The sequence below is a fragment of the Cetorhinus maximus genome, chromosome 7 (assembly GCF_964194155.1).
Source record: "Cetorhinus maximus chromosome 7, sCetMax3.hap1.1, whole genome shotgun sequence".
Classification (NCBI taxonomy): domain Eukaryota; kingdom Metazoa; phylum Chordata; class Chondrichthyes; order Lamniformes; family Cetorhinidae; genus Cetorhinus; species Cetorhinus maximus.
The window spans coordinates 44,359,117-44,481,012 of record NC_135885.1 but is presented as its reverse complement, the minus strand read 5'-3'; the positions used below and the strand labels follow the sequence as shown (position 1 = coordinate 44,481,012).

The 121,896-nt window shown below is 40.9% G+C and overlaps 2 protein-coding genes across 4 annotated transcripts; both read left to right on the top strand.

Moving 5' to 3' along the window:
- Window positions 1-6,130: 6,130 nt before the first annotated feature.
- Window positions 6,131-75,301, top strand: nup58 (nucleoporin 58). 3 transcript variants are annotated; one of them, XM_078545409.1, is made up of 16 exons: window positions 6,131-6,518; window positions 19,241-19,392; window positions 21,368-21,403; window positions 21,574-21,717; window positions 23,516-23,650; window positions 25,721-25,831; window positions 34,717-34,747; window positions 38,215-38,280; window positions 38,377-38,551; window positions 39,600-39,679; window positions 43,716-43,834; window positions 46,700-46,782; window positions 48,886-49,084; window positions 52,502-52,600; window positions 65,456-65,551; window positions 74,140-75,301. In XM_078545409.1, exons 1-16 carry the CDS (start codon window positions 6,451-6,453, stop codon window positions 74,313-74,315), a joined length of 1,770 nt encoding a protein of 589 aa, XP_078401535.1. In that variant the 5' UTR covers window positions 6,131-6,450; the 3' UTR covers window positions 74,316-75,301. The 3 variants fall into 3 exon arrangements, with proteins under 3 accessions (XP_078401535.1, XP_078401536.1, XP_078401537.1); XM_078545410.1 differs by lacking the exon at window positions 65,456-65,551; XM_078545411.1 differs by lacking the exons at window positions 65,456-65,551; window positions 74,140-75,301 and adding an exon at window positions 63,408-63,742.
- A 27,287-nt stretch (window positions 75,302-102,588) lies between these two features.
- On the top strand, window positions 102,589-118,186 carry LOC144682754 (protein shisa-2-like). Its single transcript, XM_078545408.1, has 2 exons — window positions 102,589-103,746; window positions 113,532-118,186. Exons 1-2 carry the CDS (start codon window positions 103,413-103,415, stop codon window positions 114,092-114,094), a joined length of 897 nt encoding a protein of 298 aa, XP_078401534.1. The 5' UTR covers window positions 102,589-103,412; the 3' UTR covers window positions 114,095-118,186.
- Window positions 118,187-121,896: the final 3,710 nt, after the last annotated feature.

Here is a 121,896-nt window from a genome sequence, read left to right as displayed (position 1 = left end):
ACCGTGAACCTAGTGGCTTTGTTCTTTTAGTAAATTCTTAGGTTTTCAGATTCTAAAAACTAAAAAATAAACACATTACAGGTCTCTACCAAGATTATAACACCACCCCATCTGTCTACTCTTGATCATCAGACAAAGCGATGGAAGGTGTTGTCAACAGTGCTATTAAATGGCATTTACTCAGTGATAACCTGCTCACCGATGCTCAGTTTGGGTTTCACCAGGACCACTAGGCCTCATTACAGTCTTGATCCAAACATAGACAGAAGAGCTGAATTCAAGAGGTGAGCAGAGAGTGACTGTCCTTGACATCAAGACAATGTTGGACAATATTTTGCATCAAGGAGTACAAGTAAATTGAAGTCAATGGGAATCAAGAGCAAAACTCTCCACTAACTGAAGTCATACTGAGCACAAAGGAATATAGTTGTAGTTGTTGGTCAACATCTTTCATACATTTCACACCATCCTTACAGAACTAATCGGTGTCCCTTCACTGTCACTAGGTCAAAATCCTGGAACTCCCCCCCCTAACAGCACAGTGGGTGGTTCAAGAAGGCAGCTCAGCATAAGACCATAAGACATAGGAGCAGAAATTAGGCTATTCAGCCCATCGAGTTTGCTCCGCCATTCAGTCATGGCTGATAAGTTTCTCAACCCCGTTCTCCCGCCTTCTACCCGTAACCTTTGATCACCTTACCAATCAAGAACCTATCTATCTCAGTCTTAAATACACTCAATGCCTCTATTCTTCCTACCAAAGTGCATGACCTCACACTTCCCCACGTTGTATTCCATCTGCCACCTCTTTGCCCATTCTCCTAACCTGTCCAAATCCTTCTGCAGCATCCCCGCCTCCTCAACACTACCTGACCCTCCACCTATCTTTGTATCATATGCAAACTTAGCCAGAATTCCCTCAGTTCCTTCATCTAGATCATTAATGTATAAAGTGAAAAGTTGTGGTCCCAACACTGACCCCTGCGGAACTCCACTAGTCACCGGCTGCCATACCCTTATCCCCACTCTCTGTCTCCTGCCAGACAGCCAATCTTCTATCCATGCTAGTACCTTGCCTCTAACACCATGGGCTCTTATCTTACTGAGCAGCCTCCTGTGTGGCACCTTGTCAAAGGTCTTCTGGAAGTCCAAGTAGATAACATCCATTGGCTCGCCTTTGTCTAACCTACTCGTTACCTCCTCAAAGAATTCTAACAGATTTGTCAGGCATGACCTCCCCTTGATGAAACCATGCTGACTTTGCCCGATTTTACCATGCACTTCCAAGTATTCTGAAATCTCATCCTTAATAATGGACTCTAAAATCTTACCAACGACCGAGGTCAGGCTAATCAGCCTGTAACTTCCCATCTTTTGCCTCACTCCCTTCTTAAACAGGGGGGTTACATTAGTGATTTTCCAGTCCTCTGGGACCCTCCCTGACTCCAGTGATTCCTGAAAGATCACCACTAATGCCTCCACTATCTCTTCAGCTATCTCCTTCAGAACTCTGGGGTGTAATCCATCTGGTCCAGATGATTTATCCACCTTCAGACTTTTTAGTTTTCCTAGCATCTTCTCCTTGGTAATGGCCACCATACTCACCTCTGCCCCCCGACTCTCTTGAACTTTGGGGATGTCACTCGTGTCTTCCACTGTGAAGACTGACACAAAGTACCTATTCAGTTCCTCCGCCATTTCTTTGTTCCCCACTACTACTCCTCCAGTGTCATTTCCCAGCGGCCCAATGTCCACTTTTGCCTCTTACCCTTTATATATCTAAAAAAACTCTTGCAATCTTCTTTTATATTACTAGCTAGTTTACCCTCATATTTAATCTTCTCCCTCCTTATTTCTTTTTTAGTTGTCCTCTGTTGGTCTCTGTAGGCTTCCCAATCCCCTGGTTTCCCTCTGCTCTTCGCCGCATTGTATGCTTTCTCTTTAGCTTTTATGCTGTCCCTGACTTCCCTTGTCAGCCATGGTTGTCTCGTCCTCCCTTTAGTATGCTTCTTCTTCCTAGGGATGAATTTTTGATGTGTCTCCCAAATTACTCCCAGAAACTCCTGCCATTGCTGTTCCACTGTCTTTCCTGCTAGGCTCATCTCCCAGGCAATTCTGGCCAGCTCCTCCCTCATGCCTCTGTAGTTGCCTTTATTCAACTGTAATACCGTTACATCTGATTCCAGCTTTTTCCCCTCAAATTGCAGGGTAAATTCTATCATATTATGGTCACTTCCTCCTAATGGTTCCTTCACCTTAAGCTCTCTTATCAAATATGCCTCATTACACATCACTAAATCTAGAATTGCCTGCAGCTAGTGGGCTCCACCACAAGCTGCTCCAAAAAGCCATCTTGTAGACATTCCACAAATTCCTTTTCTTGGGATCCACTAGCAACCTGATTTTCCCAGTCTACCTGCATATTGAAATCCCCCATGATCACTGTAACCTTGCCTTTCTTACACGCCTTTTCTATCTCCTGGTGTATCTTGTGCCCCACATCCTGACTACTGTTCGGAGGCCTGTACATAACTCCCATTATGGTTTTTAACTCATCACCATATGCTCAAGGCCAATAGGAATGAGCAATAAATGCTGGCCTTGCCAGCAATGCTGACATCTCAAGAACAAAAACATCTGAGTCCCAAGGCAATGTGAGTGGAGTTCCTCAGCGCAGTGTGTTGTGATCTCTGTAGAAATTGATAACCGTTTTTTAAATGAACTTCCAGTGAATGACTGAAAGGATCACGAAACGAGATTTAAAGTTAAGACTTTTACTATGACACACAAACTAAAAACAACCTTGGCTAAACACTAGTTCAGTATGCAGCTTATACTCTAAAGTACAGAAAAGGTGCCCATTAACTTTTAAAACGACCAAGAAACCCTGTTCACAGTTATACTTTACACTGTCCCTTAAGTACATACTCTATCCTCCTGGCAACAGTCCAAAGTGATTCTTAGCTCCTGAGGGTTTGCTCCCTTTCTTTTTCTTCCTCAGCCAGGTGTCTCCGCTTTGCCATCTCCCCTCCATAACTCTTGTCTATCAAAAATCTGTCTAACTCTGCCTTGAATAAATTCAATGGCCCAGCCTCCACTGTGTTCTGTTAAGAGAATTCCACATACTCACAACCCTTTGAGAGAAAACATTTCTCCTAATTTCTCTTGGAGATTCTCCCCTCTAGCCAAAGCTAGGTGAATCTTCCAGTCTTTTCAACCTCCTCACCATCTCACTCCCCTCAATCTGAGTGCAAGCTCACACCACATTCTGCATGGTTAACCAAAGAGTCATGCTGCCTGTATCTCCCTCAGATACTTGAAAACGACCCTGTCTGTGAGGAAAACCTGCAACCTCATTCTACTGTATGACTTCTTCCCCTCTCAAAGTTCATCTCCATGGCAACGTGAATCATATCAGCCTTTCATCCAGGTAGGAATGCTGAGTAACCATCTTCCAGACCCCAAATTCTACTCCACCTTTGATTGAATAGACAGTTTAAAGTATAACCATTTAGAAAACCTGACATTCTTAACACCTCCCTGGTCCTTAGACTAGCAGTGTACCCACCATCAGCCCAGCTGCTTGAATCACAGATTCACAGAATTGTTACAGTGTAGTAGGAGGCCATTTGGCCCATCATGTCTGCACTGGCTCTCTGAGCACTTTAACTTAGTACCAATCTCCTGCCTTTTCCTTGTAACCCTGCACATGGTTTCTATTTAGATAATCATCCAATGCCCTCTTGACTGCCTCAATTGAACCTTCTTCCACCACACTTCCAGGCAGTGCATTCCAAACCCTAACTACTCGCTGTGTGAAAAAGTTATTTCTCACCTCGCATTTGCTTCTTTTGCAAAACACTTCAAAACTGTGCCCTCTGGTTCTTGATCCATTTACGAGCGGGAACAGTTTCTCCCCATCTACTCTGTCCGGGCCCCTCATTATTTTGAAAACTTCTATCAAGTCTCCTCTCAGCCTTCTCCTCTCCAAGGAAAACAGTCCCAACTTCTCCAATCTTTCCCCATAACTGAAGTGTCTCATCCCTGGAAACCATTCTCGTAAACCTCTTCTGCACTCTCTCCAATGCGTTCACATCTTTCCTATTGTGTGGCACCCAAAACTGTACACAATACTCCGGGTGAGGTCTAACCAGTGTCTGATATAAGCTCATCATAACCTCCCTGCTCTTGTACTCTATGCCCTTACTAATGAAGCCTAGAATACTGTATGCTTTGGAAACAGCTCTACCTGTCCTGCCGCCTTTAATGACTTATGTACATATACACCCAGGTGTCTCTGCTCCTGCACATCCTTTAGAATAGTACCCTTTCTTTTATGCTGTCTCTCCATGTTCTTTGTACCAAAACGTATCACCTCACACTTCTCCACATTGAACTTCATCTGCCACTTATCTGCCCACTCCACCAATGTGTCAATGTTCTTTTGAAGTTTTACACTGTCCTCCTCACAGTTTACAATTCTCCCAAGTTTTGTGTTGTCTGCAAACTTTGAAATTGTCCCCTGCACATCAAGATCTATATCATTTATATATAACAGGAAGAGCAAGGGTCCCAATACCGACCCCTGGGGAACTCCACTACAAAACTTCTTCCAGCCCGAAAAATACCCATTAACCATTACTCTCTGTTTCCTATCCTTCATAGTTTATAGGTCTGAATATCCTGCACCACCTCAGTGATCGGGGAACTTCTGGAAACTATAGTATGGGATAAAATCAATAGTCACTTAGACATGTCCAGGATAATTAAGGAAAGCCAGCATGGGTTCATTAAGGGAAAATCACGCTTAACTAACTTGCTGGAGTTTTTTGAGGAGGTAACAGGGAAAGTTGTTAAGGGAAATGCTGTGGATGTGATGTGTATGGATTTTCAAAAGGCATTTGATACAGTGCCACTCAACAGACTTGTGAGCAAAATTCTAGCTCATGGAATAAAAAGGAAAATAGGCACTTGGATAAGAAATTGACTGAGTGACAGGAAACAGAGAGTAGTGATAAATGGTTGTTTTTCAGATTGGGGGAAGGTTTATAGCGGAGTTTCCCAGGAGTCAGTGTTGGGACCCTTCCTCCTCCTGATTTATGTTAATGACCTAGACTGTGGTGTGCAGGGCATGATTTCAAAATTTGCAGATGATATGAAGATCGTAAATGTTGTCAACTGTGATGGGGATAGTCTTGAACTTCAAAAGGGCATAGATATATTAGCGGATTGGGCAGACAAGTGGCAGATGAAGTTCAATGCAGAGAAGCATGAGATGATTCATTTTGGCAGGAAAAATATGGTGAGACAGTATAAAATAAAGGGAGAGCCTCCAAAGGAGGTGCAGGTACAGAGGGACCTCAGTGTAGATGTACAAAAGTCATTGAAGATGGCAGGGCATGTTGAGAGAGCAGTTATTAAAGCACATAAAATGCACTGCAGCAACTCGCCAAGGCTTCTTCAATAGCACATTCCAAACCTGTGGCCTCTCCAAACTAAAAGAACAAGGGCAGGAGACCACCACCTGTAAGTTCCCCTGCAAGTCACACACTATCCTGACTTGGTCTATGAGTGAAAGTACATTTTTTGTGTGGAGAACACAGAGACAAGTCTTCCAGAACATTCTTCTCCACCGCCCTGACTGGTCCTTCAGTATCTTCCCCCTCCTTTACCTTCACTGGTCCTCCAGAATCTCTTCTCGACAGCCTGGCCAGTCCTCCAGTTTTTTTCCCCTAATCCAATCCACCAACCCAAGTGGTCTTGCAGTGTCTGGTGCTACCACGCCCACCCTCCACGGCTAAAAAACCCTGCCACCCTCATCAGTCCTCCATTATGTTCCTCCATACCACAACGACTAGTCCTTCAGGATGTTGTTCTCCAACACCTTGATTATATTCTCCTGCAGCGTTCAGAACAGTGCACTAGTTTTACCCACATCCCCCTAACTGGTCCTGCACTGTGTTTCCCCACAAATGGTCCTCCAGTGTCTTCGACCCCAAAAGGTCATCCTTCACATTGACCCCTCACAAGGCCCTATGTCACAGTCCCGCCCCCTTCATGTCCAGTAGTATCCGCTCCCACTTAAGGGCCGGCCCCTCCCCCCTCCACCACCCCAGTCCTCCAGTATCCCGACATGCCTCGGCAGTAACTTCCGCTCCGCCTGATCCGAGCTGCAGGAAACCCGCGGAATCAATGATTCATTTAAAAGGAGTGATCGGCGACTCGTGTGTCCGATTAATTTCTCCCGTTTTGACGGCGAACTCTATCCGGTTGTTAGTTTGCAGATATTTTGTCCTTTAAGCGGTTTTCGCTGATTGGATTTTATTTCCTCTCTGTGGGAGGGAGGCCTGCGGCTCTCGAGTCCTGCTGTAACCGGGAGAAAGCGGCGCCGCCCGGACTGCTGGGGAAATCAAGGCCACGTTTCAGCTTCAACTCGTCAATAAATACAGGATGACAACTGGATTTGGGTTCGGTACTGCGGCCGGTAACACCGGTGGCTTCGCCCTCGGAGCTTCCAGGTAACTGATGGCGATGCAGATCCGGTACAGGCTTTGTTCTGTTTTATTATAACAGGGAATTGGCGGGTTGAGGCTGAAAGCAAACTTGTGGTATCTGAGTAACCAAATTAACTTACGCGTGTATTTGACAGGGAAATTAAACACCACGACTTATTCCAATAAGTAAGCACACGCTAGGTATTGATGGTCAGTTTTAAAATTATCTTATCTCCACACTGAGTTTTACTTTCATTTAAAATGTTGTATGTATTGTGAGCTGACACACCACACTACTCCCATGTATTAAGTTTCTAATGAGGCATGGCAGATGGAGAAAAGAATCATACAATGGCTACAGCAGAGAAGGAGGTCATTCGACCTCCTATTCTTGCCGGCTCTTTACCAGAACAACGCAACTAGTCTACTCTCCCGTATTTCCCTCTGCAATTTTTTTCGGACAAATAATTTTCCAGTTCCCTTTGAAAGTCACGATCTGCCTCCATTATTCTCTCAGGGGTACATTCCAGATCCTAACCGCTCGTTATTTATAAATGTGTTTTCCTTCTGTCACCTCTAGTTCTTTGGCCAACAACTTGTGTCCTCTGGTTCTCGATCCTTCTGCCAATGGGGAAGATTTCTGCCTATTTATTCTGGCCAGATCCCTCATGATTTTGAAAGCCTCTTATCAAATTTCCTGTCAATCTTTGCTTCTCTAAGGAGAACAACCCCAGCTTTACCAATCTAACCACGTAACTGAAGTGTCTCATCCCCAGGGAACCACTCTTTTGTAAATCTTTTCTGCACCCTCTTCCAATGCCTTCACATCCTTCTGTAATAATTATGGCTTCATTTAGTGTGTAAAGTACCTTTAAGAATAATACTTGTTAGGCAAGATCACATGATCTGTAATAACCAATAGGAGAGTAGCGCAGGCTATCTCAGCAGTTAGAGATGGAGTTGGAGTGGAAAGCACATGTGTAGTTGCTGAGTATATTGTAAATAAACTTAATGTTTCCACCCAAGAAGTGTCTGTAGATCGACTCTATCATTAATAGTACAACTCGGCCACCCTACAACAAACTGGCAATGAGGATAAAACGGAATTGAACGGAAGAAATCAAGTTAGAAAGAAATTGGCACTGTACCTCGCCCAGTGATTGTAAGAGCAAGTTCCATTAGAACTGAAGAAGTTATCCCCTCTCAAAATGCCACAATTTGGGAGAATGATCCTTTTGGACCAGCCACAGATGATTGGTCTCAATACATAGAATGCCTCACATTCTTTTTTCAAGTGAACAAGATTACTTGGGAAGAGGCGAGTGATCATATTAAGTACTTATGGGAGCAAAACCTACAGCTTGATTTGAAGGCACCCCGTGCTCCAGATTTGAAGAATTTTGATGAATTGGTGGACCTCATGAAGGGTCACTTCAACTCAAGTCCTCAGTCATGGTGCATAGATTCAATGTTCATTTGCAAAATAGAGCTCTGGGTGAGACAATTGTGTACTACGTGGCAAATTTGAAGCAGCTAACAGAACATTGAGAGTTTGGTACAACTCTGAACGACATGCTCTGAGATGATTTAGTATGTGGTGTGAAAGAAGATTCTGAAGTGAATCTGGATTTCAAGAAGGTGCTAGAGATAGCGCTGGCCATGGAAAGCGCAGTAAGAGATTCAAAAGCAATACAGAGTAACCAAAATGGCACCACCCTCCATTGGGCAGGAAACCTCAGCAGAAAGAGGCGGAAAAAAATGAGACTCTGCCGAGAAGTGGGAAAGCTGGCCGAAGAATAAAGAAAAATAACTTAGCAGCAAAATCGAAGAATAACTTTAATAGAGGTGAAAACAAGCAGTCTTTTCGCGATTGGCAGTTTAAAAAAAATTGAATGCTGCTATTGTCACAGAAATGGACATATAATGAGACAGTGCAAGGAAAGATTCAAGCAGACTTGTAAATAAAGAAGCCCAATGAAATCTACAATGTAGAAGAGCCTGAAACAACAAATTCAGACATTTACTCGTTGTTTAAACTGAAAGTTGAAAAGACAGAACCAGTATTTGTCACAGTGCAAGTAAATGGCAAACCCGTTTAAAATGGAAGTGGACACGGGAGCTTCCACTACATTAATTGGGGAACGTGCCTTCAGATATTTGAACAATGGTGAACATCAATTAAGTTTAGAAGAAACAGCTGTGAAGCTAAAAACATGTACGGGTGAAGCCATTCAAGTAAAAGGCATAAGCAGAGTAACCGTCCGTTATGGAAGCCAATCGGCAAAGCTACCATTGATGGTCATACGGACTCGAAACGTCAACTGTATCCCTCTCCGCAGAATCTGTCAGACCTGCTGAGTTTTTCCAGGTCTTTTTGTTTTTGTTCTAGATTTCCAGCATCTGCAATATTTTGCTTTTATCTACCTTTGATGGTGGTAGCAGGTGAAGGGCCAAGCCTCCTGTGGTAAAATTGGTTAAAGGAGATTAAGTTAGAATGGCCTGAAATTTTCCAATTGAGAGCAAGTGTGAAAACCAGAGCTACTTAGAAAGTATGCCACCATCTTCAAGGACAAACTGGGGAAAATCCAGGGCCTGCATGTCAAGATTCATGTGGATCCGGAAGCAACCCCTCGCTCCATGAATATGAGACTGGTGCCATATGCCCTGTTAGAAATAGTCGACATTGAACTGAACAGACTAGAGAAACTGGGCATTATACAACCTGTTCAGTTCTCAGAATGGGCAGCACCCATGGTCCCTGCCCTTAAACCTGACCAAAGCGTCCAAATTTGTGGAGACTACAAACTGAATGTTAATAAAGTAGCTAAGCAGAACAGGCACCCCAAAAACTGAACACCTGTATACAAGCTGGCTGGAGGGACAATGTACACAAAGCTTGACGTGAGTCATGCTTACCAATGACTAGTTTTGGATGATGCCTCCCAGGAATTCATGACAATTAATACCCACAAAGGGTTGTACCAATATACACAACTGCCTTTTAGTGTCTCCTCCAGTTGTGCCATCTTTCAGAGAACAATGGAAAGCTTACTGCAGGGACTGCCCCAGGTTGCAGTTTATTTAGATGATGTATTGGTGACAGGATTCACTGAAAAAGAGCATTTGGTAAACTTAAAAGATGTCTTAAAATGTTTCTTGCAAGCTGGAGTGCATCTTAAAAAAAAGAGCATGTTCCAAGCGAGGGAGGCAATCCATTTGGGTCACCGGGTAGATTTGCAGGGCCTCCACTCAGTTGAGGAGGAAGTGAGAGCCATAAGAGAGGCACCTGCGACAAAGAACGCCTCAGAGCTCAAATCATTCCTACTTTATTAACAGTAGGAATGATCAACTATTATGGGCAGTTCTTACCCAATTTGTCTACAGTGCTGGTCCCCCTGCATTCTCCACTCAGAGAACCAATGTTGGTTGTAAGAGGCGCCCCAGAAGGAAGCTTTCATGAAGGCGAAACAATTGTTGCACTTGTCCAATCTATTAGTGCATTATGACCAGACGAAAAAATTGGTGCTGACGTGATGCATCTCTCTCTGGAGTAGGAGCTGTGCTCTCTCATAGAATGGACGATGGCACAGATCGGCCAATAGGTTAAGCATCAAGACCGCTCACCAGAAGGGAGAAGGGATACTCACCAGATAGAAATAGAAGGCCTGCCCATCATCTTCGGTGCCAAGAAATTTCACCAGCACGCACACGGCTGTCATTTTACAATCGTTTCAGACCACAAACCATTACTAGGATTGTTTAGTGAGGACAAGGCCATACCACCCATAGCCTCAGCAAGAATACAACGATGGCCTTTAATTCTGGCAGAGTACACTTTCATGCATAGGCCTGGCAATCAAATCACAAACGCTGATGCCCTTAGTCGCTTGCCTTTACAAGAAAATGATGAGCACATCCCAGTTCCACAGGAACTTGTTTTACTGTTAAATTTCTTAGATTCCTTGCTGGTATGCACTTGACAAATCAGACAAGACAAGTCGGGACCCAGACTTGTCTCAGGTACGTGAACAAGTGCTACATGGTTGGTCACAGGAGCCTGTATCTGACGAAGTGAAACCATACTTTAACAGAAGACATGAAATAGCCAGCCAGGATGGCATCTTATTGTGGGGAGCACAAGTGTTAATTCCTCCAAAGGTGAGGGAGCCACTTTTAATTGAACTACACAATGCCCATCCAGGAATTTCCCAAATGAAGACCATAGCATGCAGCTACCTATGGAGGCATGGGATGGGTGGAGAAATAGAGAGTTTAGTAAAGCACTGTGTGCAATGTCAGCAGCTGCAAAATTTGACAGCAACAGCTCTGTTACACCCATGGAAGTGGCCAGGTAGACCCTGGGTGCGGTTACACATTGACTACGTTGGACCTTTCCTGGGAACAATGTTTCTGCTCATTGTTGATGCCCATTCAGAATGGTTGGACATATATGAGGTGAAGTCAGCAACGTCGGCCGCTACAATTGAGAAACTACGTCTAGAGTTTGCTATTCACGGTCTACCAGAAGTAGTTTTTTCTGATAATGGCATGGCATTTATGAGTGTTGAGTTTCAACTGTTTATCAGCCTCAACAGTATCACTCGTGAAAACTGCACCGTGCCACCCTTCCTCAGATGGACTGGCTGAAAGGGCGGTTCAAACATTCAAGACAGGCATAATGAAGTACCTGACGCTTCCTTGGCAACCAAGCTAGCATGCTTTCTTTTTCATTACTGGACTACCCCTCACACAACAACAGGTGTCACGCCTGCGGAGTTATTGTTGAAATGCTGTCTCAAGACGAGATTGAGCTTAATAATGCCGAGTTTAGAGAGGAAGATGGAAAGGAGTCAGGGAAGCCAGAAAAGTAGACGCAAGTGACATAGTCACGAGAGGAAATTTACCGTGGGAGAGCAGGTATACGTGAAAAACTTTGGGGAAGGGCCAAAGTGGTTACCAGGTGAAATAAATGCAGTGATTGGACCTCTATCTTACCACCTGGAGGTGGAAGACCGGATCATCCATAAACATGTGGACCACTTAAGGAAGGGAGAGGCAAATCACCAAGATTTGGTTCCACCAGTGACCATGACCGCCGTTTCCTGTTGGACATTCAATGACTGACATGTCTGATGTTCCTGTAAGAGTTGACTATACAGAGCTGTAAGTGCCCACTGAAGCACCTGATGTTTAGGCAACTCTGAAAAAGGAGGCTCCAGGCTCCTGACAAAACATCTGAAATCGTGGAGCTGCGACATTCCACACGTACCAGGAAACCACCAGAAAGACTGAACTTGTAAATTCCTCACCCAGTGTAAATGTTATGTTGCCTTGAAAAATATGTACTATAACTATAATATGTATAGCTGAATTAAAGGGTGAGGAATGTAGTAATTATGGTTTTATTTAGTGTGTAATGTATCTTTTTAAGAATAATACTTGTTAGGCATGATCACATGATCTGTAGTAACCAATAGGAGTAGCAGCGCAGGCTACCTCAGCAGTCAGTGTAGAGTTGGAGTTGAAAGCACACGTGTAGTTGCTGTCGCTTATATTGTAAATATGCTTAAAGTTTCCACCCACGAAGTGGCTGCAGATGAACGCTATCATTAATAGTACAACTCGGCCACCCTACAACACCTTCCTAAAGTATATAGATTTGTCATTTAAATTTGTTGGTGTGGATTTTTTATGCATTTGCAAAGATTCTGTCCTGCCGTTTTAAAACAAATGAAAAAATGGAATTTATCTTAGCGCATAGCATGCTGGAGTAAGAAAAGAAACACAAATGTTAACAACCTGATACAAAAACAGAACATGTTGCAAGTACATAGTAAACCACTCACCCACTAAAGAGAAAATCTAATGTTTATAATGTATGCCAAGCATCTTTTTACTGCCGATGCTGCTATATAGTTTCAGCATTTGAAACAACTTTGGGATTTGGATTTTATTCCTTATCTAGTCTATTCCATAGTTTTCTTCAATGATTTATATTCTTTGATTGGCATTATTGGTTTCAGAATCCCAAAACACTAGAAGAAATGGCTTACTATAAATTACCAGTCCTCCTGTGTGGACTTTATTATGTCATAACAGACGACCTATTTTTCCAATATGCTGCTTGCTGCTGGCAAACTGAACACCCAAAATGGAATAAGGTTGTTCCATGAGTATTGTCATTTTTTTAAAAAAGTGTTGAATTATTTAAAAAATATAGTAATTTTATCCAGAAATTCAAGTGACTTGTAAACCTCTAGCTTTGCTCTTGCATCTAGCTTTGTGCAAATCCTCTTTCACTAGACTGAACAAACTAGATTAATAAACATCAAAGAAAAGATATACAAGAAGCAAATGTGAATGCACAAGCAGGATCAAGCATCTATGATTGTACATATGTTTTTTTGGAAGTTTTTATTGTGTATCTTTTAAAATAGATGTCACATTTATTCAAATTTAAGTGTAAAATCTACATTTTTATGTACACACAGGAATTTGAATAACAACTTGGATTTATGTAGCACTTTGTCATAGGAAAATGCCCCAATGTGCTTTACAGTAGTGTAGTCTAACAAAATCTGACACTTGAGCTAAAGAAGAAAGTATTCAGATGGGTGACAAAAGGTTTGTGCTTTTTTTTAATGTTCTCTTTCATGGGATGTGGGAATTGCTGGCTAACCAACATTTGTCCATCCCTAGTTGCCCTTGAACTGAGTGGCTTGCTAAGCCAGTTCAGAGGGCAGTTAAGAGTCAGTCATATTACTGTGGATCTGGTGTCACATGTAGGCCAGACCAGTAAAGATGGTAGATTTCCTTCCTTAAAGGACATTGGTGAACCAGGTGGGTTTTTATGACCATCAATGATAGTAACTGAGATTAGTTTTCAATTCCAGGTTTTATTAATTTCATTTAATTTAATATTATTACCAGCTGCCATGGCAGGATTTGAAAATTACCACTCTGCCACCATCTCCCCCAAAAGGGTTTAATTTTGAGGAGAGTTGGGTAGAGAGATTTAAATAGCAAATTAGAGTTTAGGGCTGATGGCATAGCCACCGATGATGGGGGTAAAGGGAATGTGGGATGCACAAGAGGCCAGAGTTGGAGGATCGTAGAACTGTGTTGTCGGGCAGGAGGAGGTTATAAAGACAGGAAGGGATGAGGCTATGGAGGGTTTTGAACTCAAAAATGAGAATTTAAAATCAGTGTTGGTGGTCCAGGAGATGTGTAGGTCAGCAGATCACCTAACAGGTGATAGGTGAGCAAGACTTGGTGCGAGTTAGGATACAGGCAGCAGTTTTGGATGAGCTCTGGTTTATGGAAGTTAGAAGATGAGAGATGACCCAAGAGCCAGGAGAGCATTGCAATAGTCCAGTCTTCTTAAAACTCAGCACCTCCATCTCCTCTTTTAAGATGCTTCTTTAAACTTGCCTCTTTGACTAAGCTTTTGGCTGTCCCACTTAATCTTTCCTTCTTTGGCTCAGTATATATTTTTTCCTATCCCTCTGTGAAGTGCCTTCATTAATGATGCTTTATAAATGTGAGTTATATAATCTTCTAAAAGTGCTCTCATTTCAGTAATTGACTCTTTTAGATTGAGAAATTGAAAATGTAACTCCATTATTAAAGAAAAGTGAGAGCAAAAAATCAGGAAATCATAGAACTGTTATACTGTCTGTTGTGAAGAAGTTAATTGGAATCTGTAATTGAGGACAGAGTGGCTAAGCACTTAGAGAAATTTAAACTGATTAGAGAGAGCCAACATGGATTTGTAAAATAAAATCAGCAGGTTAGGCAGCATCCAGAGAGAGAAACAGAGTAAATCTTTCAGGTTGATGACGTTTGATCAGAAGCAATGTAATTGTAAAACAAATGTTGTTCGTGGCCTAACTAGGCTTTTACAAGTTATATAAAAAGTGCTTCCTTGAAGAGTTCTGCCAGCTTTGAAATATGGTGATAATTTGAATAAAGAATTTTAAATAAAATGAAACTGCAAGATTTATGTAAGTAATGTATACAAGTGGAAATAATAGATATTGGTGAGTATCATGGACTAATGCTTTTTTTTTCCAGATAATGACCTTCAATCTTAAAATTTCAAAGAAAATACATGATAAAACCAGTTTAATTTGACTAATGTTATTAACCAATTGTGATCATGTGATCCCTATGAACACTCACCACTTTTCATTGGCCAGCAAGGATGTATTCTCTTAAATTGTTATAACAGTTTTAACCTGTATTGTTGGTCAGTCTGCATCATGTTGCTTTGTTTTCCGAGCAATCTCATTGGCTGCAGATCAGATTGTGACTGACCTGTGCTTGCTTGGCAGGACTCTGAATCACTGATAGTAAATATGTGGTAATGATAGTTGGCTTCCTCTTAGCTTTTTGCTTTTGTTTGTCTAGGTTTCCTCCATGTTGTCCTTGTTCTATTTGTTCATCCTCTAGCGCTCAAGGTTTCTGTTAATCAAATCCCACTTTTCTGATGCTATTTGCTCATTCCTGCTCTCTTATTCAGACTCCTGGTAATCAGTCTCTGTTCTGCTCATGTAACCATGTGTTGACCTAGCTATCCCACTTAAGCTCTGGTCATTGGTAACCTCTGGGATACTGATGGTGGTGGTTGAGGTGCGGAATGGTGTGGGGTGTGGGGTGGTAGGACAATATTGGAAGTTGGAGGATAGTGGTTGGTTGGACATTTGCTTTTGGGGGTGGCCTTCCACTTGTGTGGTGCCAGCTCTAGATTGGATGTTGTCCAGCTCCTGCTGAAGGCTATCACCGACTGTTGCTTAATTATTGGGGGAGTTGTGCATGGAGCTGAATACTGCAGAATCATCTACCAACAGACCCACTCCTGACCTTGCGTCAAAGGAAAGGTTAGAGATTAAGCAGTTGAAGATGGTTGGACTGAATGCGTTTCCTTTAAACTGCTGCAGCATGACTTGGATTGCAGTGATTGGCCTCTGTTAGCAATGACCATTGTTCTGTTTGACCAGTATGACTGTAGAGCTGGAGGATTTTCCTGTTAATTCCGATAGTCCTGCTTTTTACTAGGGCTCTCCTAGATGTCAAGGGCATCTACCTCCACCTTGGGTGTTAAATAATGAGCAATAAATGTGGCTTTGTCAGAATTCCCCAATCCCAAGAACAATACATTTAAAGAAAAATATAATGTAACATCACAATTCTTTATATTTTGTGTATTACCGATTTAGTAATGTGGAGAGCTTCAGCTGTTGCAAAACACTTCTGAATATATTATCTGAATTATTCGAATTAGAGTGGAGATGATTTTTTTTCATGAACTAAATGGTTGGAATATAGCTATAATCTGAAGTCTAGCTTTTTTGGCTCATTGGTTGCAAGTGTGTTTAAGTAGTCTCCTATGTCCTGTTCACTGATGTGTGCTCCATTGAGTATTCATAGAATCACAGAATTCACACAATTGTTACAGCACAGAAGGAGGCCATTTTGCCTATTGTATCAGCACCAGCTCTCCGAAAGAGCAATTCACCTAGTGCCATTTCCCCGCCTTCTCCCTGTAACCCTGTGCGTTCTTCCTTTCCAGATAACGGTCTAATTCCCTCTAGAATGCCTTGATTGAATCTGCCTCTACTACATTCTCGGATAGTGTTTTCTAGATCTTAACCACGCTGCCAATTACTTTTAAATCTGTGCCTTTTTGTTGTCAATTCTTTCACTAAGAGGAATGGTTTTCCCCTATCTAATCTGTCCTGACCCCTCATGATTTTGAATACTTCTATCAAATATCCTCTCAGCCTTCTCTAAGGAAAACAGTCCTAACTTCTCCAATCTATCTTCATACCTGAGGTTTCTCATTCTTGGAACCATTCTTGTGAACCTTTTCTGCACACTCCCTAATGCGTTCACATTTTGCCTAAAGTGTGGCACCCAGAACTGGATGCAATACTCCAGCTGAGACCGAACTAGTGTCTTATACAAGTTCAACATAACCTCCTTGCTCTTATACTCTATGCCCCTATTAATAAAGCCCAGGATACTGTATGCTTTATTAACTTCTCCCTCAACCTGTCCTCCACCTTCAGTGACTTATGTACATCTACATCCAGGCCCCTCTGCTCCTGCACCCCCTTTAGCGTTGAACCCTTTATTTTATATTGTGTCTCCATGTCCTTCCTACCAAAATGAATCACTTCACATTTCTCCACATTGAATTTCAGCTGCCACCTGTCTGCCCATTCCACCAACTTGCCTATGTCCTTTGGAAGTTCTGCGCTATCTTCCTCTCAGTTTACAGTGCTTCCAAGTTTTGTATCATCCGCAAGCTTTGAAATTGTGTCCTCTACCCAATGGTCTAGGTCTTTAATATATATCAGGAAAAGCAAGAGTCTCAATGCTGACCCCTGGGGAACTCCACTACAAACCTTCCTCCAGCCTGACAAAACATCCATTAACCACTACTGTTTCCTGTCACTTGGCCAATTTTGTATCCATGTTGCTATTGTCCCTTTTATTCCATGATCTATAACTTTGCTCACAAGTTTGTCGTGTGACATTGTATCAAATGCTTTTTGGAAGCGCACATACACCACATCAACAGCATTGCCCTCATAACCCTCTCTGTTACCTCTTCAAAATACTCCAGTGAGGTAGTTAGACTCTATTTTCCTTTAAGAAATCCATGCTGGCATTCCTTAATGAACCTGCATTTGTCCATGTAGCTATTAATTTTGTTCTGGATTATTGTTTCTAGAAGCTTCCCCAACACCAAAGTTTGACTGGCCTGTAGTTGCTGGGCTTTTTTTTAAACAACCATTTTTTTGAATAAGAGTGTAATGTTTGCAATTCTCCAGTTCTCTGGCAGCACCCCCGAGTCTAAGAAAGACTGAAAAATTATGGCCAGTGCCTCCCCGATTTCCACTCTCTCTTCCCTCAATATTCTTGGATGCATCTGATCTGGTCCTGATGTCTTATCAATACCACCACCGTATGAATTTGAAACCCTTCTAGTATCTGAGTTACCTCCTTTTTCACCATTGCCTCGGTAGCATCGTTTTCCTTGGTTAAAAATAGATGCAAAGTGTTCATTTAGTACCTTGGCTATGCTCTGTGTAAATTCACTTTTTGGTCTCTAATCAGCCCTACTCTCTTACTACCTTTTGCTATTTATATGCCTATGGAAGACTTTTGATTCCCTTGTTACTCTGTACTGGAAGAAGACTGTCACAGTTGCAAGCCTATTGGTATACTGATGATTTTCAAAGGAGTGCAATATTGTCACTAGAATTTCAGTAAAGCATAAAGATGGCCACATGCTTGTGTGGATTGGTTGTGCAGTATCTACCTGAATTACACCCACAACTGGTGTCCAACGATAGATTTTCTTTTACATTGCATCTAGAGAATGTATTTGGGGCTGAGTAATGTAACGTAAATGCAGGTTGTCACGAATATTAGCAATTTAAGTGAATAAGTTTTTTACAAAATAATTATTTATAAAAGATGTCTCAATTAATGGCTACCTTTTAGTTACCATACTAACATTTTGCTAATTCAGAGAAGATAACAGATTCATTGTTTTCATTAGGTTTTAATTTCTCGTTCTTCTTTATAACTCCCTTCCACCTTGAACCATTTTCTTCTTTCTGCCCGTTTTGTGTGTGCTTTTCATTTTCTTGGCTATTTCCATGTTCCTTTGTTTCCTTAATGCCTTCCTGTCTGCATTGTACTTTTATATTGCTGACAAAAGACATTTTGTCGAAGTTTTTTGACTTGCACTCATCAGGACAGTCACAAGAATACCAATGTAAAGGGAAGCAACAACTTTATACTATGAGAAGAGAGTGCTGATTGGTTGGCAAGTGGACTCTGGTAGCGTGCCATGGGTAGCGCACCAATTAATGGTGACTGACAGTTAACTGCCAAGCATTATTTGAAATTTAAACCAGGCAGTTTGACTCTGGTCAAGGCATTGTCCTGAGGAAAGAACCAGCAATTTTTCAGTATAGCATTGCTTCCCCTGACGTTTGTGTTCTTGTGACTATCCTGATGAATGCGAGACGAAAAGCTTCAACAAAATGTCTTTATTCAGCAATACTCAAATTCTGTACTACTGAATTATTGTTCTTTTATATAATTGAACAATGTCTTACATTTTGTTTAAGCAGGTTGCAGGCCACCTATTAGCTTCCTCTCATTTGAATAGTTTTTAAATTTTTATTTCTTCTGATGTTTGTTTATCATTGATTTTTCACATCTGAAGAAGGGTTCTTCCTGAAATGATAACCTGTCCTTTCTGACAATAGAAGCACACTGACCTGTATATTTCTGACATTTTCTGGTTTTGTTTCAGATTCTCGGCATTTGCAGCTTTTTGCTACATGATCTATTATTTTTCTTGTCTTGCATCTTCTGTAATTTATATAAGTTGTGTCATAAAATGCCATGGTGGTATGTTAATATCCATTAATGCTTTATATGTTTGGGAAATATCTTGTCAGTTTTAGAATTCAGAGGCTGGTGGTAGGGCCAACGAAAAACATTTACTCCACTTGTTTCTCTCAAACTTGATCTGAATTACTAAAACCAGGAGGTGGAGCTGATTTTTTTCTAGTCCATACTGCAAACGGTTGTTGAAATGCTTACCGCCAGAAGGTTATTTATAACACAAATATAAACTGGATGTAGAGAAATGTGTTGGATGTTCACAAAAGTAGTTGGTCTCCTGATGAATAACAGTTTACCCTCCCATTTTATTATAGCAACCCTGGTGGTACAGGAGGATTTAGCTTTGGAAATCTCGGTACCACAGCTGCAACCACAACCACAACTGCATCAACATTTGGGGGCCTTGGGGGTGGATTGTTTGGGCAGAAGCAAGCTACTGGATTCTCGTTTGGTGCTACCACAACAGGTAAGTTAGAATTTTTATTGTAACTTTTGACCCCAAATTTATGCTCATCTGTATTTCTCATGGAATTCCTATACCACAGAAATAGGACTAACAAGGTTATCACTAATGTGGCAGATGCATGCTACAGCAATAGTGTTGTTCAGAACCTGTAGATGGGTTTTATTCAAAAATAAGTCTAGAAACCTTTGCTGACTGTGAATTTATCTATCCTACTACTCTGTTCATGTTCTGCCTTCAAACAGCCTACTCTCACTAAAAACCAAATGTCAATTTTGCTTGAGAATTTCTTCCATAGCTGGATAGTTTGCAGGGCACAGTGTTTAAAGCCAGGACATTGGACTCAAAGAAGAAACCAGTAGATGGACTAACATGCATTCTGAAATTGCACATCCTGGAAGATGAAAGCAGATTTCATCTTGTGATCCAAGAAATTTGAGTCGAATCGGAGGCCATTTGGCTCATCATGTCATTTGGAACCAAATGGGAAGCAAAATTACTGCAGGTTCTGGAATTCTAAAATAAAAACAAGAATAATAATGGAAACACTCAGCCAGTCAGGCAGCAACTGTGGAGAGAGGAATTTAGGGTTAACGTTTCAGATTGATGACATTACATCTGAGCTTTTTATTCATGAGCTCTCACCTGAGCAGAGTGGTTGGGGTCCAAGATGGTAATATGGGAAGAAGTGATAAGACAGGTCTTTGTTCCTTGCAACTTCAGAAAATAGTAGCTGGGAAGGAGGAGATGTGGTAATGGAAGAATGTATTAGGTTGCCATGGTGGGAACCCCTTCATAATGCTGAAAGGAAAAGAGAGGGCAAGATCTGTTTGTGATTTTGTTGGAAATGGCAGGGGAATGATATGTCAACTGCTGAGGCTGGAGGAGTGAAAAGTGAGGACAAGGGAACCTAATCATGACTTTGAGAGGAAGGAGTAGGTGAGGGTGGAAGTAGGGAAATGGATGGGAACAATCAAGGGCCACGGTGGAGCAGAACCCTAGCTGAGAGGAACCAGGAGAACATTTCAGAAACTTTGGTGTGGAAAGTAGCATTATCTGAACCATTGCAAAAGAGATTGGGGAAAGGGAATGGAGCCTTTGCATGTTTTGATATAAAGTCATTAATCTGCCATGTTAACCTGATTCTCCAGAGATGCTGTCTGAACTGAGTATTTGAAGCATTTTCTGCTTTTAGTCCACATTGTAACTGTTTACTCAAATCTCCCCCTCTTTGTTGCCCACAACCTTTAATATCTTCCTTCCTGGAATGGTTTTCCTTATGTCCTCTTAAATATTTGATTGTTTGGTTTCAGTAACTAATCCTTGTAATGCATTCCATATTATGGTAGCTCTCCACATGAAAACAACTTCTTCTAACGTCCATCATTATGCTTTAGTATTAATCCTAAATGTATAACTCCATGTTCTCAGATCATTGACAAGTGGAAATAATCTTTCAGCTTTTTATCTTCTGAAAAGCAACATTACCCTGTAACTTTCTTCACTTCAGTAATACAACCCCAGTTTTTGAAATTTCCACAATAACTAAATCCTCTTTTCCCTAATGATTCTACATTCTACCCTTTCTGTAACTTCAATGTTATATAGTAATGTTATAATATTATTATAACTGTCTATAATGGGGATTCCTAAATCTGAGTGCAAGCACTGTGCTGAAGTCAAATCAAGGCCCTGTACAAATCTTCATTACCACCTTGTTTTATATTTAATACCTCTGTAGGTAAAATCCTCTGTGAATTATTATATCATGGTATTGAAAGAAAAGCATAACTGAGGAGTTGAACCTTAAAATAATCATTGGTTGCTGAACCATACAGATTGGAAGACTTCACATTCCACTTTTGGTCTGTGCTAGATTATCTGACCTGTCTGGGTGACAGTGGATTGATTTTCGTATCTTCAGATTAGGGAGAACAAAAGATTACTTCTGCTGTGTGACATTTGTTTTAAATTACAGGGACTACAACAGCAGCATCTACAGGACTAACTTTGGGTGAGTTTAATCAAATGGCAAAATGATAAGCTGGTTAAGAAATTATTTTCGTAAATGTCTTCAGTATATTTCTTTCATTAAATGTGACAGATCATTTGTAATCTGGCCATCCTAATGTATTGTAACATTTGCTGTACTTAAACCTGGGCTTTATTCAATTCATTTTCAAGGAGCACCTGCAACTACAACTTCAACTGGTTTTAGTTTAGGATTCAACAAACCAGCTGGTTCAGCAACACCCTTTGCAATGCCTATTGCACCTTCTACGGCAGGAGGACTGTGCCTTTCATCTGTACTGCCAACGTCTACAGCAGGTAAAAGTTTTTAGATTTTGAACTTCGTTCTTCCTGGTCACCGAGCTTCTGTTCACACTTCGGTTTCCATTGAATGTACGCTGCATCTCTTGTTCCTCCTTCGCCTCCCCCGGTTGAGTGCTTTATAAAAAAAAATCGACTCCTACTAGACTATCTATACCAGTACATTATTTTTGCTGGTAAAATGTTTCTAGAAAGAAGTCAGGATATCTACGGTGCATATTTTGCACAAATTTTATATTGGGTGTTGAAATGTTTCAAATAAGGTAATATTTTGGAACATATGAAACTGTAAAAATACATAAATATCATAAACTAGCCATATAAACCACACACAATGCAGTATACACATGTTAGTTGCGTAATTTAGACAAATTTTGATCAATTTATTGGAGCTTTTATTGGTAGGCAGTTTCAATCAGTTCACAATTAACTGAAGTTTGAACTTCATAAAACAAAATTTTACAAGCATTACATTCCAAAAATAATAGACTCCTTAATGTGCCTTCCTTCTCTGTACAAAGGTAGGCTGTAAAAATGCTTAAAGAAAAGCAATTCCACTTGTTGCAACTGATTCTCTTGGTGTTAATGTAATAACAATTACAGGTTCTTTCACCAGTGTCAGTTGGAAATAGTGCTACTAGGTCACCTTCAACAATCCAGACACGTTACATAAAGTAAAATGATGCTTTCATGACTCTATACCAGGTAGCAACAATTGTTCAGCTGGTCTGTTTGCATATAATCCTGACCAAACACGTATTTAATGACCTATTGGACTTGGCAACTGGAACAACTTTACCACTGATTATCGTGGCAGTGTGCATTCTAGTTAGAATGCAGCTATCCCAATTATCACATAATTCCATATTGGGTGGCTTGCCATAGTTTTCAATTATCTGTTCATTTGTTTGCGTCGTATGGCACAAAAATTTATAGATTGTGGAAAAGGTTATTTTTAAAAAGCAATGGCCCAGTCCTTCCAAAGGCAACAGCAGCATATGTTAAGAATTTGGCCATTGCACATTAGGACCTGGAGGAAGTCCCGACCTATATGCTCGCGTGATACTTAATCAGCAAACTTCCAGTGGGTAGAATTATGTTGCCCAGATTCCTCTAAGAGTGTCATTGACACTGACCATAGTGTCAGAGATTTGGGCTTGATGCTGCAAACTTACCTAGATATTTAGCCTGTCCAGCAGGAGCTGTACAGGAAAAGCCTAAAAAAAAGACTGCCTCCACACCCTTTCTAATGCTCTCCTCCGGCCCCGCCCCGTCTGAAAATGCTCATCTACCACCACCACCTCCCCCCCAAACCATAAACTCATCAACAATTAAATGTCTTAAACACTAGAAGTAGTTAAATAAAGCTTAAGAACTTGAAGAAAAACACTACAAGTATGCTGACCTTAAGGGGAGTTCCCTGAGCTGGTGATATCAGAAGGGGGTGTGAACTCACCACTTCTTCTCGCCAGTACCCCTGCTGAATCCCTTTGCATCGTTCCTCAATCTGGACAGGAGGCTTGGCTGGAAGGACAAAAAATGTTAAGGGCGCACTTTTAATTGTGGTCAGCAGCAGTTGCTGTGGCATCACCACTGATCGGAAGATCTGGGCCAACATAAATTTAAGTCATAAACTTAATAGATTGCTGCTGACAGTTTGGATGAAATTTTGCTTTTGCATGATTAGAGATGTTCACAAGTAATTGGCTTTGAAAAAATAGTCATTGTGAAAACCAATTTTTGGTTATTTTTACATGTTTTCCTTCTAAATTTAGCAATAACTTGTCCTTTGCAGGCTCTACAGGATTTGCATTAAATTTAGGTGGAGCACCCACATCCACTGCATCAATACCAACAGGCCTAACATTGGGAGGGACTTTGACTGGTTTAGGAGGTGGCCTCTTTCAGGGTGCAAGCACCTCCGCTGCAGGTCAGTATGCAATAATAGTTTGACAGAGCTTTTGTGTGTGTATGTTTTACTTGTCAAATATAATCAGTTGTAGTTGAAAATATGAATTTATAGAAACTATTGAGTCATTTTCAACTTTGTTCAGAGAGATGGGATATAAAGTTAATTAGAATCCACAGTTTGGAAATCTGTTCCAAAGATATGAAATTTGTGCTTTTAATACAAACCTTGGAGATCCGTGGGCTCCTTCAATTCTGGTCTCACGCGCCCTGTCAACTTTATTTCGGCCATCACTGGTAACCATTCCCTCCCTGCTCCCCTCTGCCTCTCTACCCAGTTCTTCTCCTTTAAGACATTCCTTAGGACCTACATTTTTGGTCAGCTGCCATAATATCTCCTTATATAGATTGGTGTCAGATCTTGTTTGATAGCTCTCCTGTGAAGTACCTTGGATTGTTTTACTGCTTACATGTGCATAGGTGCTGTATAAATGCAAGGCAGAGTTGTTGCTTGTTGGATCGAGACAGTGCCGCATTTCCCAAGGTGATGGATATGAAAGATTACAGGGCACTATTTGAAGAGTAGGTAGTCCTCCTAATTTCCTGGCCAGAGCTGTTGCTCAACCAGCACTATCAAAAACAAATTAACTGGTCATTCATTTCATTTACTCCTTATGGGACCACGTGAAAATTGGCTGAAAATTTCCCTCATCTGAAGCATTAATAGCATGTTAATTGTATTGTTAAGGGTATACAGATGGAGGGGATTGATTGATTGAAGTACCTTGAGCACGTATAAACAGACTCCTTCAAATGAGCAAATAAAGAGAGACTTCTGGGACACTATGTTGGTTGGGAGGAGGTAGACATTTTGTACTGTTGGATTCTGTAAATAAACTTAATATTAAGTAAAAGATTGGTGTCTGTTTCCTACTTTACCAACTGGCTTCAGAATGTATTAACATCAAGTGACTGCAATTCAAAAGTAATTAATTAGTTATTGAAGCCCTTTGGGGTGTCCTGAAACCCAAATAAGGCACAATATAAATACAAGCTCGTTCTTTCATTTTGGAATATTAAAGTAGAATGTTATAGACCATGGCTTAATGGTAAATGTATGGGATGTTGTGACACTGAACTAGATTTGATGGGAGAGTCATGTTGATGCTTGTGTATTTTCTGCTCATAGCCACTGGTGGCTTTACTGAAAGTGTGTTTATGCCAATGTTAGTGGAACTTGGGGCTAGGTTTAGCTACATGGTCTGCCTCTTTCTCAAATAATTTATTGGCAGTCATTGTGTAGAAACATGGGTGTGAAGATTGGTGCCCTGTTGAGAGATACCAGAGAGTTGCTGTCCCCTGTGGAAGGGGGATCAAGGGAGTAGGAGATGGATTTCATGGATGAGCTTGGAGAAGACAGAGTTAATAGAAGAGAAACCAAAGAAAGCTGCAAGTTCAGTGCTTGAGGGAGGCTGGGGAGGGTAACTTGGTTTGGTAAGCAACGAGAAGGGAGAGATGTGTTAGAGGCAGCTGACTGGATAGTTTCAATCTTTAATGGCAAAGCCCATGAGCTGCTTGAGTTTGTTGTTTGAGGGGAGGATGAAAGGGGCAGGGAAGAGATGTTTAAACAGATCATTGATTGTGGAGCCAAGAAGCCCAAGGTTATTCTGGCATTCCAGGATAGTCCTGGAGTAATGAGCAGTTTTGGTAGAGCTAGCTGGGAAAGCCAGTTGTGTGCCGTATACATTTGAAGTTAGTACCCTTTGGACTTAATGGACCAAAAATGGGAGTCATACCAGGTCAATGACCAGGGTAGAAGAGAGTCGGGAATCTGCTAAGGACAGAGGCATTAAATACAGCGATGAGAGTGTGGTAAGATAGATGCAGAAGTATTGTAACTAGAATTGTTTCCTCATGGTGATTAGTATCTTACAGTAGCTATCGGGTGGCCAAAATAGTGGGAAGCACAGATCAGATTCGGGTAGCATGTTTCATTTTGTGTTTTTGGATGTAATTCACAATTTTTGAAGCTTTCATAATTGAACAGTTATAAGCTTTGACAGTAATAATTAAATGATTTTCTAAAATTTAGGACTTGGTCAATCACTGGGATTGAATCTTGGAGTATCTACAGCTGCCCCAACCTCTACAGCTACTGAAGGACTTGGTGGAATAGACTTCAGTGGATCTTCTGATAAGAAAAGTGAGTAATATCCACTGAACTACTTCAAATCTTTTTAATTGTATAACAGCTAAATTCATCTAAGATTAAATAATTACCTGATCTGGGATAAGAATTTTATATGTGTACGTCTTCAATATCAGATGGAAGATTCAGATGAACATACAAATTAGGAGCAGGAGTAGGCCATTTGGGCCCTCAAGTTTGCTCCGCCATTCAGTAAGATCATGGCTGACCTGATTGTAACCTCAACTCCACATTCCCGTCTACCCCCAATAACCTTTCACACCCTTGCTTATCAAGGATATCTACCTTTGCCTTAAAATATCTACCTTTGCTTCCACTGCCTTATGAGGAAGAGGGGTTCCAAAGATTCACGACCCTCTGCTTCCACTGCCTTATGAGGAAGAGAGTTCCAAAGATTCACGGCACTCTGAGAAAAGAATTCTCTTCATCTCTGTCTAAATGGGTGACCCTTATTTTTAAACAGTGACCCTGAGTTGTGGATTCTCCCACAAAAGGGAGAATCTGGAACTAGGGGTCGCTGTTTAAAAATAAGGGGTTGCCCATCTATTCCACATCCCCCTGTCAAGACCCTTCAGAATCTCATATGTTTCAATCAAGTGGCGTCTTACTCTCCTAAACTCCAGTGGATACCAGCCTAGCCTATCCAACCTTTCCACATAAGACAACTCGCCTATTCAGGTATTAGTCTAGTAAACCTTCTCTGAACTACTTCCAACGCATTTACATTCTTAAATAAGGAGACCAATACTGTACACAGTACTCCAGATGCGGTCTCACCAGTGCCCTGTATAACTGAGGCATAACCTTTCTATTTTTGTATTCACTTCCCCTTGCCGTAAATGATAATATTCAGTTAGCTTTCCTAATTACTTGCTATACCTGCATACTAACCTTTTGCAATTCATGCACTCGGACACCCAGATCCCCCTGCATTCTCTCACCATTTAGATAAAAAAAAATTATTCTTCCTGCCAAAATGGGCAATTTCACATTCTCCCACATTATACTCTTATTTGCCAGATTTTTGCCCACTCACTTAACCTATCTATGTCCCTTTGTAGCCTCCTAATGTCCTCTTCATAACTTACTTTCCAACCTATCTTTGTGTCATCAAATTTAGCAACCATACCTTTGGCCCCTTCATCCAAGTCATTTGTATAAATTGTAAAAAATTGAGGCCACATCACTGATCCCTGTGGCACACCACATGTTATATCTTGCCAATTAGATAATAACCCATTTATGCCTACTCTGTTTCCTGTTAGCTCACCAATCTTCTATCCATGCCAATATGTTACTCCTATACCATTGGCTTTGATTTTCTGCAACCTCATGTGGCACTTTATCAAATGCCTTCTGGAAATCTAAATACAGTACATCCACCGGTTCCTCTTTATCCACAGCACATGTTACTTCTTCAGAGAACTCCAATAAATTGGTTAAACATGATTTCCCTTTCCACAAAACCACGTTGACTCTGCCTGATTCCCTTGAATTTTCTTAGGTGCCCTGCTATAACGTCTTTAATATTAGCTTCTCACATTTTCCCTAAGACAGATGTTAAGCTAACTTGCCTGTAGTTTCCTGTTTTCTGTCTCCCTTTTTGAATGAAGGAGTTATGTTTCTTTATATCACCTGGATTCTAATGCAGGTTAGAATAGTAACTTACTCCCGAGTTGATTTTTGGTGTGGCGGGTATGGCTTGCTGGCAATTTCTAACAAAAGAAATTGCATACAATGCAATAAAATACTAAAGACGCCTGTTTGTTTTGTCATAAAATAGAGCTTTACTGATTTCCTTGTCCTTGTCTCTCTTTACTTCTCATGACCTTGCAAGGTCAAAAAATGATGTTGCCCATATTGCAATTCTGTCTGGCAGTGGGCTTGCAGTTTATTGTGCTGTACACATTTAAGAACACTTAATTTAGTTAGAGAGAATAATCTATCATAAATGCGCCATATAAGTCGACCCCTCATGCCAGACAACCCAACTTTTTTCAGCCCCAAAAATCATGTTTTTGCACATACTCGGCGTATAACTCAACCCCACCTTTACAGCCAGGACATGCTAGATTCGCATTAGTAATTTTTACCCCACAAATACATGTTTTACTTGCCGGTACCTTAAAACTGGACGCAAGGGATCAAGCAGGGGATACGGGCTACGATGTGAAGATGCTGGGAGTTTAAGAAATGCCCGCTCTTCGCGTCAGATGCCGATAACGTTTGAAAATGGGGAACCGCACAAACCCATGCCAGCAGTGCACTTTGATACCTGGCGTATAAGTCGATCCCCATTTTTGAAGAGATTCTTCGAGGCTTCATAAGTCGCCTTATAGGCTGACATCTACAGTATCTTATTTCATTTTAAGCCCCCGTTTCTTTGCACACTAGATCAATCTGGGTTAAAAATGTGTAAAATAAAAATTGAAATCTAATTGGCAGCTCGAAAACCCCAGCCTTGTACAACATCTGTAACTACGGGCAGGAATTTTAGTTCGGCAGGGGCCCAGGAGAGGCCGGGGAACGGGCCCCCAACCGCGATTTCATGCTGGCTGGCCAATTAACAGCCAGCTTGCGCGAAAGGTGCACTGAAAGGCTCAGCGCTGCAGGGGTGCAGCTGGGAGGAGGGCGAGCGCTGAAGTTGGCGTGTGGGAGTGCGGAATGAAAGTTCCCTGAAGGCAGAAAGCTTCCTGCTTCACGGAGCTGAAGAATTTAAATGCAAAAAATGAAGATTTAAAAAAACAGGTAAAAATGCCCACGCATCAGAATGAGCCACCAGAACATATGGATGATAAATTCTGTCCATTTTTAAAAATTAACATAGGAAACCTCATCCTGCCCATGGATGAGGTTTCCTGAAAAATACAAAGTCCGTCTGGCCCATTCGCCTGTCCACCAACCGTAACCGAAAAATCTGGTAATTACTACTATTAATTGTCGGCAGGCGTGCTTCTGACTCTCGTGTGCGCAACTGAAATATTACACAAATGTGCAATGACGCAAGGACACTTGCCCGACGTCATCACGTGTTATTTCATGCTCGAGTGGGTCAGGTGTGCGCCTGCATGCCAAGCAAAAAGTTCTACCCTATGGGTACGGTAAGTGGCAAGTCTGGAAAATAAGACCCCCTTGTCCCTTCCCTTCTGTCTTTCTAACTGTCATTTGAAGTTCACAACACGGGAGACAGCCATTCAGTCCATTGTGTTTGTCATGACTTTGTATCTATATCCCTTTCTCTTTCCTTCCCTATTCTCCTTACTGTCCTTTTCCGATCTATGCATCGCTTTCTCTCGTTCTAGCCCACCCCACCCTTTTTTTGTGTCGTTTGTGTTTTCTTCCCCTTCCAGATTTCCTGTATCTCTTTTTTGTTTGTCTCTTTTATGGGGAGAAAGCAAGAAGTATAAAAAGATATGATTAAAGCTTGATTGAGCCAACCTCGTGGTCTGGGAGGAAGCACACTGCATTTTAGTTTGTTATAATGATCATGGGAACAGATTTGGGTCTGGGGTTGTTGCAACATCAGCAGGAGCTTGAGCGTAGCCACTCGACAATAAATTACTCAGGAAGACACCAAGCATGTGGGCAGAGGGACTGATTTGAATTGTGGCCATTTGGAAAGAGCCAAGTTACTCTCACCCTCAGTATTAACATAAATCAAATTTAGTTTGCTTAGTTTTAAAATAACATTGCTCATATCACAAAGATTACATGTTAAAGTTGCAAATCTATAACAAAAAAAATGAGATTGTGACAGGGTACCCACCACAATTGCATTTTCAATACTCCTCATGATTAAATATCTCTGGGATGGGGGAAGAAGAGATGGAACGAGTGCACCAGGAAAGATTTTGCCAGTATTCACGAGGATTACATCACAACGGTGACTATATTCCCTATCAGCATCGTTGCAAAAGTATTTAGAAACCAATTATTTGGTGGACAAGAATTAAATGTGGAATTGTCCCAGATTTGCACAAGGTCCGGTAGCAGGCAAGAAAATGGTTGTTTTACCTGCCGGCCGCAATGATGGGTTTTCGCACCATATCGTCCCATTCCTGATGCATCTGAGCTGCCTTCCCGAACCTCTGCAGTTCATGTGGTGTAGGTACACTCACAGTGCTGTTAGGGAGGGAGTTCCAGGATTTTGACCCAGCGACAGTGAAGGAGCGGCAATATGTTTCCAAGTCAGGATGGCGAGTGGCTTGGAGGGTAACTTCCAGGTGGAGGTGTTCCCATGTATCTGCTGCGCTTGTCCTTCGAGATGGTAGTGGTTGTGGGTTTGGAAGGTGCTGCCTAAGGCGTCTTAGTGAGTTTCTGCAGTGCGTTGTGCAGATGGTACACACTGCTGCCATTGTTTGTCAGTGGTAGGATTGAGTGTTTGTGGAAGGGGTGCAAATCAAGCAGGCTGCTTTTTCCTGGATAGTGTCGAGCTTCTTGAGTGTTGTTGCTATACTCATCCAGGCAAGGGGAGAGCATTCCATCACACTCCTGACTTGTGCCTTGTAGATGGTGGACAGGCTTTGGGGAGTCAGGAGGTGAGTTACTTGCCGCAGGATTCCTAGCATCTGACCTGCTCTTGTAGCCACAGCATTTATATGGCTTACAGTTTCTCCATCTGGCTTCATGCAGGACTAGCTGGCATACAACAAAAAGGAGAGGTTGCAGACTGTTGGAGGAATGCCCGACATCAAGGCCCTCACAGACTTTGAAAATAGCATCATCCAGCTGGCTGGCTATGATCTGGACCATTCCTGTCCTGACAGTGAGGTTGGCAGTGCTCAACCAAGTGAGGATTCAGCAGTGCGATGCCCATCAGACAGCCGTGCTGTGAGTGAATTCCAATGTTCCACAGTCCCCTGCCATGCACTAATTATCTCTCCTTGCTTTCGCAGGCACATCTGGGGAGCAGCCAAGAGGGTCCACGAGCCAGGCTCTCTACTCGAGCCCCGATGATGCCTCAGAAGAAGAATCTAAAGACCCTTCGCAGCCCTCACCCACACCGTCCACCAGCGCAGAGGCACAAACCTCGGTGGGACCTAGTCTATAGTAGCCTCGGGGTCACAATCTGGGGAGGACATTGTACTGTCTGATCCACAGTAGGCGGCGGCAGGGACTTTCCAGGTTTACGGCACTCGGAGGACTGCTGGAAGCCTGAAATCTGCTGAGCCCGAGTCAGATGATGAGCCTCGGGACTCAATCATACCTCATTGGCTGGAGCTGCAAAGGCAAGCTCGGAACGTCAGGAAGGGATGTCCGCTGCACTCAGCTTGCAAGGCACGATGGAGGAGTTTGTCTGCCTTCAGTCTGAGTTGATAGTGAGTTGGCATGGCAGCGCTGAGGTCAACACAGGTAGGATGGCAGCTGCCATGGAGACCTCGGTTCAAGATATCAGTCCTGCACCGCTGCACGGGTTGAACTCCATCACTGACACCATCTTTGGCCTCCGGAGTCAACACGAGAGGGGTGTGGGGCATCTTGATCTCGCTCCAGCTTCTCAAGTGAGCCAGGGGCATAAGGGGGAGGGAGGATGATCAACGGGTGCATACCCTGGGGTCATCTACCCAGGTGACTCTGGGAGTATCCGGCCCATCTGAATCCCCTCTTCCTGTGACCCCAGCAGCTCCAGTTCCACAGGCCGAGGAGGGTGCCACTGCCACGCAGCAGGACCCCAAAAGCAGGCCGGGGTCCTCCAGGTCTTGGACTTCCAGAGATCGCCCACCAAGGGCATCACAGATAAGATGTAGCAGCCAGCAGGCTGCCTCCATCTTCGCTGTGGATGTTGGAGGAGCACCAAGATGTAGTGGCAGGGTTAGGAAGGTTACGAGAATGTAACTCTTTCGAGTTATCAACAGTCACAGATTGTAACTCTTTCGAGTACATTCACAGTTCTTGGTTTCCGGGAGTGGGACATGAACCCACAACCTTCTGATTCAAAGGCGAGGGTGCTATGAACTGAGCCACAGCTGACACCTCTGTTACGAGAATGTAGTTGCACAGCTTGCGCGTGGGAGTTAATCACTTGTACATAATGTTCACTATTGTAAATAAACTCCCAAGAATGTCTCCTCACCTATTGCTCCTTGTTATGATGAACAGTATTCGTGTCACTCTCAGATTTGAAAGCTTGGTCCCTGCACAAGGTGTAAAGGCAGGAGTCTTAGTCCACAGCCTCTTCCTTGTCCCATGTGTAACCTCAGACCAAAGTAATGGTCCAGCTTCACATTCACTGGACGCATTAGTGCTTCCTCCGCCTCGATGGTGCTCATCATTGCTGCCAGAATGTTGTGGGCAGGCATCAGAGTTCCAAAATTCTTTTGGTTTGCTCTCAGCATCTTTGCGGTGGGGCTGGCCTCCCATCTCTTCAACATCTGTGACCAGTGATGCTGTGCTTCTGAAGGGAACAGGTGCTGAAGGCTGACAAAGGATCAGGTGCATTGAAAGTTTCACAGCTGCACCTCCATGATATGACCCTGATCACAGCGCAAGCGAGCTGCCCTCAGCCAGATAGGAGTCAGACATTCATCAGAGGATACGTGCAGCTCCTCCTCTCCGGGTCCTCCCCCTATTGCAGCACCAGATTGTATAGCGTGCATCAAGCAACGATGATGCGCAACACCCTCTGGGGACTGTATTGCAGTGCTCCACTGGAGCTGTTTAGGCACCGGAACCTCATTGCTGGTGTAGAAGTCGTGGACACCTTTGGAATCGTGCACAGACCTGTAGGATGTTTGTGTGGTGGTTACACACCAGCTGAACATTCAGCGAGTGGAAGCCCTTCAGGTTGACCATAATTGACTGCTTGTTTGCCATGGAGATCTAAGCACCACATGAGTGCATTCGATGGCACCCTCACCTGTGGAAAACCTGAGATCTGCACACACCCCAGCACTGTTGCTTCCTGGCTTTCCTGAATCTGGTCGAAATGCACAAAGTTCTGTGCCTTCGTGAAGATGGCGTCTGATCTCCTCGATACACTTGTGCGTAGAGGCTTGCGAGATCCCGCAGTAGTCACCAGTGGAGCCCTGGAAGTAAAAATTGAATGCTGTGATCACTTTCACAGCCACTGGCAGCAGATGCCTTCTGTGTCCCCTTGGCACCAAATCCTGCAGCAAATGGCACATGTGACCTACCAGTTCCCTAGACATGCGTAGTCTTCGGTGACACTGGTTCTTAGTCATCTCCAGGATTGACAGGTGCCGTCTATAGACCCTGGGCATAGCAAGGCACCTATGAGTGATGGCTTGCTGTGGATCTTCAGCTGTGTACTCAGCAGGTCCTGCTGCCCCTTCATTTTGAGGGAAGTGCTCCTCCCTTTGCTAAGCCTTCGTTGCACTCTTCTCCTCTTTCTCTGGTCTCTGTAAGCCAAGAGGCATACTGCTAAATCACCAGGCTCCATGATCCTGATATTCTGCTGCTGCAGGATCAAAGACCGACACACCTGGGTTAGCATAGGTGTACTAAGAACCTCTCTTGGTTAAGTCTGAAGGCCCATTCACACATGCAGGAGAGTGCTGGCCACCACTTGGATGGCCAGTGTGTAATGCGCTCATTGGCTGTTGGAAACCCCACCCACCTCCGCCCAGCTGCACATAACCGATTGGCAGCTGCTTCGGCCACTGGGCTGCATGCTATTCTCTCAGCTCAGGCACAGGCATTCTCTTAAACTGCAACGCAAGATTGTGCTGTTAGCTTGAACCATAATGAACACTGGTCCAAACCTTAATTAAGACATTGCAAGGGTCTGTGATCGCCTCCAACACTGCGCCATGGCCACCTTTCGTAAGGGGATTGTACAACTTGCCCAGTTGGCCAATTGCTCTGCTGCTCCCTAAAACGCACATTAATTGGCAGCCTGCACCCAAGGGCTGAAAAGTTATGGGGCATTTGGTGGCACTTTCATGCTTTAGTGTTGCTTGAGTGAACAGAAAAGCTTCAGAAGCCCGACTCCAAGCATGTCAACGGAGCTGCTGCTGAGGAAGAATGCTCCGTTTTGACAAGCTCTCGCAACTGACAGCCAGCTGGGAAAAAGCGACATGCCTGTGCCCCCTGCAAATCCACAGTACCATTTCCTTGATGTCCTAAGGGCGATGCTCACGAGTGTTGCGCAGGGTTGTGTGCACTCGCCCCCGAGTTCACCTTGAAGTTCTGGTTGCCAGGTGCACACCTTTTAAAGGCAGTCGTGAAGCACGCCAACATGGGTGGTAAATTTGACATGAGATGATTCCGGCGAGCAGGGCTTACAATTAGATGCAAATGTATTAAAATGACATTCCCACCGTGCGACGGTGGGAAATACAGACCGCCATTGACAGGTGGAGTGGACGATCGCAAACTGATTTCACGACAGCATAAATCTCTGTATCGTTGTTTCTCTTCTCTTCTCCCCCCTGCCATGATGCCCGACACCAACAGGGCTGCATATTCCGGCCTAAGTTTTAAATCTCTCTTTCCATGCTCTTACAACTGAGATTTTAAACAGATGAACAGCAATGAAAAAGCACAGGAAAAGCAGCTGTGGATGGGGACGTTTTAAAAATACAGTGTTGTTGTAGGCAAATGAAAGGTGTACTGTGCAGGTATAAACTATGAAAATGGGTAAATAGGAGATTTTTGAGGCACCTTGTGTGGGGAAATAGGTAACTATAAAACATAGTTGTGTAATTTCTAAATTTTAACTTCCAGTCAGGCACAAGTAACAAACAACCAGTTGTTTTGCATTCCATTGATTGCTCTCCCCAGTATTAAATGAAATTGCTTGGAATATTTTGATTCCTTTGGAAGAGAAATGGATTGCTGCATTCTCCTTAACACTTGTTCTATTTGTTTAATGTCCTTTTTTTAATTGCATTAATAGATTGTATATTTATCCTTTACAGATGATAAAGGTTCAACTGGAGTTAGGCCTGAGTAAGTATATTTTTGTGTAAATAAAAAAAAATCTGCAACTTGTAAAATGGTGCAGTTAATTTACTTCTAATGCTCACGCATTTTTTGGTCTTGTTAATTTCAGTGAAACAAAATTAAAATGTTCTCTTATCATGTAGTAATGTTACAAAAATATACACATGCCATGGAATTAAAATGTAAACTATGTGGGGACAGGTGCGAAGCTGTAAAATAGCACCTGTAGGTAAATCTAATAAAGGAGTTCACTGAGGCAAACCAGTATTTTTAAAAAAAATAAATACTCAAAAGAAGTTAAAATCAAATTGATGTTAGGCAGGAAAATCAAAGGAAAGCACCAGAGATAATGAAGTTTACACAGGTGAGCAAATGGGAGAAACAAGACTGAAAGGGTGGAATTTAACAAGTAAATTAAGATGAAGGGTATCCTGTGTTTTCTATATGGAATATTCAAAAACAATGCTTTAAAAGGGCAATGAGATGTGATAACTTCAGCCTGTGCCAAAAACTCCATTCATCCACCGCTGATTCCACTCACCACCCCAGCCCCTCGCCAGCTGCTATTTCAGACTGAACTAGATTGTTCGCAATCTATTGAAGTGATTTCGGGGAGTTGTTGCACTGTTTCCTGTAGATGATATATATCGCATCCACATCGTCTCAGAGAACACTCAGTTCAGTGCCATGGGCTTTCAAAACAAACTGTTCCATCCTGGCAGTCCCAGATTTCTTGCATTATTGTAACTTCATCCATCCAACAAAATCGTGAGTACTCCTTCACACCCCAATGTTCTATTTGATTCCAAGAAGCGTTCTGACTCAATATCTGTTAATTGTATGAGGGTGTTGGGTATCAATTCGGATTCACTTGTGCTCCTATCAATAGGAACAGTCAAACGTGGTGGTTGGGTTAGGCGGTGTATGTTTGGTTGCACTTTTTATTTTTAAAGGCTTATTAAAAATGTGTAAAAGATTGGCTCCAGTTCTATGCTCCACTACCTGGCCTTCTGGAATATAAGAATATCTTCTCCATGACAAAGGCCTTGTACTTCTGTAGCATCACAGCTCTCCTAGCTTGCCTTTCATCCTCTGCCCTCCATAAACTTCAGCTCATCCAAAACTCTGCTGCCTATCTTGCGCATCAAGTCCTGCTCACCCATCACCTGTTGATGACCTACATTGATCCCTGGCTCTCTATCACCTCAAATTTAAAGTTCTCATTCTCCTGCTTAAGTCCTTTATAGCCTTTATCTCTCCCTATCTGTGTAACCTTCAGCCTTTGAAAACTGGATCCCTACACCTGAACCCTGTTTCTTCAATTCTGGCCTTCTCTGCATTTTCACGGCCCACCCCCACCCCCCAACACTGCCTCACGATTGGCAGCCATGTCTCCCAACCCTTAGTCTTCTGGCTGTGGAATTCCCTGCCTAAACCCCCTGCCTCTCCGCCTTCCCCTTCTCATTTTAAGACCTTCCTTAAATTGAATAGCTTTGACCACACTTTAGGCTTTAAATAAATGCCAAGCCACAGAAGGATTTATTGTTTCTGATTATGCCTGAGAAATGCCATGGTTAGCTTTGTATGTTGAAGGTGCTATATAAATGCAAATTGTGTCCTTCGTAGGTAGTTTACATAAGATGCATTAGTACAGTTAAAATAAAGAAATGCTGAAATATATTGCAAATCTGAGAATCTGTCATAGAAGGGAATTGTTAAAGTTTCAAGGGCTCTTCATTAGAATTGCAGCAACTTGCCAAGTTTATTTTGACAGTTGTTCACATGAGCTCTCCTATGGAGAACGATTAGAGTAATATGATGGAAACAATCATACATTCTGTCTTTGAAGTACGTTGTTGCTTTGCCACTGGTTTGATATCCCGCAGTTCCTTAACAAGTACCACTGGCTTGAGGACTGCAGTGCTTCAAGGAAGAAGCTCACCACCATCTTCTCAAACTAGGGATGACTTGTACAGTATTCATTTGGCACCTTTTATTGCAATAAAAAATCCCAAGGCGCTTCAGAAGAGCGTTATAAAGCAACATTTTGATACCGAACCGTATAGGGAGATATTAGGGCAGATAACCAGAAGCTTGTTCAAAGAGCTAGATTTTAAGGAGCATCTTAAGAGGAAAGAGAGGTGGAAAAGCTTTGGGATAGTGTGTGTTTGTGTGTGTCCTCTTGTTTTAGATTTAACGTTCTCATTCTCCTGTTTAAATCCTTTGTGGCCTTACCCCTCCTTATCTGTGTAACCTCCCGCCTTTGAAACCTGGATCCCTGCTCCCAAACTCTGTTTCTCCAATTCTGGCCTTCTCTGTATTTTCACGGCCCACCACCACCTCCTCGCCTTAATACCTTGGAGTGTTGTGGACTGGTGATTAAAGATAAGGAGAGGTGAGGTCAAGGTGGGATTTGAAGACAAATATGAGAATTGTATTTATCGAGGTATTTCTTAAACAGGAACCAGTGTAGGCCAGGGAGCACAGGGGTGATAGGCAATTAGGACATGGGCAACAGGGTTTTGGATGACATTAAGTTTACGGAGGATAGAATGTGGAAGACCAGCTAAGAGTGTATTGGAATAGTCCAGTCTAGAGGAAACAAAGGCATGGTTGAAGGCTTCAGTAGCAGGTGAGCTGAGGCAGGGGCAGAGTCAGGCAATGTTAGAGTTGGAAATAGGTAGTGATGGTGCAGATATGTAGTCAGAAATTCATCCTGGAGACATATCCAAAACCGAGGTTGCAAAACCTGATTTAGCCTTAGACTTCTGTCAGAGAGAGGGAGTGGAGTTTATGGGAAGGATCAAAATAGAATGGCTCCTGTTTTCCCAAAACTTAATTGGAAGAAGTTTATGATCATCCAGTACTGTATGTCAGTCAAGCAGTGGAGGAGCCGAAAGAGGTGGTGAGACAGAGTTGGATGTCATCAGTGTACCTGTGCAAACTGATGCTGTGTTTTCGGCACTGCAATGGCAATTTAATAACAGCTGTAGTTTTAATATGGTGCAAAAGTCACATTGCTGCATTATATACCATTATGGAAAGGGTCTTTCATGGGATGTATGATCGTCGTCTTGCATCGTCTTGCCACAGTTCCTAAAAATATTGAGCTTGAGAGTCTGGCTCAGAACTATAATTCCTAATGCAAAACATATTTGAAAAAACTTAGTGGAAACCCATAATTTAACTTGGTGCTCAGCTTGCTTAAACACTGATTCACAAGGCCAAACAATATTATTTCACTATGCTATGAAACTTAGACTTTTCTTGAAAAATACATTTTGTAACAAATCATCTTATATTGAAGCATGGCTGTTGAACTTTCAAGTACCGGTACAACTATAGAATGTAGGCTGACAATAATGTCATCCTACCTTGAATATATTTACAATGTTCAAATATTGATACAGACATGAACATCTGTAGCAGTTTTTGCAAAGGTGTTAACATTTTAGTCCCCTTTTGTTTTACAGTGATAGCAAGGCCCTCAAGGATGAAAATCTGCCACCTGTTATTTGCCAAGATGTGGAGCACTTTCAGTGAGTTTGCCAGGTTTGACATCCAAGCAACCATTAATTCACCATTTTACAGTGTATCAGTATTTAAAGTTATATGTTCTTTTTACACATCTGCAGGAAGTTTGTAAAAGAACAAAAGCAGGTCCAAGAAGAAATTAGTCGAATGTCCTTTAAAGCTATGCTGAAAGTACAAGAGGATATTAAGGCATTGAAACAATTGTTAACAGTAGTTGCAAGTGGACTTCAGAGAGATTCACTTGCCATCGACAAACTCAAGATAGAATCTGCACAGGTAAATGAAAATCGCCAGAATGTTTTCATGTAGGAATGTAATAAGACCAATTTCAAGAAAGAAAGTAGACTCCCTATCATTTTGGCTGCCAAAGAGGTGAAATCCAATGCATTTGTAACTTCAAGGGTAGAGATTGCAGTAATATTTTACAAATGATTATTGAACTGAATTCAATTTTTTCTTCATTATTTTAATGGACTCATGATTTTAAATGGGTAAACGCTTCCATCAAAATAATTGTGAAAATAATTCTGGTATGCTGACATTGAGAGAAGCACCTTTTATTCTCTAATAACATTAGTTATATTTTTGTATATGTGCCCACAAGAATTTAGGGGATTGACATAGAATAGTCCAGCACAGAGAGAGGTCATTGGGTCCCTCTTGACAATATGTAGAAATACCAAAAGGAAGGTTTTCCTCTAAAGTTACATCAGCAATCTGTTGTGACTTGAGCTGGGTGAAAAAATGAATAGGCATCTATTCCAGAGTCTCCAACCCTTTCTGCCCCATAGTAATCTTCTGGTTTTATTCCATAACCAAATAATGTGATCGTGATGGAGTTGTATACTATACTATATTATGTTTGTAACAACATGGTTATAAAAATACTTGTCTACAACAGTTATCCAGTGTTGCCACAGAAACTGGAGGCCTTATGAAAATTTTTTAAAAATGGCTCCCCACAGAGGGACAGTTGACTGAGATCTCCTGTGGCCACTTTATGGATTATTGCAGAGGTCAGGTGCTTCATTCTGGTCTGGTGAAAAACAGACCATTTAAGCTGCTGTATGCAGGTGGAAAGCTACTTGGAGTCTGCCAAGAAAGACTAAGTAACCCTTATCATAAGAAATTCGCCAGCGTGAGCAGCATATTTTTTGGATAGGTGTAAGTATCTTCCCACATTGCCACCAAACAGAGAAGACTCATCCCATATTTTCAGAAGTGCAAAAGGGAAAACTGCTGAAACTAGCATAGAATTGGAAGTAGAGCCAAAGGTCAGAGAAAAGCGACTTTAAATTTATCAATATTTTGAATTTATTCATAGGAGCTTAAAAATGCTGAAATATCACTAAGAACACAGAAAATACCACCAGGGCTTCAGCATGAAAATACAGCACCAGCAGAGTAAGTTTGTGAATTTCTTAGCAAACGTGAGGTCTAAGATGCGGCTGAACAGTTTTTAACTGAAATAATGTTTATGGTAAAGGGTGTTTAATGATACATTGGTCACTTCTGCTGAGCTCAGGTTACTGCTTTGCAGATGAATTGGCTGATTAGCTGCAACTTTACATTTTTATTTGTTGCATAGTCCAGTTTCACATTCAATGCAAAGTGAAGTAGCAGAAGCAATAGGCTGACTATGTCAGTTCAGCTGATCAGGAGGTTAGAACTTATACATTAGGAAAATAACATGTTAAGAAATCATAACCGTGGCTTTCTGATCATGTGCGCCTCTGGAGTGAGGGGAGGATTTTCTAACTTCCACAGAGATGGCTGCCTGATCCCAGGTAAATTTCCTGCCCTGTGATCATTTGCATGCAATATCTCCTGGCCTGCATTGTGGAGACCTGCAGAACTGGGACCAGAGACATGCTGGGGGAGGAGATTGCAAAGACCTCTTTGCAGACAGAAACTACAACACCCTTTCTGCTCACCTTTGAATTTTGGATCTAGGCCTTTGCAGGCTCCTTTGATGTTCTGCATTCAAATGTGTCAAACAGCAGGAAGCACAACATGCACACACATCAGATTGAGATGGGGGAAAAATTGCTCAATGCCTCCCCAAGCTCTTCTGACCCTATCCATTCCAGATCCATTGGAAAACTGGCAGGAGGGGATAAAAAAGCCTAGGCCTGTGTGCTTTGCTTTTTAAATTACGCAGCTGCTTAAGGGAAACTTCATTTTTAAAAAATGGATCTTGGGGACTTGCATACTGCTTGAATATGAAATACTGATAAAACTTGTTACACTCAAGTTGTAGATTTTGAAATAAAAGAGCCCCTTAGACTACATTTTGTATAAACTACATTTTCCAGAGCAGACTCTTCTGGGGAAAAACTGCAACTTTTAACAAAGTACACTGAACAGATGTGAGTCCCAAGCAATGGTTAAAACAGAGTTTCTGTTAGATCTGAGATTTACTATCACAGTAAATCTATCCTATTTTTGTAGATAATTAGTCACATTGTAAGTTATGCTAACTTCAATGAAATGATTGTGCCCTTAATACATTCTGTTTTGTCACTGTTTTAAATCTCATTTTGATAAATATTTCACAAAAACAATTGGATACAATACAGTATTGGTTAAGTAATAGACTAATTTAGATATCAGGTTTAAGAATGAGTGAGGGAGCCCACAAATTTATTTGCTGAAACCTGGCTTAGTCCAGCAAAATAAAATTTTACCTTTTCATTCAGGCTTCTACATTATTTATTGGGCACTTTCTGAGGCCCATACAGTTACATAGATAGTGATGGCTTCATGAAGTAGTAATGACTTCAGGAAGCCGTCCTAGAACCTTGTTCTGAATATAATGTGATGGAGCTAAAGCAATAGGGAAAAAAACTCAAGCTCAAATATGTGCTTGGTATCCAGTATCACAACTATTTATTTCCTATGTTAGCAACACTAATAGCATAGCAAGTGCAGTTTAAAGTTGCAACTTAATAAAGAATTGCTAGTTGAACTTAAAAGGAATAGGAGCCATGAATAGGCCATTTACCCCTTTGGGCCTGCACTGCCATTCCATAATGTAGCTGATTTGATTGTAGCCTTAATTCCACTTTCCTGCCTACCTGCCATAATCTTTGACTCCTTGTGGGAGATAAAAATCTGTCTAACTCAGCCTTGAATATGTTCAATGACCCAGCCTCCACTGCTCTCTATGGAACAGAATTTGAAAGACTAATGACCATCTGAGAGAATAAATTCCTCCTCACTTCCATCTTAAATAGGAGACCTTTATTTTGAAACTGTACCTCCTAGCTCTAGACACCACCCCTCCCCCCCACCAAACCCATGGGGGGCGTTGGGGAGGGGTAACATCTTCTCAGCATCTACCCTGTTAAGTCCCCTCTGAATCTTACATGTTTCAATGAGATCATCTCTCATTCTTCTAAATTCCAATAATTATAGGCCCAACCTGCTTAACCTTTCCTCATAAGACAAACTCTTCATCCCAGGAATCAACCTAGTGAACTGAACTGCTTTCAATGTAAGTATATTCCTCCTTATGTAAGGAGACCAAAACAGTACACAGTACTCTAGGTGCAGTCTCACCAATGTCCTTAACAGTTGTAGCAAGACTTTCCCTACTTCTATATTCCAACCCCCTTGCAATAAAGGCCAACATTCCAATTGCCTTCCTAATTACTTGCTGTACCTGCATGCTAACCATTTGTGATTAATGTTTCAGGACACCAAGATTTATCTATACTGCAGCATTCTGCAGTCTCTCTCCATTTAAGTAATCTGCTTTTCTATTTTTCCTGCCAAAGTGTGCAAACTCCCATTTTCCCATACTATACTTTATCTGCCAAATTTTTGCCCACTCCCATAACTTATCTATATGCTTTTGCAGACGCCTTATGTCATCTTCGCAACTTACTTTGCTACCTTTTGTGTAAAAAAAAAACCCATAAATCTGATTATTATTCAGTCACATTCTTTGCCAGGCAAGGGAAATGTCAAAGTAACCATATAACGTGGCTCAGTGTATTTATTGTAGTTTTCCCATTTTCATGAAAAGTCACCAATATAGGCTTGATTTTTTTTTTTTGTCCACTTCCCTTTTTTTTGCTTTAATACAACATTATGTTTCATTATGTCTTATGAATATCACGTTATTGTTGAGGAAGAAAATCTTCAAGTATGTAAATAACTTTAACAAAAATCTGAAGCTTTCACTGTGTAACTTTTAGCATTGGAAATAATGTTTAAACCTCTTACACCAGAAATACTTACAGTAAATTTGCATTATTCGTTTCATCTTTTTGTATTCAGTTATTTTTAAATGAAATTTTTACAAGTTTGGTACAAATGATTAGATGATTAACTTATTTAACTGGATCAAAATACATTATTTGACCATTTTGTATTGGATGGCTAATCATATTTAGAGAATTAATGTGTAGTCCCCTGTAATTTAATCTATACTGTGTGTTCTTGCCCTGTAGAGATCTTAAAATACTAAGACTACAAGTCAGCTTGCGTAACCCCAAACTGCTAATTACAGGGGGACATTAGCAGGACTTGAAATGAGTCACTCACTTGCTCTTTTTAGTTGGAAATTGGTGGTAGACAGCAGATAATAGTGAAAAAATGTTTTTATTTTAAACACTGTTCTTGTCAATTTAAGGATAACATTTCACCAGTCTTTAATTTCATTAAAGCTTTAGTAGGTAGAATAGTATGACAGTTATAGTACTGGACTACCAATCAAGAGCTTGAGTTCAAATTCCACCCTGGAAAATGGTGTAATTGTCTTATAAATCTGATAACCTGACCATAAAAATGGAGTAAAAATAACAGTATTAAAAGGCACAAAAGCAATCCAATGGATAAAATGAATGCTGCTAATTATTGTGCAATATGTCATTAGAATTTTGATTTTGTTTCAAAACTTTATTTTGGATGTACAAGTACATGGCATAGTGGTTAAGGTACAGGGCTAGCAAACTTTGGAATTAATCCTGGTAATTTGGTGGAAAGTTACTGGTTGACTCTTAAGGTGAGATTTTAACTCCTTCAAAATGCTTAGAGTTAAAATCGGACCCTTAGTGTCCTCATAGAAACTACCGATGGATCCTAAATATGGCCTTGCCAGGCTCATTCACGGACTCCAAACAAATTAAAAGAGTAAACTTTTGAAGTAAATCTTTGACTAAGTACCATCAATTGTTCCCTGGAAGTATCCTCCCTCATCTTGTTTCTCTAGCCACAGTTCCATCCCTCCACCCCTTACAAATTTCTCTTACTGCTTATATCCATAATGCTATTTATCTCACCAAGGATCTCCATTTGCCAACTGATAGCATTTCATTTTATTTAGCAACGTAACCTTTCAAACTATTGTAAACAAATAGTTATGCACGTGAAAATAGTCTTGCTGCAGTGAATATCAACAAACCTCAGCTAATTCTGAATTATATTTTGACAGCTATTTCAGACAGCTGGTTGAACAGTTTGAGGTTCAGTTACAGCAGTACCGACAGCAAATAGAGGAATTGGAAAATCACCTCGCTACTCAGGCTAACAGTTCTCATATGACTCCACAAGGTTTGGATTATTAAAAAAAAGTTCAAATGTTTTGCAATACAGGGTAGTATGGTGGTGAATGTTCAAGAAGCAATATGTTCTGCCATTTTACAGTAGGGTGTCTGACTTCCCCGATGGATAGGTTCATACGTAACCAGCTTTGTCTGTGATAGTGGAGTGAGATACTGCAAATTAAGCATGGCCAGTAACCTGGAATTGTGGTTATAAAGAGCAAAAAGTCGAATGTGAAAAGGGAATTCAGGACATCGAGCCCCTTTTCTCACTCCACCCCCACCCCTCTGGCAAGCGCACTTTGTATTTGCATTTCTTCTTTATCACATTTCAATTTCCAGAGGGAGACTTTTCAGATAAAACTTCCAAAAACCACATGACAAACTTGCTGCAGATTTTGTTATCAAATCCTGAATAAAATGCCAGATACTGCGATGCTTGAAATCTAAAATAAAAACATAAAATGCTGGATGCACGCCACTGGTTAGATATCTGTGGAGAAAAGAGGATAGAGTTAACATTTCAGGTCTGTGATCCTTCATCAATACCTGCTGCATCATCCACGCTGTATATCCTTGTAACCTGTGTCCCATTTCCAGCTAATTGTTCAAATACACACAGCCACTCTTGGAAGAAAAAAGCTCTAGCCTTGCAGAACAATTGGCCCTATTTTGTATTTGTCTTTACCTTGCAGTCAAAGATTTAAAAAACCAAATTGCATTGATCATATCCATCACTTGTATCATTTAATTAGATTTTTCAGCGCCTCAATATTTTCTCTAATAAAAACAATTTCAGTTGTCAATCTATTATAATTTAAAATCTTAATCAGAATTGGTCTCATTCTTCTCCAAAGCATCTTGTGTTCAAATTTTTAATCAAATGCCCTTTCTCAGTGGAGGTTGGTGATAGGGAGCAGAATAAAAACATCTTTAATAGTGCAGCATTTGTATATTTAAGGGCAGCTTGTCAGTAGTATTTAATGCTCCTAATGGGACCACTAACTTTTTCAAAACAGAAGGAACCCATTCAGCCTATCGCCAATTGGCAGTTTGTGACAAGTGATCTGTACTGATGTCTGAGTTTCACCATATATTGGTGTCTTGAATTAATATGTAGAGATTTGCATTCTAGTTTGTAGATGGCACTAAGCTGAGAGGCACAGTACAGTGTGTGGATGGGGACAGGAAGGGATGTGATCAGAGTGGATGAGAGTGTAAAGCTATGGGAAAGATCCATTTTAGATCTAGGAAAGACTAGGTAAAATATTTTCTTATGGTGAGAGACTAGAGACTATGAGCAAAGTGGTTTAGTGTTCAAGTACACATCACCAAAAGCTGGTAATCTAAAAGGCTAATAGAATGTTGGCCTTTATCTCGGGGGGGCGGGTAGGAATTCAAAGGTGAAGAAGTGATGATTCACGTGTAAATAGTTCTGATCACATCCTATCTGACATATTGCATTCAATTTTAGGTATTAAAAATCAGGATAGCTGTACTGGTCTTGCAAGGAGTACAATGCAGATTCACCAGAACTATAATAGAGCTTAAAGGTTAAATTATGAGGATGGGCTGCCTAAATTTGGCTTGTATTCCCTTGAGTTTAGAAGGTTGAGGGGCAATCTAATTGTCATGTTGAAAATATCAAAAAGATTAAGAAGGCATTCTGGATACTTTTGAACCAAGACATGGAATATAAGAACAGGGATGCTATGCTGGAACTGTATGAAGCGCTAGTTAGGCCATAGCTTGAGCACAGTGTAAAGTTCTGATCACTGCATTACAGGAAGGATGTGATCGCACTGGAGACTATACGGAGGGAGTTTACTAGAATGTTGTCAATTGAGAATCAATGGAGAATTTTAGTTATGAGGAAATATTGGATAGGTTGCGGAGGCTGAGGGGAAATATAATTGAGGTGTATAAAATTATGAAAAGCCTCAATAGACCTATTTCCCTTAGAAGAGAAGTCAATACCATGGAACAAAAAATTGAAAGTAATTGGTAGAAGAATTAGAGGGAAGTTGAGAATTTTTTTCACCCAGGAGCGGGTAGTGTGAAAGGCTAGTGTGACTCCTTTACAAAGTCCTGGAAATTTTCTTGGATAACAACTTGTAGAATGTAATTGCTGGATAGAGAATTTATTTAGAGCAGATTGGTTTTGTCAGGGACGAATTTTATAATTTGGAAGAAGAATACTATTGGTTGAATTTGTGAGGGATATCAGTGCTAAGGTATTGTATACTTTCTTTCCACTTTTGTTTCCCAATATCAACATCTAGCCGAGCCAGGCCAGGAGTAGGGATGTCTTTACAAGAGTGAAGCTTCCATTTTCCCAACACTGTGCCTTTTGTCAATTTTTGTCAGGAATTGAGAGAAAGTAAAACTTGGCTGTGTCAGTTGCTGGGAAACTGGGGATAGGAATGGAACAGACACCCTGAACAGGAGAATCCTGCTTGATGGCTTAACTCTGCTAAGGAACTGTTTTAGCAAATATTAAATAATGTATACTAGTGAAGGCTTGAGACAAGAGAGGGTCTAGATAGGTAGCTGCTGAATTACTAGTAAGTTACCTTCCCCTTGAACAGAAAAAAAATCAGTATAATAATCAGACAGTGACATTCTTGTGAAACGTATTGATGTTGATTACTATAGGATTGATTTGGCTGTCATTTCCTCCACGATAAAATAGCTAGTTAATGCTTGGACCTGAATGGTGACCACTTGGATGAGTCATTGGAGTATGCCCATGAAACTATACCTCAGCAAAAAAATCACCTTTGGAGAGGAAGGGAGAACATATCGTAATAAACACTATATGGACAACGGATTTTTTTTAATTTTTGATGTTTGACCATTTTTGTCATTCCTACAGACTTATCTCTTGCAATGCAGAAAGTATACCAGACATTTGTAGCCTTGGCTGCCCAGCTCCAGTCGATACATGAAAGTGCAAAGGTAGGGCTTGAATTGAGTATTTGCTTAAGTCCTTAAAGTTAATACTTTTGAAGACTATTAGCTGTTAATAATGTGTAGTAGAATTGAAAGGCATATTATGCTAACTTCTGATTTAGCATATATTCATGAGTACAGCTAATATCTGTAGAAAATTTATACCAGAAAGTTATGTCATTTCTGAGAGAAATGTTGCTGAGGTTTGATTAATATGTATTTATATATTACAATCAGTAGGTATCTCATCATATTCCATTTCAAAATACATTAAGAAAAACCCCATGTCAATTACTTTGCATCCCTAAAAACTTATGCCTCAAGGTGGTACTGTGATGCTACCTTAGCAGCCATGGTATCATGCTGATCTCAGCTTGTAAGCATATTCACAACTTGCTACTGAGTGGATATACAGAAAATATTTGCTCAGGCCCCATGCCTTGAGATCAGCTGATGTGCAAGTTATTTTAGAATTCTTATTGTTTAGTGTTACACAGCCTCCAGTTTTTTAAAAATAAATTTGGGGTGTTTCATTATTAAAAGGGTTACAGCCCCATTAAAAGTGAGGACCTCTTAATAAATTTTGAGAAAGCCAATGCTTGCTTAGAATTTGAACAATTCAGTCTCTTCAGCACTAAACGATGCAGGACCTCATTGAAGTATTAATGTTCCTAGAATCATAGTTAACGATGCAGGACCTCATTGAAGTATTAATGTTCCTAGAATCATAGTTAATAACACTTCTAAAAAGCAGCCATGAGAAAACTTTCAAAGATCCGAGGATTCACTTTCCATCTTAGTGAATAGGCACCAGAGTAAATAAGGAGAAACTGTTCCCAGTGGCAGAAAGATCAGTAACCAGAAGACACAGGTTTGAGGTAAATGGTAAAAGAACCAAAGGCAACATGATGGAAAAACATATATGCAGTAAGTTGTTATGATTGGGAATCCACTGGAAGCAAACTTAATACTAACTTTCAAAAGGAAATTTGACAAATACTTGAAGAGGAAAACTTGCAGAATGATAGGGAAAGAACAGGGGAGAGAGACTGATTGGATAGCTCTTTCAAAGAGCCAGCATAGGCACAACGGGTCAAATGGCCATTTTATGATTTCCTACATTTTGGCTATCTTCAGTTTGGGAAGGGAGAAACTAAATCTCCATACAACGAATCCACACAGTACCATCATTCATAATCCTGATTAATCAATCTTCTCTGGTATTTCACTTGGCTAGTCGAGTGCTATTTCAGGTCAGGCAGAGTTAGGGAGTTGAGGGGGAGAAACGGGGCTAAAGGGTGAAAAAGAAGGGTATAGGGTTGGGAAGGAGAAATGGGAGTGAAAGGGAGAGGAGAAGAGTTCCTGAAAGTTATGAGATCACAATCCTTAGTTTTAATTATAATTGGAGACCATGCTGTTTTCACTAAAATTAGGAACTCTTCACTTGGCATGAAATTGCGCCATTCCCATCCACTGAAGTATTCGTCAACGTTCCCGCTTTTTCAACCACCCTATCCCACTTGGGGACCTCCCAAATCACCTCTGCTGTAAAACATTTACAAACCCTGTCCCTACTGATTCCCTCACTTGCTGCTTCCCCTCCTTTCTCATCTCCCCTTTTACCCTCTCTTTGCTCCTTCACATCTTCCCTTTTCCCCCTCACTTTCCCTTTTTCATAGCCCTCCCTCTCCTACCATCCTATTTCCTCTTACTTCAGTTTTCCTCCCCCCGTAACTCAGCTTGACCTGTACGTAGCACTTGGTCTTATCTAGCCATGTGCAATGCCGGAAGATCGACTACTCATGATATGATTGGCGAAGCAGTGTGGTTGGTTGGTTGTTTCTTCCTTCATGCACTAAATTCCCAGTCTCTGATACCTTGTAGTGAAATACTATTCAAAAAAACTAGTGATTGGTGTCATAGCATAGTTGCCTTTAATGATGGAACAGATGTATTTAAGAATTATCAAATATTGCAATATCCGTATGTTAGTTCTGCAGTAAGTAATCTATTGCTTTCATTCTATTAGTCTCAATAAACAAAGTAAGCCTGTTTTGTTTTAGTGGTATTGTTTGGAGTTATGCAGTAATGAAACTTATTTTTCTTCAGATTCTAAGAGAACAGTATCTTGGCTATCGGAAAACATTCCTTGGAGATGCTACCGATGTCTTTGAAGCAAGGCGTGCTGAAACTAAGAAATGGCAAAATGCTCCACGTGTCACAACTGGGCCAACTCCCTTCAGCATACCAAATGCAGCGGCAGTTGCCATGGCTGCAACATTATCACAGCAGCAACAGCCTGCTACAGGTCTGAATGTCTTCAAGTTATAGATGAATAGTGTTGAGACAAATATATGGTTACAATGTGTCATACCATATAGTGAACAAGTATATTGCTCTTTCTTTCTTCCTGGATACATCTCCATGGTCTTACTGCTGTATTAGAAAGCATCTAAGACTTTGTACTTTTTTTGTTTTAAATAAAATGAGCGAGATAAAATTAAATATTGATACCTGCATAAAAAAACTACCAGATCATGATTATGCAGGGTATACAAAGCAATAATCTTAAAGCTACAAAGTATTTAATCTCTTAAATTGATGTTTCGAAGATCATTACTACAGTAATTTAGAAAATGTGAAGTGACTTTTTATACTGTAAACATGACTAAGAATTTAGTTTGAAGTGACCAGTGAGGCTTTTGAGTGTTGAATTGTTGAGTCGCCAAATTCTGACGAATTTCAGAAAAATTTAAATATTTATTATAAATAATGTTTTTGTTCAAAAAAACTTGATCAAAATATAAACTTAAAAGGATGGCTAATGGGTAAATTTCAGGTATATGTAGCCCTTAGTTGTTTTGGGTTAGATTTTGCTTTGATTAACCTATAGGCTTGATACTACTGAAGGACATTACATACCATATCCATTATATTTATACAATGAGGTATTTTTTCCCTTCCACTTATTCAAAAAGAGTGTTGTATAATATATTGGTATAACGTTGTACTCTGCAAGATATGGATTTGTGCTTAAGTTCCAACATGGTATATCCCTGACCTGAGGTGAAAGGTGACGAGCAGAGGCTAGACACTTTTCCACAAGGATATCATTTGAGGAGTGGCTCATTCCAACCTAACTACTACTGCAACCCTTCCGACAGCATGGACAACTTGTCACAGGCCATGGCAGATCAGATGCCCACTTTCTTTGTCAATGGCACACTGGGTTGACAGGGAATTTTGAAATTGCCTTGTTTATGTTTGAATGAAATGCTCCTCACTAAATATAGTAGATTCCCATTGCAGGTGCTATTCCAAGCAGAAACAGGTGCCAGGGGTACAAAATTAAACTGGCATTTTTTCTTTAAATTGAAACTTCAGGGATATAATTTTAAGAAAATACAGTGAATAAAAATACCTTATGTATATCTTTTGTGAAGGTGTAACAAAAGTGTATACCAGGCAGGTTCTACAATAGTATTAATAGATGTTGGTTTTTTTTAAATAAAAAATAATTAGACACAGCAGAAAGTAAAATATGTTTACAAAAGAAAGGAGGTAAAGGAGTAAATTAACCAGTATTAACATGCTGCTTTTTCTAATACTTGCACCAATAAGATTCTGCCTTAACATATTCCAGAGCAGCATTTAAAATGCAAGTAACTGAATTTACCAATCTCAACCGCATAATCTTTCAGTTTTGTACAGTTTTAAATATTTATTAACATGATAATTCCCTCTTCCCCCACCAGTAAAACTGGCTGGTTAGTATGTGTGATAAATCAAAATTAATGTTCTTTAAACAAATGTGAAAAATAATTAGAGTATTTGCTGTTACTTAGCAGTGTTAACAGCAATATATAAGCATTTAAGTTAATTTAAGTTGGTAAGGTATTTGCAAAATGAGGCTGCTAGAATAATGTGCAGGTAAGTTGGTGCACTTATGTGCTAAATTTTAATCAGTAAATACAATTTTTATAACTTTGCTTTCTGATGAAGCAGTAATAAAATTGTTGTTCTACTGAAAAGTGAGATGTCTTAATGGCCAAAAAAATCCACTTCTGCCTGGTATTGTAATGTTACAAACGCACTATGCGACACTATTTCTTTTATATACAAACACGCAGTGCCACAGTTGCCTTCCATATAACACTAGATTATGACACTGGTTTGATTATGAATCAGTCTTTGTAAATTATATATATTATACAATACTGCAATATCTGTAAAATTGTTATGTTAAAATCATTTGTGCGTTTGGCTCTTATCATTGTTCATTGAAATCTTTATATGATACAAAGAGACAGTTTCAGTTTACTTGACCTAGTATTGGGGCTGAATTTTTGAATAATGGAGAAGATCAAATTTGCTTAAAATTCTTCCATTTGAACCATCTTTTAATTAATGTCCCAACAGATACCTAAAAAAGCTAGACACCAGTATTCCTTATTTGAATATTCAATTATTTGCTGCATATGTACTCATTTTTAACTAATGTATTTATTGCTAGCCACAGCAATTTAAAAAAATGTATTTTATGTATAATATAATATAAAATTGTAGTTGTGTAAGAATTTTCGAAAGTTTTAAAATGAAGCCTAAGTAGGCACATAAAATGATACTGTCTCTTTACTTAAGGATTTGATCCATAATTTGCTTATGTTTCCTGGCTTTTCTTTTGGCTTAATTTACAATTTTCTAGTTCTCAACACCAAATTCTTTCATTGACACTTAAAAGTCTTCTAGAATATCAGAATACAAAAGCAATATTATGTTCTACCTTTTAAGCAGGGCAAAATAAGTCGTGTGTTTGAACTGTGAAAGTGTGGATGTGTTAAACCTACATTTGGAGTGTAAATTCAGTGGTGCCTTTTCAAACTGCGCACGCAAAGAAATTCACTTCTCGTTTGTAACTGCCTTGAGAACATGGATGATTTATTCCCTCAGTTTATAAAAGGTTACCTAATTTCAAACTGTAGTGCACTAAAATCAAGATTATAGCAGTTATGATTTTTTTTAAAATGAAAATTGCATTGTTATGTTGCCATGTAATTGAGATGTTTCAAAACTAAACAATAAATTGAGCCGTGAAAGATCTTATTGTCTTGCTTCTTTATGTATTTTATTTGTTTAAAAAGTATTACTAAATTGATTCACAATTAAGTGCAATGCATGTGTAAAATCTATCTATATATATATATATTATATATATATATTTATATACATATATATATATATAAATATAAAAATTGGGGGTTTTGTCACTGGATCTAAGCTGTTGATTTTAAAAAGTAACATTTGGAACACACTAGCTGATACTGACCATATATATACATATAGTATATATGCATACACTATAGTACTAACACATTTTATGAAAATGTAGGGAGAAAATAGTTGATAATATCTTTGATAGGGTTTTATTTGATTCAGTTTGTATGCAATTAAAGTGGATGAATTGGCCTAGACAAAGAATTGAATTAAAATTTAAATAGCATGAATATGGATCAATCTATTTTTAATGTGTATTAAGTTGACAATTTTTGGTCTAGTTTTAAACTAATTATTTTTATAATATTTTAAGTTTGGACATTATTGTTTGATGCACTTGTCCATTGTTTCAAGAATAGCAGATGTAAAAAGTTCTCATATTGGAGAGTTTGATATATTCAATAAAACTACTTCTAAGAGTAAGGCAAATTTTCTGATTTTTCTGTACTAGGACCGCAACCACCTCTGGGAGTTAATTTTGGAACACCGTTCGTCTCAGGTATTGGAACAGGCTTGCAGTCAAGTGGCTTAGGTTCTTCAACCCTTGGAGGTACCATTTTAAAACCTATGTAATGTCTAAGTTTCTATTTTAATACTTTGAAAATGTTGGTTTTTAAATGCACTGGATCAATTAGTGACTACCAAATAGATCCAAAATACAAAGTTTCCTTCCGTAGAACATTATATATTTTTAAAATACTTCCTTTCTTTAAAGGGATTTTTGTTAACATTTGTTCTGTGAGTAGTGAATTATGACAATAGTGACATCAAATGTTTAAACTTGTTTGATACGTAGCAGATCGAGAATTTGAGTACAGAACTGCCCTGTTTCCATATCGTTTTTAGAAGTGGTGTCACCTTAACAATTATGTGAGATTTTCACTAAATTTGACTAGTAATCTCCCTTCTGTATTGTGCATAAGTCTATGAGACTTATCATTGTCTTAGGCTTTATAGTTGTTAACTATCCATATTTGAACACTAATTTGTCTACTCAATTTAAAAAAAACTTTAGGGACTTCCAGATTTTTTTGCCCACGGTTATCAGGGCAATTTGGAAATTACTTGATCACTTATATATTCATTACAAATTCATGATTTCATTAATTAAACTTCATTTAATTTTAAACAGATTTTTTTGAAGCGCTTTCAGCAGTTGCAGAATTTATTTGAGAAATATGATATGGTGGAATTGGCCTTTCAGTCATTTAAAGCTGCTTTCTAACTCTAAAGCAATTGCAATCTTTATTTCTTCTTCCCCCTCTTCCTTATTTCTTTGCCTTTCCTGAAGCCTTCTGAAGAACATCACAATCACAAATAACCAATATTAAAGCTGATTAAAGGCAAACTGAAGTAAAACAGAAAGCAATAGAAATATACAACAGGTCTGTCAGCATTTGAAAGAAGAACCAGCTTGACCTCGAAATATAGAAATTTCATGAGAGCTGCCTGAAACATTTGCTTGTCTTTTCTCTCTTCAGTTGATAATGGGTCTGCTATATATTTTTGGCATTTTGTTCTTCAAAATTTTCATAATTTTGAATGCCTCTATTAAATCTCACCTTAAAGCCTCTTCTGCTCTAAGAAGAACAGCCACTGTTTCTTTAGTCTCTCCACGTAACTAAAGTCTTTCATCCCTGGCACCATTCTAGTAAATTTTTTCAGCCCCTGTCTAAGGGCTTGACATCCTTCCTCAAGTCTGGTGCCCAGAATTGGTCAGAGTTCTTCAGCTGGTGCCTAACCTGTGTTTTATAAAGGTTCAGCATAATTTCCTTGCTTTTGCACTCAATGCCTGTATTTATAAGCCAAGGATCCCTTCTGTTTTTTAACAGCCTTCTCAACTGGACCTTTGCAAAGAATTATGTGTACATACCACTGGGTCTCTGTTCCTGCACCTCCTTTAGAATACACCATTTCAGTTCATATTGTCTCTCTTCCTACCAAAATTAATTACTTCACATTTGTCTCTGTGTAATTTCATCTGTCCATTTTAACAATTTGTCTGTGTCCTCCTGAAGCCTACTACAATCCTCAATTGTTACTACATTTCTGAGTTTGTGTCATCTGCACACTTTTAAATTATGCCCTGTATATTCATGTCCAAGTCATTGCGAGGTGAGGCATGGGGCGGTGATGGTGTAGTGGTATTGTCTCTAGCTGGACTAGTAATCCAGAGACCCAGGGTAAATGCTCTGGGGACCTGGGTTCAAATCCTGCTGTGAAACCATTGTTGATTGTTGTAAAAAAAAACAAACCCACCTGGTTCACTAATGTCCTTTAGGGGAGGAAATCTGTCGTCCTTACCTGGTCTGGCCTACATGTGCCTCCAGACCTGCCCTCTGAAATGGCTTAGCAAGCCACTTAGTTGTAACAAACCACTACAAAGTCACAAAAAAGGAATGGTACCTACACGACATGGACTGCAACGGTTCAAGAAGGCAGCAATTAGGGATGGGCAATAAATGCTGGCCTAGCCAGCGTCGCCCACATCCCTTGAAAGAATAAAAAAAAAAATTAAAAACCGAAAGAGTAGTGGTCCCAACACCAATCCCTGGGGGACCACTACACACACCCTCTAATCTAATAAAGCAACCATTCACTACAACTGATGTATATTAGGAATAGCAATGGTTCCAATGATCCCAGAAGACCCCACTTAGTACTCTTTCCCCCATCTCCCACAGCAGCATAATTATTCTAAACAAGTAGCTCGGTTTTGAGGCTTCAACCCTTCCCAAGGTTTCAACTCAATTTCTACAGCTTTAATCATAACTATTAACTGTGACGAAATTCATCACAAATGTTTAGGAATGGACCAGTTGACCTTTTACTCCCTGACATTTTCATATGTTCCTGATAATTTTTTATGTGGAACCCTCCCAGATGCTCTTTGGAAGTCACATGCAACATGTGATAGAGCGTTATACAATCTCTTAGGATGTTCTTTCCTCAAAACAGATTGGTCAAGCAGATCCTCCAGTCCTGAATACAAATTGACTGTTTGATACCAAGTTATTATTGAATAGATAATTATACTGTTTACTCCTGATAATTAGTTTCATTATTTTATACCAGATTGAAGTAAGACTAATGGATATCTAGTTGCCTGGATCTGTTTGACCTTTTTTAAATATGGGCATCATGTTAGCCTAATTCCCATTGACCAGTATCCCCCTATGTCCCTTACAATGATTATTAATGCCACACAAATCAACAGTCTAATCTCTAACAGTCAGGAATCGACATCAGCCACTGCTGGGGTTTTGAGCCCTTTTAACCTGCCTAGGGCTTTCATTTTAACTGTACCAGCCAATAGTTTTTCCTTTGGTTTATCTCTGATTTCAGAGGCATACCATCCCTTGTGAACACTTGGTGAAGTTAATCATTCAGAATATTAACTGTCCTGTGCTTGATTTCTGTTTCAAAATCATGTGGGTTTTTCTTTTCTCCGCTAACTGCCTTCTCACTGCTGAAAGACAGGAAAAAATTTTAATGTTACGTTTTACTTCTGCAGCTGTGGGTCTCTTTGCATCCTCTGCAGCCCCTTCAATCTTCTGTATTCATACCCCTGAATCCTTGCCTCTTTCTCCCTACAGAGTTTGCCAAGACAACTTTTATTTCATTTTTGATTTAATTATTAACCCATTTGAAATCATGCATGTCTCATCTGAGCTAGCTGGACCTGGAGTGTATTCGTCTTTCTTTCATACTGAACATATACAGGGGTGAAGGGTGAATTTCGTTGGGCGTCTCTCCACCCTAACTTTGGCGGAAGTCTGTAAGTGGAAAGGGATTTCTGTGGATTTATAGTGGCAGAGCAGGAAATGCACTGCCCTGCAGAAATTCACCTAATTATTGAAGCATTTTCTTTTCCCATCAGTATCATAGAATCATAACGGCACAAGAGGAAGCCATTTGGCCCATCAAATCCATTATGACACTCTGTAGAGCCATCCAGTCATTCCCATCCCTTGCTGTATCCATGTAGTCTTGAAAGTGTATTTCCCTCAAGCGCATATCCAATTTCCTTTTGAAATTGCTGATTGTCTCCACTTCACCACCCTATAGGCAGCGGATTCTAGGTCATTATCACTCACTGCGTAAAAAAAAAGTTCTTCCTCACGTGCCCCTGTCTCTGCTTTATCTTCCCCCCCACACCCACCTCCCAGCGATACCTCTTGCCCAAAAATCTTGAATCTGTGTCCCCTAGCCCTTGTACAATTGGCTAATGGGAACAGCTTTTCTTTGTCTGCCTTATCTAAATCTGTGATAATATTCTATACCTCTTATCAAATCTCCCTTCAACCTCCTTTACCCTTTACTCCAAGGAGAACAACCTCAGCTTCTCCAACCTATCCTTGTAACTAAATCCCTCATCTCTGGAACAATTCTGGTAAATCTGCATCCTATCAAGTACCCTCACATCCTTCCTAAAATGTGACTAGATTTGGAGGCAATACTCTGATTGTGGTCTAGCCAGAGCTTTATAAAGGTTCAATATAACTTCCCTGCTTTTGTACTCAGTGTCTCTTTATGAAGTCCAAGAACCCATGGGTGAGATTTTCCATTTTGGAAACTAAGTGCGGTGGGTGGGTTTTGTGGTGAGTTTCCTGCTGGGTGGCGTGGCAGGAACTCATGCCTGATTTCACGCTCGGAGGCTAATTATGCATCAGCGAATGGTCTCCGAATCATTATGGTGAGACGGGAACTGATTCACCTGCCCCGCTGTTACATAATGGGTCAAAGGTCCTGGCACCATATTTAAGTGGCACCCGAACACACACATTCACCATTTCCAGCTCAGCTTTGTGGAGGAAACATTTCAATATAGCTGCACCTAAGAAAAAAAGCTGTACTGAGGTTCAGCACTGCACTGACTCCCTTGAGACAGTCCATGGGGTCCGCCAGCACTGGAATGTCCTGTACCCAAGGGATGGCTTCAGGAGGCCCAGCAGCCTCACCTTGCCAGCCTGTGAGGCGATTGCAAGGGAGGTCGGCTCGTCAGGCACCCACTCGAGAAACCCCATCCAGTGTAAGAAGAGGATGAATGGAGGATCACATCCACTGCACCAAGGTAAGTCAACCTTCAGCTCACTCCAATCTCACACACTCATAATGGCATCATGTACTCAAAGAGTTATACTGCTTGGGGACCTTGTACAGCACTGATTGTCTCACAGACACTTTAACATCACCAGCATCTCCTCTATCATGATGCACAAATTCCATCCTTGGCACACACAGTAGGCCTGCATGCTTCCCAATATCTGCCCCATCCCTTCCCATTACATTCCACCCATTTGTCTTCATGCAGGCCAAGCTTGCTCACAACAAGAGGGAGAGATCCCAGACTGCAGGAGGGACGGCTGACACAGGAGCTCTCCAAATTTGAGGAGGATGCAGGCAAGTTGGCAGGGAAGGATAGAGATCACTCCTGTGGGGAAGGTGAGATCAGCCTCTCCCAGCAAGCTGGTACAGATGGTGCCTCCATGAGTTTGTCTCATCCTGACATTCTCAGTGACATACAATGTTGTATTCAGTCTGTTCATGAACTAAATCTGTCTTCTCTCTCATACAGGCAGCAGCAGGTCTAGACAGACCAGCACAGGCAAATAAGCCACAGGTCATCTCAGAGGAGGATGATGAGAATCCATTTGAAGAATATTCGTCACCGCGTTCACCTGCACCTGCCACCGGCTCAGAGAGACACACCCTGTTGGGTCATAGTTCTAGATTAGGCTCGGGGTCACTTTCTGGAGAACACCTCATTGAGACGTCTCCACGGCAGTCGGAGGCAGTGACAGCCCAAATCCCTGGCATTCGGAGGACTGCTGGAGATCAGATACCCAGAGCCCGAGTCAGATGATGAGCCTCTGGAAATGGCCATCTCACATGTGCTGGAGATGCAATGACAAGCAACGGAAAATCATGTCGAGTTGCGAGAAGCAGTCAACAGACTAGAGCGAAGGATGGAGGAGTCTGCCGCATTCTGTATGATGTCGTGGCTCCAACATGTGAGCACCTTGAGGTCTCCGTGGGAAGGGTGGCGGCCACCTTGGAGACCTTAGTCCGGCAGATCCTGCTGGATTTGTGCTTGGACCTGCACTCCATTACTATAGGCATTGGAGGGATCCGTCAGTGGCTAGGTGGGAGGGGCACAGGGCACCTTGACCTCCCTCCAGGAGACCTTTCTCAGGGAATCAGGCAGGGACCCTCAGGCACTCATAGGGAGGAGGACCAGGGGAGACCCTGGGGCCATCCACCCAGGTTAAGAGTGTCCAGCTGACCCCAATTCCCTCTGTGACCCCATCACCTCCAGCTGTACAGGCCAAGGAAGGTGCACCTGCCCCACAACAGCAGACCCAAAGCAGGCCAGGTCTCAGACCTCTAGAGGACGCCTGCCAAAGTCATCAGAGACAACGGGGTGTAGCAGTTAGCGGGCTGCCTCTACCTTTGCTGCGGTTGTCGGGAATGTACCAAGACGTAGTGGTAGGGTTAGAAAAATTAAGAAACTTTGGCATCACTTCTGGGTCATGGGTATTCAATCAGTGTATATGTCATGCACCTTTGTAAATACATTTGATGTTAATGAGAATGATCCCGTTATTTAAAAGTGTCAGGCATATGCATCTACGTGCCCTCTTATTGCGAGGGTCAGCCATGCTCCCACTCAGTGATCACCTCCCTTTGTGAGCCTCACCTTCATGTGATGTGTAGTTGACGCATGATAGTTATTCGACTCTCGTGTTATATCAGGGAAATGTGTCAAACTCTTTACCAGAAGTGTTTACAAAATGTGTTAGTGTTCTCTACTCCTTACAAAACAACATGGAGTTAGGCGTGCTCAGTAGCCTTGGGGGGGGTTAGCTGTAATTGTTTCTCAAAATGAGATGGCTGCCATCATTGGTGGTGCCAAAGCACAAGACATGCAGTCATTATGCTCTCTCCAACCATACTAAAAGTTTCTCATTAAGATGGTGATGACTGCATTGAGTCCTTTAATGCAGCATTTGCACTGTTGTGCCAACTATCACTTCTCAGAGTGCACGGATACAGGATTCACCACTGACCTTTTCAAAGGTTAGGGCCTAGTGAGTCACTAAGATTGAAGGGGCAAGTCCGAATGCTGAACTTGCTCTTAATGTTACTGGTTGTAAAGGCCTTTCAGTGCACTGGCATGGCACTAAGGGACAGAAGGAATTTGACCATCTCCTGTTGCTTGCATCTTACTCCTGGAATCTTGTGGCTATCATATTGCACGGGAGTGTCTTCATGTCATGCTTCTACGATGGCATCCTCGTGTTAAAGTTGGCCCTCAACTCCTCCTTCAGCTTCTTGCCCTTCCTGCTCCTCTTCATCCAAGGAGCTCTCAGCCATGTCTCCCACTGGCAGGGGCGCAACAGACCACAATTATGCAGGGCATCCTCTGTGGAGAGTATTGTAGAGCCCCATCTGAGCGGTCCAAACATCGGAAGCACATCTTCAGGATGCTAATGGTCCGCTCAGTGATGGATTGTGTCGAGCTATGTACCGCTCTGTTATATCTCTCCTCCGAGGCAATCTGAGGGCAATGCACGGTTGTCATGAGTAATCCCTTATCCCTAAGCAGCAAACCCTGTAATCATTGAGGCCCTTCAAATATGTGAAGCACCTGGGAGCGACTCAGGATGTATCCCAGGGTACCTGGCACAACCGTACATTGTGCTTCTGATGATCGCACATCAGTTGAACGTTCAGGGAGTGTTAATGAACATCAGGGGCTGCTGCCATGAAGCTCTCCACATGTGTAATCAATTGCACCCTGACTCTAAGGAAGCCTGAGATAGCTGCAAGCCCCAGAAATCTAGCAGCCTGGCTAGTTTCATCAAGTGTGAACTTCACAAAATGATGAGCCTTACTATCGAGCGCATCTATCACTCCTTGATACATTTATGTGTTGAGGACTGAGATGCCGCATAGGTCCCTTGTGAATTCCTGGAATGATTGCAGGCAAAAAAAAAATTAAGTGGCAGTGACCTTCAGGGGCACTGGCAAGTATGTCCTCCCAGTCCATGGGCGTTAGATACTACTGGAGAATGTGGCAGATATGATCCACCACATCTTTTTGACAAACGCAGATGCGCGCAGCATTGTCTTCCGTTCATCTCCAGATAGGAAGTTGCCCTCAGTAGTCCCTCGGCCATGCGAGTTGCCTCTGTGGGATGGGTCTAACTTCCTCATCCTCTGGTTCTTCCTGGGGCTCCCTTGGACCAGGCCGGGCCTCCTCTCGAAGCTGCGCTAGGCGGTGCCAGGACCCCCTCCTTCTCAAGCGGATCACTGCCATCAAGAATGCACCATTGAGCGCAGGCTTCATTATTCAATCCTCCTTCTCCCTGTGGACTGGTAGAATCAACAGATTAATGAATACTGGGCAAATATAGTAGTCCTCCCACTTGAAAACAGAAAGCCACTGCCATGCCCTAGAGCTGCCTCTGTGCTACTGCCTTTTCAATGATACAGCCTTGTACTGAGGTGCACACTGGCAGATCTAGGTGACCAGGATGCCAACCCTGACGTTGTGGACATTCTAGTCCTCCCCGTTTCCGTTAATGCCACTACATATTCCTACTTGGCTATTTGTGCTTGTAGCTTACCAATCTTATTCACCATACTTTGTATGTTTCTACACATGCATTATAAACCTGTCTTTGTATTCCTTCTTGGTCTGCTCCTATTTGATATGTTACTACTTTCTTCTCTAGCACTATCCAATACCCTTGCTCCTTCATGCACCCTATTCCTCTTTCCTACTATGCTGGTGGCCACCCCCCTGCCAATTTAGTTTTTAAACACCCCCCCCCCCCCCCCCCCCAAACCACAGTAGTGAAGCTCCCTGCGATGACTTTGGTCCCAGTCCTGCTGTGTAACCCATTCCTTTTGAATAAGTGCTTCCTGCCCCAGAACTTATCGCAATACCCCAAGATTCTAGAGCCCTCCCTCCTGCACCATGCCTCAGCCTCATATTTGTCCTCCCTATCTTCCTATTTCTAGTCTCGCTAATGCGTGGCACTGGGAGTAACCCAACGTTACTACCTTTGAGATCCTACTTTTTAACTTCCTCCTGAGCTCCTGAAAGTCTGACCGCAGAGCCTCAATGCCTGTCCCCTCTGTCATTGGCCCCAACATATACCGTAACTTCTGGCTCACTCCTTAATCCCCTGCAGAATATTCTAGACCCTCTTTGAGATGTGAGGTCCTTTACCCTGGCTCCAGGAAGGCAACACAGCTTGCAGGACCCACAAAGACGATTACAGAAACACCTGTCTGCTCCCCTAACAATGGAATCTCTTGTAACGATTGCGTTTCTACACATTGCTGTCCCCTCCTGTGCAGTCCCGTGCGTGTTGGTGTCATGGTCTGGACTGTACTCCTTCAGGGTATTGTCACACCTGGTAGTCTCCTGAGTACCAGTTTGAGAGTGGCACACACCCGAAAACCCTACTCTTACAGCTGGTCGCTTATCTATTATCCTGATCTCTTGCTGCCTTTAGGGTGGCCACCTTCTGGAATGTATGATCCAGTAAATTCTCAACTTCCCTGCTGTATGTTTACTCCAGATGCCTTCGAGCTCAGAAACCCTGAACTTGAACTCAAGTAGCTGGAGACACTTTCTTCACATGTAGCTGCCACCCCCACTCTCAAGGCACATGCAGTGTCCTGAAGTTCCCACATAATGCAGGAATTGCAAGCAACAGGCCTCAGCTACCCATCATAACCTTAAAAAAAAATACTCTTCCCTCTTTTAGAATCTAGTTTGTACTTTGTTTAATTGTTAATTTTAATGTCTTTAGACCTGCTTTGTGCAGGTTTCTGCTTTATTATTAATTCACTTAATCTTATACTTAGCCAATTTGAAAATTTTAATTTCCGGGCTCCTAATTTAAACCAATGCCTTAGTTTAGAGAGGAAAAAAAAAGCGAAATACTCGTCAACCACTCAGTTAACCTGCTTTCTGGTGAAGTCACACTTTGATATGTTGTTAAGCAACCTCTGCCAATCTATTTGGGTCAGATTTTCATGGCGGAGGTGGCAATGTCAAGTCGTGAAACTTCCCGACTTGGCAGACCCACCTTTGAAAGGACCCCTGTCCACCATATTTTTGCTCCCAGGAGGCGGGGGCAAGATGGAATCAGACCTGCCTCCTCCAGAGGCAGATCGGAGGCAGCCATGGAAGCTGGAGAGTGCCGAGGCAGGCTTGTTAGAGAACCGAGGCAGGCCTTCAGAGACTTCTGCCGAGTTGTATTAAAGGCTGTTATGCCCTCTAGCCCTCGATCCTCATGTCCCCCATCCCTATGGCACCTCTGTGCCTCCATACCTCATGTCTCCTCCATAGCCACTTTCAGCATCCACTATGGACAGACCTCAGGAGCCACGTGGAGAAGAAGAAAATTAAACAGACAATCCAAGAGAGCTCTCACTTATACTGATATTGATACTGAAAAATCTCATTTGTGAAAACCATTCAAAAAAATTTAAATCCCCTCAAGTGGTCAATCTGTTGTAAAAAAAACAAACTTCTATTCACTAACAATATCAAAGCCAGCTAATCCTTTAATGACCTCTTAAAGCTGTTAATCAAAATGTGAACTCAGCCCCCTGCTGAGATGAGTGGTTTTGGAGCTTTTGAAACTTGGCCGAGCATTCATAATGGGATTCACTAATAACACTTGGAAAATGTCAACCACGAAGCCTATTAAAAGTGCAGGCACAGGTGGCTAATTTTTTTTTTAACTACACCAGATGGCCTGTCAATCAATGCACTAGCAGAGGGTGTCTGTTTTTTCTACTCTAACTTAAAGCTGCAGCTGGGTTTTTTCCATTTTTAAAAGGGCTGGGGAATTAAATCACTCAAGATCATGACACTTTTAGACAGACTTTGAATCCGCCCTTCACGTGTGTTTATGCCTCTTCCTAAGATCATGGTTACAACACTGAGTTTAGGCCCTGGGAACAGCCTAAATGGGGTCTGTTTGAACTCATCACAAATTTCATATGCTCATCAGATGCTGGTTTCCTGCCTGTGCAAGTCAAGCCCTTGCCCCTTTCCCCTGCTAGCAAAAATGGGATCTGCTGGAAGTGGGGGCGGGACTTCCACATCCAGGTCCTGACTGCTATTTTTAAGGGCCCCCTGAGTCATCCCAACTTGCCAAAAATTCGGGCCCTTGCATAAGTTGTTCCATATTTCTTTGAAGTAGGACACTTTAAACTTGGTTTCTGCTCTTTAGTATTTCTGAATTGTAGCCCATGTTTAACTTATGTCATTCTGTGGCTGCTGTATACCAAGGATATCACAATTTCCATTTTCTGTATATTGTTAGGGTCTCTTGAAAATGCCAAGTCAAGATGAACACAGCTTCAGGTGACACACTGGATCATGAAGCAATTATACATTACATTTGTCAACTCTGACTGACTCCAAACCACTGGGTTATCCCAATTTATATTTGAGTGAAGTTAATTGACTATTTCAACTCTTGAGGTCAACCATTTGATTTTAAATGGATTCACACCAGTTGATCTGAAAATATAGGGCATCTCTGCTTCAGTTTATCTTCTCACCCTAAGATGTTGCTAGTTGCTGTTCACAGTAAAGAATAAGATTTTCTTTGACCAAAATTGTAATTAATCAAATAAATAGCCATTTGAATCTCCTAAAAGCACATGTAGTTTTATTTAATAGAATTCTTTGAAAAGTGCTAGTGTCATGAGTTAATTTTTTACTAAATGGTGCAATTTCTTCAACTATATTGGCATGCATTGTCATACTGTTTGTGAGTTATCTGTGATATTCAGTAGAGATCAATTAGATGATCGTTGAAAAGATCAAGTTTCCCTGGTTCCAATAGAAATGGACTAGAAGAAAAGAAGCCAAAAGTGAGAGAATTTAAAACTGAAATTGAGAGAAAAACAAGATAGAAAAGCTTAGGTATATTTTGTTGTTGATTCAGCCTTTGACCTTAAAGAAAGAGCTATTAGATGTCATCATACACTCGGTTCTAAAATAGGAGCTTCGTGGAAGAAATCCCAGAGTGCCCACCTAAACCTACAATAGAGAAAAGAAATTACAATGGGAAATAAATAGTTAGATTTATTTTTGTTTCATATCTTCACAAGGTTTTTATACCCTTTGGGGAATAGTGGTGAAGGGTTTGAAGGATTAGCAGGCTGGTTGTCAGCCTATTTGAACTGTGTCATGGATAACCCTTCTGTGGTCGGCAAGTTTCTGGAGCAGGACTTGAACCTGGAACTTGGGCTCAGAGGCAGGAGTGTTACCTGCTGAGCCACAAGCTTGTTTTTTGTTCCCCTGATATCAATGGGAAGTGAGGCGCTGAAAGAGGAAGCGTTCAATTTTTTTTTAAACTGTGTGTACATATGTTTATAAAGTCCTTGTACAATTTTAAACTTTAATAACTTTGAATGTACACATGACAGCAGATTGTAAACAGCATATGAAACCAAAATTCATATAGTTTTAAGACAACACAATTCAAATTCCCAGGTGTCAACATAACTACCATCTTTGTGATGCATCATTTCTCCAGTATTTCAGTTTTTCTTCTTTTGCCATTTTCAATCAGTTTCAACTGTTAATGATGTTGAAACTGAAAATGGTAACAGTAGAAGCAATGGTGAACTGTAGGAAAATCTGACTCAACAATGAATCACAAAAGATGGGGGTTATGCTGAAGCTTAAAAATTAGAACTGTGTTGTGTTAAAATTTTGAACTTTACATTAATTTGCCTCTGCTAGTACACCCAATGATACTAAAGTTACGCAAGGATTATGAACACCCTGTAAGTGTATATTAAATATAGATGGATATACACACACTTTTTAATAATGAAAAATAATCAAGTATAATTGGGATGTAAACTCTCCTAATCTACAAGTCTTGCCTTGTAGCATTATCATAATTTCATTTACGCATTTTTAAAAATGTCAGGTTTCTGTAATTGGATTTTTTCCTCATTCAGATTTAATAATTTTCCTCCTTTCGCACCAACACATTGCCCAATGTCATGCCAAACTGGGATCAATGTCACATTTGGGTACAAACACTTCACTAAAGATGCACAAATTTCTCATTTATGCTTTTATTTAGCTTTCAGTATATGTTGTTGTATAGCAGCTGTGTATTTTGTCAAGACCCAGGAAAGCATTTTTTAAGCCTCTTCTCAGAATTTTGAATTTACTGGGAAATACACCACGTGAAATGGTATTTCTGAGTTATTTGTTTGGCTGCAGTTCTTAATGAAATTTTGTAAAGTAAAATTGATCCAATCCTATTTGGTTATGTGTTAGATGTCCTTTCATGTTGTAACTTTAGCACAAATTATATTAAGTGTACAGTACTTATTCTTGTAGGATTTGGAAGTACTTCTGGCTTTGGAAGTAATACATCAGGCACCACCACATTTGGATTTGGATCAGCCACTAAACCCTCAGGAAGCCTCAGTGCAGGTTTGTTTGTAATTTTGTGTCTGTCAGTGCTCAACTGTGGATAATGATGGTCAGGAATTGATTTGAAGTAATTCATTCTTACATGGTATAGCAGAAAGCAGAGTTTTCAAGTGTATTGATGAAAGACATGGAAATACAAATCCTATATCCTGGTCTCGTGCTTCAGCTGTAGTTGTACAAAACATTTTGCATGATAGCAAAATTGCATTGCAATGAAACTAAATATACAGATTTACTCACTTTGGATTTATTCTATCCTGAAAATATTTGGACAGTGTCAAATTTTTTTTAAAAACTGCTCGCCCTTTGGGGTAAGTTGTTCCAAAGATGACTTTGCAGTGTCAATTGACCAAACAGCTTGTCTCATGGTTAGAACCTTTTTATAGGGACCGTAATTCTTCCCACTTGGCTTCAGTGTCCTAATTGGCAGGATAGTCATGGCTGGATAAGCAATTATAACTTTACCAATGCTCTTATGGTAAAATGTTAGGTCTTCAATTAGTTGAACACCACCACTGCCCCATTGCATTCTTGAGGGTCCCAGAGCCTTGGCTTTTCCTAATCTGCATCTAAATTCTCTGGGCTTAGGTAATTTTTTTAAATTATTTATTCTTTCATGAGTGTAGGCAACCCTGACTAGGCCAGCATTTATTGCCAATCCCTAATTGCCCTTGAGAAGGTGGTGATGATCTGCTTTCTTGAACTGCTGCAGTCCATTAGGTGTAGGTACACAGTGCGGTTAAGGAGGTAGTTCCAGGATTTTTACCCAGCGACAATGAAGGAACAACGATATACTTGCAACTCAGGATGGTGTGTGGCTAGGTGGGGAACTTGCAGGTGATGGTGTTCCCATGCATCTGTTGCTCTTGTCCTTCTAGGTGGTAGAAGTCGCAGGTTTGGAAGGTCCTGTCAAAGTAGCCTTGGTGAGTTGCTGCACTGCATCTGGTAGATGATGTACGCTGCTGCCACTGTGTGTTGTTGGTAGAGGGATTGAATGTTGAGGTGGGTGGGGTGCCAATCAAGCGGGCTGCTTTATCCTGGATGGTGTCAAACATCTTGAATCTTGTTGGAGCTGCACTTATCCAGGCAAGCGGAGAGTATTCCATCACACTCCTGACTTGTGCCTGGTAGATGATGGACAGACTTTGGGGAGTCAGGAGGTGAGTTAATTGTCGCAAAATTCACAGTCTCTGATCTGCTCTTGTAGCCACAGTATTTATATAGCTGGTCCAGTTCCGTTTCTGGTCAATAGTAAACTGCAGGATGTTGATAGTGGGGGATTCAGCGATGGTAATGAATGTCATGGGGAGATGGTTGGTTTCTGTCTTGGAGATGGTCATTGCCCGGCACCTGTGTGGCATGAATGCAACTTGTCACTTTCAGCCCAAGCCTGGCTATTGTCCAGGCCTTGCTGCATATGGACATGGACTGAACCAGCATCTGAGGAGTCGCGAATGGTGCTAAGCATTGTGCAATCATCAGCGAACATTCCCACTTATAACCTGATGAAAGGACGATCAATGATGTAGCAGCTGAAGATAGATGGACCCAGGATGCTACCCTGAGGAACTCCTGCAGTGATGTCCTGGGGCTGAGATGACTGACTTCCAACAAACATAACCAATCTTCCCTTGTGTTAGGTTTGACTCCAACCAGTGGCGAGTTTGCCCCCTGATTCCGATTAACTCCAGTTATGCTTGGGCTCCTTGATGCCATGCTTGGTCAGATGCTACCTTGATGTCAAGGGCAGTCACTCTTAACCACACCTCTGGAGTTCAGCTCTTTTGCCCATGTTTGGACCAAGGCTGTAATGAGGTCAGGAGCTGAGTGATCCTGACAAAACTCAAATTGAGCATCAGTAAGTCAGGTCATTGCTGTGTAAGTGTCACTTGATAGCACTGTGGACGACACTTTACATCACCTTGAGATCGAGAGTAGACTGATGGGGTGGTAATTGGATTTGTCCTGCCTTTTGAGTCAGGACAGATGCACTGCAAGAACTCACCAAGGCTCCTTCGACAGCACCTTCCAAAGCCACGACTGCTACCATCTGGAAGGACGAGCAGCAGAGACATGGGAACACCACTAACTGGAAGTTCCTCTCATGGTGCTCACCATCCTGACTTGGAAATATATCACCATTCCTTCACTGCTGCTGGGTCAAAATCCTGGAACTCCCTCCCTAACAGCACTGTGAGTGTAGCCATACCACATGGACAGCAGCGGTTCAAGAAGGCAGCTCACCACCTTTTGAATGGCAATTGGGGGTGGGCAATAAATGCTGGTCTAGCCAGCGACACCCACATCCCATGAATGAATAATAAAAAACATACCTGGGCAATTTTCCATGTTGCCGTGTAGATGCCAATGTTGTAGCTGTACTGGAACAGCTTGGCTAGGGCTGTGGCTAGTTCTGGAGCACACGTCTTCAGTACTATTGTCATAATGTCATCAGGGCTCACAGCCTTTGCAATATCCAGTGCCTTCAGCCATTTCTTGATATCCTATGGAGTGAATTGAATGGGCTGAAGACTAGCATTTGTGATGCTGGGTACCCCAGGATATACATCCTATCGAAAAGATAGGCAGGTTGGCAGAGGGGGTGGGGTTGCTTTGTTAGTAAGAAATGAAATTAAATTGATAGCAAGAAACGACGTAGGGTCAGGTGATGTAGAAACTGTGGGTAGAGTTGAGGAACCGCAAAGGTAAAAAAACCATAATGGGAGTTGTGCCCCACATCCTGACTACTGTTCGGAGGTCTGTACATAAGATACACCAGGAGATAGGAAAGGCGTGTAAGAAAGGCAAGGTCACAGTGATCATGGGGGATTTCAATATGCAGGTAGACTGGGGAAATCAGGTTGCTAGTGGATCCCAAGAAAATGAATTTGTGGAATGTCTACAAGATGGCTTTTTGGAGCAGCTTGTGGTGGTGCCCACTAAGGAACAGGCAATTCTAGATTTAGTGATGTGTAATGAGGCAGATTTGATAAGGGAGCTTAAGGTGAAGGAACCCTTAGGAGGAAGTGACCATAAAATGATAGAATTTACCCTGCAATTTGAGAGGAAAAAGCTGGAATCAGATGTAATGGTATTACAGTTGAATAAAGGCAACTATAGAGGCATGAGGGAGGAGCTGGCCATAATTGAGTGGGAGATGAGCCTAGCAGGAAAGACAGTGGAACAGCAATGGCAGGAGTTTCTGGGAGTAATTTGGGTGACACAGCAAAAATGCATCCCTAGGAAGAAGAAGTATACTAAAGGGAGGATGAGGCAACCATGGCTGACAAGGGAAGTCAGGGACAGCATAAAAGCTAAAGAGAAAACATACAATGCGGCAAAGAGCAGTGGGAAACCAGGGGATTGGGAAGCCTACAAAGACCAACAGAGGACAACTAAAAAAGAAATAAGGAGGGAGAAGATTAAATATGAGGGTAAAAGGGTAAGAGAGAGGCAAAAGTGGACATTGGGCTGCTGGAAAATGACGCTGGAGAAGTAATAATGGGGAACAAAGATATGGCGGAGGAACTGAATAGGTACTTTGCGTCAGTCTTCACGGAGGAAGACACGAGTAACATCCCCAAAGTTCAAGAGAGTCGGGGGGGGGGTGGTGGGGGCTGGCGGCGGCAGAGGTGAGTATGGTGGCCATTACTAAGGAGAAGGTGCTAGAAAAACTGAAAGGTCTGAAGGTGGATAAATCACCTTGACCAGATGGATTACCCCCAGAGCTCTGAAGGAGATAGCTGAAGAGATAGTGGAGGCATTAGTGGTGATCATTCAGGAATCACTGAAGTCAGGGAGGGTTCCAGAGGACTGGAAAATCGCTAATGTAACCCCCCTGTTTAAGAAGGGAGTGAGGCAAAAGACGGGAAATTAGAGGCCGATTAGCCTGACCTCGGTCGTTGGTAAGATTTTAGAGTCCATTATTAAGGATGAGATTTCAGAATACTTGGAAGTGCATGGTAAAATCGGGCAAAGTCAGCATGGTTTCATCAAAGGGAGGTCATGCCTGGCAAATCTGTTAGAATTCTTTGAGGAGGTAACGAGTAGGTTAGACAAAGGCAAGCCAATGGATGTTATCTACTTGGACTTCCAGAAGGCCTTTGACAAGTGCCGCACAGGAGGCTGCTCAGCAAGATAAGAGCCCATGGTGTTAGAGGCAAGGTACTAGCATGGATAGAAGATTGGCTGTCTGGCAGGAGGCAGAGAATGGGGATAAGGGGGTCCTTCTCAGGAACTAGTGGAGTTCCGCAAGGGTCAGTATTGGGACCACAACTCTTCACTTTATGCATTAATGATCTAGATGAAGGAACTGAGGGAATTCTGGCTAAGTTTGCAGATGATACAAAGGTAAGTGGAGGGACAGGTAGTATTGAGTAGGCGGGGAGGCTGCAGAAGGATTTAGACAGGTTAGGAGAATGGGCAAAAAAGTGGCAGATGGAATACAACGTGGGAAAGTGTGAGGTCATGCACTTTGGTAGGAAAAATAGAGGCATAGACTATTTTCTAAATGGGGAGAGAATTCAGAAATCTGGAGTGCAAAGGAACTTGGGAGTCCTAGTCCAGGATTCTCTTAAGGTTAACTTGCAGGTTTAGTCGATAGTTAGAAAGGCAAATACAATGTTGGCATTTATTTCGAGAAGACTGGAATATAAGAGCAGGGATGTGCTGCTGAAGCTTTATAAGGTTCTGGTCAGACCACATTTAGAATATTGTGAGCAATTTTGGGACCCGTATCTCAGGAAGGATGTGCTGGCCCTGGAGAGGGTCCAGAGGAGGTTCACAAGAATGATCCCAGGAATGAAAGGCTTAACATATGAGGAACGTTTGAGGACTCTGGGTCTATACTCGATGAAGTTTAGAAGGATGAGGGGGGTTCTGATTGAAACTTACAGATTACTGAAAGACCTGGATAGCGTGGACGTGGGGAAGATGTTTCCATTAGTAGAAGAGACTAGGACCCGAGGGCACAGCCTCGGAGTAAAGGGAAGACCTGTTAGAACAGAGATGAGGAGAAACTTCTTTAACCAGAGAGTGGTGAATCTATGGAATTCATTGCCACAGGAGGCTGTGGAGGCCAGGTCATTGAGTGTATTTAAGACCGAGATAGATAGGTTCTTGATTGGTAAGGGGATCAAAGGTTACGGGGAGAAGGCGGGAGAATGGGGTTGAGAAACTTCTCAGCCATGATTGAATGGCGGAGCAGACTCGATGTGCTGAATGGCCAAATTTCTGCTCCTATGTCATATGGTCTTATGATACTGGGATGGATCATTTCTGGCTGAAGATGGTTGAAAATGCTGCAGTCTTGTCCTTTGCACTGATGTGCTGGGCTCCCCCTTCAATGTAGGTGGGGATATTTATGGAGCCGCCTCCTCTGGTTGGTTGTTTAATTATCCACCACCATTCACGACTGGATCTGGCATGACTGCAGAGCTTAGATCTGATCCATTAGTTGTAGGATCACTTAGCTCTGTCTATTACATGCTGCTTAGGTTGTTTGGCATGCAAGTAGCCCTGTGTTGTAGCTTCACCAGGTTGACGCCTTATTTTTAGGTATGCCTGGTGCTGTTCCTGGCATTCCCTCCTGAAATCTTCATTGAAACAGTGTTGATCCCTTGGCCTGATGGCAATGGTAGAGCGGGGGATACACTGGACCATGAGGTTCAGATTGTGGTTGTATATAATTCTGCTGCTGCTAATGGCCCCCATTGGGTATAGACTTCTGTGGCGATAAATATATCAGGCAAGCAGAGGTCTTCTGTGTGGATTTCTTGTTCGGATTTGGCAATTCTTGGGGGAAATAATGGATATGGGAAAAGGGTTTGCAATTGGGATTATTACTGATATGGTGAATAAATACCAACAATAACTGTGCAAAGAGCCCATTTCTGTGGTGTTGTTTTATATGTAAAAGCAGGTCTTAGCTACCAAAAAAGCGAACTAACCGACAACTCGTAGCAATAGCAAGCCAGGATAAGTTATCTCCAGTACAATAAGAACTAAAAGCGAGGAGCAGAATGTGGTGGAAAAGCAGGAAATGAGGCAGAAGACTCAAGTCTGAAAATTATTGTGAGCAATGTTATATGAATGCTTATCATATATGTACCAAATTTCTTTGACTTCTATTTTGCAGAGTTGTTTCCTCCGGTACTTTACCACAGTCATTAAACCCTTTCAAATAAGTATTTTGGTGTATCCATTAAAATGACAGAGATGGTAATTTTGTACAAGCACATTAAGCATTCTGTAACATCACTCACAGAAGGCTTTATTTGTTTCTTTTAGTACACCCATTCTGGGTTATATTCCCCAGAAAGACATTTCTGAAAGTTGATTAATCCTTTATAGATCAGAAGTATTCTTCAGATTAACTAACTGTTTTCGAGTAATTGATTTCACTTTCATCTTCAGCCAAAAGTTACTAATTGTACAGCCCATTTTTTTTGAGGCTGGAAAATATTCTTTTGATATACAGAACACTTTGGGTATGTTAAACTGGAAACTTCTACCTTTATGGCAGCAACAGTCTGGGCAGTTTACTGTAGTACTTCAGAGGTTTATAGACCATCTTCTAATGAACAGAATTTATCTTAAAACACTTTTTATTTATGCCGACACATCAATCTTATTTTACATATTTTCTTCATGGTTAGGACTTTTTGTGGAAAACACGTTTTCTTTCAAATTGTTCACTGGGATAAAATTAACCTTTTTCATGAGTGGTGTGGATATGATTCAAAAACCAATAGATTGAACAAGACTCAACATCAGAGATCCTTTTGGGATTCAAGGTGTTATGATTAACTGGAGAATTCCTTTAGGGTTTTTAGTTGACTTTTAGATTTAGCAGCAAATGTTGATGACATTATTGAAGGTACTAGTCTGGCTGAGATTTAAGACCAACAGTGCCAAATTTTTAATTAGTTTTTCACAAACATATTCTTCCCTGCTGTTCCTGAAGGAATTGTTTTTTTCTCTCTTGCTATACAGTTCCATTTTTTTTTGGTGTTATTTTCAGTGTGTGCCCAGTCATATTTGACCCTGGCCCTGCCTGTGATGTGCGCGCACACAGATTCAGCAGGGATCACTGGAACTGGAGGAGAATCTTGGCTGATTTTCACCTCCCTAATCCATGGTTGCTGGGGCCAATTGTAGCATTTCTGTCATCCCTTCAGTTAAGATCGACTAACTCAGCACAAAGCTGGCACCTTCTCGTTTGGAATATAAACCAATAAAAGGCAAAGACTGGAAAGACATAGCAAGTTAGCATCTACAAGAGAACAGACTTTCCTGATCTGTGTGGTTTAGCAGTACATTGGGTTAACTCGTTGAGCCATCAGCAAAGCTTACTTGCAGTTCTTAATATGATTTAATTTTGATATGGTTTGTTTTTTAAAGTCTTTGATATACATTTTCACTTTTTTATTGTCACCTGTGCATTTTACTGTCCGCATTGAGAAAATTCTTATGACCAGCCTGGCTGAAATAAATTGTAAGTCCATTCAAACATATGGAGCTGCGTTTATCTTATAAGAACGATACACTCCCAGATAGACCAAATTCTTCAATGCAAGTATCACACTGAATTGTGATGATTGATAAATGTGCAAGCCAGTTTTACAAATATTGCACTGAATACTTATTGCTTTTAATTCTCCTTTCCTGATTTCATTGAGGAAACAATAGCTGGGCATACATTGGATTTGGATCTTCCAATTCGATGCCTAAATCAGCTGATCTAAATTGATGCAATTAAAGATTGCATGAAGAATTAAAAATTGGTCATTAGTACATGCACAGTTTGTCTGGGTTTTTAATGGAAATATGAGTAATAGCTGTTGCTGAACAACATATTTGGCTCTGAAAAAATAACAATTTGTGGAGTGTTAAATGTCTCAATTATGATTTAATTGTAGCATTTTTTAAGACTTATTTTTTCAAGCTATTTTAGCTTCTACCTCCACCCTTTGTGTATGTCCCAATCATTATTTGGCTCTATATAAAATGTTAAAAATCTATATCAAAAGTGATTTGATTTTTAGTGCTTTTCGTTTCTTGGTTGGTTGCCTGTGAGACTTCATTAATGTGATTGGCTGCTTGGACAGCCTGATGATGTCACTGCATCTCCATGCTGGGAATCCCTATTGAAGAATGCTACATTCAGTACATGGCAAGAGAGGTAAAGTTATTGCCACAGAAGTCCCTAGATCTCTCACCGAGGCTTTTTTTGAGGTCAGCAGTGAGGCCTTGCTTTGCTGCTGACCACAAAATCCAGGCCATATCTCAAGGATTCAAAACTTGAAATGAAACCAGATCCATAGAACAGTGAAAGATAATATATCTGTGTACTTTTTACAATGTATTTGCAATATATTTGTTTTTTAAAGCATCATTTTGTATTCCTGAGCCAAGTCTATTCAGTACTATGATTTCATTTTTAGTTCTTCAATGCCTGCAGTTTGGCAAAACCCTGAATGGATACAAGGAAGCTACAATAACCTGTTAATATTTCACAATCGCAATGATTTGCTTGGATGTTGTCAAATACTTCATGAGTAGTTTTTGTTTTTGTTTTCTTGTGCAAGGCTTTGGCAGCTCAACTACATCTGGATTTAACTTCAATAATCCTGGGATCACTGCATCTGCTGGCCTGACCTTTGGTGTGTCCAATCCTTCAACATCAGGCTTTGCCAATAATCTAGGGGGACAGCTTCTGCAACTGAAGAAACCTCCTGCTGGAAACAAGCGAGGCAAAAGATAGGGAATTGTCAATGTGGGAAGGGGGATATATTTTCTTAAATTAGGCATGACTCCTGTGGTTCTATGTCCTAAATATTTTTTTTAATAGTTGTAGATATAAAACTACCGACAAATAGAACGTTTATATTTCAGCACGCGAGCTTTAATCAGAAATTCCTCAGTTTCCAAAAGGATTCTGATAGCGATCAGTTTTAACAATTGAAGATTATATTTTTGAAAGTAAAGCAAGGTGGATTGTGTACCTGGATAATTTCATAAATACAAAGCATAAATGCATAGTGTATCTGTTTTCTACTTCAGGAATTGGTTACAAACTTATCTAAGAACAGCTGCTATGTAAGTGAATTTGAACCATGGGTGCTGCAGATGTCTGCATAACTGCAAAACTCATTTGTGTAAAGCCAGTGATGTACATGTTTTAATATGCAAATTCACAGCTATCATAGCCTTTAAACATTGCACTTTTTATACAATAGGTACTGCCCAATATTTGTCTTTGCAGTAAAAAAGAAATTAGAATGTCACATTTTTTGATGATGAGTTGTCAAGGTACTTTGGATGAAAGCTTTATTAGTGGTGACTTTCCTTTAACACATAGTTAATGTCTATTTTTGTAAGATTAGAGGATACTGCTATTGAATGCCTTTGTTAGTGAGAGAGGAAGTTAAGATTTGTTGAGTTGGATGAGGTTGTTAGAGAATGTCACTGTCCTGAATTTCATTATGTATGTGTTTGCATGAGGACCTGCATTGTGCAGACTTGACCTGTGATTCATCTTTCAGTGACTTTTGAAGGCCAGATCTTTTGAAAATTGTTTTCTTTGTGATTTCACATTATTTATACATTCGTTTCAAAACTGTGTAGTGAAATAGTCACTAATATGACAATGTATTTGAAGAATGTTGTAAGTTTTGACTTTGAAGAAAATTGAATTGTATTTGGGGGGGAAAAAATGATAATTTGGTTAAAATAAAACAGCTTTCACAAGTTTTGTCTTGCTGTATTTTTTGAGGCCTACCGCCAAAACTAGGGATGATGCTGCGACTGACCAGACACCCAATTTTATGATAACAATTGTGGCCTTGTGCAAATTAACTTGCACATTACTCCTTGCAGCAAATTCTTTTAAGAAAAGGAAAATTGTCACTTGGGTTGTTTAATATGTTTGTCAGAATACCAGTAAATGCTGTAAAAATCTTTGACATGTCTTTCTCTCCACTTGCAGACCAATACATAAATGTGTTTCCCAGGAAACCTCAAAATTATTTCAATTCTGCAACATTAATCTCAGATCAGTTCTAAATCACTGAATTACTTTTCTTAATGAGCTTTCATTGGATTGCTACAATGGCGTAGCTCGATGCAGACAAATCTCACTAACACTTTTGGGGTTGCCCTATTGCAGCGGGTGACCAAAACAGTTGTTTGGATTTGAAATTCTGAAGGCTATCCCAGAGTTTACTCTCCAAGCTCTGAGGTCTACAAAAAGATCACGAGTACCCTGTTTCCACAAAAGTATCTTGAATCCAGAGTTTAAATACCTGACTCATTTCATAAGTTTGAGAATTTTGCAGCTCAGCTGCTGATTTTTTCTCTTTTTAGCCTTTTATTGACTTGAGCTTAACAAGGCACATTAGAAGAAAGGCTAGTAAATTTGAAAAATCCAAGTGAATATGATACACAATGGAGTGGGATAATTGTGACGTTCATTCCCAAAGTGAAATGATAATATTACCACATGCTATGAACTTCTTCCCTTACATATAATTTTCTCCCCTACTGTGCGTTTTCCTCATTCTCTTTGGAGGGGGCAGATCTGCTCAGCATTTTCCTAGACCTTGGAGCAAAAGATCAGAAATTTGTTATTTTAAAAATCACAGGATAGATGTCTTCACTTTTCTGTTTTTGTATGCTGAACCATTTGGAACCACCAAAGTTATTGCAAATGTAAGCTTGTTTTCCTAGGTACTGAGAAGAAGGTGCAAGGTGTTTACACTTGCAGACAATGGCAGCAGCCTATGTATTCACAGTAGATAGACTGAGAGTCTCCAAAATCCCAGAAAAGTGTTGTGAATATCTGGTTGTAAACAGTTACGCTTTAAACTGTCCATTTACTTCCAAGGTAAGAAAAGTTGGGGTCTCAAGACAGCTCATCAGCATTTCTACCTAGCTACAAGGCCCATGTTACTCATATTGCATGCCATGGCAATGGGCTTTGAGAGGGGGGATGGGTTTCTGAGATAAGCCTGAAAACTCTCAGACAAGGTTAATCTGATTATGCTTGGTGCTTTCTTACAACATTATAAATAAAGATTGATGCTTTGTATGAGGCAGGGAAAGCCAGTAAAAACACCACCAAGTTACTATTTGTTGCCTCCAATCCACACCCTTAAAGTTGGAAAAAGATATTTAATTAGGCTCCTAAACTACAAAAATAGTGCCACAAGAGTAGGAAAATATTCACAGTATTGTAGTTATCAAAGAAAAAGTGGGATTGTGCCTGTTATGGATTTAAGAAACCTGAGCAAGCTCCTGGAGAAGAAACAAGATGGTCAGATTATTCATCATATCTGCATATCATGGAGAACCAAAGACATTTTCCATAGATCTAGATGGCAGGCGTATGCGATCAATACAAGAGGCTTTCCTTTGGTTTAATGATTCCCTGGGGTTTATATGAAGTACATCTCTACTCATCTACACATCATCATTCTCTCATCTAAATGATTGGCGTGCAATAGATTCTCAGAAAGAAAACATGAGCACTGTTCACTAGGCAAATGCAGTTTTTATTTAGATTGAAACCTTCCAATCATCATGTATGATTCTAGGACCAGGACCAGGAACATTGGATATTCAAAAATAAATATCTTTCTAGTTGGGCTACAAAGTCACAGCTACTGTCTACACCAGAATGTTAAGGTTTATAAAAGCAGCATTTCTTTGGTCTTCAGGTTAACCACTGTTCCTATACAAGAGGGTCAGGTTCCAGGCTGCCTCCAAAGTTGTTGGTGCTTTTCCTTCAATTTTCTCTTTCAAGTGAATGAAACCATCTGACAACTTTTTGGCACAGCAGCAAACTGCCATTCTCCCTCTCCATATTGCACTTGTTTTAATAATTGGAGAAACAAACACCACCTATGTCTTAATGTAGCTGATTCATTGTGAAAAGGAATTAAAATCCTGTATTTTGATTAGAAGGATTACAACAACTAGTGAAAAGGCTCAGCAGATTTCAACTGCTTAGTGTAGCTGGGGTATTATCTACAGTAATCTTAGGTATGTATTAGCCTTAACTTGGTGCCGGCAATCTTGCCTCTCAGACATAATTTTGGATTCAGACCCCACTCTTCGATTTGTGTATTTAGTATTGGCTGACACTTCAGTTCAGTCCTGAGGGAGAATTGAATTGTCAAGTAGGGCTGCCTTTTGGATAGGATGTTATACCAAAGCCCTATCTACCTGCTCAGGTAAGCGTAAAGATCTCATCGTATTACTCTAAAAGCAAGGTAGTTCTCCTGGTGCCTACCCAAGATTTATATCTCAACCAACATTATGAAAATAAGATCAGCTGCTTATTCATCTCATTACTATTTGTGAGACCTTGTGTGCACAGACTAAGAAGTTATTCATTGGCTGTAAAGTACTTTGAGACATCCTAAGGACATGAAATATACGATGTAGGTTCAAATTCTTCCTTTCAATACTGAAATAAATGCATTATAAGACACAGCCACCTTATATTTCTCTAGAAATCACTTGTTGTGAATTTAGTAAGTAATTTCATTGAGAGCTGAGTCATGGTGTCTAAGATATCCCAGAAAACTCAACTCTCAATGTTTTAGTAAAGCACTTCAGAATATTGTCTGTTTTATAATTGTTTATTTAATTATCTTGAAATAGTGCAGGCATTTGCATGTAATATGAGTTATTTGTTACAATTATGAGTTTTAAAAGATTGCTATGTTTTGGGACTGTCTTTAATTTAAGATAAAATGGAAGGGGTAATATGACCTGTTCTGAAGTCTGCCTAACAGCAAGCCTGGGTGGTTTGATTGTTAGAAATTAAAGAGGGGCCCAGATTGTTTTACTGGGAAGAAGGTGCAAGGTGTTTACACTTGCAGACAATGACAGCAGCCTGTGTATTAACAGTAAATAGACTGGGAGTCTCCAAAGCCCCAGAAAAGTGTTGTGAATATTTGGTTGTAAACAGTTATGTTTTAAACTGACCATTTCCTTCCAATATAAAAGAGAACTAATCAGCATTTCTACCTAGCTAAGAGGCCCACATTATTCATGTTGCTATGGAGATGGGCGTTGAGAGGGGTATGGGTTTCTGAGATAAGCCTGAAAGCACTCGGACAAGGTTAATCTTGGAGAGCGACAGCAGCTATAGGTAGCAAGACATTGTAGTTCACCACACAGGAATGGGGGTGGGAGCTCTCACTTGGAAGGAAAAGACCAAATTCATGAGTTAAAACAAGGCTGGAAGATTTGTGTAGCATGTGTGAGGAAGAATATCTAGGGGGGAGAAAAACCTCAATGTGAAAAACAGTTCTGAGATTAACAGTTCCCTGGCTGAGAAAGGAAAAGAACAGAAGTAAACCCTCAGGAGTTAAGAATCACCTTTGAGTGGTTCTGGGAGAATTGAATGTCTACTTAAAAACAGTGTAAAGTATATCTGTGAAGTCTGTTTTCAGTTATGCTAAAAGGAATATTCTGCTTAATGTTTTAAATTATAAGTTGCCCACAAGGATAGTGTTTAGATAGTGGTGCTTTTAGTCTTTTGTTATAATAGTGCTTTTAATCTTTTGTTACGGTAGAAGTCTGAAAATGTGAAGCCTTGTGTGTCATCATTTCAGCTATTAACAAAGTTTGAATTTCTTTTTAAAAGTTAAGTCTCTATGAAGATTGTAACATATGTCAGAAAAAAGTATCTTCAAATGCAATATACTGAAGATATTCTGCATACTTATGCTTGTGCTAATGATGCACAGCTATCATCCTTTGTAACCAAATTATGGTAATTATGTAAACTGTGCCAATGTTTGTAAATGCATGGCCATATACTGTCAATTACATTTCCTAATGCAATTTTGAAATGCAAACAACTAGTTTATTGCATTTTGAAGAGTGATACAGTAGTCATTTGATAAACTTACCTTGCAAAGCAATGTTTTCATATAAAATGTGGGAAAAATATAAATAAAGGCCACTAAGTGTTTGGGCAAGAAGGTGGTAGAAAGAATACTGCATGAATGTGGGTAAGTGTGAAATTAGGAAGAATGGAAAAGCAGAATTTTTTTTAAAGACGAGAAACTGCTGGGATTCGGAGGGATTTGGATGACCTTGTCCACCAATCACAAAGTTAACATGGAGGTACAGCAAGCAATTAGGAAATCAGATGGAATGTTCGCCTTTGTTGCAAGGAGGGGCACAGTATAAGAGAAGGTAATCCATGTGGTGTACTAATAACCCCATGATTGATTCCTGGGCCACTTGGCAAAGGTAACACCAGGCTCTGGTGCTCTTGGGTTGGAAATCTCTGTCTAAATCCAGCTTTTATTTGCTTCATCTTCCACTCGGGGGCGAGCTTGTCACTTCCAGACTCAGACAAGTTGCTTAGAGTGGGGAATAAATATTAACAGCATAACAGAGGACTATGATTACAGGCTGGTTGGGATTGGGGGCTAACTTTTAATTGGAGTTGATGAGAAGAGAAAATGTAAAAGTTAAGTGAAAAACAAATTCTAATGACAGTACTCTATTTGTGTGCAAGTTTATTTCTCTGTAAAAGGGAAATTCCTACAACCCTCAAATTTTCTTGAAAAATTAAGTGTAAATATACTATTATCTTTAAAGGGAGGGGGAGGTTTTTGTCCACATACACTCATTCAGTGCCACAGAAGAAACCTTGACAAAAGAATGTGCAGCAGGTGAGAAGAACACAGGTGTTTCGTAGATCAGCTGTCAATCACTTCCTTCAAGAACTGGGCAAAAGCTGGATATCCTGGTTGATTATTTAATTATACATTTCCTGCATAGGAGTCATCTGCATTATATGAGAGAAGTTGGGCCAAATGGTAAATGTAATGTCTAGCATATAGAAAAAAGCTGTGAGCAGATAAGAAAAAACATTGAAAGAAAAATAGAATCTGAAAAGCCAGTATTACCCAGCATTTTTCTAGGTGGCATAAATTGTAAGGGTACGTATACCACGCAGAGGGCTGAATTTTACAGTTTCTGGCAGGGTAAGAGAGGTGGAAAGGGAAGTGCATGATCTACTTGCTCCCACCCCCTCCATTTCAGCACCTTGTATCAAGCGTCAGTTGCCTAATGAGTGTTCAGCTGGCAGGAATATCGGCCAATTGGCGTTGAGAAGGGGAGTTTGGCGCCCAATTGGGCATTTAGGGCATAGCATCCAGTAAGCGAAGGGCTAAGCTGTGAACTGGAAGTCAATTCCGGCCATGAACTTAAAGGCCCCATTTCCACTCTCTTTCAATTGTTATGTCAGCTATAAAAACTGAACTGAACCAAATCTACTCACAGCCAAACACTTCAGCACCTTCATCAGCAGCTCTGCTGTTACATACAGCCTTGGTCCCGTTTGCAGGCCTTTTCATCCACCCATGTGGATATCTGGTGTAACTCACTCCCAACGTTTTTCCTGTGTGACTAGCGATAAATGGATTTAGCAGTGAAAAATTGGGGTTGATTAGCTTTTTTAACAAGCTCAATAGCTCGTTAATTGTGTTCCTTTTTCTCAAAAGGGCGAATGGACTTCGGATTTCAGCACCCGTTCAGCTTCTGAATTATTGGAGACTGGCGGGCTGACATTGGATTCCCATCTCATCGTCACCATGCCATATTTTATGTAAACAAAGGACGATTTGCAGCCATAACATCCAACCTTGCATTTCCTCTTATAACTTAATTAAGAGCACATATAAAATACATCTTTTGTATATTTTCATGCATCGAATATTGCTGAAAAATAAACTTTCTAGCTTGCCGTAAACTATTGAACCGTTGCCACACTTCCATCCATAAAGTTATGCCTACAAAGCAAACTTCCAATAAGCCTTGGTCCAGGATTTAAGCAGGGAATTTTAGCTGACACTTCAGTGCTTACTTCAGTCATTAAGTAGTACTGCACTGTCTGAGGCCTTTACATGTGTCGTCAACCAAAGTCTTGCTTGCACTCAGGCAAATGTAAACAATCCCATGGCACTATTTGAAGGAGAGTAGGCATTATCCAGGTTTCATTGCCATGAATGTTAAGATAGCTTATTGCAGTAAAATTGTTTTCAATGAGTTAATACTTGCATTTATATAGTGATGGTAAAATGCATCAAAACTTTAAAGTAATAGAATCATCAAACTTTACAATACTGAAAGAGTCAGAGCCAGAGTTATACAGCACAGAAACAGGCCCTTCGGCCCATCGTGTCCATGCCCGCAATCAAGCACCTATCTATTCTAATCCCATTTTCCAGCACTTGGCCCATAGACCTGTACGCTATGGCATTTCAAGTGCTCATCTAAATACTTCTTCAATGTTATGAGAGTTCCTGCCTCTACCACCCGCTCAGGCAGTGTGTTCCAGATTCCAACCACCCTCTGGGGGAAAAACGTATCCTCAAATCCCCTCTAAACCTCCTGCCCCTTACTTTAAATCTATGCCCTCTGGATATTGACACCTCCACTAAGGGGAAAAGTTTCTTCCTATTTACCCTATCTGTGCCCCTCATAATTTTGTATACCTCTATCAGGTCCCCCCTCAGCCTTCTCTATTCTAAGAGGTTGCACCTTTTAACTGAGATGCAGTTAACGATCTCAGAGAGATTAAATATATTCCTAACCCCTTTCTTTATATCTCCTAAAACTTTTCTTTATGAACTATCTACCATAGATCATGCTTCCAGCTGTTTCTGGACTGTTATGTAAGCAAACATGCATGCATCCAACAATTAACCAGTTAATTTTTTATATAATATTGGTTGAAGGAACAATATTGTCTTAAGCACTGGAAGAATGCCACCTTCTGCTTCAATCAGTAACATGAATGTTTTTACAAAAGAAAGACTCAGATTTATGTAGTGCCTTTCACAACCTCATGACCTCCCAAAGCACTTTATAGCCATTGAGGTACTTTGGAAGTGTTGTTGTAATGCAGAAACAGCAGCAGCCAATTTGCACACAGCAAGCTCCAAGAAACAACAGCATGATAATAATCAGATTACCTGCTTTTTATGATGTTGATTAAATGATAAATATTGGCCAGATATTGTTCCCTGCTCTTTTAATTGCACCATGGAATCTTTTACATGCACCTTAGAAAACAAGTTTAACATTTCATCTGAAATGTTAAACTTCCTGATTACTACACTGCTGTGTCAACCTAGATTTTAGTGCTTAAGTCTCTGGAGTAGGACTTGAGTCTCCAACTTTATTAGTCAGAGTGCTACCAGCTGACCCATGGCTGACAATGTCTACTTTAGCCACTGAACCAGGAAAATGGCTTTGCAAATTATTATTGATCCAAAGGATAGAATCTCATCTAATCCAGCCTTCCCCCAGGTCTTGCAGTTGTGTATTGGCCTGCATTATGAGCTCAAACCTTGACATGGTGCTTAAAACAGGAGTCTACTAATCCAGAGGCAAAAGAACTAGCCAATTGAATCTTACTGCCAAATATGCCCCCACAAAACAATTGCATTCAAACTTTTCAACTTGGGGATCCCATGCAAAAAAATTGACAAAGTGCTAGGGACGCTGATCAAATACTAAATAGTCACATTCTTCCAATGAATCCTGTCATTCCTGAAGATACCCTAAAAATTGTCACTGGTGTATACTAACAGAAATAATGTGCTAATAATGTTAAATAGTTATGCGTGTTTGACCAATGATGGTAAGACATCTTACCATCATTGGTCAAACACGCATAACTATTTAACATTATTGCTCACAAGCAAAGTTAATTTATTCAAAGCATAAAGATCTCAAATAAAGATCTAAAATAAATCTCAAACAAGTACTTCCCTTTGAGTTACCATTCTGGAGTTCAACTTTTCTGAGTCAAAGCAAAATTTGTGTCACAATACACTGTTTTAAATATCTTAGTTTCTTAAGTTTCTTATCAAAATTCTTTTATATGGATGTCCAGCCTAGCAGCATGAACTAACAATGCCTGGTTCACATGTAACTAGCTATACATTTCTGAGCTCCAGTGTAGTAATACAATGGTCTGTTGACATGAGTGAAGCTGAGTCAGCCTTCAATGATCCTGTTATCTACCCTCCTACAAACTATAGTAAGCCAGTTTCTCTTAGTTTGCTTCTCCCTAGGTCTCCAGGTATTCATTAATTAAGTTTAAGCACAATCACCATACATGGATACTTTCCATACTTCACAGAATGCAAGTGGAATCTGCCTTTTTAGAATGCCAATTAGTCAGAGAATTGTGTCTTCTGTCTAACTTTGTGTGCTGTCTCTTTAGAATACTGGAGTCAGGATTCTGTATTTTTCACTCATGTATCCTAACAGTGAGTCAACAAGTATAGAAAAAATGCAGAATACAATATCTTTGAAAGACTTATTTTATGGCTGGTCCAAATGTAAAGTACCTGGTGGACCCCAAAAGATTCTGTTCATGATCTCCACACTCTTGCTTGTGTACCTCCATCTGATACCTAGCAGAAATATTTTGTGAAATATTTTATGGTACAATTAATGGACTACCACATTATGCCACAATCCTTTAGCGAACTAAATTGTGTTTCTACCAAGCTATCAAAATTTTATTTTGAAAGGCTGCGGAATGTTGCAGAACCACTTCCAAAAACTTACACTAATTAATGAACAGTATATCTCCACTTCCAAGTTAGAGGAAACTAGATGGAGGAACCTGAATAATAACATTAAAAGATATATTCAATACCCCTACATAACTCATTTAATGTGTACATGTAGCCTGTGAGGATTTCATCAGCATGCACCATATTACATATGAACATACAAATTAGGAGCAGAAGTAGGCCACTTGACCCCTCGATCCTGCTCAGGCATTCAATAAGATCACGGCTGATCTGATTGTAACTTCAACTCCACATTCTTACCTACCCCTGATAAACTTTCAACCCTTTGCTTATCAAGAATCTGTCTACCTCTACCTTAAAAATAGTCAAAGACTCCGCTTCCACCACCTTTTGAGGAAGACTCACAACCCTCTGAGAGAAAAAAATTCTCCTCATTTCTGTCTTAAATGGGCAACCCCTTATTTTTAAACAGTGACCCCTAGTTCTAGATTCTCCCACAAGAGGAAACACCCTTTCCACATCCACACAGTCAAGACCCTTTAGGATCTTGTATGTTTCAATCAAAGGTTTGGCTGGTCTTTATCTGCAATACCCATATAATTTTTGGTTTCCTGTTTTATTTTGAATTGGAAAACTTAATCCAAAATCAAAAATGTAATTGTTGTTTTTCAAGGCTTTTTTTCTCCTGCCGCATGACATAACCTGGAAGTGATCCAAAGAAAGAATCTTCAAGTTCTTTGAGTAACCTTACGCTGCTACACATAAATTGGAAGATGATCGCTTTAGTTTAAAGGATTCAAATTAATATTAGTTAAAGATACCGCTAGCTAAATCTAACTTAAAACTAGCCTATCATTTTTCCATCTGTATATATAGAGGCCTTGCATTTTTCTGCATAGGGGAGACTTTTGTATGTTTTTGTGTGTGGGGGTTACTGCTTTTGGGGTCTCAATTTTTATATATTCAGGAACCTCATTTTTGGGGCCTCACATTTTGTGTGAAGGAATGGGAGCTTACCATTTTTTAAAGATGGTTAGCATTCCTGCACAATCACATCCTGCCTACTTCATGTGTACGAGCCCATCATCCTCCTTGAAATATTTTTCTTTCTGAGCTTGACCACTGTGTTGGAATTGAAAAGAAAATTGAAGCTTAAAGAAAAATCAGCGCTAGTGGAAAAGAAAAGCTAAAAATGTGTAAGGGGTATTGCCAAATTTTAAGCAGTTGGAATTTGGAATTGATGTCCATTACATTTAGTGACCAGTGAGCTCCAGAACTCTTGAGTTGCTTTAAGATTTAGAACAAGTCTGAGGAAGGCCTAAGCCAACCCGGCACACTGGATGAGTTGGATGATTTGCTATTCCAAAATACTGATCAAATTGATAAGCAAATTTGTTCTTATTTTGGAGAACAATGTAAGATTTTCCCAGTGAAATATGTCACTGCTAGTTTTCAAAAAATGTCTGCTTTAAAAAAATTGTTTCATCACATTCTTCCTGTCAAAAAACACTTTACATTTGTGTACCCACCTATGAATTAAATAGTAACAAAGGAATGGTAAATTTGCTTGCATCAGTGATTTAGTTTGAGTATTAAGCTCTTAAATGAAGTTTGTTTCCTGTGTTCTAAGTGAATTCTGATATAAAGCAAAACCTGCTGGAAGCCTGGCAGGGCTTTGCATCTACCGGGAACTCATATTGGGGAAATCACAGGTGGCAGGGAGACAATTTCTTGAAATTCACTACCAATCAAATCAGTTCTGCGTCGGATGTGCCGAAACAAAAGCTTTTGTTATAATATATGAGACACAAATCAAATTGAAATGATACGAGTACTATGATAGTTTTATCTTATTCAGTGCAAGTTACTGCAAAATTCTACAATCACGCCTAAGAATGATTTGCCTTCCAAAATACAATAAGCCAAAGCAACTATGCTGATGATGTTAAGTTGTTGATGTTAGGAGGAAGGAGGAAAGATCAAATAGCTATGGAATTCATGCTTTTAGTGCATCAATCATGAAGCATTCAATCAGTAAAGCATTTGGCAGGGCTCAATCCATGGCTAGATAAACCTTGTTTGACAGACAGCTTCTGAATTCTTCCAGATGAGATCTGTGAGCTATAGATCTCTGCCATGTTGATCTGTCAAATGTCCTCAGTGAAGAAAACTTGCGGTGATGATTGGGTGAGTTCAGTTTTTGAACCTTGACAACTCTTAGATGATTATTCAATCTGGAGAAGCTATTTGTACAAAAACCGTCAATTAATTGAATGACAAGCAATATCAATCAGATTGTGATTTACTGTGCAAAATCAAAGTTATATGCATTAATTTGGATGCTTGTTACAAGCACTAAAGTTAGAGGGAATAGCCTAAAAGAACCAAAGTTATTCTGATTTGAAAGAAAAGTTTGGGTATGAAACATCATTAAGGCTCGGAATACAAACTGTGCTTGCAGGGCTAAAGGCATGAATGACCAAACAGCCCAATATAAAAGTATATCCACAGAAATAAATATATACTAAGCAGTCCCTTTCCAAAATTAAAAATAAAACAGATGATATCAAAGTAACCAGGGAAATGGTGGGGATACCTCTATCATAAGTATAAGAAATTGCCAAACAGGTTAAGAAAGCTAGGTATAACAACAGATCCAAGAGTTCAGGATGTTAAATATGATTGGGAAGCAATCTTCAGAAAGATAAAATAAAGTTCAAAAAGGTAAACAAGGTGCTGAATTTGAAAATAGATGAATTATTAATATCTGAAATGAAGTATTCACCAAGAGGATTACAGTAATTTTCTATCCAATTTGAGGAATTTGATGCCAGTGTGGGTGGTACTGGATGAGTGAAAGGGACTTGAGAATAACACATCTCCTGGGTCAACTAACTTCTTTAAAGACATTATAGATACAGTACACAATAAGTCTATTTAGACTTACAGAAAGCTTTTTGATATAATCTACATGAAAGACTTTTAATTAAATTAAAAGTCAGGAGAATCCAGGTTGCAATAATGGACAGGAGAAAAGCTGGCTAAAAAGTAACATAGAGAGCACCTGTAAGCAATATGGTGCAGAGAGATGGCATTGGTCACCATGTGAAAAAATGTGTCAGGCATTAGACAAGGTGCAGAACAGTGTAATTAAACTGATTCATATTGTAATTGGAAAGAGCTATGATATAAGACTTGAGGAGCTTAAATAGAAGAAATCTGAAATTCCCAGTTATTTACTAAAAGAATGAAGCCACAAGATTCCATGGTTTAAAGCAGAAGAATTTTTACTATAGAAGAGTCAAACAAAACAAACACTAAATACTATCTTATTTAATCACCTATACTCCAAAACCCAAAGTCAACGTTAGTTAAACATGAACTAAGAGGCAAATTGTGGCAATTATAAATTGTAAATTACACGTTAAATGGCAGCTACAATGAGAACAGTTCTTATAAATTGACTCAGCAGTCTACTCAGCATATATGTTATCAAACTCAGTCACAAAGTCCTTCAAAACTCTGTTTTCCTTACAAAGAATTTCAACCCCTCTTCTAGGATGTAGCCTGATCTCCAGTCGACAGCAGCACATAACCAACCCGAGTTCCATGGATTTGGTCTTCATCAAAAAGGGCACTTGTCTGCAGAAACTCCTCAACTGGTCTGGATGGCATAGATCCACCCAATGTTATCTTTGAGAAACAGAAACAGCTGCAGGAACTGTGCATTTACTTATTCTCGGCTTCTGGATCTAGCCTATGTTTTCTTCAGTCTGCCTGTACTGCACCACTGGACTCATCAAAGACTGAGCTCTGATGGCTCTGTCTCCTTTTATATAGTTTCAATCAGAAGTTTTGGTTTCCATCTCAGTTTCAGTCCTAGTTTCCTTTGCAACTGGGACGGTCAGTTTCATTTCTCAGTTTCCCTTTTCGGTTTCCCTTTTCAATTAAGGGGAAATTAATACAATTCAAAAAATACAAGCTTTGAAACCACAGATTCCATCACACACTTCAGCCCCTTTCCCCACCTTCACCTACTACACACATATAGATATTTAAATTAGACTCCCATAAAATATAACTGATGTTATACTAATTAGCTCCCTTGAATTTTTTCTGGACATATAGTGACATTGAGGGCAAATTTTATGTATGGGCATTTTAGACATTAGGGGCTTGAACTCCTCTGTGCTATTTGTGTAAAAAGTAGGTTAACTCCTGTAATATAGTACAAATAGAGAGTTACCGTGAACATGTTAATAGTACTATAAAAAGCACTTACAGAAGAACTTGAAATCTTGAGATATGCAAGTACTTTACAGACACTGTTGTAACCATAAGCATTTTTAAAAATCATCTACATAATGTAACAAATCAGGATGATGTAGATTATGATGTTACGTGTATTAGCCTATGTTATCTCCAGACTAAATATCACCATAGGCAGAAAATTGCGCTCGTCAGGCGGGTCCGCTCCTGGCCCGAACGAGCGTAAAATGACGCGTAATGATGTCGGGTGAGTGTCCCTACATCATCGCGCACTCACGCAATATTTCATTCAGCGGGCAGGCAGGCAGGCGAAAAGGCCAAGCGGCCTTTGGATTTTTTAGGAAACCTCATCCACGGGTGGGATGAGATTTCCAACATCAAATAAAAATTAAATTAAATTTTTAAAATTTAATTCATAACATGTCCCTGCTCATGTGACAGAGTCACATGACGGGACATGTTTTTAACATTGATTAAGTTTTTAATTTTTGAGTTTACAAATCTTCAGCTCCCTGAGGCAGCTCTGGAGCTTTCATTGCGCACACCCATGCGTACGTTTCATGCTAGCTAGACATTAATTAGCCAGCCAGCATGAAATCCATGTCGGGGCCCATTCGCGGGCAGTGGTTGTCTTTGCAACCGCTCCTGGGCCCACCCACCATGCTTGCCCGACAAGGTGAAAATCCTGGCCCGTGACTTTATAATTCTCATCCTTGTTTTCAAATTTCTCCATGGCCTTGCCCCTGTCGATCTCTGTAATCGCCTCCAATCTACAGCCTACAGAGCTTTTTGTGTCCCGCCAATTCTGGCCTCTTGAGCATTCCCGATTTTAATTGCTCCACCATTGGTAGCTGTGTTTTCTGCTGCCAAAGCCCTAAGCTCTGGAATTCCATCCCTAAATCTCTCTGTCTCTCTCTACTCTCTTTCTTATTTTAAGGTGCTTATGAAAGCCTAGCTCTTTGACCAAGTGTTTGGTCATCTGGCCGAATATCTCATTACATAGTTCGGTATCAAACGTTTGATTGATTATGCTTGTAAAGCATTTGGACATTGTGATATTTTAAAAGCACTATATAAATGCAAGTTGTTGTTGTTATACTGATATCCAAGAGCTTTACGACACTTTACTTTGGTGGTCAAGGATTTTCTTTTCATTTTTGAGCTTTACCAATCGTTAGTCACTTCCTCAGGAAATGGAGTAAATGGGGGGTGAGTCTTGGACATTAATAATTGTAAATGTTGTGTTGGAAGAAGGGTCCTTTTAGCTTTCATGCTTTTTCCCCTTTTGTAATTTTTTATGTGTAAAATAACCATCAGTTGCATAATCCAGTCTAGTTATATAGGTCATTGTTCTGTCTGTTATAAAAGGCAGGGTAAAACATTACAATATTTAAACTAAATAATCTGTGTTAATTAATGAAATTAAGTAACTCTCCATTAAAAAGAAAATTGTGATTTTTATTTTCAATATATAAACTTAAACCAATTCGCTAGATGCAGTGTTTAATAACTACTTGATGCGCTTTCCACGTTGCTGGATGGCAACAGCTCCATAAGTGTTAAAGATTTCCTCAGCTTGTAAGATCAAGGCAATTCCAGTTATGATACTTGAGGCCGGTATTGAATTACTCCAATGTATGTGTTTTTTCAGCTTATCACTCTTCCCTTTAAGGTATTGCTACAGGAAGAAATGGCAGGCACTGTGACCTAGTGACTAGAGAGGTCAGACCTGCTCTGTAAATAAGCAAGAAGTCGTTTGTGTCTAGGGAACATGGAGGCCACACCCAGTACTACTAGCCTGCCGGTGACATGCAGTGACACTTAGTTGAGATTCAATGGTTCTGATGTCAAGTTCTCTCTCTTCATAGGAATGATGGACTGACATCAGGCAACAGCTGCAGATTACTTCTTTGACTTGTTATACCTAATTTAGGTTTTCTTATCCTATAGGGTTAGACCTCTGTGCAACAAGCTGTGGTTTTTGTGTTATCTCTATAATGTAAGTGTGCTTTGTGTACTCATTAAAGAACTGATATGTGTAAAATAAAAGCAAAATACTGCAGGTGCTGGAAATCTGAAACAAAAACAAAAATAGCTGGAAAAACTCAGCAGGTCTGGCAGCATCTGTGGAGAGGAAGACAGTTAACGTTTGGAGTCCGAATGACCCTTCAACAGAACTAAGTAAAAATAGAAAAGAAGTGAAATATAAGTTGGTTTAGGGGGGGTGGGACGGGACAAGAAGAGCTGGATAGAGGGCCAGTGATAGGTGGAGATAACCAAAAGATGTCACAGACAAAAGGACATAGAGGTGTTGAAGGTGGTGATATTATCTAAAGGAATGTGCTAATTAAGGGTAGAAAGCAGGACGATCAAGGTACAGATAGCCCTAGTGGGGGTGGGGTGTGGGGAAGGGATCAAAATAGGCTAAAAGGTAGAGATAAAACAATGGATGGAAATACACTTAAAAACAATAATAATAATAATGGAAGTAGATGGGAAAAGAAAAATCTATATAAATTATTGGAAAAAACAAAAAGGAGGGGGAAAATCGGAAAGGGGGTGGGGATGGAGGAGAGAGTTCATGATCTAAAATTGTTGAATTCAATATTCAGTCCAGAAGGCTGTAAAGTGCCTAGCCGGAAGATGAGGTGCTGTTCCTCCAGTTTGCGTTGAGCTTCATCTTCCGACTAGGCACTTTACAGCCTTCCGGACTGAATATTGAGTTCAACAATTTTAGATCATGAACTCTCTCCTCCATCCCCACCCCCTTTCCGATTTTCCCCCTCCTTTTTGTTTTTTCCAATAATTTATATAGATTTTTCTTTTCCCACCTACTTCCATTATTATTATTGTTTTTAACTGTATTTCCATCCATTGTTTTATCTCTACCTTTTAGCCTATTTCGATCCCTTCCCCCCACCCCACCCCCACTAGGGCTATCTGTACCTTGCTCGTGCTGCTTTCTACCCTTAATTAGCACATTCCTTTAGATAATATCACCACCTTCAACACCTCTATGTCCTTTTGTCTGTGACATCTTTTGGTTATCTCCACCTATCACTGGCCCTCTATCCAGCTCTACTTGCCCACCCCCCACCCCCCCCCCCACCACCCCCCTTAAACCAACTTATATTTCACCTCTTTTCTATTTTTACTTAGTTCTGTTGAAGGGTCATTCGGACTCCAAATGTTAACTGTGCTCCTCTCCACAGATGCTGCCAGACCTGCTGAGTTTTTCCAAGACTTTAAGAAAACCCTAGTGAAGGAGAACTTTGGGAACTTTTACTGAATTACTTGAATGCATCACATGAGCTGGCAATAATACTTGGCAACAAGTGGAAAATAATGGTGGAAAACTTTCAGAAATTCTCAAATCACATTTATTGAATTCACTAAACAGCTTGAAATTGATATCTAGGTTGTCCTTGGTTTCCACATAGTTTTTGTGCCATCAAAGGCATTGGATTTGCAGCATCTTTTGAAGCCATTGATAATAATCTGTTTGATTCTGCACATTCACTTACCCACTGAATACATTCTTCCTGAGTCATAGTTTGTCTTCCAGCAATGAAAGAGCATACAGCAGTCTTCATCCAACTATTGACTTCACTCACAGGCCAACCCTCGTCATTGCTATATTGAGGAGCTGCAAACATCCATTTTGCTCCCTTTGATTAGGTTGGGTCCATGCGCGGAACGTTAATCAGCTAATTTAACCACTATAGATAACTGTCAATGTTACAAACACTTTAAGGTTGGAGAGAACTGCTAGGGAGCCTCCCATACCAATACTTATACAGACAGGTGTAACAAATCATTTTTGAATAAGAAACTAATATATCCCCACCTGTTTAGATAGTACTGTTATTTTAATTATGAATTAGTTAGTAATTGTTAGTAGCTTGTCTAGTACACTCAGCCCAGCTGGTCCCAGCTTTCTACAGATCAACTAGAGTGATAGATGCAAAAGTGAATGCACTACCCAGACCCCTCTATCAGATCTCCTCTCAGCCTCCTTTTCTCCAAGGAAAACAGTCTTAACTTGTCCAATTTCTCTTCATACCTGAAGTTCCTTATCCCTGGAACCATTCTCATGAATCTTTTCTGCAATCTCTCCTATGGCTTCACATCCTGCCTAAAGTGTGGTGCCCAGAACTGGACACAATACTGTATGCTTTATTAACTGCTCTCTCAATCTGTTCTGTAACCTTCAATGCCTTATGCACATATAAACCCAGGTCCCTCTGCTCTAGCACCCCTTTTGGAATTGCACTCTTTATATTTTATATTGTCTCTCCATGTTCTTCCTACCAAAATGAATGACTTCGCATTTCTCCGCATTGAACTTCATCTGCCACTTATCTGCCCATTCCACCAACTGTCTATGTGCTTTCGAAGTTCTACACTATACTCCTCACAGTTCACAATGCTTCCAAGTTTTGTATCATCCACAAACATTGAAATTGTGCCCTGTACACAATGGTCTAGGTCATTAATATATATATCAGAAAAAGCCAGGGTCCCAGCACTGACCCCTGGGGATCTCCACTACAAACCTTCCTCCAGCCTCATTAGGGATGACTCTCCAGCTCTTCTTCAAAATAGTGGCATGGAATTTTTTACATTCATCTTAAAGAGCAGACAGGACTTCAGTTTATTGTTGCAACTGAAGGACAGCATCTCTGACAGTGCAACACTCCCTTAGTGCTGCAATACTGTTTGCCCCTCAATTTTAATGCTCAGGTCTCTGGAGTGGAACTTGAACCCTCAACCTTCTGACTCACAGGTAAGTGCTAGCCAGTTGGCCATGGTTGAGAGAAAGAAAAAGTAAAAGAAAAAATAAAATGTGACTCTTTAAAAGCTCCAGAAATAAGTTGTTCATTGCAAAAATGATTTAATTTGTTCCCTTCCTGGCCCAGAGAGATTGATGGGCATTGCATTGCCGATATTGTTAATTCTGTGCCCTTATTTTCTCCAGTGAATTTATTGGGCAATTAATGTGCAGATCCAGCAGGTTCTTAAAAATAACAGGGTTAAGAGCAAGATGGCATTTGAGTGTGGAAAATGTTGGAATGATGTAAATCAACCAGCAAGTTCTGGAGATTCAGAACTCATGGCATATTGATTCTTCCCCTGAAATTTCTGCCGATTTGTGCACTAACATTGGCATGCACTGTGAACTTGCCATTATTTTTCCAAGAAGATTTGGCTGATTGAATGGAGTTAGCCACTGTGATACACACAAACTAGCCAACAGTTTGCATTGCACATCACAAAGGTACATTGCTGTGAAATATGGGAATCCTATTTTAAATTGTTTACATTAAATAAAACTTATTATCATTTAGTATTGCTGAAAAAAGAGACATGTTGTCAAAGCTTTTTGTCTGTATGAGAGGAGAGTGCTGATTGGTAGAGGCATTGCCATGGAGAATGCAACAGTTGATGGTAACTGACAGTTAACTGACAAGCATTATTTGACATTTAAGCCAGGCAGCTTGACTATGATTCATCAAGGCATTGCCCTGAGGAATGAACCAGTGAATGGCTGTCACTTATTTTGTTTAGCTGTGTCATGAAGATATTAATGTATATAATGTTATTGGAAATTATTTAAAATGGGACTTGTAGTAGGGTCTGTGTCTGTGTGTGTGTCTTAATTGGATTAAAGTCAACAGTCTGAGGTGCTTTGATGCATAGTAGTTTTGAGATGTTGCACAGTAAGGTAGTGGGAATGTTTCATTTTGTTGAATAAACCATTCAAAGACTGGGGGGTGAAATCTTGCACCAAGCTAGGAGACACCAAGCAACATGTTTATATTACTAATAAAGTTGGTACAATGAAAGGGGTTTTATTGTTAGAAGAGGTGGAGTTCAAAGGGTCTTGTCATACCATGAGAATTTACAATCAAAGGGAAGGCTAGGTATGTACAGAAGAGTGTTGTGTGTGGAAGTGAGAGGCATGTGATATCCAAGTGCCCGTAAGCCTACAGCTGTGTCTGCAAAGGAACAAATTGAAAGAAACCTCATTTTGAATTTGTAAGGTAAAATGTGCTTTGCCTGGTGTCTGTTTTAAAGCCTATGGGTTGTTGTTGCCTAGGGGAAGATTATCTGGGAGTGATTAATTTGGGGATTTGTTTAATAGTTATTATGGTAGTAACTTGTAGACATGTGTATGTGTTCAATATCTTGTTAAATTAATAAATGTTTAATTTAATTTATATAAAAAACATCTGGAGGCTTGGTGGTTTCATTTCTGAATTCAGATCTGCATCTCAAACATACCAATTGAAAATATCGGTTATGACAGTCATTTAAAGTTTCCCTCTGGGATTTTAAATAACTCAGCCTTTACCAACTACTATGTCATAACAATTGGGGTTCTTGGCGGGATAATATTTGAAATTACTTAATTGGTTTGGAATTGGTGAATTTTAAGGTTATGAATATGAGAAGCACTTTGAATTCAGGAATTGGTGAGGGTTTTTTAGAAGTGGTGAGACTGCAAGATGGCTTTGGCAATTGCTAAGACTTGTTTGGGAGTAGAAGATATAACTCTGATTGGGTTTCAAGAAATAACCAAGAGTACGCTAACAGAGTTGGCAGATAAGTTAAAATTGGGGTTACATGTGGGGGTTAGGAAACCAGATATAATTAAAAGTATAGCACAGCACGTACAGCTGGAAGTGATACCTGACACTAGTGAATCACAGCTGGAAGCAGTGAGACTTCAGTTTGACATGAAGAAGCTTGAATTTGAACAAGCAAAGTAACTGAAAAATCTTGAATTAGAAGCAAAGGAAAGAGAAATGGCTTTTAAAAGAGAGCAAGTATAAAGGCAGGAGAAAGAAAGGAAACTGGAACTGGAATTTCAGGAAAGAGAGAAAGAGAGAGAAAGACAATACCTGCTTAAAAGGCTGTAAGTTAAAAAAGAGACCTCGGATTCTGAGGAGAGTTCTGATAATGAAAAAACCTTTAACCTAAAACTCAGTGGGGAGATGTTTAGATTTGTACAAGCTCTTCTAAAGTTTGAGGAAAAAGATGTTGAAGCATTCTTTAGTTCATTTGAGAAGATAGTTAAACAGATGAAATGGCCACAGGAATACTTGATGTTATTATTACAGTCTAAGTTGCTTGGTAGAGCACATGAGGTATATGCTTCATTGTCTGAAGAGGTATTGGTGAATTATGATGTGGTGAAAAAGGCTATTTTGAGTGCATATAAGTTGGTTCCTGAAGCATACAGGCAGAAACTTAGCAATATGAGAAAACAGCCTGGGCAAACTTATAATGAGCTTGAGAGAGTAAAACAAAGTAATTTGGACCGGTGGATCTGGGCTTAAAAATAGAGACAACATATGCAGTTCTTAGGGAAGTGCTTCCTTTGGAAGAATTCAAAGACTCAACCCTTCGGTAGTGATAACACATGTGGAGGAACAGAGGCTTCAAACCATAAGACAAGCAGCATAGATAGCTGATGATTATGAGTTAGTTCATAGAGCTAAACCTTTTTCCTTCACTCTTTCAAATCAGAAAAGGATAGAAAGTGGGAAGGTGAAGGAATGGTGGGTAGTCAGGGAAGAGAAGGAGTGACTGAGAATTCCCAAGAAGTTTTTTCTCAGAATAAAAAGGAAGGTGCTGAGGGTAGGAGTGACATTTGAAAATTGAGGTGTTTTCATTGTAATAAAGTGGGGCACACAAAATCAGTGTGTTGGAAATTTTTGGGAAAATCTGTTGAAATTATTGGGGTACAGAAAAGTTCTGGAAGTAAAAGTACTTTGGGTTCTGAGGTTCAGTCACAGGAAAAAACAGTGGTTTGTGTACATGTGAAACAGGAAGAATCAGTGATAGGTAAAGAAGTGGGAATGTGTTCACAATTTACCCAAGAGAATTCTAAGGAGCAGGTTGCAGAAATGTTTAAAGACTTTGTGTGTGAAGTGAAAGTCTTTCTATATGTACAGGGTGGAGTAGGTAAAAATGTTAAAATTTTAAGAGACACAGAGGCTAGTCAATCATTAATGTTGTGGGATAGTGATATTTGTTGTTCAGAGGGAGTATTGCAGGAGCAGGTGATAATAAGTGGGGTTCATGAAGATGCTAAATCTATTCCATTGTGGAAGGTAAATTTAAAGAGCAAATGGAGAACAGGTGAAGTTATTGTTGGAGTAGTGGAAAAATAGCCCATTGCAGGGGTTCAATTTATGTTGGGTAATGATATAGCTGGATCACAAATGTGGATGATACCTAGGGTAGTTGAGCAGTGTGTAGAAGTATTTTCAATAGAGATGCCACAGAAGGAACATCCTGGATTGTTTCCAGATTTTGTAATAATTAGATCAAAAGCTCATAGGAAGAACAAGATAAACAAGGAGGGCAGGCAGTTCAAAGGCAAGAAGAAGGTGTTGAAATCCAATTAGCAGGCACTCTGTTTGATAACATTGTTCAGGAGGAAAGACTTCAGGACAATTCAGCTGAAGTGTTTAAATCAAGGAGGTTAATGGGATTACAGAAAAATGATTTGCAATTAAAGCAGTTATATCAGAAAGCTTATTCAGAAACAGAAGCAAAATGTATTCCAGTATGTTATTAGTTTAAGGGAGATGTTTTAATGAGAAAATGGAGGCCGGATAATGTCTCAGCAAATGAAAGTTGGAGTGAGGTGCATCAGATTGTTATCCCATTAGGGTATAGAAATGAGATTCTGAGGATTGCTCATGAAATTCCAATGTGGGGACATTTAAGAATTAGGAAAACACAGGAAAAGATACAGAGGTATTTTTTTTGGCCAGGATTGCATAGGGATGTAGTCAAATTCTGTAGAACCTGTCATACATCTCAAATAACAGGAAAACCACAAAACCACAAGCTGGTGTCTTTAATTCCCAATACCAGCATTTGAATTCCATGTAGACTACATCAACTGCACTACTCTCATCTACACAACTAGTTACCTCCTCAAAAAATGTGAGTGTGGATGTGAGTGTGTGTGTCTTAATTGGATTAAAGTCAGATAGTCTGGGTGCTTTGATGCATAGTGGTTTTGAGATGTTGCACAGTAAGGTAGAAGGGACATTTCATTTTGTTGAATAAACCATTTAAAGACCGGGGGTGAAATTTTGCACCGAGCTAGGAGACACCAAGCAATATGTTTATATTACTAATAAAATTGGTACTATGAAAGGGGTTTTATTGTTAGAAGAGGTGGAGTTCAAAGGGCCTTGTCATCCAATGAGAATTTACATTCAAAGGGAGGGTTAGGTATGTACAGAATAAGAGTTTCGCGCCAAGTGAGAGGCATGTAATATCTAAGCGCCTGTAAGCCTACAACTGTGTCTGCAAGGGAACAAGTTGAAAGGAAAAACAAAAATACCTGGAAAAACTCAGCAGGTCTGACAGCATCTGCGGAGAGGAATACAGTTAACGTTTCGAGTCCGAATGACTCTTCATCAGAACTAAGGAAAAATAGAAAAGAGGTGGAATATAAGCTGGTTTAAGGGGGAGGGGGTGGGACAGGTAGAGCTGGATAGAGGGCCAGTGATAGGTGGAGTTTGCCAAAAGATGTCATAGACAAAAGGGCAAAGGGGTGTTGACGGTGGTGATATTAGCTAAGAAATGTGCTAATGGTGAAATTAAGGGTAGAAAGCAGGATGAGCAAGGTACAGATAGCCCTAGTGGGGGTGGGGTGGGGGGAAGGGATCGAAATAGGCTAAAAGGTAGAGATAAAACAATGGATGGAAATACGTTTAAAAATAATGGAAATAGGTGGGAAAAGAAAATATATATATAAATTATTGGAAAAAGGGGGATCGGAAAGGGGGTGGGGTTGGAGGAGAGAGTTAATGATCTGAAGTTGTTGAACTCAATGTTAAGTCCGGAAGACTGCAAAGTGCCTAATCGGAAGATGAGGTGCTGTTCCTCCAGTTTGTGTTGAGCTTCACTGAAACATTGCAGCAGGCCAAGGATGGACATGTGGGCATGAGAGCAGGGTGGTGTGTTGAAATGGCAAACGACAGGGAGGTCTGGGTCATGCTTGCGGACAGACCGAAGGTGTTCTGCAAAGCAGTCACCCAGTCTGCGTTTGGTCTCTTCAATGTAGAGGAAACCACATTGGAAGCAGCGAATGCAGTAGACTAAATTGAGGGAAGTGCAAGTGAAATGCTGCTTCACTTGAAAGGAGTGTTTGGGCCCTTGGATGGTAAGGAGGGGGGAAGTAAAGGTGCAGGTGTTGCACCTTCTGCTGTTGCATGGGAAGGTGCCATGGGAGGGGGTTGAGGTGTAGGGGGTGATGGAGGAGTGGACCAGGGTGTCCCGGAGGGAACGATCCCTGCAGAATGCCGCCGGGGGGTGAAGGGAAGATGTGTTTGGTGGTGGCATCATGCTGGAGTTGGCGGAAATGGCGGAGGATGATCCTTTGAATGCGGAGGCTGGTGGGGTGATAAGTGAGAACAAGGGGGACCCTATCATGGTTCTGGGAGGGAGAGGAAGGTGTCAGGGCGGATGCGTGGGAGATGGTTCTGGGAGGGAGAGGAAGGTGTCAGGGCGGATGCCGGGAGATGGGCCGGACACGGTTGAGGGCCCTGTCAATCACCGTGGGTGGAAAACCTCGGTTAAGGAAGAAGGAAGACATGTCAGAGGAACTGTTTTTGAAAGTGGCATCATCAGAAACTGAAAGAATGGGATGGAGTCCTTACAGGAAGCGGGGTGTGAGGAGCTGTAGTCAAGGTAGCTGTGGGAGTCGATAGGCTTGAAATGAATATTGGTGGACAGTGTATCACCTGAAATTGAGACAGAGAGGTCAAGGAAGGGAAGGCAAGTGTCAGAGATGAACCATGTGAAAATGATGGAGGAGTGGAAATTGGAAGCAAACTTAATCAATTTTTCCAGGTCCAGACGAGAGCATGAAGCAGCACCGAAGCAGTCATCAATGTACTGGAGAAAGAGTTGTGGGAGGGGGCCAGAGTAGGACTGGAACGAGGAATGTTCCACATACCCCATAAAGAGACAGGCATAACTGGGGCCCATGCGTACCCATAGCCATACCTTTTATTTGGAGGAAGTGAGAGGAGTTTAAGGAGAAATTGTTCAGTGAGAGAACAAGTTCAGCCAGACGGAGGAGAGTAGTGGTGGATGGGGATTGTTCGGGCCTCTGTTCAAGGAAGAAGCGGAGAACCCTCAGACCATCCCGGTGGGGGATGGAGGTGTAGAGGGATTGGATGTCCATGGTGAAGAGGAGGCAGTTGGGGATTGAAAGGAACCTCATTTTGAATTTGTAAGGTAAAATGTGCTTTACCTGGTGTCAATTTAAAGTCTATGGGTTGTTGTTGCCTAGGGGAAGATTATCTGGGACTGATTAATTTGGGGATTTGTTTAATAGTTATTATGGTAGCAATTTGTAGACATGTGTATGTGTTCAACACCTTGTTAAATTAATAAATGTTTAATTTAATTCATATAAAAAACATCTGGAGGCTTGATTTCATTTCTGAATTCAGATCTGCATCTCAAACATACCAATTGAAAATATAGGTTATGACAGTTGTTTAAAGTTTCCCTCTTGGATTTTAAATAACTCAGCCTTTACCAACTGCTATGTAACCCAGCCCAGTCTGTGGCTCCAGAGCAGAGCAGCTGTGTTCTGAGAGAAATAAAAACGTGACATCACAGAAAAACAGATAAGTGACTGTTTGGTGAATAGTTTGTTTGGTTATCTTACAATTACTAATAAATTACACAAGTTTAAGGTTTTATTAGTTGTGGTAAGGTAAGGGGATTGGTGGGTGGGCGGTGGGGAGGATCCTATGGTCACGGCCTACCTAGGTACTGATGACATAGGTAGAACTGGGAAAGAGATTCTGCTGAGGAAGTTTGAGCAGCTAGATGCTAAATTAAAAAGCAGAACCTCAAAGGTAATAATCTCTGGTTTACTACCTTAGTTACGAGCAAATTGGCATAGGGTAAATCAGATTAGAGTGTTAAATGTGTGACGCAAAGATTGGTGTGGGAGAAATTTATCGGGAGATTTACCAGGATGTTGCCTGGGCTGGAGAGTTTTAGTTTATGAGGAGAGATTGGATAGACTGAGGTTATTTTCCCTCGAGTAGAGGAGATTGAGGGGGGACATGATTGAGGTGTATAAAATTATGAGGGGCATAGATATGGTAGACAGGAAAGAACTTTTCCCCTTTGTTTGGGGGATCAATAACCAGGGGGCATAGATTTAAGGTAAGGGGCAGGAGGTTTAGAGGGGATGTGAGGAAGAACTTTTTCACCCAGAGGGTGGTGGGAACCTGGAACTCACTGCCTGAAAGGGTGGTAGAGGCAGAAATCCTCATAATATTTAAGAAGTATTTGGATGTGCACTTGTGATGCTATGGCATACAAGGCTACAGGCCTAGTGCTGGAAAATGGGATTAGAATAGTTAGGTACTTGTTTGACTGGCACAGACTCGATGGGCCAAAGGGCCTTTTTCTGTGCTGCGGACCTCTATGACTCTATAACTGATGTGTCATAACAGCTGAAACAGGTGCAATGTGTGTACATGTCCTTTCTGTCTGCAAAGAACAGTGCCCTGTTTATTAATATACGTAGCTTCCAGTATACACAAATACACCACACCATCAACTGGTGCATTCTCTATCGCAAAGCCTCTACCAATCAGAGTCCACTTGCCAACCAATCAGCACTCTCTTCTCATACAGTATAAATTTGTTGTTTTCCCTTACATTGTATTCTTGCAAATTGTCCTGATGAGTGCAAGATGAAACGCTTCAACAAAACGTCTTTTTTTCCAGTAATATTCAGGTTCTGTACTACCAAAATACAACATATTTTTATTACCATTTCTTATTCATTCTTTGTTTCCAAATCTTGGCAATTCACCAAATACAGTGACAAGAATGGCTAAGAAAGCCAGTTCATGTATTCATAGCAGAGATCATTTTCCTTATCCTAAAGAAATGTTTGCAACTAATCCTGGATAAATTTCTGGGCATTCTCAGAAAGTTCCTTCAAAAGGAAATGTTAAACTTGCATTTGAACAGATCATTTGTTGTGCATAACTGTTTTGGGGACAGATTCTAAATACCAACACCTGTCACTGTAATTCCCAGAAACCATTAGCTCGTCTTAAAACTTTTTGACATCATATTTGTGCACATACAACAATAAGAGAAATGTCAGCCTGCCTGCTCCTTCCGACTGATTTGATCGGTCCTGGAAGGCTGCAATTGTACTTTCGGACTGGTCTGAGTCACATTAAAAGCTTCCAAACACAATGATAAACCTGACGTTTCTTGTGAAATGCCAACAATCTAACACAGTTCAACCCTATGTACATTGCCACAACTCTATAGATGTTATAACTTTATCCGACTGGCACCTTTAGTAATAACATATTATCTAAGCATATTAATGTGATGAAAGAAATCTGAAAATCACCGAGGTCCCATTTCCTGTTTGACAATGAATCTCCATTTTTACTTGCTGAACATGGCTATTACCATAGCAACAACAGCAAATGCAGGAGCTGCGCACCTCGATCAGAGGTTCATTTTGTACGACCTGCTGTACAATTCCGGCACTTTGTTTTTTTTTCGTCATTTCCAGTGGGGTTTTTTTAAATCTGTGTTTTGTAGCTTTAATAATTTGTTCCATGTCCAGTTACAGAGTTTAGCTTAACTATGTGTCGCTCTGTAGAGTTGATACCTGTCTCAACACTACAGTGTGCAGGGAGTTCCTTTACTCCAGGGAGATGTCCCAATGTGAGACCCAACAATGCGCTGGTTCAGGCACGGGACAGAGTTAGGAAACCGAGGGAAGCGTTTCCAAAGTTGCTCCCTCTCTGTGCAGCTTGCAATGAACTTGCACCACCAGCAGAGCTGTTGTGTAAAGGCGAAACGTCGTTTTCAGCCCCACCTGGATATGCATCGAGTGTTCGAACATATTAAAAAAACATCGCACTTATTTCTAGCGAATCCTCTGTTTTAAGACTAGCTGTTTAATAAACATCAATCCCGCTCAGCGAATAAATGGCAGATGATTGAATTCACGCACAATAAGTTTGGTCATTGAAGAAACTCCAATTCCCATGGGACGGTGCTTTTTTTTTCACGCAGACTCAGACCTGTGCGCAAGTCCCCTATATTATGAAGTGGAGGAGGCTGGAGAGACAGTGAAGACCAGTCATTGCAGGAGGTGAGGGTTATAGCATTGAGACGAGGCAGAGGGTGGGGGAACGAGTGGGACTGGGATACTGCAGCTCAGAGGGTTACATTCGCCTCAGGGCTGAGGCTGCTGCAGCATCGCCAGTCTTATCCAAGCACATGGATGTAAAAGAGGCGAGAATCTCCCAGAGTCCGTGCTAACGGACAGAGCGGGCTTTTTGTTTCTTTTTTTTTTCCCCAGCAAGAAAAGTTGACAAGCCCTTGGCACAGATGTAGCTCAGGGACCCCTGTGCGAAAATGCAGTAGCAACAGTGTCTTCCAGCCGGGACTGGTGGATTATCATTGTGAGCAGTGAAGGAAGGTGATGCACACGGGTCTTGGCTGTAGACAGGGAGGGAGCCGCCGATCGCCGGCGCCTGGAGACTTGGATTGAAGCGACGCTTCATTTCTTCCTGAACGAAGTCGCTCCTGTTTTGCTGCTTGTTGCTGCTCCGAGCCAAGAAACAACGTGAACATGTTGGCAAAAGGAAATGTGTTATCTCCTGTGCTTCATGAAAACCAAAAACTAAATTAAATTCTATTGCGAACCGTGACTCTCTCTCTCTCTCTCTCTGCCCTGGGTGAAGATGGGGAGTGAAATGTGTGTACCTGCAGTTTGGTTTGCTGTTTAAACATATTTCCTAGTGGATGTGACGCTGGGGTATCTCGGCTTTTCTTTTCTGATCCCAGAACTTTTGCTGAAGATGTTTTAGGAGCGGAAGGAGTCCGTGCGAAGGGCACTGCGTTGTGTGTTTGTGTTGCCTGCGTCTATTGTTTGACCTGACCTGTGATTCCTGGGCGTTTGGATGGAGTTGATGATGAGGAGGTGCAGGCTGCCCCCGGGCTGCCTCCTCCTGTTCCTCGCTGCTTCCCTGGCGGGCCCGGCTCCGGCCAGCGGCAGCGGGGAGTATTGCCACGGCTGGCTGGACTCTCAGGGGAGTTGGCACCAAGGCTTCCAGTGTCCCGAGCGCTTCGACGCGGGCTCGGCCACCATCTGCTGTGGCTCTTGTTCCCTGCGCTACTGCTGCTCCAGCACCGAGGCCAGGCTGGACCAGGGCCACTGTAACAACGACCAACCGGCCGTCAGCGGCGACGACCAAACCGGCAGCGAGGGCAGAGACAGCAGTAACTCCTCGGCAGGTAAGAGGGCGGGGAAGGGGAGGACTGTTCAGAAAACTTTCATAAAAAGCAACATCGGGCGACGATCGACGCCCTTAAGGGGCAGCTAAATACACCCAGGGGTAAAGGTGTAGAAGAACATGCTGATAGGGTTAGATGAAGTAATGTGGGAGCAGAAACACCAGTAAGGACTCGTTGGGCCGAGTGGCCTGTTCCTGTGTTGTAAATTCACTGTAACGAGGGCCAGCAACAGCTCAGTTTAATGAAGTGAACTTCCTCGTTTCTGCTTCCTCGCCAGGTGGGGAAGGAACCTGGTCACATTTCAACCGGCACCAAAACAAAACTGTTGGAAGTTGTGAAGTCGGAAAATTTCAACAGAGACTAGCCTAGAAAAAAAAGAGGGGGAAAGAGAGTCGATTTTTGTTCCCGTTGTGACCGTGTCATGTTAAGAAGTTGGTGTGTCCCAGGAAAGTTTGTGTCTTCAGCAGCTTTAATCTCTCGCCCAGATTATAAAGAACCCCGTGCACTGAGAAAGCGGCAGATATAGTCAGCTGGGATTGTTCACACAGCTTGTGGATCGGATGCGTGTGAGGTAGAATTGCGATTCCCCTAATTAAATCCCGTGTACAGAGTTACAGACACTGTAGGAAACTCGTCAATCACCCCAGTAATTTTCGAGGGGAATCCCAGGCAAATAACAGTCAGGGCCGTTCATGCTGCTGCAGCGTGGGCTCGTCACTTCCAGACAGCAGGTCCACATCAATCTGACAGTGTTTCCGAGCTAATAAAGTGAGGCCGAATCGCGGATAATTGGTTGTAGCGAGGTCAGGGTATGCATGTTAAAGAAGGATGATCATGGCCACACGTTAGCTAACACTGTAACTAACAGCCGGGAAGTTGATACCATTCACTCTGTTACGGTTTGTACTTCCCAATTGTAAATTAGTGAACGCATTCATATTCATCGGCATAGCAAATAATCGGCTACATTCTTTATTTTAGATGCACACGTTATCAGTGTAGGGTCTGTTTAGCCTTAGCTTATTGGTTCTGACTCGAAGCCCATACATACAAAATACAACCTCTGGGCTTCAAAGTGTTAGACCAGTGCACCTTGTTATATCGAAAAGTGAAGCCTTGTCCAAGCTACTAGAAAGTGATAATTGCAGTGTTAAGATAATTCAGTGGGTTATTGTAATATGTTTAACGGTGCATTTCAGTGTGAATAAAAGACCACACAAGTGATCGGAAAGTAAAACAGGCCTCAAAAACATCCAGACAAAAACACAACAAATTAACCAGACAAAATAAATAACGTGGCATCGTAACTTTCCCATGGCTTCCAACCCCAGCGGAACGAGGAGTTATTTGGAGCGAGATCAGTTTAACTCACTCGGGATTTACTTCCTTGTGTGTTGCAGCTCTTGAAATGTCCACATGCTTAAAGAGTTATTTTGTCAAGCAGTGAACGAATCCGTCTGTCTCATGTTGAGTTCCTTTTAATTCTAGCACAGTTTGTTTCACCATCAGTTTGATCCATTCGGGGTTTTACTGCGAATATTGGAGCACAGTACCTGATTCGATCCCTATATCTGAACCTCCGGATAAAGCGACTGGTGCCCCTACCCAAACTCAAGTTATTTTCATTTCGTCCAATTTTGAAGGATTTCACCCTCCAGATTCCTCATGGACCACATGCTATATTATTTGACTAAACTCCTGTAACCTGTACTGTATTAGTCTATACAACGAAAGAATGAACTTTTCATTCCTGTATTTTTTTATGGACATTGAACACTGCTTGGTAAGTTTACCCAGCACTCACTGGCATCTGAAAACAGAAGTTTATTAAAGTATTAGGGTGACCTTTTATGGGAGCATGGAGCAGGATGAGAAGCTGTAACAGTTTTAGTGAGGTGATTAAATAACAAACTATAGTGGCAACAGATCTAACATGAAATTCTTATTCTGGAGTCAATCAGCAACATTTTGACAGATATCTGATCATAGGCCATTATCGTTTAGAATGCAGGTTAGTGTGGGGAAAAAAGTTTAATCTCCTGGTTGTATCTCAAGAGTTTATCAATTTTATTAGGAATGTCAATGAAAGCAAGGACAATAACAGCTAATGCCTTACATATGAATTAAGAGCAGGATTAGGCCACTCGGCCCCTCGAGCCTGCTCCGCCATTCAATAAGATCATGGCTGATCTGATTTTAACCTCAAGCTCCACATTCCTGCCTACACCCCCCCCCCCCCCGGGATAATCTTTCACCCCCGGCTTATCAAGAATCTATCCACCTCTGCTTTAAAATTATTCAAAGATTCTGCCTCCACTGCCTTTTGAGGAAGAGAGTTTCAAAGACTCATGACCCTCTGAGAGAAATTTTTTTCCCCTTGTCTCAACTGTGCGACCCCTTATTTTTAAACAGCGACCCCTAGTTCCAGATTCTCCCGCAAGAGGAAACATGCTCTCCACATCCACCCTGTCAAGACCCCCCAGGATCTTATATGTTTGTTCTAAATAATTGAAAATAACAAGTTAGGAATATTTTATTAATGATAGAAACATTAAGGGACTAGATAATGGAGTGAGTTGTAAGGTGTCACTTTACCTCTTGGGAACTGGGTTGAAGTCTAGCCAGGCTGATAGGATGAAAAGGTACTTTTCCAGCAGTACTTGCTAAGTTCAGATCCCAGGAGGCTGTGCTGGTGTGTTAGCTCCCAGAGTTTACATTGCTAAAATGACCTACCTCATTCTCGCAACAGAATAAGAATCATGAAGAGGATCTATGATTTCATCACCAGTAAAAGGAATACAAATATAGGACACTGGTGCAAATGTGCCAGCCTCCTGTGATTTGAACAAACCAAGGACTAGTGTATACTCATTTCATATTTCATATCCCTGCTGGTTGTAAGGTCTTTCCAAATGCTTTGTTCATAGTGAGCCCAGGAGCACCTTTCTGTAACAAAGCTGGTTCACCTGAAACATTTTGTAGTCCGTATTCCAGTATGAACTAGTTCATATTAACTGAAATAGCAGTTTGCCTGTAATGATGTCACCTACAGGTCTTTAATTTTTTTTTCAAACGATGAAAGATCCATTGATCAAATTGATCAAACCATATGACTTGATTGAGTTATTTGATGAAATAACAAAGAGTGTTGATGATATTGTGTATGTGGAATTTCAAAAGGTGCTTGTACAGCACCACAATTGTAAGGAAAATTAAAGCCCAGGGGATTAAAGGGACAGTTGCAGCATGGATACAAAATTGGCTAAGGGACAGAAAGTAGAGAGTAATGGTGAACATTATTTTTCAGACTAAAGGGAAGTATACAGCAATGTAGCCCAGGGATCTTTTTGGTATATATTATTATCCTGGACTTGGGTGTATACAGTTCAAAAGTTCAAAGTTTGCAGAGGACACCAAACTCAGAAATGTAGTAAACAACAGCAGAATAGAAGACCATGAAAGGAGCCTACGACTTTTATCATCAGGGGAAAGGAGTGCAAATATGGGACGCCAGTCAGGCCTCAGCTGGAATATTGTGTTCAGTTCTGGGCAGTACATTTCAGCGAGTTGCGATCAGAAGTGCACTGCCTGAAAGAAGATTCAGTAGTAACTTTCAAAAGGAAATTCAATAAATACTTAAAGGGAAAAGAAATCACAGGCTATGGTGAAAGTGCAGTGGGACTAATTGGATAGATTTTTCAAAGAGCCGACACACATCTGTTGGGCTGAATCGCCTCCTTTTGTGATGTATCATTCTATAATTCTATGAACTCCAGAGCCACAGTGATTTAGAAAATTAAGTCTACCAAATACTGATAAAGCAACACACCAATGTTCGCCCAAGATGTTCACCTAGAATGCTTTGATGTTCGAAAAGTCATTGACCTGAAACGTTAACTCTTTTTCGTTCTTCACAGATTCTGCCAGATCTGCTGAGTATTTTCAGCATTTTCTGTTTCTATTTCAGGTTCCCAGCATTCACATTATTTTGCTTTTATATTGATGTTGGAACAAGAATTCCTCTGGCCCTTGTTTGTAGTATTGTGCATGAATTTTTGAAGTTTCCCATTTGGTAGTTCCAGTGAAATTGGATTCCTAGCTTATTGTGAAGATAGTGTTGTAACTATCAGATGAAGTGTAAAACAGTATGAAGGAAATGCCAAACAATTTCACACCAACGGGTCATAAATCATTAAAGAATGATGGCTTGACACAAAATGTTTTGCACTCCTTTTGGAACAGTGACTATTAGTTAACAGTATTGTTTGCAAACTGGATTCCACTAGAAATGAGAAACACTCCACTTTTCAAAGTATACCTGTAAAGAGAGCATTTGTGAAATATTCATGCATATTTCAATCTAATTTATAACGTTTGAGATACATGGCTCCAAATGGCTCATAATTGACATTCACTTATACTCCAGTTGTATGGAATATCAGACATATGGATCATTCTAAAATCTCTATCCGGTATAGTCATTGCAAAGTAAGATAAACTGGAACCTGTGAAATCCCAGGCTGCATGGTCATTTGTACCTGTTTGCCCTTCATCAGTATAACTGCCATAAATATTTTAACCCACTTTTGCAGAGCCAGAAACAAAAACAATCTGGATTCCCTAATTGGGGCTAGGCTTTTCAGAATGACTTGAAAAATGGTAATGTCACACCTGGTGTATGGGGAAATCTTCTGAAATCGGGGCTAAGATACACTGCAGGTGCAGCTGAGAGTGATATTTAACCCATGTTGTTTAACCCATGAAATGGTTTAATGGGAGCATTAAATGCAAAAAGTAAAATAAATAGTTGTTTTTCTAATTGTGACATTCCAACATTGAAGGACACAAAGAAAAATCCCACATACAATTTATTTATGTAAACCAAATTAAGTTAGGATAAGTTAGCTAGGTTGGGCAATGAATGTTCTTTTTACTGAACTACTGATAATGCAATAACTTAAGCATATTTCTCCTTTGATCAAATGAGTTAAAATAGGCTATCTAATATCATTATATTTAAAGTCTGTTACTCTTGTCTTTTGATGAGAAAGAGTTGTTGAAATTAATGCTACTATCTTGCAGACAAACAAATTAATTTCCCTCCCATACCAACAAATTAATCTACACTAGTAAATGAATGGAAAGGGAATAACTTAAGCCCAGTCATTTGATTAGTCTGGTAAAAGACACAACTGTGGGATTCCCAGCCCATCTTTCCTTGGTTTTATATAATGTAGCGAAATTTGAAACAATAGCTCGAGTGTGACCTAGAATAGAATCCAAATGCTAAGGATTAAGAAAATATTAGATTGTACCTTTGTTATTTTAGCTTTTAGTGCTGGGATTCAAGGATAATTGCAGTTCCACTCATGCTAATGCGGATTTTGTAATTTGGGCCAGTTACTTTGGCCCCATGAAATTATTTTATACTGTCAAGCCTCCATCAACCGAGAATATATTCAGCTGCAATGCAAATTTCACTAGGGATCATGCACAGGATCCAAATAGTTTGCAGTCCTGATGCTACCAGGCCCAGAATGAAAACCAATGTGCTTTACTGTTTTTCCTTATTCCATTTATGGACAATTCATCATCAGATAAACTGACTGGGTGTTCAGTTATCTCATTTCTATTTGTGGAGCATTGTTCGTATAGAATGGCTTCTGCATGTGCACTTGCATTTCGTCAGTGCACTTTAGAAGTTTTTTTTATTCACTCATGGGATGTTGGCGTCACTGGCTAGGCCAACATTTATTGCCCATCCCTTGTTAAGAGGGCATTTAAGAGTCAACCATATTGCTGTGGATCATCTGGGGTCACATGTAGGCCAGACCAGGTAAGGGCAGCATATTTCCTTCCCTAAAGGACTTTAGTGAACCAGATGGGTTTTTATGACAATGGACAATGGTTTCATGGTTATCATCACACTTTTAATTCCAGATTTTTGTTGGATTCAAATTTCACCATCTGCCTTGGTGGGATTTGAACCTGAGTCCCCAGAGCATTACCCTGGGTCTCTGGAATACTAGTCCAGTCGCAATACCACTATGCCACCTCTCCCCAAATTCACTTTTTTAATTTATTCATTCTCGGGATGTGGGCTTCGCTGGCTGGGCCAGCATTTATTGCACATCCCTAGTTGCCCTTGAGAAGGTGGTGGTGAGCTGCCTTCTTGAACCGCTGCAGTCCATGCGGTGTAGGTACACCCACAGTGCTGTTAGGAAGGGAGCTTCAGGATTTTGACCCAGTGACAGTGAAGGAACGGCAATATATTTCCAAGTCAGGATGGTGAGTGACTTGAAGGGGAACTTCCAGATGGTGGTGTTCCCATCTATCTGCTGCCCTTGTCCTTCTAGATGGTAGTGGTCGTGGGTTTGGAAGGTGCTGTCTAAGGAGCCTTGGTGAAATATCTAAAAATGCCTCACAACGTGATAAGGTGCCATATAAATGTAAGTAATGGTATAATTTATGCTGCATTTTGAGGATTGAACTTTGAGGTCATCCCGGCCCCAACACGTACTGGAATTTGTGCATGAGAATTTTTGCAGGCTATACTGTTGACTTCAGACTGGGCAAAATACCCAAAATGCTAATGACACAACTTTACTAGTAGAGCATGAATACTTGCATGGTTAAAATGTAAAGCTAATTATAGCTGAGAGATAAATAAATGGATCTTAACTTCTGGCATTCATGTGCATTGCATCAAAACACCTTTCATGCATAGGGATTTTCTATGACAACATGCATAGAGAATCTATCTGGACATGTGAGCTTGTAAAACAAACCGAATATTTGATGACAGTGACAATGAGCTCCAGATCTTGTTTCACTTGTGTGAAAAAAGCCCTTTACAACTCACACAGATTTCTCTCACTCAAACTTGCTATCACTGGCAGCATTAGAGAGTTTTCTTTCTGCTTTTGTGTCCCCGCACTAAATGGAAACTCTTAAAATTTTCCGGTGTCTAATTCCATTGTGATTATACAGTAGTTTTTATTAAAGCTGGACTGGTGCTCATTTGACTTTCAATTAGATACCAAGGCTGAAATCCTAGGGCTGCCTCTCACTCAGAATCTCCTCTCACTCATTGCTGGTATGAGCCCTTGGTGGATTGTTGCTTGTAGGGAGAATGGTTCCACATGCGAGAACTGGGGAACACAGAAGCAATGCTAAACCTGTACAAATCATTGGTTATGCTACAACTGGAATATTGTGTCCTATTTTAAGTGCTGTATTATAAGAAAGATGCCAAGGCCATGTTAGAGAGTAGAGATTTACTATGTTGGTACTAAGAAGCATTAGTTCTGCAAGTTCAGAGAAACTGGCTTTTTCATTAGAACAGAGAGTGAGGACGAGTCGCAATCGAGGTGATCAAGGGGAAACAACGATACAACTGGTCAGTGAGCCGGTAATTAGATTTTAATTTAAAATTGTCACGAGAAGAACAAAGAGGTTACAAGAATTTTTTAACATAAAGAACATGAAATGCTTTATTAGTGCTGGAAGCAGAAACAATACAGATTCTAAAATAAGGCAGAATAAATGTTTGAAAGAGAAAAGAAACTTGAAATGTAGCTTCTGCCAGTCAGGCAGAAAGTGACATCATCTGTGGGCAGGTGGAATATGCTCACATCAGATCACCAACTGAGCTATAGGAAGATGGCTGAAACAAAAAAAATGTCACTGTCCATCTCACATCAATTTGTTAGAGGTTTACACTCACCTATCTACGCACTATAGACAGAACTTCCAATTTGCTGGGTCAGGCATATAGCTGTCTGTTATAGACCCTGTCTGATCTTTTGAGGCTGGTCTCAGCTGTGTGATGAAGGGTCTGGGAAGATAGGGAAGACACTGGATGGAGATGGGGATTCAAGTAGGATGGCAAGTTGGCTTGATGTGCAAGGGGAAGAGGAGAGATGCAGTAGAGGAAGCTCAATGGGTGGCCTGTACCATGGTGGCAAAGAAATCCATGAGCTCCTCACTCTTGTTTAAAGGTAGAGGGTAGGGTATAGGAGTTTAAAGAAATAATAGTCAATAGAGAAAAGAAGCCACGGGTTATACTTACTCTTCAGGATGAACTTGAGTGGGTGGACATTCTGAAGGAAAATGTAGAGTGGGGCGGTGATTGTTCATCTACTGGCAGAGCCCAAGGCGCTGTGTGGGTTAAATGGGATGGGAATGAGTTTCCTGAGTTAGGAAGGTTAACAAGAAAGGAGAATGGAACATTTGGGGCTGCTACTTATTAGAACACCTGTGGGCCATTTGGCCTATGCCAAGAGAGGCATAGCAGGGCACCTGTGACAGGAGAGTAGGAAGGCTGAGGAGTAGTGATTGGTTTGGATAGGGATCAGTGAATGTAGTGGGGGAGGGGGCAGGGGGGTTGGCGTGAAGTTGGCGAGAGGGGAGAAAGGAAAGGTGGGACGGCCAAGAGGGAAAGGGGCTAATTATAGAAAAGAGAATGAAAAGTAATTGGCTGCGGTCCACAGCAGCAATCGTAATCCACATTGAAATGGACACAAAAGGTTAAATGGGCATGGGTAACAAATACTGTATATATCTACCAGAAGAGTACTCGGAATACATTTTGAAAATCAAATAAAATCCAATCTGATCTTCAAATCAAAGAACCTAAATGGGAATAGTGTAATGCATTGTCTGCATGAACTAATGCAGTGATAATGCAGCTTATGAATGGCAATTTCTTATCAAACTTGTTTCATTGCAGTGATGAAAATCAACCATCTAAACATCAGAACAGCTTGCATTCTGAAGTAAACCTAGTCTAAAATGTGTTAAAATATTTGAGTAACAATACTGTATAATTCTGAAAGTGTTTTTTCCTGAAATTATTTCTATTTCTATATTTCATAAAGCAGGCAAAAATAGCAGAAAATGTATAACTCATTCCTTTCCTTACAAGCAGCAGACTCTAGCTCTAGGAGGATATTTGGTAAAAGACACCAAATGTATATGAATTCCTCTTAAAGTTCTCCCCCTCCATCTCCTCAGTTGTATCCTGAGCATTGCTAACCACCAATCCAAAAGAGAGTTGAGGAGAAATTTCTTTTACCCAGAGAGTGGTTAGAATGCGGAACATGCTACCACAAGGAGTAGTTGAGGTGGATGACATAGATGCAGTGAAGAGGAAGATAAATAAGCACATGAGGGAGAAAGGAATAAAAGGCTATGTTGATAGGATTGGGTGAAGAGAGGTAGGATGTGGCTTGTGCAGGGCATAAGTGCTGGCATTGTCCTGTTGGGCCCAACGACCTGGTTCTGTGTTGTACCTTTCATGTATTCTGCTGCCTGTAGACAGGATGGTGGACGAGCCTGGAGTCAATTTCATAATTGACCATTACCAAAACTAACCATATTAGTGATTGACCAACTAGCGGCATATTTGCAAGAGTCGTTTCTGATCCTGAAGCCCTCCCATAAGATGCAGCAATCCTCTACATCTAGGGACCTCTCTTGTTTGTTCCAATGGGTCATGTATTGTTCTCTTAACTGTTGGAGAAAATAAATGGAAATCTCATTGTGTAACACATAATCTACTGTTTCATTGTGACATCTTAATATATTCACATCCTTATACTTCTGCATCCACCTGTCTAATTCTGTTTGTTCAGTATTACTGTCATTTACACATAGGCTAGGAGAACATCATTCCTGTTAGACTATAGTAGTGACTAATGTATTCAGCATCTATTGCCAGCTGTGTTTTTTTTGCTCCTGTAATACCTGCTCGTTAATAACATGGTATATTTCTTTTCCTCCAGTGCCGATCTACGTGCCTTTCCTCATTGTTGGCTCTGTGTTTGTAGCCTTTGTCATCGTGGGCTCATTTGTGGCAGCTTGCTGCTGCAGGTGCCTCAAGCCCAAGCAAGAACCACAACAGAGCAGAGCTCCAACAGAAAATCGCCTTATGGAAACTATCCCTATGATCTCAAGTTCTGGCAATCCTAGAGGATCCTCATCACGGCAATCCAGCACCGCTGCCAGCTCCAGCTCTAGTGCCAACTCAGGGGCTCGGGCTCCCCCTCTAAGGACACAGACAAACTGCTGTCTGCCGACAGAAGGGACAATGAATAATATATACTTGAATATGCCACCTAATTTCTCAATGATGAACTGCCAGCAAGCTCCACAGATTTTGCCACATCAGGCTCAGTTTTTACACCCTCAGTATTTGGGTTATGCTGTTCAACATGACTCTTTGGCAATGACCCCTACTCCTCCTTACATAGATGGACTGCAGAATGGTTTTCGACAAATGCAGACTCCCTTCCCTCACGTCAGTGGGAATACTGAACAGATGGTGTATACAACAGTAACTGTTTAGAAAGATGCTTCTCAATTTTAGTAACATCTGCTATGAGAAGGCCACTTTTTTGAAATATGAGAAACATAACTCGATTTGAGCCTTTTGTAAGCAATTAGTTTGTCAAATTTGTTTCAGGTGAGATGGCAAAAAAAATCTTTATTATGTGTACATGGAAAAAATGTTTTAAACTTTGCTATCCTGTTGATGATCCTGTGACTATCTGATGGTTAGTGCTGTCATGTTGATGCTCATGGGAGGATCTGATGGTTAGTTCTGCTCTATATTGATCCTGAGAGTACCTGATGATTAGTGCTTCCCTACTGATGCTCCTAGGAATACCTGGTGGTATTCTTAATCTTGAGAGTACATGATTGTCAGTGCTGCCTGGAGTTGCTGTTGGAAGCACTTGGTGGTGGGTACTATAGCATGTACAAAAATGGGATTGTACATTGGTCAGTGTTGCCCGTTGATGAGTCCTGCCCCACTGAAAACTGTGGATGTACATGATAGTCAGTATTGTCTCTGATGGTTGTGGCAGTCCATGCAGCTAGTCCTGTTCCATTGCTTACAAGAAGACAGTGTGACTGCACTGATGATCACACATTAGAGTTCACAGTGGGAGTGGGCAGTAAAACATCAGCCCAGATCTTCCAGGCTCTGGATAGTTGGAGACCGGATGTAGCCCCATAGGTGCACTATGGGACTGCTCAGAAGTCCAAACACTGACTCAGTGGGAATTGCTTGGGGTGTTTGAACTTCCGATGGGCAATTCCCCTGCTGTCCAGCATCCTCTGAAAAAATCTGCAACTCTGAGTTAGAATCGGAGACGTCAGACAGTTCCAACTTACTTACTTGGATAGTTACCTAGGAAATCTTAGGTAGAAATCCTAGTCTAACTACTGGGTAACCATACAACGGACTCCCTCACCATCACCACCACCACTACACCCCCCCGCCCCTGCCAACCTGAGCTGACCCGATCTCACCACTCAATGCCCCCCCGACCCCCTTGATCTTACACTCCGACCCGACCTTACCTCACCACCTGACTCCACACCCCGACCCCCCTGACTTACCCTCCTGACCCCCACCCCAACCCAATCTCATCACTGTACCCAACTGCCACCCTACCACCTTACCCACTTAGCTCACCCACCCTACCCCCTTACACACTCACCGTCTCTCTGTAGCTTTGGGACATGTAAACTCTTCACTTACAAAACACAACAGCTAGTGCTGTAAAAAGACGGCGGGGGGTGGGGGGGGGGTGGGAGAGGGAGGTGAAGTGCATGGCTTCTGCTCGGATTCTTTCGTCTGCTCCCTCTGACATCTTCGGCGCTGAGTCAGTTTGGAAGGATCCTCCATTGGCAGATTGCCCACAAAAATCAGAGGAAGGTAAGTGGTTATTTTTTGTCTGATAAGGGTCAGAAATAGGGGTTCCATTCCTGAATGGAAGATTTGAGCTGTATCTTGCCTGGTCACTATATTAAATGGACAACTGTTCTGATAAGTGACTACACTATGTATCCCTCTTCTATACTGAAAACAGTTCTATTTCATAAAACCATGTGCAGATTGTCAAGAATGTCTTATACTTGCCAACTTCAACACTGCTGCTTTCAAAAATGGTCAGTCGATTCCTTTAGAGAATAAGAGAATGTCTTGGTTTCACCAAATTTCAGTTTGTTGTGCAGGATCACAATTCAGTACAAAAAAAAGGGAAAATGCAAATACATATAGAATGTTACTGAAAAATGTATTTAAATCTTAAGCGAGTTTGACTATAAATTTGAACTGTGAAGTTTTCTAGCACCTTGGCTGCAGCAGTGGAAAAACATTGCCTTTACATGGCCAATTCTGCTGATGGCAATCCATCCAACAGTAGGGGAGAGTGCCATAGTCCTTTTATCAAATTCATCTGACAGTTTTCTGATAAATTAACTACAGTCTAAGGGGTTCATACTTGCCTTCATTTCATTCAGCAGCTAAATATGTCTAAAATTGCATAGTTGTATAAATTTTGAAGGAAGAATAAATTAACCTGAAATTTAATTTTAATTCCATTGCGAGGTTGTGTCAGTTCCCAGCACAGTAAATTTAATTTGGTCATTGTTCTCAGTTAATTCAGAGAATTTTCCAAATAAATCCAGTGTTTAGTTCCTTCTCATTTATTTAAAATAATTTAGAAGAAGTTGTACAAGGAATTTTACTTGTGATGGTTGTATTTATTGGAACCCCTACCAGTAGACAGCAATTGGAGATTTTAGTTCAGAATTGGTTTGTTTTGAATATTCAAATATTATAGTATAAGTTACCTGTATTTTATAATATTCACATTTCAACAAAATGTTCAAAAGAATTCCAAAACAGGACACAAATGTTGGTTCTTTTTTGAAATGGTACTGTAAAATATAGTTTGTAAGTTGCAGCAGTATATACTCCCTGATTTAAATGGTTGATATTGTGGTAGAAACTGTACGAACAGCAATGATGGAGCAGCTTTTACACTGGATTACCTTGCCATATGAATGAAGTATAGACTAATGTATACTCAACTTTGTTTCGGTTTTTGCAGCGAAAACATGCATTTAACTCTCTGTGCAGAAATCCTGAGGGATAGCATTTGGGTGTTGAGGCCATCCATCCATCATAAGTTTCTTTTTAAAACTAATGCATTTTTGTAAAATCAACTGTTACCATTTATAAGACAATGTAATTAAACCCTTCAGTAATCCAAACATCTATTCATTATTTGCATTGAGAGTGAAACCTATGCAAACAAGAGAACTTTATACAAGAGAATCCAATGAACAGGTTAACTTGTATACCAGGGAATTTGTTGTACTTAGCTGATGTAAGAGGTTATGTGACATGTATTTGAAAATTATTTATTCAGTTATGTCATACTTAATTTCTTTGAATACAGCAATAGTTACAAACAGAATGTCCTGCTTTGTGGAAAATCATATGGTTCCTTTCTGTATTTTGGAGAATTATTGAAAAAACAAGTGTCTTTATTTTTACCTCTTGTTCCCCCCTCACCTCCAAGCCCCCCATCCTACCAACACCTCCAAACATTCATGGCATTGTTCAATGGAACAGTTCAGCCCACATGGCTGCCCTTTATGAAGCTGCTGTTCTTCCAGGAGTCATTTGAGTGTTGGGAGTATAAGGCTCGTCTTTAGTTTCCCATCCTCCTTCTGACACTGATTTAATTCTTCCCTATAGAGAAAAGTTAAATAGAAAACATGGATGTAAACTCGAGCTTGAGGGCCCACACCTTCTTCCTCTTAATTTTCATGAGGTTATCAAAGCATTCCACTTTCCCCTCCATTCTCCACTCCACCCTGTTCATTCACCATGCACAATCAGGCGGTTTTCTGATCCCAACCTTTTCCAAATCTCATGTGAGTGTTTCATGAGCTAGCCATAACAATGTGTGAAATCAATTGTGGGGATAGGTAATAGGAGGTCAAACCTGGATGCTGTGGTGACCTCAGGTGGTATGTTGATGTTCCATGACACTGCACAACTTGAAAATTCAGGGAAAAGTTAGTATTTCAGAATATAGTGATGCTAGAATGCTGTCCTCTCATGTGTTAATGATCAGTGACTAAAACAGTCTTTCAATTTAACCCAAAATGAACAGGAAATTCTTGGCCCAGGAGACTGTAGAGCTTCTGTTAGTCTCTGGAACTGGAGCAACTTTATTGGCTTTGGTTCAATTTTCTGTTCAGTTAAGAAAGTTGGACCAAATGAGCACTTGCTGCAAAAGTACAGAGCCTCATGAGCCATAGCGGTCAGTGTGCACTTCACATTGTGCTCAATGATTTCTCGGTGAACCCCTCTCAGGTGAAACTCTTTGCTATAGCTTATTTTGTAATATAGAAATAAGAAAAATAAATTTTGTGTGGAAATGTTGCAAGAGGAAGAGCAACTGAACTGTGTATTTCCCTTAAGCTAATGTTGTACACATTTTATTTGTGTAAAATATACCACAGACTACGGTACAGACAAGTCTGTAATATTCCAAAGGACATTTAAGTGTATTTCTTGATACAGAACCAAAATTACATTTTCATAATAAACTGTTAATTATGTGGCAACATACATTCTTATCCGATGTTTAAATTGGGACATTGGCTCGGATTTTCCCGGAGTTGTGGAGCTTGCAAAATGGGCAGAACTTGGATGTGGAACTGAGATGAGGGCTCGAGGTCCTAAAGCAAACAACTGGGACAAAGTCCCAAAGAACTAAGGGGGGCCTTTTAACCAGCCTGCCTCAACGCTCAGCCACCACTGTGGCTGCCTTTGATTTGCTTCCGGGGGGGCTGGTGGGCCCAATTTTATTTTGCATCTGCCCTTCCCCAGAGTGAAAATTGGGTCTAATGGAGCATTTTCTACCCAGGAGGGTCTGCTGAGTCAGGAAATTTCCCTTGCTGGAGGTAGGGCCTACAGGATATTTCTCCCTCTTTTAATTTTTAGATCCTCTAAGGAGGTTCCTTTAGTGATAGATTATTCAAGAACATGTTTTGGTCACATAAGTATGTAAAACTGGAAATCCTGATGTAGTCGGCATTCTCCACTTTAGCTGGGCTGGTTAAGTGATATTTCACATTTGAAAAGCTTGGTCCACCTAGCCTTTTGAATAAAACTGCTAAGCGGTGACAAAATATGGTAACTTATCAGAACTCATTATTAACCGCTATATTGTACACATCCTTTATCCATCAGGCTCTCCAATTTAACACAATAGGCATTTTGCAGTCAGCGGTGAACACTTGCACTTTGCACTGGAAGATTCTCTCAAACAACCATCCAAAAAGCGCAGTACCCTCTCCAGAGCATCTAGGATCTATGTGAACAATGTAAATACTGTTATCCCCTTAACCAATCAGATTAAAGAACCATTTCTGAATAGCGCAGTCTGCAACAGGATATTTAAATTATTCAAGTTAGAATATTTAATACCAAAAGCCAAAGAGAGAGAATAAAGACTGGATTGAGAGAAATTAAAACAATTGAAAAAACATTAATGTTTAAAATCTCTAACATCTCAAGGAATGAGATTCCACACATAAAAGTTAATTTTCAGTATCAGTGAGGTGATTTAAGACTAATCGTGCCATCAAAAGGGTTCTTATACTCAAATGGACAACACTAACTTTTTCTTGTATCTATCAAGGGCAGCAATTTGTCATGTCAATTTGAATTTGAATGGTAAGTCTGTGGGAGATGCCAATATTGTGCAGCTTTTGAAGGAGCAGGGAAACTCGGACATCATCATCTTGATTTCAGTGTTTAACTGAAGATGTGCAATCGTTGGAAGTTGCTGTCTGATTTCCATTAAGGGATGAGCGCTATTAGTTTTACCATTATTTTTACTGCAAAATCTGGCCAGCCTTCTTATAAGTCAGCTATATTTTGGCTTATAGTTTTATTCTCCACAGGTAATATCTCAATACAATGTTTCAAGGATATTCACCAGGTCATGTTCCTTTTAATAAAGTTTAATTCCCAGGCATTGTGTTATAATGATCGTTCAATACATTAATGTCTAGAACAACAAATCCAAGGAAGTATGCTATAAGGTGTGACATGATTAGAGTTTAGATGGCAACATGCATCAGTGTGCACAGCTTGTACTGTATACATCAGGTGAACCGTGAGGTTTGCAAAAATATTCCAATAAATGCTAATACACCAGAAGGTCAGCACAGACACGATGGGCCAAATGACCTCTTTGTGCTGTAACCATTCTATGATTCTGTAAATGTCACAAGAGAATTAAACATTGATTGTTGTTATAGTAATGAATGAAACTGGTTGAAGAGTTAAGCGGCAAGTCTAAATTGACAGGCCCTTGAGGCGCCCGTGCGATGTTCGGGTCGGCGCATGGGCACAACGAGCAGGTGGGTAGGACTTATATAAATTTCATCCATGGGCGGGATAGGAGAGCTCAGTGGGGTCGCGATTGTGCTCTGTCAAATATTGTTTTTTCAAAGTTACTGATACTTGCCTGTGTGATCTGAAGTACTTCAAAACGCATGCCAACTGCTTGGTCTGGATTCACAACCTTCAGGTCAGCACTCTGCAGTGAGGAATCTTTTTTGGGCCTGCAGGTTTCAGGAAGCTTTCCCTTGGCCTGGGAATGGGAGCTGAACTCTCCAGTGGAGGCACCTCCTCCTCTGAGGAGGGAGGGCTAGAAGGGGGAGAAGGCCAGGCGTGCACATTCAGCCTCCAGGGGAGCCACCTTTGGGAGGGCAGGTGCAGGCACAAGGGGTGCAGGGCCAAGAGGTAGTCCAAGGCGGAAGGGGCCGCAGAAAACATCACTATCCTGCTGCCAGGGTATACAGGTGGCCAAACAACTACCTCAATATGTCTGAGATGCAGTGCCAAAGGAGGCTCTGTCTCTCAAGGGAGACATTCAACTATATGTGTCAGATGATTGGGCCTGAGATCTCCGCGAACTGTGTGGGTGGGCACCCCATGCCAGAGACTCGATAGGTTACAGCTGCCCTCAACTTCTATGCCTCTGGCTCCTTCCAGGGTTCGGTGGGTGATCTTTGCGGTGTCTCCCAATCAGCTGTCCATACTTGTGTCAAGCAGATTACAGACGCTCTGTTCAGGTGTGCATTGACCTTCATCCACTACCGTTGGGACCAGGCAAGCCAGACACAGCGAACCAGAGGCTTCGTGGCGATTGCTGGCTTCCCCCAAATCAAGGGTGCAATAGACTGCACACGTGGCCATCAAGGCGCCAGTACGTGAGTCTTCGTCAACAGGAAGGGCTTCCACTCCATGAACGTGCAGATAGTGTGTGATCACAGGATGCATATTCTACAAGTCTGTGCAAGGTACCCAGGCAGCTCCCAAGACGCCTACATCCTCAGACACTCCCAGCCCCGCTCTTCAGTGCTCCAGCCCGGCTTGATGGATGGCTGCTGGGTGACAAGGGCTATCCCCTCAGAAGGTGGATCAAGATGCCTCTCCGCCATTCAAGAGCAGAAGCTGAGCAGCGGTACAATAGGAGCCGTGCCTCCACAAGGGCTGTGGTGGAGAGAGCCATTGGTTTTCTCAAGATGCGCTTCGATGCCTGGACCGCTCAGGGGTCGCACGCCAGTGCCCCCCCAGATCATGTGTCGCTGATAGTGGTTGCATGCTGTGCTCTCCACAATCTGGTGCTGGAAAGGGGGGATGCTGTGGACGATGAAGATGTAGACACAGTGGCTGTGGCTGCACACGATGAGTCCAGCAGTGAGTCCAAGGATGAGCATGCACAGGGAAATGCTGAGAGGGTAGATGCCGACCCGGGCATACTCCAGGGAGGCAGGGACACCCAGGAGGCTTTAATCCATCGAACCTTCAGCTAGCACACCACATATGGACCTCCAGGTCAAGTCTGTGCTGCAGGCTCCATACTCGACACCTAAGTGCAAAATCTGCCTGAATAGGAACATTAACTAAGGGCCTTGTTAATAAAGCTCAATGTCCCGCAAAGCACACACATTATTGGAAACCATTTGCCTACAGAAGAGGCACCCTCAGGTGACATGTCTGAATTTAATATTACAACCAAAGGAACTTAAGAAAACAAAATGACAAATGTGTTAAAAATCACACCAACTCAAAGACCTCATTGTGGGCCACACAAAAGCATCAATGATGTTAGGCACCGTGGTGCGCCTAAGGTGCCTTATGTTTATGTTTTCGGGTGCTACATCTTGGTGCTACCCCTCACGCAGAGCGGCATCTGAGATAGCCTGCTCACTCTGCTGTCCAGTTGGCCTCATTGACTTTGGTGGTCATCCTCTGGTCCA

Coding starts and splice junctions, on each gene's coding strand:
- nup58 (XM_078545409.1), top strand. CDS start 6,451: ATGACAACTGGATTTGGGTTCGGTACTGCGGCCGGTAACACCGGTGGC. Junction 38,281..38,376: donor CAAGATGTGGAGCACTTTCA/GTGAGTTTGCCA, acceptor ACACATCTGCAG/GAAGTTTGTAAAAGAACAAA. Junction 39,680..43,715: donor GAAAATACAGCACCAGCAGA/GTAAGTTTGTGA, acceptor ATATTTTGACAG/CTATTTCAGACAGCTGGTTG.
- LOC144682754 (XM_078545408.1), top strand. CDS start 103,413: ATGGAGTTGATGATGAGGAGGTGCAGGCTGCCCCCGGGCTGCCTCCTC. Junction 103,747..113,531: donor CAGCAGTAACTCCTCGGCAG/GTAAGAGGGCGG, acceptor CTTTTCCTCCAG/TGCCGATCTACGTGCCTTTC.